We start from the raw sequence: 144179 nt of genomic DNA, 5'->3' as shown, positions 1-144179 counted from the left end.
CCTAACACCATGTCAGATAGCTCACAACTGCCTGTTAACTCCAGCTCTTAGAGGTTTGATACTGTCTTCTGGCCTCCATGAAAACCAGCACACATGTGGTATCCTCTCACACAGGAACACACACAGAAACATAAACAAAACTAAAAATAAACTTTGCCCTCATGTTAGGACCCAAAAGACAGACTTGGTGGGGGTGATTGTTTGAATGAGAAATGTCACCCATAGGCTCATGTGTTTGAACACTTGGTCCCTGGTCGGTGGTGCTGCTTGGGGATGTTACAGAACCTTTAGGAGATACAGCCTTGCTGGAGGAAGTACATCACTAGGGACAGGTTTAGAGGGTATATACCTTTCGCCACTTCCTGTTCACCCTCTCTGTTCTTGTGTGAGGTAGTATGTGTGTTTCTGCTCCTGCCAGCATTCCATGCCATCCCCGCCACTATAAACTCTAATCCCTAGGAAACATATACCAAAATCAACTCTTTCTTCCTTAAATTGCTTTTGGTCACAGCAACAGAAATGTAACTAATATGGTGTTTGGGGTAATCAGATCTCTTTTGTCATTCTCCCCATTGTGGTCATGTTGAAAAAAAAAATCTCTTGTTTTTCTGCTTTCAACATCAACTTGAATCTTTTAGCTGATTTACAAGAGATGAGTGGCTCAGTCTGGCTTGGGGGGGGGGGGGACAGTAACGGCACAGATTTTGACTCTAACTCTGATAACAGTCTAGGCCTGGAGAGGCTTGGGTACCCTACCCCTGTATTTCTGCTGTCTACATAACATGTGGCATCTCTCTTGGGCTGGGTCCCCTCAACCTACAACTGCCCATACAAACACTGAATGTTTCTAGCATCCCTGACATCCTAGGCTCTCCACTGCAACTTATGCTTCATCTTCATAGCTTCATATAGTCTATTTTGGTACCAAGTTGGCCAACAATGGAAATATCTGACTCCTTGTGATGGTTAAACTTCATTGTCAGCTCCACAATAGAATCACCTAGGAGAGAGAGCTACTGTGACTGGTTGTATCTTTTCTTAAACTGTGAGCCAAAAATAAATAATGAATAAAATAAAAAATAAAAAATGTATATTTCCCGGGAGTTTCTTCTGTCAGGTATTATGTTATGGCAACAAGAAAAGTAACTGCCTTTTTACATTTCACCCAGATGTTCTTGGATATTTTGGCTTGTAGGTCTGTTTGTTCTTTTAAGTTTTGATAATAAAACACCTGCCAGCATTTGTTATGTGGTACAGAGTTCTGAGAATTTAAAAATGAAGAAGTGAGTGCTTAAAATTCTAAGAGTTGGGAATGGCTAGTAGAATTTGCTGAAGAAGCAGACCTTGGAAGCTCATTGAAGGTTATCTGGAATGTTATTAAGGTTGATAGCCCTGCAGGAGGCTTCCAAAGACTGCTGTAGTAACACAAAAGCAGTGAGGTCTTTATGTGGAATCCAGAAATGATACAATTTTGCTGAACATCCTGGTGTATGTAAACTACAAGAAGCATGCAAAGTAAGTTGTAAAGAGATAGGAGAAGCCGCTTCAACTCGCTTATCAAAGACAATACATAAAAGGAACGTCTTCACAGAGCAAGTGGTATGTCTGAGACACATGGGGAAAGAGATTCCATACTCAGTGTCAACTCTCATAAATTGACAGAGAAATACTTGAAAGGATTCTGAAGCCATGTCTCTGCACAATAGGAGAAATGCTGTGAGCAAGCAATGATGTCTCCTGCAGTCACTAAGAGGACTGTGGTAGACAGATCTTCTAAGCAACTTGAAACCCATGGAGTCTTTGTCTAAGATTCCATGCACTCAGAAAAATGCATACTTATATCGAAAACATTTGTGTGTGTGTGTGCGCGCGCGCGCGCGCGTGCGTGCACTCACACTTAAAATTCAATTACATTTTAATCTTGCTGACTATGTAATTAATAGTCATGCACACAATTTGGTCCTGAGTGTCTTAATTGGATGACACCCTGTTAAAGTAATAAGAAAGTGAAAGAGAAAAATCATTTCAAAGACCAACGAGTTGAATGAAATGTCTGAAAAGGAAAGGACTCGGGGTTCCCTTCTGAGTTTGTTTTCTATGTTGTATTAGCTTTAGAACACAGCCTCGGGAGATAAAAGGGAGTTCTGTTGCTTAGTGGCCACTCCATTTACTCAGCATCTAAAGAAATCTACCTTGATACATGCACAAGAATTTATCTTTTCTTAACTGAAGTTCCAAAAAACAAGCAAGAAAAGCCACAAAGATAAAATACTTCTTTAACGAAGTATATGTCAGTTGAAAGATAATTCTCAGCTCAACCACCAACAAAAAGAAAGCTACCTTTGAGCTAGCCGCTTAATTCTACAGGTGTCAGGAATATTAGTAATAAGGGCAATAAGCTCAAAGGCTAAGTGAAGCTATGTTCATGGTTACCCTTCAGTTCATTCAAATGTAAAATAGCAAGACAAGGGATTGTATTCTTGCATTGTTTCATCTGGTGCTACTTAACTCTTTTCAGAATGGAAATGTTGTCTTTAATGTCCCCACCTAGTTCAGCTCAAAATCATAATAAGATATCCAGGCATGCTACTAGGAAGCTGCAGTTTCTTCTTCATCTCCACCCTCTTCCTCAAGCTCATTTTCAGCTTCAGGAAACATAACAATAATCAATCTAAAATATTCTTGAAAAAGTTTATTAAATGTCATATTAAAAGAAAAAAAGCCCTATACAAGCACTGTTATCTAGATGAAGAAATCATGAACACTCACTCCTTTAGACTCTCCTAAGCAGTATAGGTGAAGAGTTTACTGTTCTTAGAATACTGCTTCACCAGAATAGTTTAGGTTGGAGAAGGGAGCATCTACCATTGAAGAAAAAAAAACTGGCATTTATTTAACATGTAATGATCTTTGCCTGGAGACCTGAGTTCAATCCTCAGAACCCATGTAAAGATAGAAGTAGAGAACTAACTATAAAAAGTTGTCCTCTGACCCCCACACATGCAACATGACACATGTATGTCTACACAAGCATAACAATAATAAAAAGTTTTAAGCATTTAGTTATCCAATATAATTTGCTTGATGTTGGGTGCAAAGATAAAACAATATTCATCCACGTCCTCATTTTGACTTATTCTCCAAAAATGTTTAGCTTTAGCCAAATGACATAAGAACAGAGAAAGATTCAGGATGAAATTGACAAAAAATAAAATGTGCACTTTTATTTTATTTTATCTAAGGCAGTGATGCTTCATGGTTATGAGTGTGTAGATCTATCACATACCACACATGCGTGTATACACACACACACACACACACACACACACACACACACACACTTTTACACCTGTTGCCTACCAAGGAGACCAATCATATTCCTCAATTCTCTTCTGTCCAGCTTGTAATACTCTCCCAAAAAAAAAAAAAATCAAAAAGCTTCAGGCCTGGGGCTCTGCATCTGAGGACCTCATGATGTAGCAAACAGAGTAAGGAAAACATGTTGTGAAATCATCTTTTTCTGCTTCATGCTTTATGTTGCCATTCATGTACATAGCACAAAAGTCCCAAGGATGAAATTCCCTTGAGAAAATTTAGGACAAGGCCTATGCCAATAAACCATGTGTAAACACCATTTTCAATCATGTAAGCGGATTTCATTAGAATATCCAAAGTAAGATGTGAGGTGAAAAGGTCATGATGGCCCATGCCCAAGAGACCTCACGCAGAAAGATGGGCCATTGTTTCTATTATTATCCGCAGTATCCTTGTGTATTCATATTAGTGCAGTTATTAGAAGTGCTCCGTATTAGTCCTATATGCAAAATTCTTAGTAACTACATGAGTTTCCCATGATCTTAAGAACCAATAATCATGACACAATCAGACATTTCCACAATAACTCTGAATCCAATAATATCCCCCTCTTCAGTATCTATATATCAAGAAACACAAGCTTCATGGCTGAGTTCTAAGTGATTTACCTATTTTATGTTCCTCAGCTTCCATAGAGGAACAGCTTATTTTGATACATTATCTCACATATCATAGGCTTTATTATTCCATCATTTATTTCTTCCTCTTATTGAATATAGATTCTTTTCTCACATAATCTATCCTGATTACAGTTTCTCCCCCAATTTTACTCCTCCCGGTTCCTCATTACTTTTGCTCCCATCCAGATCCATTCCCCTTCTATCTCACATTAGAAAAGAACAGGCCCCTAAAAGATAATATTAAAATAAAACACAATAAGATAAAACAAAAACTAATATATCACAGTTGAACAGGACAAACCAACAGAAGGAAAAGAGTCTAAGGAAAGGCACATGAATCGGAGATCCTCTCAGTTGCACACTCAGGAATCCTATTAAAACATGAAACTGGAAGCTATAATATCTATTTAGGGGACCTGGATGCTGCTTCAGTCTCTGAGTTCATTGTGTTGATTGAAAGGATCTTGTTTTCTTGGTGTCCTCATGCCATCTGGCTCTTACACTCCTTCCACCTCCTCTTCTGTGGGGTTCCATGCACTCCACGGAGAGGGATTTGATAGCAACATCCCATTTAGGGATGAATGTTCCAAGGTGTCTCTTTGTGTCTCTGTGTCTCTGTGTCTGTCTGTCTGTCTGTCTGTCTCTCTGCCTAACTTCTGGCTGTGGGTCTCTGTATTTGCTCCCATTTGCTATAAGAGAAGGCTTTTCTGATGATGGCTGAGCAAGGGGCCCTGATCTATGAGCATAGCAGAACGTCATTAGCAGTCATTTCATTGCTACAGTTTTATTGTTTTAGAACAGTAGTATTTGGTTTTCCCCTAGGTCCCTGAACTATGCAGTCTTGGTTCTTGCTCACCCAAGCAGTGTTAGGGTATGGTTTTCATCTCTTGGTGTGGACTATAAGTCAAATCAGATTGGTTAGTTACTCCCACAAGCTTTGTACATCATTGTCCTAGCATATCTTGCAGACAGGACAGCATTGTAGATCAGAGGGTTTGTGGCTGGCTTGGTGTTTATATTTCTCTTTTGGTAGCATTTAAAATACCCTCCTATACCAAAGCTGCTAGAATGTAGGGGTGACGTCTCTATGTAGGCACCACCTCGACTTCTCCATGGTCAATGAGCTGTGTACTTGTCTTTATACTACCATTGCTCTTGGATACCAATCACAAATAGATGGCAAGACCCTGTTATTGAACACACCATATGCTTCAGTTATAAAACACAGAGAAATTAAAATGGAAGAGACCTGGAAGCTTCTCCTGGCTGTCCTGTTTTTATAGTACCAGAAGGTGCTGGCAGACTGCTAGTGCAGAAAAATCATCAGGAGTCTTACGATGGACTCTGAACACTAGAATACTGACCTTCCAGGAAAGATTTGCCCACTGGGCAATGGTGACATGAGTATGATGGGGATAACCCAACCACTCTCTGATTGGATCTGAGACCCACTTCATTGTATGGAAATCATGCCTAGCACTGTAAACTTAGTCAAAATCCTATGCCTAAGGAAGTTATAGACTAAAGAGGAGTCTACCCCTGAGGTTTTTATTAAATGGACATATTGCAAAGAGCACTAGCTGCTCTTCCAGAGGACCCAGGTTCCATCCCCAGCACACACATGGTGGCTCACAACTACCTGTAACTTCAGTTCCAGGTCATCCAGTGCCCTCTTCTGGCCTCCAAGGTCACTAGGCATGCATGTGGTGCACAGACATACATGCAGGCAAAACACCCAGACACATAAAAGAATTTTTTTTACAAAATTTAATTAAAAAAAATAATTCACTGGAAAGTAAATATGATTAAAGGCAAATTGATATAAACATATGAAATTGTGAAAGAATAGTTTCTTTTTAAAGATTAATATATGAAAGAAGCCAGTTGGCAGAAGACTGGAACCCTTCCCACACCAGAACTACATGGAAGAAAACAGAACAAAGCCCAACTTGATTCCCAGTGCAGAAGAAGATAAATGCTCCGCAAGCATCCTAAAGGGTCAGAAGCTGGGGCTCAAAGCTTCAGAGTGTCTGTCTTACCCCGGCTCCCTAGTCTCCTGAACTTGTCAGCCTCTGGAACCTGGTGCTCCGCAGGCTTCATTCTTGTGTAAGGTCATCGTGTTAAGAACATCCTTCATGCACCTGGGACAACAGCACTCCAGCTTGCCTTCTGTGCCAAAGGTCTCTCCCACAGTGGATCATTTGGTGAAGTCCTGATGATAACTTCAAACCCAACCCACAGTTCATCTGCCGAATGACAACGCTGAGCTCCCTTACACAAGCTGCCTCCCACACCTAGATGCCCTCCCTCTAGTGAACCCACGGAGGAATGGTTGTGCATCCTGGGAGGGCTCCTTACTGCTGTTGTCCCTTGCTGAGCATTTACCATGTGTTAGCAGTTGTGCTAACTCTCCAGATGCTTTTCCTAAATCAATGCCTTTCATCACAATATGTGACTGGCACAGCAGTGAAGAAGGCACCGGGAGTGTGGCAAGCTGCCATGCTTCTTCCCAGGGTCTTTCTAGGTTCCCACCAGTGCCTGACGGGCTCCTTTCCACAAGGGTGAAACAGTTGGAGCCAAGGAGCTCCAACTTGTGGGTTTGTCTCAGGAATGCTGGCTAGATCTTGATTCCAGAAGGTTGGACTAATAAACAAATCCTTCCCAGTGCTTCAAATCATGCTTCCTTTGCAGAGTTTTGTGGGACTGGGCCACCAGAATAGTGATGGCAGAGCCATTTGGAGACACCTACACTATATATATAGGTGAGGACCCAAAAATATCTTCCTGGGAATCATATGCCCAGAGGGTATCTAGCTCTGAGGCAAGTAGGTTCTGAATGCTGCTTTAGAGATGAGAAAATTGAGCCATTACAGAAGCTACAGAGCCTTTGCCAAAGTCTTCCTGGTGGTCAAGACTTGAAGATGGCCTTTGCCTCCAGAGCCCAGGCCCAAAGGCCTCCTGGAATACTCTCCTTCTGGTGTCATCCCTTGTCCCCCTCTTTCTACTCCCAAGGTATGCCTGCTGTGCTCGGTGTCACTAGGATAGGAAAGGTGGGCCACAGAGACACCCTCACCCTTTCCCTAGTCCAGCTAATGGACAAGGAAGCTCGAGGTGGAAAGGGAAGCCTGTTTCTCTGACATGGCAGACAACCTGGAAACAGTCCCAGGTCTCCAGGATTCTCAGCTGCTCCAGGAAAGGAACAACTGCCACGGGAAATGTTCAAATTCTCCCAGATACCCGAAAGCTCCCAGCTAACAGGCCTTCAATGAACGGTGGAGATCAGAGAAGGGCCGTAGAGACTTATGGGTCCTGGGACCTCTTTGGAACATCATCTGGGTTCAAAGAATCAGCAAGGAGTGGGTATAGTTCTGACTGAGAAGCATTTTGTATTCTAATCACTAAATTCTTCTAGGAATAGAGAAGTTAGGGCAGAACCCAAACCACCCTGTTACTATAGATGAGGTTTTCTTCCACATGACTGTAAATTCATGATGGGAACTGAAGAAAGGTAGGAATGTGTTCCAACACCAAAGATTTATTTTGTAATTTGAGTTTATTATCCACATCTATGTAAAGCAAATTGTTTGTTGATAAATTTCGCTAAATCGCAAAAAGTCTCAGAAGTTCTTTCCAGCGGCTTTTTAATACATTACACTTTTCCAATGAGCTCCAGCAATGACAGGCTTTCAATAAATGTGACAGGTTTACAACCTTAATATAAACTGTTCCCCAGGTCACTCTAGCCTGAAAACAAAATCAAGGTCACCATAAGAGAAACAGATCACAAAAGAAAAGCCTGATTTCTCTGACACCATTTCCTACCCAGGGTAATGATCCAGCTCTGCCCTACCTTTCTCCCTCTCATGAGTATTTTTGGGAAGTCAGTAAAGTGTCTACAGGATTTCTCCTGCTCCGAGTGCATCCATAGTGTGCTCCTATCGCTGGCCCATGACATCTGCTGCCTTGGTCCTTGGCTAGGACGGAGCCTTCAAATTTACCCTCTGTGTGTAGTTGAATCGATACATAAGGAAAGCGCAGGGACAGGGGAGCCTCAGCCTCCACTGCTGGGCACCTTACACAAGTTTCTAGGAACACAGAAAAAGCTTCTCCTCCCTCAGCACATTGAGCATTTTCCTGGAACTAAACATATGTCCTCCCATTTCCTCTTCCTATATTTTCAATTACTTCCCAGGACACTTCTTGTGGTGGTTTGAATGAAAATGCCCCCCATAGACTCATAGAGAGTGGCCTTACTAGAGGTGTGGCCCTTTTTTGGGGAGGTGTGGTCTTGTAAGAAGTGTGTCACAGGGGGTGAGGTTGAGGTTTCAGAAGCTCAAGCATCAGGCTTCCATCTGTGATAATAATGGACTAAGCCTCTAAACTGTAAGCAAGCCCCAATTAAATGTTTTCCTTTATAAGAGTTGCTGTGGCCATGGTGTCTCTTCACAGCAATAGAAACCCTTTAAGTGGGACCCTACCCCCCACAAGGTATACCAGCTTGTAAATTGGTATATCACAATATAAGATTCAGTAAGAATCCTCCCCGTTCACTCTCATTCGCCAGCAGAGGAAAGTCTCTGAAGAACCTGCAATGTCTGTAAAGACCTGAGAGCTAGAAAGAGGCTATCTGAAGGGGAAGAGCAGTCTTCCGTGAAGTGGGGATATAGTAGAACACATGTTAAATGAAAATAGAAAGAATATTGAGGATGACAAGGTTTAAACAGGGGTATGGGTGGGGAGAGAGTTTACCAAAACCAAGGGTTTATGGAAAAGACATAAGGAAAATTACTACCTTATAAGCTAATTTAATTTTTAAACATTTTAGAAAAGAGGGAGCTAAAATGGAAGTTCTCTGCATGATCCCAGAAGCCAAAGGTCACAAAATGAAAATTCCAGTGCCAGGTATGAGATACTTCCCTGTGTGGTAGCAACTGAAAGAAATGCTAGCATACAGACAGAGGATAATAAATGCAAGGAGCCAGCACTACTTCCATCCAGGGATCCCTTCTGTGCTGATCCCATGCGTCTCTATTCCTTTCCCTATAGCTGTGATATAATAGTGGCAAAGGCAGCTTAGGTACAGAATGGTTCGTTCCAGCTCACAGTTCAAGGTTATAGACTATAATGGCAGGGGCGTCAGCCACGTGAGCTTCTGTGAACTAGTCACATCACATCCACAGTCCAAAGCCAAGGAGCAAGCAATGTCTGAGCTCCCTTTCCTCTCCCCTCTTCATTCAGTCCAGGACCAAGTCCATGAAAATGGTGCCACCCACAGTTAAGACGTCAACTAACCCAATTATGAAAATCCCTCATAGGGTATGCCAACAAACCAACCTAATCTAGACAGTCCCTCGCCAAAACTCCCCTCTCAGGTGATCTCAGGTGATGAAAACACTAACCATCGCTCCATGGTAAGAACAGGAATAGAGGCAAGATTTCCCTCCAGCTTTCCCTCGGATAATGCTGTCTTGGGGAGTTTGTTATTGTCTTAGAAATGCCAAGAGTACCCGTCAGATCATTTTCTCCCCCTTTGCCCTGTTGGTCCTGCACAGGGGAGCGGTGTCCATCCACATGCAGCTCCTCAACCAACCCCTCTCTTCTTTGTCCTGGGCTTCTCCAGTGATGCACAAACTCTACTCTGGGTTCAAAGTAGTGTAGGATACGTCACCTGGGCTCTCTCCATCTTAAAAATCCACACTGAGAAATTTCTTAGAGACACGACAAAGTGGTTTCCCCAGCCAAACCCGGCCTGACCAGATCTCCATCCACCTTCTTGTTTCTGTGGTCATCATACTACCCATTTCATTCATCACAAACACAGGACACACCTTGGAGGTTACTGGTGTGTGTATTCTTAAAAGTCTCTCTCTCTTTCCTTCTCTCTCTCTCTCTCTCTCTCTCTCTCTCTCTCTCTCTCTCTCTTTCTCTCTCTCTCTCAACACACACACACACACACACACACACACACACACACACACACACACACACAAATCATCTCCTTATCCCACCAAAATAAACTGGCTTCAAATTGAGCCCATGGACTTTCACTAAAAGAAACCAAGAACACGCTTTAATAAGAAAAGGAAACCACATGCCTGGGTAGTTTATGTTACACAGTCACACACACACACACACACACTTGACTTAATGAAACCTCCCTTCTTATTTGCCAATAAGGAGCTCCACGCTCAGCCGCTAGCACTCATAATCACCACTAAGCCATGGGAAGCGCGGCAGTTTTCAATGCAAATTTAATGGCCCTCTTTGTTAGTGCTTTTGTTTCAATCAACAGTGCCTGTAGTGATCATAAGCACATGCACAATAAGGTAAAAAGATGCTTATGAAAGATGAAGACAGGATGGTAAACAAGTACCCTGGAAGGTAACGGGTCCAGAGGCTGGGGTGCAATGGGACCTCACACTCACCTCTAACTCACTCTCACCTCTAACTCACTCTCTCTCTGTGCGGCTCTGCATTCCTTGCGGTCATTCAACCATACTTTTGCTTTAACAGATTGCCCTGCTCTCTCCTCCTTTGCACTGAACAGCTTCTGTTCTGCATTGTACAGTACAGACTGGCTTCTTGTGATTCCCCAGTCCATAAGGCAGAAAACCATGACTAGTTCAAGCTAAACTAGTCCAAGCTAAACCCAAGTTTAAGGCTAAAGCACAACCATGGCCCAGCTTGGCCTGGGAAGTTGTGAGAAAAGGATGGGCGTAGAGGAGAGATGGAGTCATCTCCACAGTGAGTCAAAAGAAAGGAAGAAAGATGCACCCCTGTGGTAGTTAGCCTTGATCATCAACCTGACGGGGTTTAGAATCGCCAAGGAAACCAATCTATGGTCATGTTGGTCCGGGATTGTCCAGATTAGGTTGACTGAGGTAGGAAGGCCTTTCCTGAAGGTAAATGGCACCATGTCATATGCTGGGATCCCAGACTGAGTGAAAAGGAGAGGGTAAGCAGCCACAGTTGCTACTCTCTGCTTCCTGATGTGGACAGGATGTAGACAGCCACTCATGCTTCTCCACCCTACCTTCCTGGTAACGATAGACTGGACTCTCAAATGTTGAACCAGAATAAACCCTTCCTTCCTTAGGTCGATTTCATCAAGTGTTTTGTCACAGAAACAAGACAAGCAGCTGATACACAACCTATGTCTATTACACCAGGAAAATTGTTCAACAGACAAAAGACTTGCTCAGTTAATCACAAACATGTGATGAATTTCATGACTGTTAATCTAAATTCCAGCCTCAGGTTAAAATGTAATTAGACACCAGTAAATGTGACAAAAATACATTCATTCTCCCTTCCCAACTAAACCCCCATACAAAGGCAACTCAGGAAAATAGAAAGAAAGACTCAGTAGGCTAGGTGAAGATTAAACCGATAAGCATTAGTAAGTAATAATCATCCCACCCTCACACCAGGATTCTATATTATTCATATGCTAAGGACTAAAGGGTTACGCAGTTTTTCTGTATATATTTCTTCTTTCTTGTTAAGCATTCTATAGCTATTCTCAAATTATCCTTCTAGACAAGCAAGAGCATCTAGGGGAAACCCTTAATTCTCTCCCAAGATGTCACAACATGGTCCTAACGTATTCGCCAGCACAGTTCTGCTTCTTCCTCACACCATCTGTATTTCTGCTACATAAAATGTCCTATCCCACAAAGATCGTGGGACATATTAAAGGTCATTGTTTCTCTCAAAATTCAAAATCTACTGTGTTTTCTATCTTTATTTATTAAACCTTACCCGACCACTGGATTCCAAAGCCTCCTGATGTCACTCTGTGCCTTCTCTTCAGTTGGCATGCATCGCTAGGCCCCTCCTGTTGGCAAGCTCATTCTCCAAGAATCACTTTAAACCACTTCAACTGTCCTTTTCTCTGAAAAACATTCTTATTCTCAAGTGGTTAGATGACCCTGTGGTATTCTCTCAAGTCTACTGAACGTTTTCAACAGTGGACACCCTGCCTGTTTCTCCTTCTGACCATGAGTCTTTCAAGGAACTATGAGGCCTAGATGGCTCAGTACCTTCTTGCCTAGTATGTAGGACATAATAAATGTTTGAGGAGTGAACAAAATAATTAATTTCTCTGTAATCAAAGTTGCTGGTACCTAACAAAACCATCTAACTTCTATTTCCTCCTCTCCAGTGTGATTCAACTCTTAACACAGTATTTTTCAAATTTCAGAACATTCCTTAGTGGGCGTTCCTTTGCTTAGTTTAATGGATAAAAAGAAGCATCATGAAAGAGTGAAGCAGAATAGAAAGAGGCCATAAAACGAGAAACAGAAAGTAGTGTACATAGTATTGTTAAGTCTATGTGTGTGCATGTGTATGTGTGTATTATGTACTCTTGTATTTGTGTATGTATGTATGTTATATATGTGTATATGCATTGTGGTATATATGTGTATATGTAGGTTGAACATATGTACATGTGTATGTATATGTGTGCATGTGTGTCATATATGTATGTATATGTATGCATTTTATATGTGTGAATATGTGTGTATTGTGTTTATGTCAACATATGTTGTACATATATATGTGTATATATGCATACATGTATTGTATGTGTATTGTGTATGTGTGTGTTTTGTATGTGTGTTCTATATGTATATATGTGTATATTGTATATATGTGTGTATATGTATACATATGTGAATATATGCATACATGCACTGTATGCGTGCATATGTATGTTTGTTCTATTTGTATGCGTAGACATGTATGTTGTATATGTGTATGTTTATATATGTGTATATGTATGTTCTATATATGTGTATGCATCTGTAGTTGCATATGTATGTTGTGTATATATATGTACGTGTGTATGTGTGTTAAACATCCTTGCTCAAAATATGGTTGACATATTATAAGCCTCTGCTGTTAAGAACACTAGGATGACTGTGATTAGCTGCTGCTTTTTCTTAAGACTTCCTAGAACTCCCTCCAAAGACCTGCAGTGTTTCTGCTTTCCACTCCTTCTAGGTAGAGCTTCCATATCTTGTGTCAATTGCACAAACCATCTACCCCACATAAACCGTCTCCCTTCCCCATCACAGACCCCTAACTTATGGGCCATATTATCCACTTCATGAGTCCCCTCTCCTCTCTACTTTCTAAAGCTCACACTTAAGCCAACTTGTGTTTTCATGACTATATTAGTCAACTTATTGTTACTACAGTGAAATAGCTGAAGCAGCCTACTTATAATAAAGAGGTTGATTTGGTTCAACATATTGGAAGACTCAAGGGCATAGCACAGCACGGGCATTGATTCAGTTCTAATGAGGACTTCTTCAGCTGCATCCCATAGTGACATCATGCAGGTGAAGAAGAGATCATGTCTCCAAACAGGAAGTCAGAGATGTAGAGGACGACTCTAGCTCTCACAGCAGGTCACCCTCTTGAGAGTCCCCTCTTGCAGAACAGTCTTTCCTTTAGGCCTCACCTCTTACTGAAATGGGTGTCTGCACCATCTCAGCATCACCGTCCTGGGGATAATTTCCAGCACATGGATCTTTGCAGGGCATCTGACAGCTAAAGCAAAAGAATCACCATTCACAAATTGTTTCCCACTGAACACTAAGAAGAGTGAATGGGGAAGAGGAGCTGTACCGGCAAAAAAGTAAAAAGGGATTATTTGGAAAACTCACTAAGACACATACCTAGTTGCTGTGGGATGGTCTGTATGTCAAATCTGTTGCTCTGATTGGTCAATAAATAAAACACTGATTGGCCAGTGGCCAGGCAGGAAGTAGGTGGGACAGGGAGAGAAGAGAATTCTGGGAAGCAGAAGGCTGAGGTAGAGAGACACTGCCAGCCGCCGCCATGACAAGCCTCATGTGAAGACACCGGTAAGCCACAAGCCACGTGGCAAGGTATAGATTTATGGAAATGGAATAATTTAAGCTATAAGAACAGTTAGCAAGAAGCCTGCCACGGCCATACAGTTTGTAAGCAATATAAGTCTCTGTGTTTACTTGGTTGGGTCTGAGTGGCTATGGAACTGGCGGGTGACAAAGATTTGTCCTGACTGTGGGAAAGGCAGGAAAACTCTAGCTACACCCAGTTCTATCCAAGGATCATTCAAGCATTCCAAGTTTTTTTATCTCAAGAAACCTGGAGCCCAGTCCAGAGTCCAACCCTTCCTGGCAATTCTCTGAGGAACTCTTACTGCACCCTCCCAGCTCCAGTGCATCCTCAGGAGAAGGAGATTGACCTGGCTCCATTGTTGGGTCCTGGGATTGTAAGAAACTAGAGCCTGGCTCCTAGGTCCTCACAGTTAACCTTTCTCACTGACTCGATTTAACAGAACATTAACAAGGAACTAGGCCACTCTGATCACAGTGGGTTAAAATGAAGTAAAAACTGATCCTCATGGGGCTGGAGTGATAGCTCAGTGGTTATAAGCACTGGCTGCTATTTTGGAGAAGCTAAGTTCATTCCCAGCACCCACATGGAGCCTCACAACTATCTATAACTCCAGATCCAGAGGATCTGACACATTTTGGCTTCCACAGTACCAAGCATGCACATAAATACATATAAGCAAACACTCATACATATAAAATAAAAATAAACCAATTCTTTTTAAATTGATCTGCAATCAGAAGGGTATATAAGGACAGTATTCAGAACAGAAAATCTCAAATATTCACCCTTCCCAGCTAATGTGATCACTACATTACTACAAACAGCTCTAGCGTCCTCCTTATGGCATGGCCTCTTCATGGGCTTTAGACTGAAATTACTGGTTCTAGAATTATCCTCTGCTTTCTGAAACATTCCCAAGAACAATGGAAGGAAGGAAGGAAGGAAGGAAGGAAGGAAGGAAGGAAGGAAGGAAGGAAGGAAGGAAAAAAAAGAACCTTTTCTTTAATTCGTCTACAAAATCACCTACATGCCAGCTCTATCTTCCTGAGAAGGCCCTAGTTTCCTGTGCTGCCCATGTTTCTGTCACTGTTATAAAATGTCTAGGGTAACTGGATTAACAAAGACAGAAGGTTATTTTAGCTGATGATCTAGAGGTTGAGGTTCAAGATGTGTTTGTCCTCTTGCAGTAGGCTTCGGGGTGTGGTAGCACATAATAGGAACACTTGGCAGACAAAGATCGCTCTCCTTGTGACTCAGGAAGCAAAGACAGGAAGTGTCTCACAGTCCCCTTTGAGAGCAGGGGAGGTAAAGACCTTCCCCTGTGTCCCACTCCTTAATGTCTACTGCCCCTCCCTGGAAAGCAGGCCTGTTACATTTGCAGGCCTGTTACACATTCAGTACCCGAAGCAGAGTAGTTCATTATGGCATGCCTTCCTCACCACAATGAGTAATAAACCTCCTTATTCAACCAGACCTCCCCAGTAGTCTCTGGCTAGAAGGTATCAACAGTTTTATGAGAATGGCTCACCCACTGTTTACACTGAAGAAATACTAGGAGCTTTGAATACCAGAAGATTTCTTGCTTTTCACACAGTCAAAATTATCTAAATTATGTAGTGTGTACTGTTTAGAAAGAGAAGTAAGAAGTTGGTTTTTATACCCACTATATTACAGCTGTCAAATTCACACAGAGGGCATTAGGCCAACTGCAGCCTAAAGGCCCTTTTAATTGGCCATAGTTCTCATAGGTTCATAAATGATAAATGTGTTAAAATGCTGGTCCCAGTACTCTGACTGATATCAGTCAATAAATGGAAACAACTGGGGAAACCGCATTTTGTTTTGTTTTGTAAATTGCATTGAAATCCTTTACAGAGAGAGCCAGTGTCAATGCATTTCCAAGTAGAGTGCTATATACTCATGTTCCGTTCCATGGACCTCAGAGCTCTCTGATTACATTTACTCTCTGCTCAAGGCTAGCCTCATTGGTTATGACTAAGAATAGTTTGCTTACCATTGATGTTCACTGGGAAAAGAATCCAAATAAATCCTGAAAGCAAATGTGTTCCTTGTCCAAGAACTCCCACCTATCCTTCATGAACACACACACACACACACACACACACACACACACACCACTTTCTAGTTTGTGCTAATTAGTTCCTTGTCTGTTGCATCTGTCAGAGCAGCTTAGGGGAGACTATTTATTCTGACCCAGAGTCGGAGGGCACAGGAGCAGGGATGTCATAACAGCAGACGGTGGCAAGAGCCCAGGAGCAGAGAGATATCAGGATGGAAATGAAAAATATCCAGTTGTCAGAGGAAGGCTGGAAAATTCTCTTCGGACCACAGCAATGCATGTCATAGCACGCAGAAAAGCATATGAGATCTCTGGGAGAAGGCAAGGATGGTGTAAATGACCTGTGAAAGAACCAAACTCACATGCTTTGTGCTTCTCCATTAGGAACCTGTCCTGGCTCACTAGACCACTTCCATTCTTAGGAGTGACTTTTTCTTCTTCAGTGAACTATTTCTGTTCCTATTACTATCCACATGTTGCTGGTCCTTTGGTGCAGGACACAAGAAACTGGGAATCACAGTCAGCGCCCTGCTGACTCTGATCCACACCTATTACAAGAGCTCGAGGCAACTGGTCACATGCTAGAGCTCAGTTCATTTTTCCTTTGTCATTCCATCCAGGAGCTACCATCCATGAAATGGAGCTGTACAGGGATCTCTGTGACTACCAAGGCCAGCAGAGTAACTATCTATGGGAGATAAGAACGTAGTTCAGTTCAACACAACTCAGTTGCCAAGAGTCTCACCTGAAGTAGTTGGTTTTAGCCATATTTAAGCACAGCACAATCTGGAAAAAAAAAGTTTCCTGGTGATAATTAACTCAATCCCATGTGCACAACAAAGGTTAAGACATGACTACATCGAAACACTTTGTAAAGTACATGTGACATCTTCTGTAAAGGATCCATAGATTAACGGAGAAAACAAGTTCAAGGTAAGGGTGTAGGGGAGGAGAGCATTATAAATAGGCTAAAACAAACAAGGTCCAAATAAGGGTCTCGGGGGAGGATCCAGTATGGTCCTGGCTGCACAGCGCAAAGGTCACCAGGCTATTAACCACATCCACGCCCAGCCTTCTGGGTGGAAAACAGGTTATACATCTCTTCCTTTGAAGAGACAACCATGTGTGCTTAACATTCCTGGTTCCTGTAGTAGTTATCTATGAGCACAAGGACCCCCATGCCTCCTACAGAGATGCCCACATTTACAGTGGGTCTCCACATCTTAATTAACAAATAGAAGCTCTCTCACAGATATGCCCAAAGGTTTATTTCCATGATGATTATTTGTTTGGGGGGGGGGGGTTGAGACTGGGTCTCACTATGTAGCCTACCTATCCTTGAATTCATCATGTAGACCAAGCTAACCTCAAACTCACTGAGATCTGCCTGCCCCCATCTTCTGGGATTAAAGGCATCCCCAGCTTTCATAGTGATTCTAAATCTCATCACATTAACAATCAAGATTAGCCATCATAGGAATGAAGTTTAAAGTACATCATTCCAAAATGTGTCACTTTGATGGAACTATTCTTTTGAGCTTAAGGTAGCTCAAAAGATACAGGTACAGGAAAAATTCTCTTTGTGGCCAAGTATGTGGTCAATTTTAGAGAAAGTTCCATGGGGTGCTGAGAAGAAGGTATATTCTTTCTTGTTAGGATGGAATGTTCAGTAGATATCTATTAGGTCCAGTTGGGTCATGACATCAGTTAAGTCCTTTATTTCTCTGTTAAGTTTCGATTTGGGAGATCTGTCCAGTGGTGAAAGTGGGGTGTTGAGATCTCCCACTATTAATGTGTGGGGTCTCAACAGATACAAAACAATTGGAATAACCTCCTGTGTTCTATCAGACCACCATGGTTTAAAGTTATATTTCAACAACAACAAAAACTACAGAAAACCTACAATCTTATGGAAACTGAATAGTGCTCAACTGAATCACCAATGGGTTAAGGAAGAAATAAAGAAAGAAATTAAAGACTTCCTAGAGATCAACGAAAATGAAGACACCACATACCCAAACTTATGGGACACTATGAAAGCAGTGCTAAGAGGGAAAAATTCTCTTCCCTCCCCTCTCTATTCAGAATCATCAGAGACAAGAATAACAAGACTTACTAAGTGCCCTTATCATCTATTGGCTTTCTTCCAACAAATCGCCATTCTGAGAACCTCAACATTCTTTCCTTTGGCTTCCCATTTCCCCACAAATTTGTCCTTTGCAAAAGTGCTATATAAGCCCCAAGTTCTAACCCCCACAACCCCACTGAATTAACCATCACTGAACATTCTGAATTACATGCATAGTTCACATATTACTAATTTTTTTCTTTAGTTAGTCATCTTTTGTTAGTGTAATTCACTGGCCTTCATATGATGACTATAACATGGGAAGACAGAGAGCTTTTTTCCCCTTCAACGCCTAAGCATATCTGCAATCCATCCAATTCATTTATAGAAATTCTAAGTTCTTACCCTCTATGACCTAATAAATGTATTAGTTCACATTTAATAATCAAGTAGTACTAAATGTCTATTCTGTGCATCTCCTTATCATATCTTCAAAGTATCCAAGCAGGATACACATACAGAAACCAAAACTAAGCACATCGCCAGTATAGACAAAATTGGTTCCCCATCCCCTAATTCATACAGTGAATGAGGGCTAGAGAGATGGATGAGTGGGTAAGAGCACTTGCTCTTGGAGAGGACTAGAAATTAGTTCCCAGCATCTATATCAGGCAACTCACAACCTCCAGGGGATACGACACCCAATTCTGGCTGCTGCAGACACTTGCGCGCGCGCACACACACACACACACACACACATTTTTTAGAGAAATTTTGTTTGATACCATTGAAACAATGCATCCATTAATATTAGGAATAACCAATCACAAATTTGAAAGCTGATGTCATGGATAATGTGTATTTTTTTTTCCTGATCGGCATAGTATCCCAGCAAGTTTGAAAACCAAAGCTTGTTAAAATGGCTAAATGGCTTGGTGTGACATTATATATTTTCCCTTTTTTCTATCATCTCTCTGTTGAATTGATGTGCAGAGTTAGAGAAATAACCCCCTGCAACTCCAGCTCTCCATTTAAAACTATCTCAGCCTGCCTTTCCCTCAGCTCCTTGGAAAGACAAATCACCTCAGCTAAAAGCCATATATTACCTGCTGCTGTGACTGTTATGGTTTCACTGAGAGCAATCTGTTGAACAGCCAAATGCCCTTCAAAACTGAGTTCTCAAAAACTCAGAATTCTCTAAATTACCCTCACAATGACTTTCAGGTGACGAGTTGCTCTGTGTTTCCACTAAGTATCTCGGAAAACCTAAAACCATTGGAGTCCATCATTGATGCAAGCGCAGATAGTACTCCAAGCTGCTATTACTTATGGGGTACTTGCACCACCCCCCAGGTGCTGTGTCAAGGATTTTATATGTGGAATCTCACTTTATCTTCTCAACACACTTCATCACAAGAAATGTTCAGTGATTCCCTGGGAACCTGGTGGCCAGCAGGCCAGGGGAGCAAACCAGCACCTTGCTCAGCCTTCTTTAGAAAACCTTCCTCCTGCATCAGATAGGAACAAATACGGAAAACTTCAGACTGACAATACCAGAGTGAGAGACTGCTGAACACTCAGCCCTTAACAGGCTGTCTCCACCAAATCCCTGCCCTCAGGACTCAGGGAACCCTGCAGAAGAGGAGGCTATTGTCATCGGTTGGTCTTGGGTCTTTTGGGGGCCCACCACCCAGCTCCCAAATAAATTATTCACGGAGGCTTATTCTTACTTATGAATACCCGACCTTATCTTGGCTTAGTTTCTAGCCAGCTTTCCTTAACTTAAATTATCCCAATTACCGTTTATGGGCTTTTCCTTTTCTCTAACTTCTGTAGATCTCACTTTTACTCTGTGGCTTGCTGTGTAGCTGGGTGGCTGGCCCCTGGAGTCATCCTCCTCCTCCGGCTACTAGATCTTCCATCTCCCCCAACTTTTCTCCTTCTATATATTCTCTCTGCCTGCCAGCCCCGCCCATCCTTTCTCCTGCCTTGCTATTGGCCAGTTCTTTATTAGACCATCAGGTATTTTATATAGGCACAGTAACACAGCTTCACAGAGTTAGACAAATGTAACATGAACAAAAGTAACACACCTTAAAATACTCTACCACAGGAGGCAAAAAGAGTGCAGGAGCCAGAGAGATGGAGGACACCAAGGAAACAAGGTCTTCTGAACACACAGGACTGGCACACGTATGTGTTCACAGAGACTGGGGCAGCATGCACAGGATCTACATAAGTCTACACCAGATGGGGCCCTATAACTGAACTGAGAAGTGGACACCTGCCCCTATCCCTACCCCAGAAGCTATCTCCAGTTGATAACCACTTGCAAATGGAAATTTAGTTTTCCCTAAGGGAGTCTCATGGGGGAAACAAACTACTCTTAAGGGTAAACTGCATGCCCAGTAGTAGACGGTCAACAGAATATGACTCAATGTCATCTGCATCTTTGGAGGTTCCTTGTCTCATAATGTCATATCAGGGCTTCTCCCCCCTGTAGATTTTAGGTATATATTATGGCTCCCAGTCTTGAGTTTTTATGGGATTCCTATGTATATGAATGAATGAGTCTCTGTTTCTTGTGCTTTTTCTTGAGCTCTTTTCCTTCTGTTTGTTTTGTCCTATTCCATTTATTTGTTTTTGTTTCGTCTTATTTTATTTTATTATTATCCCTTAAATACTAGCTTTTTTTTTCTAATGGGAAACAGAAAAGGGATGGATCCAGATGGGAGGGGAGTTGGAGAAGAACTGGAAAGAGTAGAGGGAAAGAAAACCATAATCAGAATATATTGTAGTGGGGGGGGGAGTCCATTTTTAATAAAAGAAAAAAAGAAATGTTTGGTTGCAGATGGGAAGTAGTCTCCAAAATGTCTTTTATATAAGAGGAAAATAATGGGTTTGTGTACTGAGAAGTGTTAGGGTATAGTTAAACACATGGTTATTTCTACAAAATACACAGTTATCCAGATTTTAAATTGCTCAATTCTCAGGCTAATCCCTATGTTACTGTGAGATGAATGCTATTATCTTCATAGTAACATCCTATCAAATTAAAAAAAAACTGTTGTAGACTGAACTGTGTCTCCCCAAGTTTGTGTTAAGTCCTAACCCTTACAGTACAACAGGAAATATAAAACCTTTAGGGCATAAGATTAAATGGGCTCATAAGAGTCAGGCCCTACTCTGATTACCTGTGTCAGAAGGAGGTAACAGAGGACATTATCCTTCTTTCTACCTTATAAGGACATGGTGAGAAGGCAGCCATCTTCAAGCTAGAAAAAGGGTCCTCACCAGAAACCAACATTATTGGCTCCTTGGCCTTGGACTTTTCAGCTTTTCAACTTCCTTAACATGGACTACAGTGCTGTTTGAACCCACTTCATAATGAGTTCACTTCCCTTCACCATAATGAAATTTATAATTTCTCCAGAAATTTAAATTTAAATTTCTTAGAATGCTAAATAATGATTTTCCCCCTCAGTGACTGTTATCAAAAGACTAAAAACCAAAATGCTCCAGCCAAAACAAAAATGAAATAACTTTTCTGGGTTGGGTCAGTGGTTCATTCATCCCAATAGGATCTTCAGCAATCCACATGGGGTCTAATTTGCCCCTTATTATACAGTCTTAATAAGCACTTCCCCAAGCATGTCAGGGGCTCTTTCATCCATAAATACAAAAGCATTTTCAAACCCAAATAGTCTTTGACTTACTATTCATTAGAGGAAGTTGTGTTTCTTATTTGTCCCAAGCATTTTATAATTATTCAATAATCCATCAACTTGAATTTGTGTTGTCTATGTGCTTCTAGGTGTGAGCCCATCCACCAGTGCATGGTTGACTAATCAGAAGCCACATCCTTAAAGAAAACTGCCTCTTCCTCACCCAGAATCCATCAACTAATCTTAACTCCAGAGTGATGAGCTGGGGCTCATAAGCCCCTTCCCCCTCCATGTTGGACTATTGATTGGCTTGATCTAGACATATCCTATGCAGTTTATGAATGCAGATGCTGTGAGTCTATGGGTTCAGCACTCCTATTGTGTCCAGAGCACACTGTTTTGCTCTGGTCCTTATCCTGAGCATTCTTTACTTAAGCTGCCAAGGAGTCTGCTCTCTCGTTGGTATTTCAGGATTTGTCGAAACAGTATCCTTTGGTATTCAAATAAGACCAACAGTGGTCTTTTAGATTAATTGAGCATTTATCTCCCTATGTATCCCTCTTTTTCCCAGGCTAAATCTTGGACAGTTAAGCCGATTAGCCTATCCTCATGAGGAATCCCTCCCATGACATCCTATAAAACTGTGTTCATTATCACCCAAAATAGGCCTCCAGTAGGTAGCACTAGACTATCTCAGCATCTCGGTCCAGATCAGTCAGAAACACCCATCACTGAGGGGTAAAAGGAAGAGAGGAGAAGATGGAAGTGGCTTGCTAAGGGGTATGTAACTGAGGAGAAGCACAGCCTATGGATTTATAATGAAGCTGTATTCTACAGCAGAGGTAACATCTGGAATATTCAGGAGACGTGTCCAACTGTTCAGTTTTGAGTACTGCTGATGTCAGTTAGGTTCATTGCAATCTTCCTCAAGAGCACAAACCACTCAAAAACCCATTCCTTGTAGGAACATTTGATGGGGATTTTTTTTAAAGAGAGAGAAAAAACAATAACTAAAAGTTATTAGGTTGCTTAGTGCCCATCAACAAGGTAAGTAAATGAGTCATTTCAAGAATAAAGCTTTGTTCATTAATGTTTACCAGAAAATTGCTCAAGTATTTTAATGAGGATGACAAAATATATTATATAAAAAGCATTCCCCTCTCTTTTATAGCAGTAAATTTAAAGGTGATGATTATAGCCTTTATATGGTAATGTTAAGATTTAGAGACAATATAACATACTGGTTCTGGTTGTCAAATTTGTAGCCCAGCAGATTTGGGTGTTTAACATTAAAAATTTATTCATATGCAAAATAAAGGTAATGACAATTATATTTAGGAGAACAGAAATTGATAAATAGTACCTTATTCTTAATAATGTCTCTGAATTTTTACAATTGATCACTTTAATTGTGATTACTTTCTGTCATAATATACAGTCATATGTATTATTAAGGTTTATTATTTGAGTAAATTTATTTAAAATTTGTCATAGCAATCATACATATATATAATGTATGTATGTATGTATATATATGTATATATATATACATATAATGTATATATATTTGCCACTAACCATTTCAAAGTCCTGGGGTAAGTTTAAAATTTAGAAAGTGTTTAGATGCCCAAATTTTAGGTACTGTATTTAAAACTCAAAGTTTCTCACACTTTCATAGAAGTCAACTAAAGCCCTAGGTACCAGTTCTGAATGGTTTTTATATACAAAAAGAAGTAAAAGAATTGCCTCTTCCCAATACCCCCCTGCTATGGTAATATACCAAACAAAACAGGGCCAAAGGAAGTCTCTCTGATGCTCAGTTGCTCAGAGTTTTTTAGTCATCTTTGTACCATAAATGGACTGTTATCAGCTTCCTGGAACTCTGTGTCACCACTGGAAATTCAGACCAACTCCCCAAAGAAAATATACTTTGTTCCTCATTTCTATTTTCAAGCCTGGGTCTGAGGGCCACATAAGACTGAGAGTGGTGGGTTTCCTTTGAAGAGCAAAGCCCTCTATAGCATGAAGAAATAAAGAGAAACACTATGACATTGTCTAGGCATTCAAGGAGCACCCAGGACAGCCTGAAGAGAAGCATTGCCAGGTTTCTATGTACTCATATCAGGTCTATGTGATTAGTCACACTGTTCAACAAAAGCAATTTCAACATGTTGATGTGTAAGTTAAAGAAATTTTTAACCAGATAATAAAGTTGCATTTTCAGAACCGGTTGAACACTTGTCTGCTTCAGAATTAATCATTCACCCTCACCTATTCAACACTCAATCCAAGCATTCTAATTATTCATCTGATCATCTGGGACAGATCAGGAGACCCACTTTCTCAGGACACTGAACAACATTGATCAGTGTTCAAGTACTGCTAAGCATTGCTAAAACTCATTAATGTTAATGATGTGTCCTGATTGAATGGCACTTTGTGTTTATTTTTCCCATTAAAAAAAAAGAGCTAAGATATCAGGGTGTGGGTGATTTGACTCCCTAACTGGCAATTGTTACACCCTCAGTGGTGCCTGGCTGCCTCGAGGAAAGGACAACCAGCCAAAAAGCCAACTAGGTTTCATTCAAACAAGGACTGGCTGCTCTAAACAGTTCAATGATGCTTTGACAAAGCCTCATAGTGATCCCAGCTGCTTGCTTCTGAAGAGTAACTCCAGCTCTGAAGCCATAACCCCAGCGGTGACTATTTCAACCAACCTGCACCAGACTTTTTGTTATCACAAGTCTTGGTGAAATTAGAATGATACTGTGATGACTTCTACCCAGACCAGAAGAAAAGCACTTCCCTTGGTGGCCCAGCACAGGGACTATTGTGACTGGTACAAAGGGAAGGCTATGATGGGTATGAACACAGTCCTTCATTGAAGTTCTACCGTGATTGGCACAAACATCCTGGGCATAGAAGCAGGCTATTTAGCTCATTTTGTGAGCTGGCCAAAAGACATTCTCTTGTATTTGCTTACTGGGGTTGCAACATTAGGCCTCATAAAAGACTTCTCTTGGGATTTTGTTTAGGTTTTCATTGTTGACTTTGCTGACATTTGTTCTTCAGCCTGAGGAGAGCAGGCTAGGGTGGCAGCATTCTGTAAGGAAGGAGCAGGGGAGAAAGCAACAGTGCTGGCAGCAGCGACATCAGCGGCAACAACAGTGGCAGAGAAGACAGTAACAGTAGCAGCAGCAGTAGCAGTGACCATGGCAACAGTGATGCAGGACAACTGAACTGTTGCCAAAAGAGCTCAGAGAGCTGACAGACCTTAAGGACCCAGAGTCTCAGACACCTTATGTTGTGAAGCTAACACACTAGCTGCTATCGAGGACAAAGGAACTCGGAAAACAAGGGCTGAAAGCTTTTATGCCGATGCAATCAAGAGTTGGAGAATCCTGGGGCAGGCGAGATAACTCCGTGGATACAGGCACTTGCTGTGCAAGCCTGATACAAGCCTGATAACCAGGGTTTGTTCCCCAGAACCCATATAAAAGCAGAAGAGAGCTGACTTCAGATATCTTCTGCCTTCCACACAAGCATTCTTGTGTGTGCACACACAGAATAATAATAATAAACTTTATAACTGTTTAAAAATTAGAATTTAAATATATAGGCCCAAAAGTTTTAGCACTAGATTCTCTTCAAAGTCAGGGAATCCTGGTACCTAGACCGAAAGGCTGTAATATTAGCATTTGTCCAACGCTAGAAAACACCAACTCACTTGGCATGCACAAGAGCTACTGCACAACACCCACCTCTGTTTTGCTTATGTTTTTTTGAGATAGGGTCTTATTATGTAGCCTCAGATGGCCTGGAGCTCACTATGCAGACCAGACTGACCTCTAATTCACAGAGATCCACCTGCCTCGGAGGTTAAAAGCATGAGCCACCATACCCAGCTCTATATGATATATAAAGATAGAGAAGGCTCCTCTAACTGCCGCTTGTACTCACTGCTGCCATAAGTTGGGGGTCAAAATGTTGCCAAGCACCAACCTTGGAAGCAAAAGAATCCTAGAAACCAGAATGGCAATAGTCTAATGCTCCTACAAAGCTTTGGGTTGGGATTTTAAAAGAAAGCTATGTCTGCCTTGCTTGCAGCTGTCCACCTTGAGGCCAACACAGTGCCTGGTGAGCAAAATTCCAGTACAGAGTTGATCATCAAAAAAAAAAAAAAAAAAAAAACCTGATTATAGTTGACCACTTGAAATTGTGGAAGACAAAATGAAGCAGATGATTAAGCAGGTGGTTTTATTTAGGCTACTATAATGGGGTGGGGTGTTCTATCAGTAAAGGAAATGAAAGAGGGTCTTGGTTTCTGTGTAGCTGGGTAGGCAAAGAAATCATCCTTGTGTCTTCTGGGAGTCATGAGAAAGGGTAGTGATGAATCTTGGCTGGGAATATGTGAGGGCAGAGTGTTCCTTTATGGTGAGCCATTTCCCAGAATATAAAGCAGTAAGAGGAGTTCTCTATCACTCCTCCTTTCTGGGAACAAGGCTTTTGAGATAAAGTTCAACATTCCAATAAAGTATGCAGAGCAGTTAACACAAAGATTAACAGCTCATAGTAGGAACCCTTAAGGGACAAAAATCGCCATTTAGAATGAGACCAAAGACAATCCTACGTGGTTGCAATCAGTACTAATTTCCTGTCACATCTATTGCCATCAACACTTCTGGTCTGGTATGTCAGGCCCTTGTGGGTCTCCACAGATTTGCTGGCAGTCTAGTGTCTTTTTCCTTTCTCATGCTTTACAATTATCCTTTCACACTCTTCCCAACTTTTGTCTATGTAATGCATTGTACCTGTCTACATTTAGAGATTCACCTATCATTGGAATCCATTAGCACAGCTTCTAAATTTTCCCAGCAGTTGGTACTCATCAATTTACCTTCTCCATAATAGCTCAGCATTAGCTGCAGGTGTGGGAGACTTCACTGGGCAATCCTTTCCCTGAATCATTTATAAGGTATTAAATAAGATTGGCAAGGGCAAATCCCTGAGGAATCTAACAGTGTTTACCCTTTTCCTTCCTAACAAATGTGCATTTCTACTCATTTTGCTTCCTGTCTCTAAGCCAATTCCACATCTGTGACAAAATATTCATACCCATCCTACGGTGACAACAGCTCCCATTAAGCTGTACTTTGGAGGTTTTATAAAGCACAAAATGCCACTGGGGGACAGGGGTAATTCATAGTGTGCCGATGGGACACCATCCTCCTCGCTGTGACATTTAAGAACCATTTAACCCAAAGGTTAAATATTGTCCCCACAGACATTCAAGCACAACAGATGGGCAGCAGATCGGGGTGCAATAGAATACTTGGAACCCAAATCTCACCAAGAAAAATGTGTCAAGTAATGTTAGCCTTTAGTTTAGTAGAAGAAGTTTCAGAGTTATGATTATTTTGATTTGAAAATGTATCCACTTAGGAATGGTACTTCCTTCTGAGTACTGCTTGGGTCGTTGTTTTATAGGAATTTTGGAAGATTTTATGCAAACTTTAAGTTCTTTATTTGCATGAGTCAACTATGGCTTAATTTGCCTCTGAGATGAATTTGGCCTATATTAGTTCTTCACTATTTACTAATGATTATTCAACAGCTACTTAATACATAGGCTTCTCTGGTATCCAGAGCTCTACTGAAACACCTCTTAGTCATTAAGCTGCTCTCACTGTGATGTAATTGCTTGCCTATGTAATTCCCTCCAGCCAGAATCTATGAGCCTAACTGTGTCAAGGAAAGTGTTGAATCCATCTCTAGATCTTTAGAGCCTGAGTTATAACAGACACACACTACATAAATGAGTGAGTGAGTGGGTGGGTGAATAAATGAATGAACACATGCATGAAGAAACAAGCACATAGCACTTTTACCTATACATAGGTCACTATTACACTTGAAAAAGGAAGCATAAGGAAGGCATGTTGAGGCAAGCTGCCTTTGTGTTTCAACTTGAGAGTGTCAAGAGCATACACCTAGGCAAAAGCACGTAGTTACACTCATTTAGTAGTAAGCTTCCAACCCCATTTCTCTGACCCACATCAGTGGCCCTGACATCACTGCCCAGGACAAGAGCAAGGGCTCTCATGTCAAATCTGTGTTAATCTCCCTGGTCTTCAGTTAGCAAAGCACCATAGGCTGCTGCATGGCTCAAACAAACAGATACTTGTTTCTTGCAGGTTTGGGGGGCTGGAAGACCAAGAGCAAGGAAGCTAGTAGGCCTGGTCGGCCCTGAGGTGTTGCTCATTGGCTCACAGATGGCTGCCTTCTCACTGTGCCTTCACATCTCTGGTAGTTTCCTTCTTCTTTCAAAAGACTTCAGTCCTAATGGATTAGAGTTCCATCCTGATGACCCCAGTTGACCCTCATGACCTCTTTAAATGGTCCATCACCAATGGGGCAACACTGGGGTAAGGGCTTCCATGTGTAAATCTGAGGGTGCATATGCCAGTTATTACATTATTCTGCACTCCACCTGCAGCCTCCATGTCTAGGCTCTAACATGACTTTGTCCTTTCTCTTAAGGCCCTGCCCAATCCAAAGGAGAGCTCTCACTTTCAGAGAAGTTTAGTCCATGTGCTTCCATTCATTCAGTGAACTACTATTGAATATTCACTGTGGGTCAGAACCCCTGGGAGACATCCATAAACAAAAGACACAAAGATACCTGCCTTCAGTAAACTGCCATGATGGGGAGGGGAAGACAAACCATGAGCATAAGGAAGCTTTAGGTACTCCATAAGAACAGAAAAGACATGTGCTAGGTTTTTCTAAGTTAAAGGTAAGCTTTCAATAAGGTGGTATTTTAAAAAATGTTTGAGGTTACTGGGGAGATGGATCAGTGGATAAAAACACTTGCTATAAATGCAAAGGGGCCTGAATTTAGATTCCCAACAACCCTGTATAAGCTGGGCATAGCCAGCTGTGCTTGAGACTCCAGAACTGGGAGGGTGGAGGTGGGAAGTTTGAGAACACACTGGCCAGCCAGCCTAGCCAAAATAGTGAGCTCTGGCTTCATTAAGAGTCCTTATCTCAAAAACAATAAGGTAGAGAATGATTGAGAAAGGTGTTCCTCTGGCCTCTGCATGTGAACACATAGGCAAGTGCTAGCACAAAAACACATGTATAAGCCACACACACGGGCACATACAATGTTTGAAATTATCTTCCCTTACCCTCTTCAAACATTTCCCTTCCAGCTTCCCTGATGCAGCCAGTTTTGAGGGGCTGACTCTCCACCTCACCTTGGGGTAATTCACTGCTTTGTTTTAAAGGTAGACTGCCCTGGGTTAGTAAAACTACCCCCAGAAAAAAAAGGGGGGTCACTATTGAGGACTGCTAGTACTAGCGCCTTTTATGCGGTGGGGAACTATTGAACAGGGACTGGTCTGGCAGAACTCAGGTAATCTCATTTAACACGTCTTCACTAACCCTAGTCCTCCATCCCACACCAACATAGTCCGATGCCCTTCTGAAGCTGGACTAAAGACTAGATAGACCTCTTTCTGTCTATATACCCCAACCTACCTATTCTTAGAGGATTTACCTTAGATCTGCTGTTCGTTTCCTTCTTGTCCCAACTCAAGAACTTCAGAGCCAGCTCTCTGAAATAAAATAATCAAAAATCATCTCCCAGTCTCTGGGGAAAGGTAGAACCCTCACTTAGACAAACACAAATGATGTAACCACATGGATGAACCTCCCTTCTGAAACCCTCCAACACTTGCTCGGGGCCAGTGTGCTGCAGCACTCAACACCTTCTTGCCTTCTGTTTTAGTGGAGCTGATACAATCTTTCTGCCTTATTGCACTACTCTGGACTCTGGTTAAAACAACCTTAAGTCAAAGTCTTCCTTGTCAAGGGATAAGGAGATATGGAGAGTTTAATACATGAACACCTATTTTACTTTCCTGAATATATGTTAAGACCTTAGTTTAAATCCCAAAGTAACTATCTAGAGGTCAGTGTATCCTACTTACAACTTCAGTCAATGGAACAGCAGTAACTATTTCTCGAATGAACTTTCCTCCTGCCCCAAGCCTGTACCTAATAATGTTACCCTGCTCATCCTCCTCTATAGCCAATGCCGGCTCAAGACAAATAGCTTCATGTTTTTCTCCATCAAATTTTTATTATAAAAGATGTGCTTGCTGGGAGTGGTGGCATGTGCCTTTAATCCCCGCACTCGGGAGGCAGAGCCAGGCAGATCTCTGTGAGTTCGAGGCCAGCCTGAGCTACAGAGTGAGTTCAGGACAGGCTCCAGAGCTACACAAAGAAACCCTATCTCAAACAAACAAACAAAAAGGATGTGCTTAGCTTAGGACCTAGCAGATGTTTTTCTAACTGCTAGAATAGCTTTGCTACTACAAGTTAAAGAAACTTATCATGAAATCTGGTCCTTTTTCTGGCTTGCATCTATAACAGTTCAATAAATCCTTTTATCTAAAGACCCCTTGGTCTCAGGTGTATTTCTTTTACACGTGTTTAAGTCTACCCAGAGTACACTTTTTTGATACCCCTTCATCATAGGCCTCCTCTTCTTGAGACTCTGGACAATGCCCAGCCTGTGTTTAGCAGGCCAAGAGATGTTTCAGTCTGGGCCACATTTCCCGGCTTCTATTGTGCAACTTAACTAACAGCCTGAGCAAGGTACTTGAATTCCTTTTTCATGAGCAGACAAACTGGAGGACAGATAAAAATTACATTCTGCCACACAAAGGTGCACTCTTCTTTTATTTCTTTTTATCTAAAATTCTCCTTACCCAGAGTTAAATTCACTGTATGTACACAAACAATTCCATTCCTGAGTTCTGATAGCCTGGTCAAAATAAATAATTTCTGCCTTAGAAAGAGAGGTTCTCGTCCTGGCTGAACCATTAACCTGCTTAGTATTAGGAAAGCTATTACCTTGCTCTGAGCATGTCTCTCTAACAGAGTAATGAAGATGTGGCATGAGAACACAGCTTTTCCATCTCTTATTCTTGTATCTCACTAATTGCCAGGTTAAATTAAACTGACTCCCACTATGAGATGGGCCAAAGCCAAGCTTCTCTGAGGAGGATATTTACACAATTATGGGTCCCCTGTTGCTATATTGATCATTTTCTGTGTTTAAACTTTGCAGATGTAGAGTTACAGACGACACACTTTATTGCAACAGTTTGCAAGCATAAGGGAAAATACATGATCCCATTAGTAACTAACATTTGTAATAATCTCACTGGCATGTACGTTATTGCTATAGTAACTCTAAAACAAAAATATTTTTAACTGTAGTGGGATGATATATAGTATAGGGGAACTGATTAAGAGAAATAAAAAAATTGGAAATGAATCATTTTAATGATATACCTAAATATATACTCATGTCTTAAACTTGGGGTTTTCCTGACTTAAGTAACAAACAAAAGAGAGCTACACCCCAAACCCTACTCCCCCCTGCAGTATGTACAGTGCTGGCTCCTCCACTAGAATTCCTGCAGGGCTCACCCCCTCACTAATTTGTGTTATGTTGTGCAAGAAAGGACAGTTATGAGAAAGCAGCCGGAGAGCCCAGATTGCGAGACAAGAAGAGGTGAAATTTGGTTTGGGACTTGAGTAGAAGTGGAAGCAAATTCAGATCAGCCATGAGGATTATTCTAAAAGGGGCAAAGAGAAGGTCAGATATGAGGTATGCTACACATTAGAAACATGCTTAGATCAGTGTGCTGGCTGACACGTGCTGGTGATCCCAGCACTCGAGAAGCAGAGGTAAAAAGAGAATGAGTTTGAAGCCAGCCTAGGATATATAGCAAGATCCCATCTGAAAAGAGGAGCGAACAGGGATGAGGGAGACCATTCATCCAGTCAAGTGTTTGTGGTACAAATAAGAGAACCTGAGTTGGATCCTCAGCCCACATAAAAAGGGTATGATGGTGCACACTTGTAACAAGGACTAGGGAGGTAGAGACAGGTGGAGCTTACTGACCACCCAGCCTAGCCTACATGGTGAGCCGCAGGTCCCAGTGAGCGGTTCTGTATCAATTAAAAAAAAAAAAAAAGACTCCAAAGGAACCACACCCAAGGTTGACCTCTGATCTCAACACACACACACACACACACACACACACACACACACACACACACACACACTAAACAAACAAACAAATAAATAAATAGTAAATAAATAAATTAAATAATCCTCGTGGACCTACTGCCGCCAGGGCCTGTATTGATGTCCGAGGCTCCTGTTACCGTCGATGGCCACGCAAATACCCAAGATCTGGGGCTGTATTAGTTTCTGAGGGCCATGATGCCACTGGAGCAGAGCTGATCTGAGTGGCCTGCACTGCCATATGGGTCAATGGTGACATCCAGACCCAGCTGCTGCTGAGAACTGGGTCTGGGTCCATGGTCCTACCGCAGCTGGGCTCTGTGTTGAAGTCAGAGGCTCGTGTTGCCACCAAAGGTCACACAGAAGCCCGGGGTTGGGGCTGCAAACTGTGGCCTTGTTGGTGTCCAGGGGCCATGCTGCTGACAGAGGCATCCTGATCTGAGTGACCAGTGCTTCCACCTGGAGCCAGGATGTCGTCCAGGCCCAGCTGCTAGCCAAGGGCCATCATGTCTCGTTACACGGTCCAGCTGCAGCTGGGGTCTATGTCGATGTCTGTGGCCTGTGTCACTTCAGGGGGCCATGGGAACTATGCGTGATGAAACGGCCATGTTGAGCCGTCCCGCCCTCCTAGAAGAGCTGACCCCTGCCCTCAGGAGAGATGCCCATCACCACAGGCAAGGGAAAACTGACCCTAATGGCAAGGGCTTAGGGGAGCTAGCTCCACCCCCTCGCATGAGGCAGGCAGTCCCAGTGGCCTGGAATGACCAGCTCATCTACTGCCCAGGCCCACAGCAGGGCCTTGGCTTGACCCACCCTAATATCTACCCCATCTAGGACCTGCTGGAGCTCGTGAAGGGATTGGTCCTATAGAAAGATAACCACAGAATCTCCATGACTCAAGGTGGCCAAGGGATATCCCAGAGTAGTTTTGGTGAGGATCCAGTGATGATGGTGTACCAGAAAACAGAGGCCTGAACCATACTCGGGAGGCAGAGGCAGGCGGATCTCTGTGAGTTCGAGACCAGCCTGGGCTACCAAGTGAGTTCCAGGAAAGGCGCAAAGCTACACAGAGAAACCCTGTCTCGAAAAAAAAAAAAAAAAAAAAAAAAAAAAAAAAAAAAAAACCAATAACTCATCGCAATGAACATTTGCTAGCAACGTTGAATGACAAAAGGGTATACTATGTGACATACTGCTCCTAATGCCACCAGGATGAATGAAGTGGTGTTGGGGAGGTGGGAAAGATGGAGAAGCGAAAAGATTGGGGGGGGGTTGTTTTGGTTTGCTTTATTCTTGTTTTTGTTTGCTTGCTTGCTATGTTTTGTTTTGTTTTTTTATTTTCTTTTAGGGAGATGCTGCAGGGGTGGGGGAAGCATATGGGGGCATTGGGAGGTGACTGGAATTGAGGTGCATGATGTGAAATTCCCAAAGAATCAATAAATAAATTATATTTTTTAATTTAGTAATCCTAAGGAAAAAATTTTAAATGTGAAAAATCCTAAGCACCACACCTCTGTTTTCTGTCACTACATCAAATGTTTTAATACTGACGGGCTGCTAGCTCATCTGCTCTCCTAGAGTGCTCTGCTGCCCTAAGAATCCCACTCTACAGGCATGACTAAAATTCAAGCCCCAGAGGTGACTCAAACAACTGTCTCCACTCATCAAGCCCAGGAAGTGATAATAAAAAAGGCTGTTAACACTGTCTTTCCCACTAGTGGAATGAACGGATTCTGGACATATACATTAGATAAAAACACTGAAAAGACTCTTTGTGTTTGCACAGTGAACTAGAAGACCGAGCGAGAGCAGTACTCTGTGTTCTTTGGGATATACCCCAGGTTTCATTCTGGACAGGAAAAAAAAAAATCCTGATTCAGGAGACTCTTGCCTTGTGTATCTGCCTCTAAAGTTAGTTGAACCCAAATATTTACAGTAAATTGATATTTGGTAAAGGTGCCAGGAATATACAATGAAGATTATCTATTCAATAAGTGATATTGGGACAACTGGATATCACATGTAGAAGAATGAAAATAAACCCTGATGCTGTATATTCTGCCCAAACCAACTCTAAATGGATTAAGGGCTTAAACATGAGACCTAAGAAATACAGGGGCAAAGCTCTGTGACTCTGGTATAAACAATGCATTTGGAGATGTGTTTCAAAAGCATAAGAAACAAAAATAGAAATATGAGATTATGATAAACTAAAAAGCTTATGCACAGACAAGGAAAGAGTCAGAAGCATGGATACTACCAGTCTATAGAAAAACTGGTGGTTTCTATACTTTCTATAAACCTGGTAGTTTCTATAGACTGGTATTTGTATATTTTATCCATCTTTGTACTTGTAGCAATGTAATGATTGGCCTACAGTAAATGCTCAGTAAAATAAATACTGCTCTGAGTTGAAATAAGTTTATTAAGGTACACAATATTTTGGGGAACACAATATCACCACATTTCCTCTCTTTTTGTCTAAAATTAAAGAAAGCTTATAACTAATACAAGAAAAACTATCCAATAAGTATATACAATATATACAGCCAAAAATTACATTAATGATGTCTAGTCCATTAACATTTGACAGATTCAGATAAAAACTCCATCATATATATTAACAATGTCCAGTCCAGTAACATCTGATAAACTCAGACCAAAAAAATTTCATTACTTATCTTATTTAAAACAAGTAGTTCCCTTTTAAAAGTAGATTCCATAATCTCCCTTTTTATCTTATTATATCCATATTCTCTCTTTTTCCTTTTCATAATACATTCAGTAGTCTACCTTTTGTCATTTTTATATCTTCCCCTTTTTCTTCAGTGTAGACTCCTCTTTCTTAAAAATGAGGAATAGGCCAGACGGTGGTGGCTCACACCTACTACAGAGTCAGAAGTTTGGATACTACAGAGTGGGAAGACATCACTGAAAATCTTGTATCTGATAAAGGATTAGTATCCAAAACACACGGGGAAATAAAACAATAGCAAAAAAAGAAATAATCCAGCTTAGAAATGGGCTATGAACCTGATTAGGCATTTCCCCCACAGAATGCATACGAATGGCCAACAGGAGTTTAAAAAGGCTCTCAGCATCACTGGTCGCCAGAACCACACTGAGATATCACCTTATACCTGCCAGACAGCTTTGAAAAAGAGTGCAGGGAAAGGGAAATCTTGCATTCTAGAACACAGTGTGATCAGCAATCTCTCACTGGATACATATCCAAAGGAGATAGCATCCATGTGTTGAGTTGTGAAAGGACTAAGAAGCTGGTCTTTCTGGAAGCACTAATGCTTCCCTGCAGAGAGCCCAACAGATAACTAAAAACTGAATAAAACTGTGTCATTCCTGCCTTCGGTTTGTATCTGTCTCCTTTACCCTAAGTTTCAGAACCCTGCTGATCTGTGCACATAATCATACTAATCATTTAAGGTACATTAACATTAAGTTGGTTATCTTCTTCCCATAAGACTAACAGCATCGAAAAAGAGTGACCAAGGCATTGTTGGCAAATTCCCAAATGTCAACTTTTACAATGTCCTTCTCCCGATCCCAGGGTTATATCCTAGAAGTCTTCCAACACAGCCCCAAACCTTACAGGAACATCAGACAAAACCTTGCAAACAGACCATCACTTCCCTTGTGATGACACTGCCCCCTCAGAGCAGAAGTAACTGTGTCATGGTAGTGAGTGTCTCCCTGATGCCCTGGATCACAGGCCTCTTAGATAAATGTCTTATGAAGCAGAGTGAGATTACCATCCACACTCCCAGATGCAGCAAGGTCCTTTACATTAGACTCTGTGCGGCCAGAACTGAGACAAAGGCCAACCCTCCCATAATCTGACCTAGACTGCTTGACTGTGCATACTTCTGGCCTTCCTCCCTCTTATATATAATCTTGGAGTGCGACACTAGGGCTGAAACACTCAGTCCCTAGTGTCTCCCCAGTACAAATTTATTTCAAATCTGTTTCCTGCCATTCTCCATTACTTTTTCCATTTGATTTCTGGGCCAAGAGGCTGGACTTAATTTGTTGGGACTCCCTGAGGTCAAGTCTTCCATAGTCTGTGATTCCACCAGTGACAAAATCTGTTCTCCAATTGTCACCACATCACCACTACTATTCACAATAGCCAAGATAAAAAAATCAACATAAGGATCTATCTACAGACAAATGGCTATAAAAAGAATGGTGTGTGTGTGTGTGTGTGTGTGCGTGTGTGTGTGTGTTGGAATGTAATGGAATGCAAGTCTGCCTTTTAGGTGTGACAATACTTATGAGATTAGAGGACACCATCTTACTTAGTAAAATAATCCAGGCATAGAAAAACATGCGCTACCTGATCTCACTTACATGTGGAGTATTTCAAAGGCAAATCCATAGAAGCAGGGCATACAATGCTGGATCCTAAGAGTTGTTAAGTGGAATGTTGTCTGGGTAAATAATGGTCATATTTGGACATAATAAATGGACATAAATTTTCAGTGCCATAGGAGGAACAATTTCAATAGACATGTTGGATGACATGGAGATTACAGCTAGCAGTGTGTTATAGTCTGAAATTGCTGATTAGGTTTAGGTATTCTCACTATTTAAAAATGACTAATCTATGAGGTAGTCAAATATGTTAATTGAATTCCTTCAGCAATTTCACAGTGTACATATGTTTTAGTATGCTACATAGGCACAGCAAGATGACTCTGGGCAAAGACCTCCCATCTCTAGTGACCTGTGTTTGACTTTCAGAATTCATGTAAAGGAAGGAGAGACCCAATTCCACAAAGTTGTCCTCTGACCTCCACATATGCCCCATGACACATGCATCACACACATGAATACATTCACACATCATACCCACACACACTAATAATATAAATAAATATACCATACAGTATCATCTACATTTTTCAGAATTACAAGTGAAATATGAATAAAATAAATATTTTAGCAATAGTGCATGATGAATCTAGCTTCCAGGTTATCACATATTTTTTTCCACATGACCTTCTATATCAAGTTTGATTAGAGACTTGAAACCAAAGATCTGACTATTTGGGAGCCATCTTACTACCTGTCAGTATGTGGCAGAGTTTGATCAGAAACCAACCACAATAATGTACTAGGCAAGTGTGAGCAGGATCTCTACAACCCTCACTGGCTTCTAACCCTAATCAGCCACTGACATTTAGCCACAAGACCTTAATGGCTGTGCTTGAGCAAATTAGTTTGAATCCCTTCACAGCAGCTCTCCTAGGCATTCCATTCAGAATTCAAACAGTCTTAAGGATCTCTGCAACTGCAACATTCCACATTCCACAGATCTACAATTCAGCTAATCCATGTGCAGAAGTTCCTTCCCAAGCCTAGAAACAGTTGCATAATAATGAAAGACCTCCACATCTTTCAGTCTTCATTTTGATGTTGATCGTTTCTATCAATAGCAGATATGGAAACTGGCCAAATTTTTCCAAAGTCAGCAATCCCCATTTCAAAGGTTCTATTAAGCAGCGTTGGCATAATTGGTGTTAGTAACCAATGGAACTCAACACAAAGGCCCCCTAAAAAAGTGTAGTGGATTTGTTCTCTTTCCTCCTTGTCCAAAGAGGCTCCCCTTGAGCATACCACCGAAGGGCTGTATTGTCTGAACAGGGGAGCTGCTCCACCCCCATCTGGCTTACTTGTCCAGAGAGAAAGGCTCTTAGTGCAGACTCCTGCTGCTCTTTCCCATGGAGGATCCTTTCTCTTGCAGCAGGAGCTCTGCCACTGCCGAAGAAGACCAGCTGGAGACCAGCAAATGGGTTTTTAACTCTCTTTGGGTACCTGGCAGTGTCAGGTAGAGGAGCCCACATGAACTGCTAGTTTCCATGGCAACATGAAGCAGTTTAGACAAGCAATGTTAGCATTAACTAGCACTGTTACATGGGACAAACTATTTCTCTCTCTCTCTCTGTTTTTTTTTTTTCTTGTTTTTTCAAGACAGAGTTTCTCTGTGTAGCCCTGGCATCCTGGAACTCTCTGTAAAGCAGGCTGACCTCGAACTCAAAAATCCGCCTGCCTCTGCTTCCCAAGTGCTGGGATTAAAGGTGTGAGCCACTGCCACCATCATCTTGCCTATTTCTCCTTCTTAAGAAGGAGGAGCCTAACTTTCAACTCAGAGCAGTATTTATTCTACTGAGCATTTACTGCAGGTCAAGCACTACATTGCTACAAGTACAAAGATGGACAAAATGTTTGTTTTTCTATAGACTGGTAGAAAAGAAAAGTTCCAAGGAACACAGACCTCTGAAAGTAATGTACCACTCTAAATACTGTCAATTTGTAAAACTCAGTCTCCATCTATTTCCATTACTAAACAGCAAATGTGGGAGAGGTTTTTCTTATCTGTCATCCCCTTATCTACTTAGGAAAGATCTTTTCACAAGACAGATGTAGGCAGACCTTTCTTTCCTGCCTGGCAGTTTCCAAATAACCTACACAGATTATAATAGCCTATGTAATATTAATTGTAAATGCTCGGCTGAAAGCTCAGGCTTGTTACTAGCTACCTCTTACATTTTAAATTAACCTATATTTCTTATCTACCCTCTGCCATGTGGAATGGATTGTTACCTTGTTTTCTACACATCCTGCTCCCTCTGCATCTGCTTGCATCTCCTGAGACTCTGCCCTTCTTCCCAGTCTGGCTCTCTCACCCAATATCTTCCTGCCCAGCTAAGGACTGGCCAGCTCAACTCTTTATTAACCAATGAGAGTAATACATATTTATAGTGTACAAAGATTATTCCACAGCTGACAGATTAGAATTCCACACCTGTTGCCTGGTCCAGACAACAGAGACAGCCACAGCTGACCAAATGCCTGTCACCTGGTCCAGACAGAGGTGACCACAGCTGACCCAATGACTGTTACCTAGGAAACTTGATCTTCACAGGAAGACAACTTTTGTTTACCTTCCAACTCTCATCAACCTGCCACAGCTTGACACCACCTACCCTGTGAACAGTCATAATCCCCCAATTTCTTTGTGTAACCCAAAATGTTATTAAAGCCTGGTTTAATATGAATGGTTCCTATGTTTGGGCACATAATGAAATCTGTTATTTTTTTGCCTGTTAATCTGGCTATTTTAAATTTCTTTCATAGACTAAAATTATCAAAACTTACTGTGGGATGTTCTGTATGTTAAATGTGTTGCTCTGATTGGTTAATAAATAAAACACTGATTGGCCAGTAGCCAGGCAGGAAGTATAGGCCGGACAAGGAGAGAGGAGACTTCTGAGAAGTGGAAGGCTGAGTCAGAGAGACCACCATGAGTACCAACATGTAAGATACTGGTAAGCCATGAGCCATGTGGCAAGGTATAGATTTATAGAAATGAGTTAATTTAAGATATAAGAACAGCTAGCTAGAAGCCTGAGCCATTAGGCAAAACAGTATAAATAATATGTGTGTGTTTATTTTATAAGTGGGCTACAGGACTGTGGGGGCTTGGTGGGAGCTGGAGAGAAACTCTTCAGCTACAAAAACTTTAAAGGGAAATGAGAAAAGGTAGCCTCTTCCAACAGGTGTATACAGAAAAGGGTGATATGCATAACCAAGATTATACAGACAAAAGGTAAAAAGCAGAGATCCAACCATCAGAACTAGACCTTAACTGCAATATGTTGATCTGTGAAATTCACTGTTCTTACCACACACACTGTCTTCCCACGGGACCCCTTCACCTTTCTCAGCTTAGATTTAATTGATGTGGTGTGGGCAAGGAAAGGCTCTCTAAAACACACAAGTCAGTAATTGGAACTCCCAAGGGTCTCACTTCCTCTGAACAGCACCTGCAAAGCAAGAACATCAAGTGTTAATTATGCTTATAACCATGATCATCACAAAAGTATGTATACAAGCCCACTATTTCCATAATGCCAGTACTCCCCAGGTTAAGTTGTGGGTTTTATATAACCCACAAATAGATAACAGATTTTTCAGGCTCCTGTGGTTTGAGAAACATGGAGAGTAAAAGCAAAGAAAGCGTAGTTTATCTAGTTTTCTGTGATGATATATTAAGATTAGAGTCACGATGTCAAATCTAATTTCTTAACTCACATGGGTCAAACTTTCCAAAAGCAATCCAGCCTTTCTCCTCAAAACAATGGAAAACTATTGGTCCACAGTTCATGTGTTTCCACTAGTTTGGCTAGTTGTCTCTGTACTTTTTCCAATCATTGTCTCGATATCTCTTGCTCGTAGAATCCCTCCTCTTTCTCGTCAATTGTACTCCAGGAGCATGGGAGACCTTGCCTTGGAGGAGGTGGGAATGAGGGGTGGGTTGTGGAGAAGGCTGGGGGGTGAGAGGAGGGAGGACAGGGGCATCTGTGGTTGATATATAAAATGAATAGAAAATCTATTAATAAAAACATTTAAAAAAAATGGAAAACTTCTTTGAACTCACTGCCACAGTACCTACTACAAGCCCAAATTCTGCAAGACACTCTTTCTAAGACACACTTCCTCTCCTCCCCACATTTCACCATGGTATCCATTCTCTTCCTCACTTCAGTTTGGGAATAACTGTGTTCTTGGTGTCTGTCCCATAAAGGCACTAGCAGAGTGAATGAGTAAATGGGTCCCAGGACCTGCTCTGCCACTCAGTAACACTAAGTCCTTGAATAAATAAACTACTTCCTTTCTCTGTGCTTCATTTATCACCTGAAAATAAAATAGCAGATATGACTAGAGACAGTCATAAATAGCGTGCAAGCATGAAATTCTCCTTATTTTTATGAGTATTTCAGTGTTTCTTTTATGTGTGCTCATTTGTTCTCAGCAATGACTCAACTAAATAGGAATCAGTCCAGAAAACTTGACCCAAAATAGTCCCTCTGTCATTTCAGGCTTAAAATGTCATCTCCGAGTGTCTCTTCTGTGAGATACGAGGGAGTACAGATGCCCCATTTTGTCTCTTCCATGTTCTCTCAGCTGCAGCTCTCTACACCTAGCACACAGAGATTCCAGAGCAGAAGCAAGAATTAGTCATATCTCGTGTAGATGGTAGAAAGAAGTGATGCCATTCATTGTCTATCATAAGGGTCACAGATAACACACCCATAGTGGAAGGCAGGTAGAAAAGAGAAAAGCATTATACATTTTTTATTCAATGTATTATTTGACACCGGAGCCCAGTGACCCACAGAAAACCATTGTTATGCTTTGATTTAAAGAACAAACAGCCAATTTAGCAATGTGGTTGTACAGAAACACATGACCTTATGCAATAGACTGGAAGGGGGCATCAGAAGGAGGCATCAGAAGGGCGCCTGCCAGCTTCCCTTTAACCTGTGCGTCATTCCTTCCTCCCAGTGCCCAGGATCCCTTCTGGAATGTGGGACTTGTGACCTACGAGTCAGACAAATTAGCTCAGAGAATTTATTTGCAACAGAGAAGTGGAGGGGGGGGAGGTTAGGGTAACAGCTGTAGGTTTTATGACAATCCAGTTCTGGTTTCTATATTTGTCTAAGAGGATCGAGAAGCAGGAGAAAAACAAGGGTTTCTGGTATTTTGTTGAAGATTTTTGTTTCTGTGGTTCTTCAAGGATATTGGCCTGTAATTTTTTTCTATTGTTTTTCTGATCTGTTTCATTTCTTTCTTCTCTAAACTTTACTGTTCCCTTCCTTCTGTTAGTTTTGGACTCCTTTTGCCTTTTTTCCCCTTGAGTTGTAAAGTTAGGTTTTTTTTATATTTTAGTATAGACACTTATTACTATAAAATTCCCTCTCAGAACTATTTCTGTCAGTACTATCCACTATGGTCTTCTGAGTATTAATTTTTGTCTTTAGAATTTTTAAGTTTCTCTTCTAACTTGAATCATTCAGACATATATTACTTACTTCCATATATTTGCAAATTTTTCACTTCCTCCCTGTTACTAAGTTCTGGGTGTCTGCTTTTGTGACAGGAAAAGATGTTTGTAATATTTTACTTTCCTCAAGTTGGTTAAAACTTGTTTTGCAATGTAACATATGATAGGTTCTGGAGGATATTCCGCGTGTGCCTGAGAAGAGTGTGCATTCTACTGGACAGACTGTTCCGTGTGTGTCTGTTAAGTGTATATGGACTAAAGTACACTTCAAGTACTGTGGTTACTTTTAACACTTTTGTCTTTTGACTTTAGTGGTAGAGTCTAAAGAACTGCAGTATCAGGATACTGTGCACATTACTACATCCTTACCTCTGTCCGTGATTTTCATATTCTTGTGTGTTTTCCTACCACTAACTCACGTACTGTCATCTGAAAGGAGGGATCCCTTTAGTATTTTTTGTAAGATGTGTCTAGTGATGATTTAAAAAAAACTTCTCAAACTTTGTCTAGGGAAGTTTTTAACCTTTTGTTTCTTGAGAGGCTTTTTATTTTTTTCAACTTTTTAATAAATTATCCTGCCCTGTGAAGTAGGAAATCATGATAGCAAGTAGAGGAGAAAACATGACCAACTCCTGGCAGGATCAAGCAGAGAAAGGGCAAGAGCCAGGGCAACACTTGAGCCCATTTCATCCTACAAGGCCGCAACTCTTAAGTCTGCATGACTTCCTGACAGTCCATTAAGTTATCAGCCCATAAATGGACCAGGCTGCTCGTGAGTTCCGAGTTCCGAACCATCATGATGTAGTAATCTTCAAAAGGCATGTGTCTCTGATCATGGCTATGTTAGGGACTGGGCCTTCAATACACAAGCTCTGGGGAGACATTTAAATGCAGCGAGATAAGATGGTGACTAACCATCAGGAAGTCCACCACGTGACTAGAGCAAGGCACATCTACTCCTTCCCATCCTCCTGCAGAAAAGGACTCAAGTCTGTCTTTTCTCAGTTGTGCAAGGCTAGTCTGGCTGTGAGAGGACAAAATGGCAACCTCTTTTCTTGATTATTCCAGGCTTATCATGAGGTAAAACAGAAACCAGTTCACACAGACACCCTGAAATGTGCACAGCGAAACACCTTATAATTTCTTCCGTCCCCTGTGGAAGAACGATGCTAGTTTTCTCGTTGTTTACAATCTACAGTGACACCAGCTGTACAGGGCTCGCTCTCCTCTTCCCTTTACTCCTAGCTGTCCCAGAGGACCAGGTTCACCAGGCATTCAGGCAAGATAGAAGTTCATGCCGCAAAGCATACCAAAGCATGCCATGCATACCAAAGCATGCATGCTATGCTGCCATGTGCACTCTCTCACCCCCCAGACCACCCAATAACTCACAAGAGTCACAGGCTGAGGTCATCTTCTCAGTACAGAGCTAAGTCAGGTGGGAAAGTAATTAATGTTGGCAATATAAAATGTTCTTTTCCACAGCTGTTTCTGGTCTATACCTTTCTAGGGTGGCTCTACTTCTTAACTGAATTCTCAATTCCTTTTCAAGGTATATTTGTGCTAATATCATTATTTGACTTTTTCATTTTTTGAGACAAGGTCTCACTCTGTTAAGTAGGATGGTCTGGTACCCAATATATGTACCCTATGTGGCCCAGACTGACTTTGAACTCATGGCAATCTTTCCGCCTTAGTCTTCTGAGTACTAGGAATACATTCATGAGCCACCAAACCTGGTATGATCCTTGTATTATGGACAAATGAGAGGTTGGTCTTCCAACACTGCCATCTTACTGCCACAATAACAACAACCACCAAAAAAAAAAATAATAATAATGAAAAAGGACTGGCCATTGTAAGTTGTCAATGTTGGCTCCCCCCACCCCACCCCCCAAGTGGTTACCTGGGAATTGTCAGTGTCTGAAACACAAGGAAAATGTGACAAGTTGTAAAAAGGTTTGTCATGAGTCCAGGGTGTCTAAAAGGAACTTTTGCTGAGTCTTTCAAAATATTAAGGGAAGAGGGAAATGGGAAACGGGCTTTGATAAAAGAAGATAGCGATGGAGGGGCTGTAAGATGATGCTTGAATGGCCTGGAGTGGTAAGTAGGGGAGGGAGGGAGAGAGAGAGGGCGGGAGGAAGAAGAGAGAAGATGAGGAAGAGAGGGAAGGAGGAAAGGAAAGAAGGACCAAAAGAGGGGAAGACCAAGAGAAGAAGAGAAGGAAGAATAATTAGGAGAATCCCATAGAATAAGAAATGGCAAGATTTTGATGGGTAAATAAGAGTAATGACCAAAGTGACATGTGGACTTTAGACCTACGAACACATCACACTGGTAGAAGTTTGACCTTAAGAATGCTGTTTTTGAAAGAAGGCTTGAGAGAGTGAGTGCAGGCATGTGTATGTGAGGTGGGAAGGGATGGGGTCTGTGCATTCACAGAGGCCAAAAGAAGATATCCAGTGTCCTCTTCTATCACTCTCTACCTATTCCCGTGAGGCAGTGTCTCTCCCTCCACCTGAGTTTGTGGTTTTTCAGGGATGCTGGAAGCTATCATGGCCCAGCAATCCTACTGTCTATGCCTCCCCTAGAGCTAGGGTTACAGGTCTTCACAGGACCATATCTACCTTGTTACCTGAGTGCGGGGCTCCAAACTCTGGTCCTCGTGATTGTACAGAAAGTGCTCTTAGCCACCAAGTCATCTTCCCAGCCCCAAAGAATTCCTTCTTGGGACAAATATTTACTGAGTTAATCATCCCAAAGTTGAGCAAAGGTGGGGTATTTTTATAGAAAAACAAACCCAACATTTTTAACCAACCACATAAAAACACAGATTTAAAATAAGCAAAGGTGTAGTGGGTAGCTGTTCCAGATTTGACCTGGAAGTACAACCCCCATTGAGGCTTCCAGTAACTGTCACACCTACAAGGCAGGGCTGAGAGAGGAGCCCTTAAGACCCGAGATCCAAATGTGCCGGCTCTCTTGGTTCCTGGATCCTGAACACTGAAGGTAGACTGAGCAGAGTACTCCAGAGAATACTGCTGGACTGCACTTCACCTCTCCTGAATCCTGTAACCTATCCCTTCACTTGTAAGTTACCCCACAAAATAAACCTCCTTTTTAACTACGTAGAGTTGCCTTAATACTTCCACCAATATAAAGGAATTATCTGCTGATAAATGTTAGAAAAGAAATTTTAAAGAAAACATGGTTTTGTGTAAAGGAACAAAAATTATGAGTTGGTCCAGTGCTCACACAACTATTTTTAAGCTGTAGGCAGTAAAATTCTAATACAAAGTAAATCTAAACAAATAGTAGATATAGTTGCCTCCACACAAAAGTTAGCTCACTGTAATTGGACTTTTTCTTTGGGACTGTAAGCTCCCCAATAATGACATAGAGACTTATTATTAATTATGAATCTTTGCCAATAGCTTAGGCTTATTTCTAACTAGCACTTATAACTTAAATTAACCCATATCTTTTAATCTATATAACTTTACCTGACTCAGTTATCTTTACTCTGTACTGCCTGTGTTGCTTCCTCTCCATCTGGCTGGCAATTTCACCTTAAACAAGAAGTTCCCAGGGTCCTCTGTGCCTGGAAATCATGCCTATCTATTGGCCAGTAAGCTTTTTATTAAACCAATCAGAATGACACATCTTCACAGTGTACAAAAAGTTTAATCCATAACAACTCACCTACCAAGTTTAGAGGTGTTTGTACACTTGTTTCTTAGTAACCAACCCCCTTCAAATTGTGTAGTGTAGTTCTACTTACAATAAGCACTCAAAAAATGTGTGTCTTCCCTGCCAGGTTCCACCCTCCTGAATGCTTAAGGTAAGTTCCTTGTCTATGTATCCTGAATAATGGGTGTTAACATCTTAGATGCAAGATTGTAAAACATCAGTAGCAAACTTCTGCCTTCTGGGGTCCTCCCATTGTGCTGTAAGCCTGTAATTAAGACCTCCTACCCCCTTCAAGAAATGACATTCGACATTTAAAATTAAATATATATAATTGAATGAATACTGCGAATGTAATATGAATACTACAAATGTGATTAATATCATGAGTGTAATTTTAAAAATAAATAAATAAATAAAAAATAAAAAAAATCCCAGAAAAAAAAAATGTGTGTCAAGCAAATAAATGAAGATACTTAACACTTCCATTTTGTCCTTCTTAAATATCACAAATAATTTATTTCTTCTCTTTTAAGCTTTTTCTGATGCAAAAGAGGAAAGACACATTGTGATTAACCACAGACTTTATGATTTATCATTTTGACTCACAGATCACCTTGCAAAGAATAAATTTTAGAAATCACCAATTGTAGTTGTTTCCAAACAGTGCTACAGTCTTCAGTCTTGGTGCAGGGAGTGATATGCTCAGGGTCAATCAGAGTAACAGTTCTGTTTTGGTGTTTATCATGTGTATGTGTGTGTGGTGTATGTGCATGTAGGTTCATATGTGTAAGCATGTTTGTGCAGGTCCACATGTAGAGTCCAGAGGTTGACATCAGGTACCTTCTTGATCACTACCTTATATAACGAGATAGGATCTCTTACTTGAACCCAGAGCTTACCAATCCACCTAATCTAGCTGGCCAGCTTGCTTCAGGATCCCATCTCTACCTCCCAGGCCCTGGAATTCCGGGTGGGCCACCAACTCACCCTGAATTTCCTGGGTGCTGGGGATCCAAGGTCCAATGCTCATGCTTAGGAGACAAGTACTCTGCCCACTGAGCAATCTCCTCAGTCTGAAGAATAGTTCTTGCTTGTTTTACATATTGGGCTTTCATTTCAGAAATAAGGAGACGGTACCTAAGAGAGACAAGGCAGGATGAAAGATGAAACAGCTTTTATGACATTTTCCCCAAAGATCTTCCCAATACATCAATCAGCTCCTGTTGGGATAATCTTTTTGTACACTGTGTGAAAATGTGTCTGTTTAACCTCACACGTCTAAGCACACCTTCTGATTGGTTTAATAAAGAGCTGAACAGTCAATAGCAAGGTGGGATAGGATGGGTGGAACTTCCAAGGAGAGACAGGAACTCTGGGGAAAAAAAATCAGGGGCACGGGGTATTAGCTAGTCAGATATGGAGGAAGTCAGACATATGGTACTGAGGAGGGGTAACAAGCCATGTGGCAAAATGCAGATTAATATAAACAGGTTCAATTAAGTTTTAAGACAGAAGCTAAGGCCAAGCTTTCATAATTAATAAAAAAGTCTCTGTGCCATTATTCAGGAGCTTACAGTCCAAAGAAAGACTGGTTCAAAGCTCCTAATATGGGGTATGTTTTTTTCATCACTCCCATGTGCATTTTCCAGTTAAAAACACTGACTGAATGTCCAGTTGAATTTCAGTTTCAGATGAGCAATGAAAAATGATTAGATGTATCTCAAATACAACTGTGCTTGTTCAATTGTCTAAATAGCTGGGTCTATAAAGCCTCCTAGAATTTGCTGTGCCTACGATTTCCATGTCTGACTCTAAGAGAGCATGCCTTGAATGCTAGAGTGAACTTAACAGGCCAGCCCATAAATCATATTCTGCAGCAAGCTGTCCTAGGTTGATCCAATCTCAGACAGCCATTGTCATAACAACCCTAAGCACGCAGTAGGGTACAATGAGGACTTCTTTCTGAAGAAGATAGACCTGCCAGTGTTCCTTCACACATAAGTCCCTGCATATGTTGACAATTTAGTAGACTAAGGAGATATGCCCATTTAGAGCTGATGAGATTATGCATCTCTTAGGGAGTCATAACATTTGTGTTATTGACACTTGGGGCCAACTGGATAGTCAAAGCCTTGATCAGTCTTCCTTGACTTGGGCATCAAACTGCTTTACTTTCCAGGAATACTCTTCACTTCTATTTATATTCAATAATGAGCTGTTACAAATTCCATTTACAAAGCACATTTCTGTACATTGAGATGCACAAAGCAAAGCTCCCTTCCTGAAATACCCACATTCAGAAAGCAAAGTATGAAATACATAAGCTTCTTTGGCCTTCTCTAAGTATGTCAGCACCATCCCCTTGGTCACTCGTAGGGCTAGCATCTCATAGAGCCCCAAGGGATACATTTCTATATTTTATTCCAGAGAGATGCCACCTTTTCCTTCATGGCTTTTCAAGGTGACATCATATACTGACTTTCTCCCTCTCCCATTGAGGAACTTAGTTTTCCCCAGTTCTCTGAGCAGTCCATGAATTTGGTGAAATACTCCTGAGGTGGACCAGGGAGCAGCTATTATCCTAACTATTCTGTTCATTGGATAGAAAATACCACTCTGCTTAATCAAAGTATGAAAATCTGTCTGTGTGCCATGGCCCATGCCCATAATCCCAGTACTCAGGAAGCTGAGGTGTGAGGGTCTCAAATTTGAAGCCAACCTAGATGATTTAGCAAGACCCTGTCTCGAAATGAAAATTTTAAAGGGGCTGGGGCTATAGCTCACTGGTGGAACCCTGGCCCCAGGGCTGAGTTGGATATTTCATGCTGAACCTTTTTTTTGAACTGAGCCCCTCTGGTTGTCAACACTTCTCGACCTGTTGCTGTGTCACTTGGTTTTACTCCATTATCTGTGCATTTGACATCAGCAGCCGTCTGTGAGCCTTGACTTGTCCACCATGAAGAATCCCAGGCTGTGTCAAGTGCAGCAATGGGACAGCTTGGATTTTCAAGTGCAATTCTGTTAAAACAACAACAAAAATTCTCCCTATAATAGGGTGAAATGTCAAAATGTACACTTTGGCCCAGGAGTGTCAATAGGGCAGAAGCATTTGGCAGATGGCCTCGTATTTACTATCAGGCATTTAAATCATGCTTTTTTAGGAATAGCAACAACAATAAACAAGGATCTTCAGCCTCTAAGGTCTAAGCTTAATCTAAACCCTGAGAGGCATGCTTGGCTGGAGAGGCCAGCATAGAAATTGAACATTACAAACACATTTACAGTCTGTATGCCACAGCAGTAACTCTCTAATGATGGATTGACTAGGAATTAATGTGTCCCCAAACAACAAGACTAATTAACAGTGGCTTTCTTGCTTCACAAGTTCAGACCTAGACAGTCTCTCACTGCTCAGAGTGCTCACAAAGAAGTGACCCCTGTACTTCCTGCTTGTCCTTTCTGCAATCTTCAGTTACAGTGGCCTTTGTCCCCACACTTGTCACCTCAGGGACAATGGTGCCTACTGCACCTCCAAGGTTCGTGCTCCCAGGAGGATGGAGCAAGAGGGAAGGGCAGGGAAGCAAGGTAGAAAAGGTTCTGCTGTGAAAGCTTTGCCATTTTATACGATGATTTGTTTTTCACCCACATAGTGTTAGCCATCTCTCCTTACAAAAGGGGGCAGGCCTTTGGGTTTGTGGCTTTTACATTTATGCTAGAGTTAGGCAAGAGAGACGGGAAATTGCCTATTACAATCAGGTACTTCAGATCAAAACTGACCCACATTATTAGCCCTGCATGCTTCTTATATTTGTAAGGAACAGTCATTTACTTGTACTAATGCTGGATGCTAACTTCAGAATTCTTGAAGTGATCATATTTCCAATTTTTCCATTGAACAATACATGAACAATATTATTTTTCATTCTTATATGCTCTATTTCATTAAAATTAGCTAAAAAGAAACTTGATCGTTTCTAGATTCCAGTCCAGATAATCGGGTAAAACTTATTTTAGCCACACTATTTTAAAAATTAATTCCTGGAATAGTCCTCAGTAGCGACAAAAATTACCCTGGATGGAAAGAAACAATATTGAAGATAATCTCACCTACCTTCCCATATTTTTGCCCTATTTGGTATGTTACATAAATTAGAATTGGTACAGATGGAGAGTCAGAAAACAGGGGCTGTAGAAACTATTCCAATATAAAAAAGTGCTTTGTCTCCACCTGGTGGATGATGCTAATGTTACAATGACAACCAACAGCTTGCTCCTCTCAGGCCCACTCAATGAGAAGGGCTATGACAGAACCCATGGCTAGATTGTCTATCATTTTATTCTTTCTTTCCTTTCTTTTTTCTGTTTCTTTCCCCTCTCTTTCTCTCTCTCTCTAAGATTCACCAATGGGATAGAAGAAACTCAGTCATTTAGGAACTCTTAAGTACCCACTCCCCCTGTGAAATAACCACAAGGTAGAAAGTGGACTAGTATAGATAACTTACACAATCTCCTAGAGGCCCCATTATACACGGAGTTAAAATCATCAAGCTGTGGCTAGCAACACAAGAAGTCTGATCCGTTGCCCCTTCGATGGGGCAACACAAAGATGCAAATACACAGACTTGCCCATGAGCAAAAATCTCATGAGCAAAAATCTCAAGCAGTTTCGATCTGATTTTGTTTCTCACATGCTCAGAAACAACTGATAGTATTTTCCATAGATGTCTTAGGCTCTTGTCAAGGTGAGTGTTCTTTCTTTCTGTAAGTGCCCACGTTCCCTTGGGTATGAAACCCTGGAGTTATACACATGCCATTCAGACCCTGCTTTTCCCTCTATCCTATAGTTTATTAAAACCTGCTTTCTGGGGTCAACAAGATGGCTCAATGAATAAAAATCCTACTGCAGAGGCCTGACAAGGTGGGTTTTATATCCAGATCCCACAGGGAAAGGAAAGCATCAACTCCCAGAAGTCTCTCTGACCCGAGTACTCACACACATACGCACACAGTAATAAAACAGTTCTTATACTCGGTTTATGTAACCTGCTTCTTCCTCACCCAGCTTTTTGCCAGTTGTTATATTTTATATTAGTGTGTCAGACACACAGATGATAAAAATACATCCAAGATATGTAAACCAATATTGTTTATGTAGTGTGAGCATTCATCCTATTCTTTTTTATATTCTAGAAGACATTTCAAATGAAGCTACATTCAAACTAGTCACTATCATCAAAACAATTTTGATCAATAGTGACTATCTTCATCATTACATATGCATTACTGATATAAAGTTTATATCAGTAACCATATATATATGACTTTATATTTTAAAAAGGTATCTAAGTTTTACTTCTGGCATTATTAGATACTTCTGAATCCTCTGAAGACCTGAAAAAAATCAGCATATACCATTAAATTAGATCTGATTGGTATTTACAACATATCTAAATGCTAGAGAACTCATATCCAGAATGCAGGGAACAGGAGATACAAATAGATTGTAAGGGGGCTGGAGAGATGGCTCAACAGTTAAGGGTACTGACTTCTCTTCCAGGGGACCAGGGTTTGATTCCCAGCACACAGATGACAGTTAACAACTGTCTGTAACTCTATTCCCAGAGGATCAGACAATCTCTTCTAGCCCCTATGGGCACTGCACACATGTGGTAACACAGACAGACATACAGGAAAAATATCCAGACACATAACAATAAATACTAATTTTTTAAGCTAGTAAGAGTTTCTAAAGGCTGCCTGTCATGGAGCTGGCAAGATGGGTCAGTGTGTAAGAGCACTTGCCAGGCAAGCCTGGCACCCTAACCATGTAAACGTGGAAGGAGAAAACTGACTTCATAAAATCATCCTCTCACCTCCACATGTGGGCCATGGCACACGTGCCTCTCTCACACACACACAAATCATACATACACACATACACACACACACACACACACACACACACACACACACACACACACTAATTAAATGCCATCAGTTGTATCAGTAATCAAAGCACTACAAATCAAAACCACAATGTAGGGGGCTGGAGAGATGGCTCAGAGGTTAAGAGCACTGGCTACTCTTCTAAATGTTCTGAATTCAATTCCCAGCAACCACATGGTGGCTCACAACCATCTATAATGAGATCTGGTGCCCTCTTCAGGCCTGCAGGCAGAACACTGTATATATAATAAATAAATAAATCTTTAAAAAAAAACAAAAACAAAAAAACCACAATGTATACATTCAAGACATCTTCCAGAATATCTAAAACCAAAAGGATAATACTAACCCACGCTGAGCAAATGCCACTCCCATATGTTGTTTTTAACAAAAACCTCAATTATTCAATTTTTTTTTCAATAAAGACTCAGGAGCCAGATGCTGGGGTCAAAGCCTGCTAGCTCAGAGAGAAAGAGAAACACCCAGCTGACCTTCCTCCTCAGCAATGGTTCTAGAAGTCCCTTTTCCCATGCTGTCTCTAACAACAACAAAAACCAAACTCAATGTCCCTCCCTTCTCCTTTCCGTTCATCTTTCTATCCATCCTCCTGACTCCCTCTTACTCTCTATGATTTTTTTCTTAATAATCCTATGTTCACTTCCTGTCAGCTGGTTGCTTGCTTCACCTCTTGAGCTATGGTTGACTTTATTTAGTCCTGTTTACAATAGTCAAGCAGAAAGCTCTTGGATTAAAGGTGTGTGCTAAAGCTGAGCCACACCAAAACTAGAAACAGGTTTTCTAGTAAATAACACAATCTTGGGGTTCACAGTGTGATCAAACATCCTGCAACACTTATATTCCACTGGTGAATATGAAATTTGGTACAATCATCCGGGGAAAGTATTTAGTGGTATTTTTTTTTTTTTTTTTTTTTTTTTTTTTTTTTTTTTTGGTTTTTCGAGACAGGGTTTCTCTGTGTAGCTTTGCGCCTTTCCTGGGACTCACTTGGTAGTCCAGGCTGGCCTCGAACTCACAGAGATCCACCTGGCTCTGCCTCCCGAGTGCTGGGATTAAAGGCGTGCGCCACCACCGCCCGGCTTAGTGGTATTTTTTAAATTTGAGCAATGTTACAAACTTAGCAATTTCAACTTTTATAGATATGCAGAGAGTGTTTATTTGACAGCATTGTTTATAAATAGTCAAAACTGGATACCTAAATGCCTGTTTATGGTAAGATGGATAAATCATGCTATAAGTTCATATGATATAATGCTGTAATGGAACAACAAAAGGTATAGCTCCTCAGAACAGTAGTAAACCTCACAAATGTAGTTTACACAAAGTCTAACAGTGAATGCAAACCATTGTAGGCGTTCATGGTGTCAGAAATCAAGATAGTGATTTATCTTTAGAAGAGAAGGGAGAAGGAGGGAGGAAGGGAAGTAGGGAAGGAAGAGAGAGTTGGGCAGGGTCAAGAAATTTGTGTTTTGTAATTTTGTACATTGTACTTTTTAAACCAATGTGATAGAGAGATTTATAATAAAAAAAAAACAGTATTCTTCGCATTTTCACCTTAGGTAGGGCAGCATTAATCCTTGAGCTATGCACCTCCAAACTGTACCTGTCACTCACTAAAGGATCTAGTTAAGAAGCAGATTTTTATCAAGTAGTCTAAGAGAAGAAACACAATTCTGTATTTCTTGAAAACTCCAAGATGGGCCATTGAGATGGCTCAGCCAGAAGAGCCACTTGGTCCCAAGCCTGATGACCTGACTCTCAGCTCTATATCCTACAAGGAGAGAAACTGCAAGCAACTCCCTAGAGCTCTCCTCAGAGGACATATACATCTACACTCACACACATGCCATACATATACACACACACAGACACACAGACAGACACACACACACACACACACACACACACACACACACACACACACACACTGCAAGGTGATGCTGATGTTGGTCCATCACCACAACTTGAGTACCAAAGCCCTAGGGCAGAGCTTTTCAACTATGTTTTATGAAAAGTAAGGTTTTGCAAATTACCAAGTATTACTAATGGCCATTAAAAGTTGAATATTTTAGTTTAAAAAATACTGTTGGGACCTTTCCCTTGCTTTGTGAGAATTTGCTCTTAAATATAAGTACCAAACATGTATATTTAATAAAATAAATAGTAAATATACAGTATACAAGCTATATATCATGGGCACAGTCAATACTACTTAATTCAGAAGGCAATGTCAAAACATGGCAGGAAAGACTGCTTGGTAATGAACACAAGATGTTTGGCACTGTCCTGGATAAGCAGCACTTAGCAACTGGCATCTCTGCTGGATTGTCAATTGCAGGGGCTGGCAACCTTTCTCCATAGGGCCAGATGGTAAATATTTTAAGCCTTGCAGACCATAGGTTTTCTATCATCACTACTCGGTTCTGCCAGTACAACACAACAGCTACTACAGACAGCATGTAAATGACTGGGCCTAGAAGGGGGCCTAATAGACCCCCTAGTCTACTATATATCATCGGTTAACAACATGTAATTTGTCTGAAATTTTCCATGTAGTTTTAAGAAACCGTCCTAGCCAGGTATAGTGATACAAGTCTATAATTACATCCTTTGGGAAGCTGAGACAAGACAGGCAGGAGGATGGTGTGTTCCAATCTACACTGGCTAGGCTACATACTGAGATGCTGCCTCAAGAAAAGAAAAGGAGAGGAAATGAGAGTGGAGGAGAATAGAGTTGAGTGAAAGGGGGAATCGCAGGAACAGGGATGGGGAAAAATGAGATTAAGTTGTACCTCAACAATGACTTTTTTTTATGTCTTCACAGTTATTCACTGTCAAATAATTTCATAAATGACTTTTTTGGTGTCTTCATGGTTATTCACTTTCAAATAATTTCATAAATGGTGATCAATGGGTGAGAATTCTAAAATAAATGATATATGAAGTGACAACACAGGGAGCATCTTCGTGTATAATTTGCATTCTTTAGCCACATACTACTGGGATGCTGGCCTGTCTGCCCTATCATTTCACAGGATTAGCAACCATCAATCATCACATTGCCAAACTAGCACAGAAATTACATACATGAATTTAAATTCCACATAGAATTTAATCATGCTGAATCTGTGCCACAAAATGCATTTATTTTACATGGATTTATATTTTTGATATGCACAGAAAGTATGGCCAAAACCTGCAGAATGTGCTTTAGAATTAAAAAATTAAAACATAGCCAGGTATAATGGTGCATGCCTTTAATCTCATCAGGAGGCAGAGGCTGGTGGATCTCTGAGTTGGGGGCCAGCCTGGTCTACATAGTGAGTTCAAGGACAGACAGGTCTATGTAGAGAGACACTGTCTCAAAAAATAAAAATAAAGATAAAATTTCAGCTAACTATAACCCAAAAGCAACCCATTTATTGGTTATACTACATTATTATACATACAAAATTAGCTATGCTAGCTTAGCCTCAGGTTCAGAAACCCACAATGAAAGCTCACTCATGAAAGCTTAACTTACCTGGCTATCTAAATTTCTTTAATGAGTTGTATATTTTGAAAAACTAGAGATTTTAGTATGTGTGAAAAAAGAAAAAAGAAAAGTTTTTGAGAGTCTCATTATATTGTCCAGGCTGGCCTCAAAATCACAATCCACCTGTTTCAGCCTCCTAAGTAGCTATAATTATAGGTATGTGTCCCTATGTCTGTCTTACTAGGTTGATATAAGTATTTACTAAATGTTCTATCATCATAAACAGGTGTAACTTTCTTTTGAGACCATCCATAAAATTTCATTGTTGTTATTTATTTCAAAACAGGGTCTCACTATTTAGCACTAGCTGATCTGGAATTCCCTATGTAGACCAGGCTGGCCTCCAACTACAGAGATCCTCCTACCTCCCAATGCTGGGACTAAGGGGATGTACCACACCACACCAGTCCTCATCCATAGAACTTTAAACTGCCTCCAAAATCTGTTCCTATCAACCAGTTCATCAAGCAGAATAAATAGTTGCACCTAAGCTGAGTTTTAACTGGACATGGTAGCAGCTATTCAGAAGGCTGAGACAGAAACATAACAACACTTCCAGGGGTTCAAGACCTATATGGGCAACATACAAATAAATTCATGCTCATTATAAAGATAATAAAGTAGGGAGGGGGATGGAGAGATGACTCAGTAGTTAAGAGCACTGGCTGCTCTTCCAGAATCCCCACAGAGACTTAACATCTGCCTTTAATTCTAGTGCCAGGGGATCAGATGCCATCTTCTAGCCTCCTTGGGCACCAGGGGCACGTGGTGTGTCATATACACATGCAGGCAAAACCCCCATACACATAAAATAATAAAACATAAAAATATAATAAAGTATTTTAATCAAATGCTTCAAATTCTATTGTACTAATTCAGTGTACCTTACAGGAAGACCAAAAGATGCTTTTCAAAATGTGTTTGATGTAAATCACATCACACACAGATTCAAACAGAAAAAAAGAAATACGAAGAGCTGCATGGAATCATGGAATCACCATTTCCTCTCAAAATATGGAGCTAAATGAGTTATGCACTTACAAACATGTTTTACCCGGTTCCCTCACTGCTGAGTGTTGGCTGCTTCCACAGAATAGAGGAGAAGAAGAGGGAAAGTGTAGCTAGAGTTTTCCTGCCTTGCCCACAGTCAAGACAAATCTCTCTTACCCGCCAGTCCCACAGCTGCTCAGACCCAACCAAGTAAACACAGAGACTTATATTGCTTACAAACTGTATGGCCATGGCAGGCTTTTTGCTAACTGTTCTTATATCTTAAATTAATCCATTGCTACAAATCTATACCTTGCCACATGGCTCGTGGCTTACCGGCATCTTTTCATGCTGCTTGTCAGGGTGGTGGCTGGCAGTGACTCCTTCTGCCTTCCTGTTCTTTCTTTTCTCCTCTCTGTTAGTCCCACCTATACTTCCTGCCTAGCCACGGACCAATCAGTGTTTTATTTATTGACCAATCAGAGCAACTTGACATACAGACCATCCCACAGCACAGCCAAGTGCAGACCATCTCAGACACCTGCACTCAGGCCCCTGGTCCTAATCATCCTCTATGTGGACCTGCTGGGTAAAGCCACGAGGAACCCGAGAACGGGCTCCCACAGGACATACAGAACATCCCACAGCAGGAAAGTGTTATCGGTGGCAGTGGAGAAACACTGTAAACATTGCCTTGACCAGGTGGCACAACTTATAACTCATAATCCTGTAATGCTATGTATGGGAGGAAAACATTACAACATTTGCCTGCCATTGTTCCTTACAGTCTATAATCCCAAGCCAAACCCCAAATGAAAGACATCATCTAAATGGCCTTTCTAGCACCCAGAAAAAAAACAAAACAAAACAAAAACTGTCACATCAGGAGAAATAAAGAAATCTGAGAAACTCTCACAAACCAGAGACAACAAAAGCAACAGCATGACTAGTTACAACAGGATATCCTGGATGGGAGCCTGAAACAGAGGAAGAAGGCATGTGGAAGTTAATGAAATCCTAACTTACCAATGTGGAACTTTTAGGTATCTCAGATGGACCTCAGTAGTGCAAGATGTTACAAGAAGGGATACCGAGAAAGGGTTAAAGAGGAACTATGTTTCCAACCTATCTGAAAATTGAAAAGTAACGTTTAAAACTTAGTTTTCACTTAATTACAATTTAGCTGTTCCAACAAAAAGATACCTACCTTTTTTTTTTTTCACAAAATGTTACAATCAAGTGGGTACACTTAGGTGGAGAGGAAGAAAAAGAATGCATTAACACACACTAAATGCTATAAGCTTTCACATGATATTGTCAGTTATAATTTTAGCTGTTCTGATCTCATGATCTGCTTGTGTGTGTGTTTATGTGTGTGTGTCTCCATGTGCACACACTTGCAATGCAATACCTTTTTCCAGCTTTCTAAGGTAAATTCATACATTTAAGTTGATAATTCTTTCCAACTGCATACAGAATATACAATAATCAGGATAGAGAACACATCTTCCTATTTTCTTCAAGTCCATCAGCCCCATTTTCAACTCCCACCCTCCAGTGGTTCTCAACCTGTGGGGCTGACTCCTTTGGAGGTCAAAGGACCCTTGCACAAAGGAGTCACCTAAGACCATTGGAAAATACAGACATTTACATTATGATTAATAACAGTAGCAAAATTATAGTTAGGAAATACCAGCAAAAATAACTTTATGGTTGGGAGTTACCACAACATGAGGAACGGTTTAAAGGGTTGCAGCATGAGGACAGTTGAGAACCACTGCTCTAAACCATTGATATTTTCCATCTTACCTCTCCTTACTTTACTTTTCCCTGTGACATTGCTTTCCATAATGACCTTGATTATTTTCTCATAAAACCTTACCACTGCATCCAATGACAAGCATCACCTAATGATGCATTTCTCTGAATGGATTCAATCAAAGGACACAACTTACAAGTCCTTTATCTAAGTAATGCATTGTAAATAAGTCCTCCCAGTTAGCATCTGGGATGCAATATGTTCTTTTCCTTGGGCTGTTAAATGTGTTAGATTCTTTATCTCATTTATTTTACCTTTCTGTTTTCAAATTCACAAGAGTACTTGTTCAACTTCAGCTCCAAGCATGGAGTGACTTTCTGGCCACTCTGCTCTTTTCTAAGAATGACAAGTGTGCAGTATTCGTTTAGGATAAACAGGCCTTATCAAGTAAGCAGATTTGCAAGCCTGGAGTCTGTGAATAAGGAGAAGCAACCATCTTTTTCTAGAAAGAAGAATGAACATACTTTAATGCTAACAGCATTTAGGCTTTGAATATAACTATTTTGGTGGAAATCATGCCTAAAGATAGTATTTCTCCTAAATAAAACACCAAAAATATGTTTTCTTACTGGCATGGTTGAAACAATTAATTAAGCAACACTAAAAAAACAAAGAAATCTTTAAGATTTCAGATGTTTAAATGTATTTTTACATTTAAAAAGCCCCAGTAGGCAACAATTTTTAAGGTTTCTGTGCATTTATATAGCTATTAGCTTAATACTCATTAGCTACATCACAAGGAAATGTGACAGATTCTCATCTTCTCATTTGTAAAATAAAGAAAATGTTATTTCTAGGTCCAAATTTTTAAAAAGCAAGTTTGGATTTCTAGATGTTCTCTTACAATTTCCTACTTCTGATATTTTCTATTCCAAGAAAAAAAAATCCAATTCTTACATTATAAGAAATATAAAGCTACTCTAATTTAAGTCCAAGGATCTTTTCTAAACAATGTGAGCACACGATTCAGCAAATAAAGCATCTGTGCACGCCTACTCCCCAAATCCTAGCTACAGGTGAAGCAAACGTGTAAAATTAGTAGTACCTCACAACACAGTAAAAATGATACAAGGCTAGGGCTGTAGAGGTGGCTCAGAGGTTAAGAGCATTTGCTCCTCTTTCCCAGGACCCACATGGTGTCTCACGTCTCCAGTTCCAGAGAATCTGATACCACTTTTTTGGCCTCTGAGGGCACACACATGGTACAGACATGTATGCAGGCAAAACATCTACACACATTTTTGTTTGTTTTTTGAGACAGTTTCTTTGTATAACAGTCCTAGCTATCCCATACTAGCTCTGTAGATCAGGCTGGACTCAAACTCACAGAGATCCACCTGTCTCTGCCTCCCAAGTGCTGGGATTAAAGGTATGCACCACCACAGCCCAGCTCATAAAAATTTTTTATGTGGATTTTTAAATTCATGTTATAAATAACCAAACACATGTATAGAAAAAAAAGAGTAGCTAATTTTCTTTTTTTTCCCCTTTGTGTCCATGTGTGTATATTTGCTAAGGATAGAACAGAGCCTTGTACATAAAAGTATTATACTTCTGAGAAACAAACACCCTCAACTACTAATTCTAGTTGGTTTTTTTTTGTTTTTTGTTTTTTTTTTTTTTTAGCATGAATCTTAACGGGTCTTATTAATAAAATCAAACCTGAAGCCAGGTATTGGGGTGAATGCTGGAAGATCAGAGAAGCAGAACAAGCCACAGCCACTTCACCTTGCCATTTCCTCAGACTGGAAGCCTCTGAGTCCTCATCCAGAATGAATCTCAGCTGAACTGTTGCTCAAAAGCCTAAAAGCTTAACCAGCTCTAGTTCCTGGTCCTCACGCCTTGTATACCTTTCTGCTTTCTGCCATCACTTCCTGGGATTAAAGGCTCACTTCCTGGGATTTTTATGGCTCTTGTTACCACGCCTGGCTGTTTCCAGTGTGGCTTTGAACTCAGAGATCCAGACGATCTCTGCCTCTGGAATGCTAGGATTAAAGGCGCGTGTGTCACCATTTTCTGGCCTCTGTATCTAGTGGCTGTTCTGTTCTCTGACCCCAGGTAAGTTTATTAGGGTGCACAATATTTGGGGGAACACAATATCACCAGTTTTTCATTTAAAAAACTTTCTAATACAATAAATTTTGATCATACTGTTTTCCCTCCCTAACTCCTCCCAGATCCTCCCCATCTATCTACCTACCAAATTAAAAAAAACACAACTTAAGATAAAAAAAAAAGTGCACACACATACAAAAGAAAAAAATACATGAAATTCATGTTTTTCATGGGGGAGTTCCTGGGGCCTGCTGTAGGGTGTGGTTGAAATTGATTTTCCATTTCCCAGCAGGCATTAATTGCAAAGAGCTTCTTGGTTACAGGTGGGACTTTATGTCCACCTCCCCTTCTCAGTGCTGGGGTTTTGTCTGGTTTGAACCTGTGCATGCTGTCTGTCTCTATCAGTCCCGCTGTGTCTGAAAGCTGCTTTCTTTAGAGTCATCCACATGGGTCCTTGAGCCTGGAGGGGAGGGGTTTCATAAAGACATCCCATTAAGGCTGAGTGCTCCAAAGTTTCTCACACACATTGTCCAGTTGTGGATCTGTGTCAATTACCATCTACTGCAAGAAAAAACTTCTCTGCCTAATTATGTCTAATATTCTTTCCCAGGATTATTATTAATTTTTTGTCCTCTGTATGTCCTGGTATTCTAAATTTATGTAAGTCTACAAGTTTATATCAAATAGCACTCACAATATGCTCCTCACCCCAGGCCCCATCTCTGCATCCTGCTTGTGGATCAGGATTTAAGTTCTCAGCTACTGCTCCAGCACCATGCCTGTCTGCTGCCATGCTCCCAACTGTGACAATCAGGGACTAACACTCTGAAACTGAAAGCCAGTATGCATTTAAAAACTTCCATTTATGAGTTGCCTTCTTCGTCATTTCTCTTCCAGTAAAAGAAAATGTAAAAATGACTTAAAAACACTTCTCATGCTATTTCAAATTTTCAGTTACTCATCTGAGACTAACTAGTCTCAGCACTGATTCCATCCTGTACCCTGGTTCATCTCTCCTCTACTTTGGCTCTGCCTTGGACACCCTTCCTAATGCCGATGGCAGCATTCTTAAAAGTAGCATTTAAATCTAAAGGGGAATGCTGCTTTTGTTTGCTTCAGAATGTTTATTTCCCCGAATCAAAAAGTATAATCAGATTCCTTTCTGGCACCGAGTGGTTGCTATGGTCGCTGCTTCTTACTAGGCTCCTCCAGTTCCCATGTCCCTGCTAGGCCTGGAGTCCACAGCCAAACGCTAGTAGAGGACTCAGTCTTGGGGCACACCCTGACTTATTGGTCACGAGGGGGAGGGTATGCCTCAGAGTCTGCCCAGTCTGCTGTCTAGCAGGCTCCTATCTGCCTCACCTCACACCCGACAGATGGGGCCCTGCTCCTATGACATCAAGCAGGCTCTATCACTCAGAGAGACCTATCCCCATACAAGGGCTTCATTGAGGCCCTGAAGCAATGCAAATACAACCATAAGCAGGGGCCCTGCCCTGAAGAGTTCTAGGCCATGGCTTTGCTCTTACTCCAACCCCTCAGTGACAGCCAGACATGAAGAGAGTACCTGGAACAGGGAGCAAGGAGAGGACTTCTCACCCCACAGATTAACATGACATAAACATCTAATTAAAGAGATTATCTTAGACCAGTGTGTGTGTGTGTGTGTGTGTGTGTGTGTGTGTGTGTGTGTGTGTGTATTCCACCTGCCACCAAGTGGAACTCAATCCCCAGGACCCACAGGGCAGGAGAGAATCAACTTCTATCTAGATCCCTACTAGATGCCCTCTGACCTCTACTGTGGCAAGCACACAAGCCAAGCAAGCACACACACAATAAAGAAAATTTTAAGGGCCTTATAAAGTACACAAGTGTACTGTTGATATATTTATTGAGTTACAATTACATATAAAACACCAATCTATACAGAGGCATTTGATGCATAATATATACAGTTAACTTTTAAAACTTACAATTTACAATGATTGTGAATATAAAATTGACATTAAAACAGTTTCCCAAAGTGATTTATTTGGCTGTTCTTGTTCGAAGCCGTCGTTTGAGAATCTGATGATCACTTTCTTTTACTTTCTGTTCCATTAAAATCTGAAATTAAAAGTTTTTCAAATATAGTTAAAAATAATGTCCTTATGAATGATGTCCTTTTTGCTTCATCACTGACTGTAGTATTGCATTAGAATTTCATTTTTCATCTTCTAAACAAGTACATGTGAAAGAACATAGATTTTGTAAAGATTCATTCATCATTACCTAATTCAAGAATTAAAACCTATAGTCTACTGAATCCAAGACAGATAGATCTAAGCTTGAAATAATTACTAAAATATTTGGACACAAAATGCCTCAAAGCAATTTAGGAAATCACCATTCACAGCAATGAGGGTCTAACATGATAGGGAAGCATCACTATGCTCTAACTCAGCAAAAACAATCTGTAGATGTAGCTATCTTTCTTCAGCCAAGAGGAGAAATCGTGCACTATCAGACGGTAAAATGTGACTAATAGAACAGTACATGAAATAGCATGTTCTGACACGAATTCTTTCCAGCTGCCTTTGATATCATATTTGTTAGCTACTATTACAAAAACCAGTATCTCTTATTTTTCTTGGCCACTTCCTGTTGAAATCCTTTAATTATGTTTCTACTTACATGTTCATCCACTCAGCCAATGAGAACTTCCTGTAACAGCTCTCACGAGGACAATGAATCAGAGTGATAACAATCTCCTTTTCTTATAAAGGCCCAAAGGAAGCCAGGTGTGTGAGCACACACCAATAAGCCCAGCAACAGGGAGGCTAAGGCAGAAGGAACACTACAGGTTTGAGGCCATCACGGACTGCATAGTGAGAATCCTTCTCAAAGGCACCAACAGGACTAGAGAACAGGCTCAGAGTTAAGGACAGGAGCTGCTCTTGCAGACTTGGGTTCAGTTTCTAACACCCATATGGTGACTCACTACCCTCCAATTCCAGGGGTTCCAGTGCTCTCTTCTGGTATACAAGGGTACTGCAGACATGGTACATATCCATACATACAGACAGACAAAATACTCATACATATAAAATAAATTTTAAATAAGAAGAAAACAAAGGCCTGGAAGGCTCATAGAGGAAAGGTGAGAGAAAAATGGTGAAATACCAATTTTTTTAAATTTCTCATAGGTACATGGACCGAGATTTATACAACTCTTGTAATAATAATGATAACACAAAGAATAGCTCATAGAAGTAAATAAATTATTAACTGTGGTAGATCTATTGATAGAAATATATTACTCTGCTGAAACTTCAAATGCTACTGCATGATATGTGCGTGCATATTATTATAATATTTATATTAAATTACTATAAGGCTAATATATACCTGAGATCAAAGTATACATCTGTCTAAAGAGAGCTAAAGAAAAGAAATTAAAATCCTAAGAGAGATGGATGGCACAGCCATGTCTAAGGGAATGGCAAAAGTCATAAAGCCAGCACAGCTGCTTGACAAAGACCCAGAAAAGCTGAGCCACGTGATGACCAGTGTGCCACTTTTGGCCTTGATCACCTGGTGCACACTTTGAGGACTTTTAATATTTGTACAATTGGGGGATATTGGATTGATGGAAATTTTCTTATGAATCATTTATGCCTTCTCCCAGGATTGCTGCTTCTAAACTTCCCCAGGACAGTCCTGAGCATAATACCCCTCCCACTTTTAGGAAGATATCATCTACTTGAAGGTCTTTCTTATACCATGGAGGTTGTGACACATAAAGAAGCCAGAGGTCTATTTATGAGGCTGTGAGACAATCTTGAAACATCTGTTCTTGTACTTACTCAGGAACAAGATAACCAAAATAAACTTTAAAAGGTCAACAAGATTTGGTAGGCCACAGATCAGATTGCAGGCCTCTTCCCACTATATACTCAGGCATTCATGTGACATATATAGAGAGCAACAAAGTTAGATTAGCTGAAGTTACCTCTGCCCTACACAGACTTATACTGATGGGCAAAGAATGATGATAAAAGAATGAGATGTTGGGATCTCCCTTTCTTAGAAAAGTTAGCTCATGCAAAGCCACTGTGATGTCATATGACCAAAGAACAACAGAATGCCAGGATTGGACATATAAACAAATTATATAAAGTTATAAAATGTAAGCACTGTATTATGCCAGAATTTGGATAATAACTGCAGCAGTATTGGCCTGAGGATTTTTCTTGAGTACTCTGGCCATTAAGTGTTAATAATACATTGCTTGGGACATTGCAATCTGCATGGACTATCTTGGGGATTTTGTTTTGGTCTAGCGTCCTTGTAGCCACAAAAGCTACTAGCCTGAGAATAGGCTGTCATGTGCCTCCAGATTCTTAAAAATCGGGTTATGGAGTTAATGAATCAAAGTAGTTATAAAAGATAACTGTTTATCAAGTTAACTCTGTCATAATTTATCAATAATGACTAAAATAGATGCAAAAGGAAATGAAACACATGTCCAAAAACAAAAATGATATGATCCATGTTTTGGAGCATCATGAATCTATCCTTGCTTACTGAATTCTGTGTAAAGAAACACTCTGGCTGCTAGTCAAGTCAGTCAGGCAGCAAGATTCTCCTGACCACCATGCCTGACTCACTTCTTCCCTTGCCAAAACCTTATATCCTCTTGGAACCTGCCCACCACTGGGGCTGGCTCCTGGCAGTTGGAAAGATGGCTCAGAGATGAAAAGAACTTGTTGCTCTTTCACAGGACCTCGGTTCAATACCCAACACCCACATGGCAGCTCACAAACATCTGTAACTCCAGTTTCACAGGATCCAGTGCCAGGCATGCATGTGGTGCATAGATATATTATAACCAAAACACCCATACATGTTAAGAATAAAATGATTTTTAAAAAGAAATTGAAATCATAAAATTCAAATTGTTACAAATATTTCAGAAGTAAAAAGAAAATGTATAGTTTTAAACTGGTGAAGACTAAAACATTAGCTTACCACTTGGCCAGATATGTTGATGGGAGATGAAATTTCATTTCTGTATAATTTTCGTTTGGCTTTTTTTGGCTGAGACACATTTTCTTTACTTACTTCTACAGTTGAAAACTTTGGAGAACTCATTGTTTCAATTATCTTTTTTGCTGTAAAGTAAAAAATGTTAATTCTTGTGTTAATTTTCTAACTGCAAAGGTTTGAAATTCTTAATGAGTTTCAGGCTAGCCTGTGCTATATGGGAAGACAGTGTCTCAAATATCCAAAACACAAAATAAACCAAATAAATGAATAAAGAAATGTAGTGGTGTATTTACTTTGATATGCATATATCAGGATGCCATAATGAATATTCAATAACAATGTAAACAACCCTTTATATGTGCACACGCGCATGCGTGCACACACAAATTGTTAACAGTAGACAGATTCTAAGAAGTAGACTAGACATTTTAAATCTCCCGCTCAGACACTGACAACCTGCAGTCAACCTTCACAAAGCCCTTTTTGTTTCGATTCAACTCTGACTCCAGTTTTTCCTTCCCCATCTCCCCCACTTCCGCTCTCAGTTTATCTCACTGCTCCCACTCAGATAATTCCACAAAACCTCTTCACACGCTCTCCCTACCTCAAGTTACATGTACATTTTATACTGTTCTATAGTCTACCAGCATTGAGACTATTCCCTGCAGTGAATATGCACATATGTATGTATACAGATATACAGAATACATATTTTAACAAAGACGTATTATAGAACATGTCCACATTATAGGTCACTGTTCCTCTACAGTCTCTGCATGAGTTCCTGCTCTAACACCCTTCAATGATGGACTGTGATGTGAAATTTTAAGTCAATAAACCTTTTCCTCCCCCAAGTTGGTATGATATATATATATATAGAGAGAGATATAGATATAGATATAGATATAGATAGTTAATATTTACAGATACGTAAGACAAAAACAAAACCATTGCAAAGACATACAATACTAACAGTGATTACCTCCAACAGGTCAAAGAGCACAATCCCACATTTCTATGCCCACATCCCATTTCCTTCCTAAAATGTTTCCCAAAGTTCCCTCATTATTATGATTGACTTTCTCTCTCCCCTAACAGTATCCAAAAACTTTATTTTACCTCTACTATATTAAACAGCCTGCTCTATCTAAATAATTACTTAAATGTGAGCCCTTCTACTCCAATACATAGTGAACATCTAGGAACATCATCTTTTCATCTGAGTTTTCCCACAGTATCCTAGATAGTATCTAGGATAAGACAAAGACCGCCCACTCCAGGCAATAGATTTAGTAAACTGTTAAATGTATATGCAACTAGGCAATAGAAAGCACTCTACATGTATTAAAAAAGTCATTTAACTTTTCCACAAACCTTTTGATTGAAGAATTGTTGGAGAATGGTGCAAAAAGTCTCCAAATTTCTGTAGTGTTCCCTCTCTTTTTTTAGAGGCTATGTTTGCACTAACTGTAGATGCCTGGCTCCGTAAAGAGTATGTTTTCTTAGATGATGGACATAAGGAAACCTAAGAAACAAACACTCTCTGTCACTAATAATAAAAATGTTACATGGAAATAGTTATGGCCACAGTTAATTGAAGGAGGTTGGAATTAAGTTTGTGTATTAAGATCACAGGGCTAAACAAGGCATACTGAGTATCACCGCTAGTGTAAGGAGGAGTGAACACATGAAGAAATGCCTGGGCAAATGCTAAAGGTATATTCAAATATGAACTACATGTGTAGGAATGGAGGATAAATTGAGTTTTAATTGGACACGACTAAATTTTAGAAAACTACTAACTCAAAATTTGGTATCTTATGCTGTGGATATCGCTCTGTGTAAATAAAATGCTGAATGGCCAGTAGCCAGGCAGGAAGCATAGGCGGGACAAGCAGAGAAGAGAATTCTGGGAACAGGAAGGCGGAGTGAGAGAGACACTGGCAGCCTTATCTAGTTAAGATAGAAGAACTAGAAAAGAAGAAGCCTGCCATGGCCATACAGTTTATAAGCAATACAAGTCTCTGTGTGTTTACTTGGTTGGGTCTGAGCTGCTGTAAGACTGGCAGGTAAGAGAGAATTGTCCTGACTGTGGGCCAGGCAGAAAAACTCTAGCTACAATCTTACAACTAAGCTCCCACTTTATCATGTAAACTATAGAAACAGTCATCTAGAGCAAGGACAAACCTTTTGATCCTTTTTGACAGAGGAATCTCTATGTTCCAAAGCAGGGAACTGCACATTATTTCTGGGTGTAGAATTCTTCTTATTTTCACATTTCACCAAGTCCTAGAAGTAATAAATTATATCACTGGTTACTTTCTTGATAATTTCTTTAGACTCAAAAAGAATATCTGTAAATGCTAAGAACAACTATCCTAATTAGTAAACAGAGGTAGTTTGAGATCAAAAATCAATAGCAATGTTGAAGATATCTGGTTGCTTTTGCCAGAGATATAAAAGCCCAAACTATAAATCACAAGGCCTCACGACAATGAGGCCTCCAGCTTGGAACACAATTGTGCTAAGGTTGAGAAACCACAGGTCAAAGTGTGAACTTAGCAATGGGATGGCCTGAGCTCAGTGGAGAACCTACAAGAACATGTTTCATCTGAACTTTACCTAAGTGCAGTCCTACATAATCATTTCCCATCTCCAAAAACATATATGCCTAAGATCTATCATTAAAATCTGGCAGCATCAAAAGGAAAATAAAACATCACAAAGGTAAAATGGGGAAATAAGAAATGGTTCAATCCCAGTTAATCTCAGCAGTTAAGAACAATGGGATCAGGGACTGTCCCTAACACTTTGGTTAGCTTTTGGGAAGCTATTCCTCATACTAGATTGCTTTGCCCAGCCTAAATACAAGGGAACATGCTTTATTGATACCCATGAGAGGCCTGCTCCTTTCTGAACAGAAACAGAGGAGTGGATTGGGGGGGGGGGGACTGTAGCTAGGATGCAAAACAAACAAAAAATTTAAAAAAAAAATGGCCTTAATTGTTCTATAGCTGAGTGTGGTGTGCACCTTTAATTCTAGCACTTAGAAGACAGAGGCAGGCAATCTCTGTAAGATCAAGGCCAGCCTGACCTACACATTGAATTCCAACAGCCAAGGATATGTGGAGACCCCTGTCTCCATAAATAAACAAACAAACAAACAACACTAGCTACTTTTGCAAAGGATCCAGGTTCAAATCCCAGCACCCACATGGTAGCTCATAACCGTCTACAACTCTAGTTCCAGGAGATCCAATACCCTCTTCTGGCTTCCCTAGGTACTAAATGCATGTGGTGCACAAACATGCAGGCAAAACACCCATCCACATAAAGTGAGAAGAAATAGATCTTTTTTAAAAGAAAAAAAAATCTTACAATATTTCATCTTTCCTAAATGTGTATAGCATCTTATTTTTCACTTTTCCACATAACCTTACAGAGGATGAAGCCTTTTGTGAGGTACATTTACTGAATTTAACAATTATAATCTTAGCTGTAAACAAAAGAATACAAGTATACAAGAAGTGAGCAAAGTACAAGTAGGGAAGCAGAGGAGACATCATGGCCAAACATCAGAATCCAAGTTACAGAAGAGAAGGCCCAGGGTCACAAGCGGACTACATGGAAAGTTAAGGCAGTTAAAGAGTAATCATGGGAAGCAAATGAAGAAAGACGGCAAGGCTGGACCAGCTCATTTGGAGTGCTCAATCAAGAGCTTCTGGGAATATTTACTGGAACAGAATAGAGCACTGTATAGCACTGCTGAACAGATTTTCACAAGTGCCAAAGGGCTGATTTTATTACAATGGAGGTGTGACAAAATCAGATAAAATTTTACATTTCAACTTTATAAAACTACAACAATAAGAAAATCTTTTCTGAGGTGCATATGAAAAAAATATACCAGGAAAATAAATTGTATTTCAACTTTTCCTTCTTAATACTAGGGGGGAAATATAACAAGGAAAAAAAATGAATGTAGCTTAGAAGATGATGAAATTCAAATATTTTAGGCATATTTAAAATGTGCCTACAAATAAATAAATGCCTTTGAAGATCTAACCACTAAGACTCAAGGCACTGCACGGACCGCAGAGAAGCCATGCTCACTAATGCCCACTCGGGGAATGTATTCCTGACGGCCAGGTACGGTGACTATTATTTTTGTTCTTCCACCAGCTTGAAAATACACTACTCTTTAAAGAAGTAAAGGGAAGTTGGAGAACTTTCTTTTGCCAAATATTTTAGGCTTAAAACAAGTAATTTTAAAAGCAAATATTATCAACTATTACATACCTCCCACAGAAAGAGAGAAAAACTTTAATATACTACTTCAGAGAGAACTAAGGATCAGAAGGCTACTGTGACTCACCAATCAATGTGGCTTAGGTGCAGTCAAAGTCCCGCAGCCCTACCACCAAGAAGCTACACTACCAAGTGATAAAAGCTTCTACCCACCACTACATGGAAGGTCCAAGTCCTAATATCGGCTGACGGAAAAAGAATTTATTTTTTAAAACTTCCCATGATCATAGAGACTTAAGATTTTAGTTAAATGACAAAGACACTGACCAAGCATGTTTGCCATTTCAATTTCTCTGATTTCTTTATCAAACATTCCCCATCCCACTGGGGGTGATGGAGCTAGCTTGGTACAAACTGGGATTCTAAAATAAGTATCTAGTAAAATTCACCTTTATCTGACCTACTACAGATGAAATGAAGTAACGAATGAACTTCAATAAGCACAGCTTTCTGAGGACTATGAAGCTCCTGTATCATTCCATAAGTTGTGATAATGGGTCTCTAGAATGAGTTCTTCTGAACAGAACAGTGCAGCAGACTTAACTAAACTACAACTGAACCTAATAACAGTATCTACTTGCTAAGTTTATTCATCAGGTAACTATACCTCCTCCATTTCATTACTCTTCCTCTTCCGTGCCTTGGGAATCTTAATTGTGACCGGGGTAGCACAACCAGGGTGCTTCACTGCCATTTTGTTTGGCTGCAAAGGTGTAAACTGAATCTCCAATTCAGGTTTTGGAAATCGAGTGCTTTGTACATTTTCTGTTGACACTTCACAAGAGTCGAGAACTACAGATCCATCCTACAACAAAAATAAAAATGGAAGAAAGAGTCATTTATTTTTGTAACATAGATTTATAAATGTCAAAGAATTGATTTTCTCAAATGCTGTTCAAGACAATGACTTGAGAAAGATAAAGGACTGAGCAAGGACAGAAGACTGACATATCTACACTCTCTAGGTTATACATGGTGTATTAAAATAGGGAAAAATAGGGTCAGGGTATAGACCAAGGACCTGGGTTCACTCCTTAGTACCAACAAATAGGATGGAGGCAACTTAAGAGATCAGTATGACCCAGATTTTTATGATCCTAAGAGCTTTACATTTAAAGGATGACTGGACCCCATCACAAAACCTGCCAAGTCAGAAACCTCCAAGGAAGAATTTGGTATTTTAAACAAGCACCCCAATTACAACAGATTTAACTCTACCAACAGCTTCTCTGTGACACTTTCCCTTTAGGAAATGAGTCTTTCACTCTCCTGCCCTTTGATGGTTGCCATGGCTACTAGAGATGACAGGAGAACACCATGGTTCTCAAGTGCAATCACAGGAAGCACTGCCACTGACATCCTGCTCCCTTCCCGCTTGGGAAGCTTTCAGGATACTTTCCCTATTGAAAATGTCCCAAACCCAAATCCAGCCACTACGCTGTGAGAAGCTCAGGCCACAGGCAGAGGTCACTATGCAAAATGAGTCACTCGGCCTTTCAGCCTCATTGATGATGCAGATTTCACACAAACAGTAAAAATACACCAAAAAGAAAGCCAAATTTGATTCCTCCAAAACCATGAAATAAACAATAACTACTAGAATTGTCAATAGAAACAGGAACCAAGAGATTTAAAGACAAAGTATATAAATTTTTGGGGAAAGTAACGTTCTATCATGTATGACCAGAAAAAGAACAGGAGGAAGGGAAGAAAGCTGTAAGGGAGGGTGAGTAAGAACAAAGAATAATGATGTCTGTATAGAAATGCCACCACAAAAACAAGTTTAAAAAAAAAAGGAAAACTTTCTGTAAGGGGCTGGGTAGGTGGCTCAGCGGTTAAGGGCACTTGTTCTTTCAGAGGGCTTGGGTTTGATCTCCAGCACCCACATGGTGCCTCACAACTCTAACTATCATGCCAGGGGATCTTCTAACCTCTGTGGGTACCAGGTCTGCACATGGTACACAGATATATGTGCAGACAAAACAGTCATACACATAAAATAAAAAAATAATCTAAAAAAAAAAAACTTTCTGTATGGATCAAGTTTAAACTGTTAGTCACACACATAAAATAAAAAATAATCTAAAAAAAAACCTTTCTGTATGGATCAAGTTTAAACTGTTAGACAAACTATTATTTGTATTAGTCACTAAAATCAAGACTAGAATACAAAAGAAAGACAGCTCATGTTATTTTTCCTAGAATTAAAGTGCCTTTCTCTCCTATTCTTTACTTACTATGTTTCTGTTCACCTGTAAGCACAGCATGATATCATATTCGTTAATCCACCCCTACAACACCCCAGGCAAAGCACAATGTATCTTGGGGTTCCTTCTAAGTCTCTCCTCATGAGTAACGTTCCTCTAAAATAGGGACTTGTCTCCAGTATTCCTAACTCCATGAAGATGGCAATCATGCCTCATTATGTTTGTGTCCTTTGTGTTTTGCAAACTTCCCAATGCTAAGTAACCACAATAAATTTTTAAAAAAGAAATTTCGAGATAATTAAAATATTTAAGCACTGAGTAATCCTATCAGAGGAATTCTGTCTTAAACACAAAACCCTAAACCCGCCGGGCGGTGGTGGCGCACACCTTTAATCCCAGTACTCAAGAGGCAGAGGCAGGGGCAGGCGGATCTTTGTGAGTTCAAGGCCAGCCTGGTCTAGAGAGCGAGATCCAGGACAGGCACCAAAACTACACAGAGAAACCCTGTCTCGAAAAACAAAAAAAAAACAAAAAAAAAAAAAAAAACCCTAAATCTAATACAAATGTAGTGAGCTCATATTATACTAGATACAATTTCAAAAGAAAGTACTATGAAAACAAATATTGACCTTTATTTTATCTTTTATGGGATATTCTATTTATGACTATCAATAACACTTTAAAGAGGAAATAGAAGCCAGTGAGATGATCTGAGCTTGGTCACCATGGCCTATATAAAGGTGGCAGAAGAGAATCAACTTCAACAAGTTGTTCTCTGACCTCCACGTGTGCTGTGTGGCAAGCATACTGCCCACCCCAAAACAGACTTTAAGAAACTAAACCAAAATGAATTAAGTAACTAAGATAAATGTAATTTGGGGGTCTAATTTCTCAAGTCTCTAAATTTCCTTCACATATCTGAGTATACACAGCTAATTATGTAGCAAGGCCCTGTAAAACTCGATTACATCACACTTGCAAGTGCTGATGATTAACAGAATGTGAAGAGAGCAGAGGACTAGTTGTATTACTGAATACCAACCTCTGTTGTGTCCCTAGAAATTTCAAAACTTGTTGACTGAGGTTCAGTTTCAACTCCACCAACATCAAGTGAAGCACTATGTTCAGGCTTGAGATTCATGGTTTGGTTTTCCTGAAATAAGAAAATCATTTGTAATCTGAAAATAAACACTTAACATAGAATTTTAAAAATTAAGACTTGCACAGACTAATTATTAGAAATGCAGACTTTAATAAACCACTTTTCACTCCTTCAACATTTTCATCTTTAGACTAGGAAAATGCTGGGCAACTTACCAAATTCTTGTGAATCAGACACAGATGAGATCTGAAAGTCTGAACCCACTTGCCATTTTGTTATAATTGTCTAGCTGAGTGTGAAAGAATCACTTTTAGCTGGGCATAGTGGTGAATGGTTATTATCAGCTTTCAGGAGGCTGGGGCAGGAGGACCACTGGTAGGGTGGTTCAGCAGGTAAAAACTACTGCATCTCAAGTCACACAGCCTGAACTCAATCTTTGGAAGTCACGATGGAAGGAAAGATCTGAGACCCCAAGGATATCTTCTGACCCGTGCAGTGAGTGTGGACATGGCTGCATGTCCTCTATTTTCTAAACAGAGTGACACACACCTAGCTATGTTAAAAGGCAGAGTCAGAGCTTAGCTAAAACTCGAATCTCAATTTTGATAAAATAATTCTTGAAAGACTATAGGTGGGTTAGCAGGATGGCTTAGCTAGTGAAGACTCATGCCACCAAGCCACAGCAGACTGACATTGAGTTGGATCCCATAACCTACATGGTAGAGGGCAAATGACCACCATTCCCTATGGTTAACCTCTGACCTCCACAGTCATGCTGTGGTCTTGTATGTACGTACACACACATACACAATAAATATATGTAAAACAAAAAAAGGAAGAAACCTAGAGGCTGCTCAGTAATGCAAACACGGCCTTAAGAATTGAAAGAGAAAATAGTAACTAAATCATTCTTACAACCTACTCTTCATGCTATTTTCCTTTAAGATAGGACATGTTCCCAAACCTTATTTATGTGACTCAAACATGTTTTAACTTAAATTCCAATGTTTATCTGAGCACAGCCATCACCAAAATGTACCCATGTCACCTCTTTAGCACTGGTAAGTCACAGACTCTACTGCATTCATAATGGGGAAGCAGCTTGCAGCACTGGCTTTCCCTGGGCTAAGAACTGTACTAACTTTATAATGCTAAGAAGACAGTGTTCCCTATTTTATTGATTAGTTCATTTATTTTGAGACAAAGTATCACTATGCAGCCCCACCAGGCCTGGAACTTGCTATGTAGACCAGGCCAGCCTCAAACTCACACAAACCCCCCTCTCCCTATCCCCCAAGCTCCAGGATGAAATACATGTTCACCATACCTGGCATGTTACCTATTTTAGATAGTTTAGAAATGCTCAGTATTTCCCACAAGGATCCTGTAATCATAGTGACAGCAGTCAACACCTAGTTTTTCTAACTTCCTGTTCTTTGTTATTTATACAGCATACAGTATACAGTCTCTATAGGAAGGTGTTCTTACCTAAGAGCAGTAAGTGTTCTAATGTGTGACACACATAAACACACACACTGCATGCACAGAATCTGGTTCTATAACCAGGCTGGCCTTGCTCTTACAATCCTTCCACCTCAGTTTCTAAAATGCTCAGGTTCTAAAATGCTGAGGACTGACTCTAGCTATGCATGTCCATGCCTGACTAGAGCAGCACATTTGTATGGTTTGTGCTACTATGGACTGAATCTAGAATTTTGCACATACCAGTCAAGCCTTCCACCACTGAGCTACACATCCCCCAGCCTTAGAGCAGTCAACTTTTAAGGACAAACTGATTATTCATTCCAGAAAGTCTAGCTTCAAATATGCCCTGACTCTGTTTATCAGGATGTCGCTATCCACAAAAAATAAGCTCCCCATTTAGGATTTTCAATCCAACTCATGATGCCTCTCCATCACTATACTTACTTTAAAAATATTTTGTATCTTCACACACTAAAATTAAGGGTAGGCTAGAATGGGTGCATTGGTGGTGCATGCCTTTAATCCCAGCAGGGACAGGTATATCTCTATGAGTTCCAGGACAAATAGAGCTAAAATGAGACCACCTCAATTTTTTTAATCAATTAATTAAATTTAATAAAGGGTGTATCCAATTATTCAAGTGCCACCAAAACCTCAAACTAAAACACATTTTTACAATTCCAAGTAGATTAAGATTATCCTAAATTGTAGACTTTCTAATTACTTTAATCTGGGAAGTATGAACAAACTACTAAGAGGAAGTGTTATGTTTTGGCCATTGACAAATCGACTATAATAATAAACTATGAAAATTCAAAAACCATGAAAATTATCCAAAATGTTCAAGCTTTTGCTTCTTTTCTGATGTCCTGAGTAACTGCAGTTGGGAAGTAATCTGGAAGCAGTCTGTGCTCAACAGGAAGGTACAGGAAGTGGGGTGCACTGACCGGCCCCGCGCTTTCTGCTGCAGCCCTTTTCAGTTGCTGGACTTCCTCCTCCTTGTGCTCGATGCTGGAGAGCAGCGCCTTCATCTGCACCTCTAAAGCTGTGACCAGCTGGTCCCGCTCCTCTCTCCACTTCTGAAGGTCAGCAGTTTTCTCTGCCAGCTGTGCTGTTAGTGTTTCCTAGTCAACAAGCGCCAAAGTCACCGAAGCATAATGACACAGGTATAAATATGCCAAAACGGAACCCATCACCTTGTTTCCTAACTTAAAAAATTAATTTAAAAATTTAACATAAATCATTATAATGAATCTAAGAATGTTTTTACATTTTTATTAAATATAACATGATGAATATAATACAGAACATACTATTCATTCATGTGTGGATGAAATGCTTATAAAATACAAAAAACCCACTTATTATATATTAAATACTCATGCCAGGAGTGGTGGCCCACACCTTTAATCCTAACACTCAGGAGGCATAAGCAGGTGGATCTCTGTGAATCCCTGGCCAGCCTGGTCTATACAGTGAGTTCTAGGCTAGCCAAGGCTACATGAGACCCTGACTCAAAATAAATGAATATCCACATGTCTTATTTGTCCTTAGTCCACTTTCAAAAGAACCAGATTACTGGTAATTTCTTTCAATAAATAATTATAGCTATAGCATTTTATATAACATTATTTCCAACAATATTCAAATAATAAAAGAATAAAATTACAGTACAACAAATGACACACCTCATAGTTACTAAACATAGAAAAATGATATAAGGGAGCTGACAGCTCAGCAGTTAAGAGCACTGGGTGCTCTTCTAGAGGACATGGGTTCAATTTCCAGTACTCACAGGGTTAACTCTAGTTCCAGGGTATCCAACATATTCTCTGGCCGCTGCAGGTACCAGATACACACACACACACACACACACACACACACACACACACACAGAGTACACAGACATACAAGAAGAACACCCATACTCATAAAATGAAAATAACAAAAAAACATTTAATTATAAGAAAAATGAATATTTAACAGTCATTTGTAGTGGGTTCAAACAAGTGTGAAATATTGTGTCAAATTAAAGAAAACAGAAAATTTAAACATGGAAACTGCTAGCACCTCCAAGGACTAACCTGAAAACAGATGGAAGCAGCTACCATTAGAAGGTGAGTTAACACTGAATGTTTCTAGTTTCAATTGTAAAGGAAGTAGAAATCTTTGCAGAACAGAACAAGGTCCAGAGCCCATTACAAGGTCTTTCCTTCCAATGAGAGGGAATGCAGGCAGAGGGCCAGAGTCCCAGCTTAAAACAGCCTCAAAAACTTTGCACTGTCCTTTCTGTGACAAGCACTTCACAGAAGAGAAAAAGGAGTCAAAGTCTTATGAAGTACATCAGTGAAATTGGCAAAGGAAAGGAAGCAGTGGTGAACTTTTTCCTCTTGGCACACCACCAGAGCAGTAACAAAAAAACAGTTTTAAAAGCCCTGTGAAGTGCACAGCTTGGCCACTCTAGGCCCTCTTGAAACTACTCTGGGAACCCAGAGCAAGTGTCAAAAGCTACACACTGAACATGGCTTACAAGTATACCGTGAGCCAGAAGAAAAGAAACTTTAAATCAAACATAAATAAATAAATAAATAAATAAATAAATAAATAAATAAATAAATAAATAAATAATTTAAAGGAAAAAAAAGAAACTTCAAATTAGAAAAACACAATATTCGGCAAGATAGAAATGCCATCTGAACCATCATCTGCCCTTGAATACCTCAACATAACAAGTCACATGATTAACCTATAGCCAACACTATACTAAATGGAGGAAAGGCAAAACATTTCTGATACAACAAAGAAAGAGACAATGGTATCCACTTTTCCACTCTTATTCAATATAAGACTAGACATTGTAGTGCAATAAGCCAAGATAAAGATAAAAATAGGAAAGGAAAACGTCAAACTATTCCTATTAACAAACAACATAATTCTGTATATAGAAACTATACAGAAAAATCTTAGGACTGATCAACATCTTAAGCAAAGTAGCAGCATACAAAATGAACAGAATTCAGTAGATTCTGCATACACTAATGATAAACATACCAAAAAGAGAAACCAGAAAAACAATTCCATTCCCAATGGCTTTAATGAAAAACAAAATACCTAAAAATAAACCAAAGCAAGAAGTGAGAGCCCTCTGCAGTGAAAATTTTAAAACACCAAAGAAACTGAAGAAGACACTAGAACACAAAAACTTCTGTGTTCAAGTATTGGCAGGATTAATATAGTAAAATGCCCACATCACCAAAAATAATCTACAGTTTCAAATTCTAATGACAATCTTCACCAACAGGGGGAAAAAAATCAATCCAAAAATTCACTTTGAACTACAAAAGATTCCAGATAACCAAAGCAATCCTAAGCAAAAAGAACAATACTGGAATACTGGAGACATCACAATCTCAGGTCATACTTCAAAGCCACCATAACAAACCAGCATGACACTAGCATAGCAACAGATGTGTTTCCACAGGGAACAGAAAAGAAGACACGGGCTGAAACTCACACAGCTACAAACACCTTAATTTTTGGCAAAGATACCAAAACACAATGGACAAAGCCCCTTTAGAACGTGGTGCTGGCAAATCTGGACAGCAAAATGCAGAATAAAAATACTAAGATCCTATCTCTCTCACCCTGCACAAAAATAAATTCAAAGTGGGCCAAAAGGCTAGAAGCTCTGAAACTGTTGGAGGAACACTCTGAGACACAAGCATTGGCAAAGTATTTCTCTATTAGCTCAGAAAATAATCTCTAGAACTGACAAAAGGGATTACAAAAAAGTCAAAAGCTTCTACGCGGTCAAGGAAATAATGAAGTGGAGAGAACCTATAGAATCTTTGCTAGCTATACATGCTCCTGACAAGAGGATTACTATCTAGATATTTAAAAAAAAAAAACTCAAAATATTAAACACCAAAAACATTAAACAAACCCCATTTGGGCTCATGAGAACGCACAGTTCACTAAAGATGAAATACAGATGGGCAGTAAACATGACAATTGTTAAATATCCTTAACAATCATGGAAATACAATCAGGCATTTTCCAAGTGTCTAAATGAAGTGAGAAAAGCTATGAAAACACAAGACTGAATGTCATGGTCAAATGGGAGGTTATCTTACAAAAAGACAACCTGCTCACAACAAGAACTGGAATAACTTTAACAAAGCAAGGGGAAAGGTGAAATATATTGAAGAACCACTGCTACCAACCACTTTGTTCTGTAGCTTTAAACAGCGCTCCCTGTCTTCAGCATATTTTTTCATCTCTTTGTTCCGTAGATTCTCAGCTTCTTTTGCTTGAGTAGTAAGGGCTGCTTTTTCCTCTAACCATCTTTTTCTATCAGCTTTATATTTCTCTTCAGATTCCTGAGCAGATGATAAAAGTTATTTTCACATGACTAAGTAGTAAGTCTCAATAATATTTTCATGCAATCCAACCATTTTTACCTTTTCAAAAAAATCAAACAAATGTTTTTTGTTAAATAATGACAATCTCAATTTATTTCAGATTTTAAACAAGAACATTAACTGGCTTGCATTGCTTATAAACAATATTTTCCTATGAAGTTCCTTCATCAATGAGCTTAAGATAAACTAAACAATTGACATTTCTGCAAGTGTTACAGTGACTCCAATAACTATAACTAAAAGGGGGGGGGGAGGTTGCTGACACCTGGTCTGTAACAGTCACTTGAAATTGTATAGCTCCAAAAATAAAAAAACAAAACACAGAATGTCAAAAAAAAAAAAAAAACCCTGTATAATTTATTAAAGAATCATTCAGGAGAAATGGTCAGAGAATAGAGATAAGTGATTTTCAAACTGAATTCCAGAGATATTTGTACTCATAGCCATCTAATTTCAGACATTGAAAATCCAAAGAAAACTCTAAAACCAAAACAGCAGCACTCCATATCAGAAATAAAGTTTGCAAGACAGGAGATTATATTATCTTGGAGAAATGCAAACACAACAACAATCTTAATATGGCAGATGTATTACTGTTTGTCACAACAAATGGATCATTTGTTCTGGCTGCTTGTGCATTTTTTAAATGGAAAGGACACACTCTAAAATCTATAATTAGTTATTACAAAGAAAAAGTAATTCTTCCTGTTATTTTCAGTAAATAACTCAGGACACATGCGTTTAATCCCAGCACTTAGAAGGCAGAGGCAGGTATGATCTCTATGAGTTCAAGGCCAGCCTGGTCTATATAGTTAGTTCCAGGACAGCCAGGGCTACATAGTGAGAACGTTTCAAAGACAAAAAATAAAAAACAAAACAGAGCAAAAAAATAAAAATAAAAATCAGATGAAGAACTAGGCATGGGGTACATACACTTCCATAATTTCATCATCTTGGGGGGAGAGGCAGGAGGATCAAAGTTCAAGCTCACCCTCAAATATATAGAGTTTCATGCTAGTCTCTAGTAGGTGCTAAATCCAATGAAAAAAGTATTTATTCCCCCCAATACTGTGTTCTATATACCCTACATATAGTACATTAAACCTGAACAAGAATGTATATAAATATAAAATAAGATTTCCTTTATGCAGTATATGTTCATGTTTCAATGTTCAGATATACAACTCTATTCCAAATGATAATTAAACATGGAAAAAGTTACCAATAATCAAAATAAGTCTCCCAATGACTGTCTTCTCCAGAGCAATATTTGCTAGGTAAAAAATGGAGTAGAAAAATAGATACAAAGACAACAAAAGCAGTAATTTAAATATTACATATACATGGGTCAGGTGGGCTTAGCAGGTAAACGTACTGGCTGCAAAAGCCTGTCCCTCAAAGCTAGACCTAGAACCCATGCTTTAAAATATACATGGTGGTGTCCATCTGTAACACCAGCACTCCTACAGCAAATGGGAGGCAGAGATGGAAGGATTACCAGAAGTGAATGAACCAGCTAGCCTGAAGATGCTGCTTAGCAACAGAAAAAAGAAATTCTGCCTTAACAACTAAAAGTTGTCCACTGACTTCCACATATGCTGTGGTACACACACACACACACACACACACACACACACACACATACACACACCAAAAAAAAAGTTAATTACACATATAAAACATAAAGTTGAGGACACAATCACTGTGATTTCATTGGCTCATAATAAATTATGTCTTGGGAATTTTCCCCAGGATATTTTCAAAATGTGTTCAAAGTTTCTTCTCTATATTAATCACTATGCATTATTTCACCCACAAAACTATCTATAAAATACAAAATGCTGAGTTCTACTCTCAGAAACCCAATGGACAGAAAGGAGGGAGAGAGAGAAATGATACCTGCAGCTCGTCCTGAAGATTACTGAGCTTCTTTCTTAGTACGTCTGTGTCATCCATGGGTTCTTTATTTGACTGTTGATTACTTCTAGCTTCCAGATCTTTGAACTTTTCTTTCCATTTATCCAATTCTAATTTAAAGTACAAATAATGTTATGACATGCAGCAATATGTTTGGCTGGCAATAAATAAATAAATAAATAAATAAATAAATAAGGGAAGGAAGGAAGGAAGGAAGGAAGGAAGGAAGGAAGGAAGGAAGGAAGGAAGGATGGATTGAGAAGAAAAAAATTAGCAGAGCCCAAAATATACACCAAAATGGGAATAAAATTATCCTAGCAGCTGAACTTTAAGCACTCACCAAATTCTTTCAGATTACCTTATTTGTTTGTTTATACGTATATATGTACAAAGGTTGTGTGTAAATTTTTCTAACAGCTGATTTTTTTTTTAATTTACTTATTTATTATGTATACAGTGTTCTGCTTGCATATATCCCTGCAGGCCAGAAGAGGGAGCCAGATCTCATTACAGATGGTTGTGAGCCACCATGTGGTTGCTGGGAATTGAACTCAGGACCTCTGGAAGAACAGCCAGTGCTCTTAACCTCTGAGCCATCTCTCCAGCCCCTAACAGCTGATCTTTAAGGAGTCTCAACAAATTCTTTCAGATCACCTTATTTGTTTGTTTGTACATATGAATGTACGTATGTGTATCACACATATACACAAGGAAGTCAGAAGAGGGCATCAGATCCCCTGGACCTAGAGTTACTGATGGTTGTAAGCCACCACAGGGGTGTTGCGAACCAAACCCTGGTCCTCTACAAGGTCAAAAACTGCTCTTAATCTCTGAGACATCTCTGCAGCCGCCCTCACCAAATCCTAGTGAAGAGGAACTACAGGGACTTCTCATGTGCTCAAAGATAAATGTTCCAAGTACTGAGTAAAAATGTATTTTAATTTGAAATTACACGATACAATTATTGAAGTGCTCAAGAAAGAAAAAAGTCTATGAAAATGGCTATGAAAGTATGAAGGACGTCATCCACCAATACACAGTTCAAGGGTTTACTGAGTACTCTCATATTATCACAACACTAATGTGCGATCACAAATGTGCCACATGCCATAAGTCATTACCAAGCACACTTCACAGATGCAGATAATAGGCTAACACAGCAAATGTACAAAATTACATGTTAAAAAAAGTCATAAAAATAAGTACATACATTTCTTTCCTTTTGTACCAGACTATAATTAGTTTAATGAATAGTAAGTGTTGTAATTTTCTCTACATGCTAGAAAAATGGATGATGCTGACAGCAATGGAATCAGAACTTAGTGAGATGAACAAATTAATGCTAAATGCTTGCAGACACAAATCAATCAAATGGCTTTTTCTTCATAGATTTCTTATTTTATGTGGATGAGTGTTTTGTCTACATGTGTGTATGTGCTCCGTGTACATGCCTGGTATCTGTTGAGATCAAGAGGTACTGGATCTCCTGGACTAGAAGATACAGATGGTTGGTTGTAAGCCACCATGTCGGTGTAGGGAACTGGACCTAGATTCCCTGAAAGAGCTACAAGTGCTCTTAATCACTGAGTCTTCTCTCCAGCTCCATCATGGAGCATTCTTGTTTCTTTATGATACACAACTTTACTCAGAAAACAATCATTTTCTTCACAGTGGAAAAGACAAGTGTCAAGGCAGTCAAAAATTATGAATTATTATAAACTCTATACCATTTTGAAAAGGAAAATTAAAGCAAAAAAAGTAAGTTTTGAGATGCAGTTTCACTTTACCTCTGGCTAGCCAATCAGCTTCCTCTAGCTTGGCCTCAAGCACTTGGTCTTGTTCTACCTGAGTTTGTTCTTGCTCTTCTAGTGTCAATCTCATGTCTTCAATCACCTTCTCTTTAACACTTAGATCTAAATGTGTGAGAAAAACTGTTGTTAATAGTTCAATTCAAAATATACAAAGAACTCACATAATTTTAATAAAAAAATTCAGAAAATGTATAACTGAAAATACAGAAATAACCACTGAAACTTAAGACCTAAATAAATACAAAGGTATATCCAGCATTAATGAAAGATTTTGTTGAACAGCAATCTTCCCAATTAGAACAGATTTAATACAATCACTACTACTAGAATTACATATGTCTTTTATGTAGAAGTGAACAGACTAGTCCTAAAATTCACGTGGCAATGCACAGCACCTAAAAGAGGCAAAAAATTTTTACAAATGAAACAAAAATGGGTGTACTCACACTTCCCAATCTTAAAACACATCACAATGTTTCCATAATAGTGACATGCTAGCATGAAGACAAATAGATCAAAAATTAGAAATGAAAGACCAGAAAATAAATTATCACATTTATAGTTAATTTATTTTTCAACAAAGGGACAAAGATAATGTAAGGTAAGAACAGGAAGCATACTGAACCTCTCCCAATCCCCCGAAAGTTCAGGGATCACTGCAGAAGCGGCAGAGTGACATTATGTAAAAGACCTGTACAAAACCAAGTCAGACCAAATCCCAGCGCAGAGAGGGAAACTGGGCACAGAGTCCCACCCACGGCTGACAAGTTATTGGCAACTGTTAACTGCTGGGGAAGGAAAGGTCAGGACAGCCCCTAGAAAGTGAGTATAGGCCCTGGTAAGTAGGCCCTGCTGCAGTGGAAAGCCACACATCCAAACATAAAATGGTAGCACAAACTGGTCTTGGAGATAGAGACAGAGACAGAGACACACACAAAGTTGGGTGTGGTGATATATTGTGTACCCCAATAAAGCTTGCCTAGGGATCAGAAGACAAAGCTAGCCACTATATAAACATAGAGGTCATGCAGTGGTAGCACATGCCTTTAATCCCAGCACTCAGGAGGCAGAGACAGGCAGATCTCTGAGAGCTCAAGGCCAGCCTGGTCTACAGAGAGAGATGAGTTCCAGGACAGGCTCCAAAGCTACACAGAGAAACCCTGTCTTGAAAAAAAAAAAAAAAAGAAAGAAAAAAAAAGAGGATATAGATAGGTAAATTATTGAATCTACTCTGAAAAAAAAAGAGAGAAATAATGGATAAAGGGTAGATTATAGAATCTAGTCTGAAAAGAAAAAATAAGGGATATAGATATAAGATTAAAAAAGTAGATTATTGAATCTACTTTTAAAGGCAACTACTAGTTTTAAATATGTTATACTGGATTGGATTTTTGTATATTATATACAAATTATGTATATTGATACAAAGTTGAGATTGATTTTGTTAGAAAACACTGTACACATATTTCTAATCTTGTTCAAGGTATTGTACCTATACAGTTCATTTAACAATATAATGTAAATTGCTAGTCCTTGAAAGTTATTATTACCAACTAATTAGGATATAAGAAATACAAGTTAATAGTCATTGCAATCAAACTTGTAGTCATACTAGGTATGTTTCTAAGGCTAAACAGAAATATATTTTAGATTGACAGGTCATCTTCAAACACTTCAGAGATCTATAGAAGATGGCACTTACAATGTTTTAATAACACAGATTTTATTTCTTTTTTTTTTTTAATGACTATCAGTTATGTCTGCTCCTAACAGCACCAATCTACTTCAGAGAAGATAATGGGCACCGAAGGAACTCCATATGGAGTTTACTTTCTTTGTAGCAAAAGTTAGTCACTGGGCAAGAAAGTGCCCTTGCCTAAACTGCTGACAGTATGCTGTCCAAAATTGACAAGCAGGACACAAAAGAAAGGACTGCTGATCCTTGCCAAGACAAGGTAGGAAGGCTCTTTAAAAAATCCTGCTTCACAGATGAGTCTGTCAGATATGCTAGGCCTGTAGGCTGAAGATGGATGCCCCAATGTTGCAGAGGAACCTTGGGTTAGGAATATCCAGGCAGCCAACTGTTTCTACCAATTCTCACATTTTTTGGAAGTCGCTTGTTTGCATTTCTTCCTTACTCACTTAATATTATTTCCTTCTCGGGTCTCTAAGGGAGTTGAAGATTAGATAGTTATAGTTATAGTTTTCCTTGACAAATTCTGAACAGAAACTCACTAAAGAGGTATAAAATGTATATGTATGAAAGACATCAAAAGATAAGTTTTTGATTGGTAATACAAGTTAAGATAGAAAGTGAATTAGATACATTTTGGACTCACCAAAATAGGATAGATAATGAAGTATTTTCACTGAATTTGTCAAATGCAAATGGACTAGACATTATTGATATATGTATTGCCTGTATATATTGCATAGTTATTGTACTTATTGTATATAGTTTTTCTTATATTAGTTATAACCTTTTATTATTTTAAATAAAAAAAAAAAAAAAGGAAATGTGTTGATATATTGTGTACCCCAGTTAAACATAGAGGTCAGGCAGTGGTAGCACAATCCTTTAATCCCAGCATTCAGGAGGCAGAGATCCATCCATATCTCTGTGAGTTCAAGGCCATACTGGAAACAGAGCCAGGCATGGCACACACCTTTAATCCCAGCACTAGGAAGTAAGTAAGATGGCAGGGCATAGAAAGGTATCTAAGGTGTGAATAAACAGGATCTCTCTCGAGGCTGAAGATTTCACAGAGGTAAGGACGAGGCTGGCTTATTCTCTTTCTCTGATGTTTCAGCTTTTACCCCAATACCTGGTTCCGTGTTTTCTATTAATAAGATCATTTAGTAATTCGTGTTACAGTTGGGAGGAACAGGAAAGGTAGGATGGAGTGGATCTGAGAATTGGGAGAACGGTGAACACGATCAAAACATATGGTATGAAATTCTCAAAGAACCAATAAAAATATTTTTAAAAAGGACTGGCCATAACCAAGAAATCAGTGTTGCACTGAATAAATATTACCTATTGCTTTTCTAATAATCAATTTTAAGTTTAAAAGTTATTTAGCAGAATTAATGCCTTTTATTTTTGATAACGTATCTTTGGCCACCATCATTTCTACATTTTTAAAGAAAAATGTTAACTGTTATTGTAACTATTTACCAGTCAATTTTATTCTAGAAAGAGGAACTTGGTTCTGACCTTTGCATACTCTCTCATACTGTTGTACAGCTTCTTCCATTGTGTGATTATTTAACTGCTCCTAAAAATTTAAAGAATACAATTAAAGGCACATATAAATCAATACTTAATAGTTAATAGTGGGTGTTGGAACACGGTCCAGAAATGGAGTCCTGTGAGGAGAATGTCAAGTGCTTATGAAAACAGTCCAAGAAAACAAGACAAGAATCTTGAGACCTGTTTCTTCAAAACACAGAATTGTTCTTGGAATGTGTTTTTTTGCACCTTGCAGGTGGGTTTACTTCAGATTACTCATTATTGCCTTCTGTTGTTATTTAATTAAATGTTTAAATTATCCTTTATATATCTCCATGGAAAAAAAACATGGTTTTGCCAAATGTGGCTTGTCCTTGTGATTATATACAGCTTGAACTCATGAGAATTTTCTCATGTGACCTTTCTTAACCCTCAGAGTATAAACTGTCTGAGGCTCTGAATAAAGTTCACTAATGCATGAGACTTTGGTCCACCTCATTCTTTGGCTCCATTCTTCCAGGAACCATAGCTTCTAGAGCAATGAACAAGTAGGTATTAATAATAAATAAATAATAAATAAACAAAACTAGTAAGATGGGTCAGTGAGTAGGGTGCTTGCCAAGCCCAGGGAGCCTGAGTTCTAGCCCTAGCACCCACAGAATGAAAGAAAAGTCTCACAAGCTGTCCTCTGACCTCCACATATGCAGTGGGGTATACAAGTGCCATGGCACATGTGCAACCATACATTTAGTCATATAAACACGTGCGCACACACACATAAATAAACAAGTGTAAATTGTTTTGATTAAAAATATAGACAATAATCTTATACTTTTAAATCAGTTATGATTGTTATAACTTTTAATATGTTATACCTACTGAGTATTTTACAGAAACGTGTTCTCACATATCATAAGATGCAAAAAACAAGGGACAATGAAAGTATAATGTATACTAATTACAGGAAAAAAAATGTTAAGGTTCCCCATTATGAAACACAAAATGTACAAAATATAAAAGTCCTCTATCTAAAAAGCAGTTGTAAGGTCTGAGAACTATCAGGAGACTTAAGGGGAAAAGCTCAATTACAATTCTAACTTTAACCTGTCAGGTCACCAAGACTACACTCTTCAATCTCCCATCAGCTCATCACAGTCTCTACAATCTATTTTAGGATGGATCATTACAGATCAGTCTAGACTGTCTGAATCTAAACAAAACAAACAATCATATGGTAGTAGGGTCTGGTGGCTTGTGCCTACAATCCTGACACTTGAGAAGTGATGATGGAATAACTTGTGATGAGTCATGGTCTATCTAGGTACAAAGTGACACCCTATCTCAAAGCAACAAAAAAAGACAAAATGTTGGTACCGTAAAAAATAAATAAAGACACACATTTTATCAGGCAATAAAATGTACCAGCAGAATGGACTTCAAGCACCATTAACAACATAAATACTACCTTGAGCTGCTGGATGGTCCGCTGTTTCATCTCTATTTCCTGAGAATACTGGTTTTTCTTTTTCTCCAGCTCATTAATTTTAATCCTCAATAATTTCTCTTCATCACGCATTACAGATACCTACAAAGCAAAATTTATGAAGCAAATTGAACATTTTTAAACTTTTTGTTGTTGTTTAAAATTTATGGCCATATCTTCAGGTAACATGCCCTTTAATCACAACAGAAAAGTACAGATACTGCTAAAGGTAAATACATTACTAAGTGGAAAAGGTCAGCACCTTTTTTTTCTATTTCTATTCTAAGCATGCTTTCCCTAACACTTTGCTCTTCCTTACTTACTGTTTCTTTAGAGTCCCTTGTACCCAGCAAGTGGCTTCCTCCTCCTTGCAGGCATAACTCTAGTAGTATTATTTTTTCCCCTCTTCTCTTCTCTAAAGCTAACTGTCAAGATGTGCAGCTTGCCTGCTGAGGAAAGGAGAGGGAAGCAAAAGGGAGGAGAAGGGAGGGGAGGGGAGAAGGTTCTTAAGATGTTTTCAAGTTTCTTTTTCCTTTTTTTTTTTTTCCTTCAAAACAGTGTTCCTCTGTGCTGTCATGGAATTCACTCTGCAGACCAGGCTGGCCTTGAACTCAGAGATCCACCTGCCTCTGTCTCCCAAGTGCTGGGATTAAAGGCATGTACATGTCACCATACCCAGCAAAATATTTTCAATTTCCATAAGAAGATACAGGGGGAAAAATACAGAGCAAAGGAAAATTAGATGGCAAGAAGATAACTAGATACATGTACTACCTTCAAGGAAAATGGCTAGGAGAAATGGAATGGGTTTCTCCCTCCCTAATTATCTCTTCGTATGTTACACCTTTGAACTGGGTAACTAAATTCCCTATTTTGAAAATATGTTAGTCTATTACCATAACACATTGAAGGTGCCAAATTCCATTTAAATTAAATTATAGTGAAAATTTGTTATAAGTCACTCTGTATACCCTAAATATTACGTACAAAATTACTTTTTTTTTAGAGAAACATGAATTTTATGCTTTTTAAAGAAAAGATTCTATTCTTGTATCTAAAGCATATATATTTTACACACATGCACGCAAACTTTTGAGTGGAGAAAGGTTTATTATCTGCAGCAGGCGAGGATCATGTCCAAAGCCATGATATCCACATATTTTCTTCATTATTAACCTTCGGTTTATTTGTTAGCTGCATTTTCTTTTGTAAATTAATGGTGTTCATCATTTTAAGAAAAATTCAAGTTCACAGATTTCAGTTTAATCCTAAAATCTACATCTAAACTTGAAACCTAAAAGAAAAAAATCTCTACCACATCAAACTGCCCACAGGGCTTCCATATAACCTACCTCCTTCTGTACCTGCTCAATCTGCTTTTTGGCATCAGTGAGTTTCTCTTTCAGCTCAGCATAATCTTCTTCCTTCCTCTGAAGATCTGCTTGGAGCTTCTGAGTAAGAACAGAGTTAGCAGCAAGCTCCTCTTTCATTCTGAAAAGAAAAATGGATCACAAAATATCTGCGTTGTGGCACCACTAGCTGCTTAGGATCACTGTGTGAAATGGTAACAAGTGTTACAGAACTACATCTTTTCACAACATAGAATGTGTAAACTAGCAATGAGTGCTCCAGAGGGCCTCATGGGGGTGGAGGGGCTCTTAGAAGTATCATTTTTTACATACAACTTCTGTTTCTAAAGGTTTATGAAGCTTCACTCAGCATATATACTATATTCTACCAAATTAAATAATGTCCAGCAAACTATTCAAAATTATGTAGAAAAATGAATGCCTGGAACCTGCAAGATGACTTAGTGAATAGAGGCACTTACTGCCAAGCCTCATGACCTCAGTTCAATTTCTGGAGCCCACATGTTACAGGAAGGGACTATCTTCCACAGTTGTTCTTTGACCTCTGCAAACATGTGCACATGCAACAGACACACACAAACACACACACAATGTGAAGTATTTTACATAGTTGAGATAGTTTAAATAAAACTTAGCTCACTTTTCTGTTTCTCGTCTGCTAGCTTCTCTTTCTTCTTCCTTTAACTGAAGTGACTGTTTCATATTAAGCAAGTTATTTGTCAACTGTGAGATTTCTTCTTCCAACTTGGTTTCCTTTTCATTTAAATCTTTGGTGTTTTTGATGTGATCCTGGTGATTTGCTTCAAATTCCTTCAGACTTGCTTCTAGATTTAAGATGGCAGATTCCTTCTCTAAAATGACTTGCTCTAATTCGGCTAAGCGCCTACACTCATCCTTTTTGGTCTCTACCATCATTTCAAGTTCCTTTATTTTTGCCTTATAGCACGCAACATCCTGGGTAAGCTCTGAAAGAGCTTGCTCTCTTTCGGCCACAAGCTGTACTTGAACCCCAAGACTAACACTCTTTTCTTGCAGTTCTTCTCTGAGTTGCTGTATAAGACTTTCTTTTTCTTTCAGTTGGTGATCTTGATGCATACCCTCACTCTCCTTTGCTCGTAGTTCATTGTTCTCATCCCTGTAGCCTTTTACTTCTACCTGTAATTTTTCAATTTGCTCTTCCAGGCCCTGAATCTGATGAGACTTTTCAGAAGAGGTCTTCACAATCTCTTTACATACTCCCCAGATGGTTTCAATAACAGAGTGGAAGGAAATTTCCCTATTGTGCTCTTGAATATGATATTCCTTAACCCATTTGCTTGACATGTCATTATCTGGAAGCTGTAGTGATGTGTTCAGCAAATTATCACCTTTAGGACCATGTGACAGATCCTGGAGATTAAGTAAATCTATTTTTGAAATATGAGAAGGTGAATCAAGTGACCGCAGTTCATCTATTTTTGTTTGCATTAGTTTTATCTGTGAAACATTGCTTGTGATGCTTCTTGTAGCAGTTTCCAACTCCTGTGACAATTTCAGGATCCTCTCCTCCTGCTCTTGGTTCACAGCTTTCTGCATATGTAACTCAGCAACTGCACTGTCATAACTGGCCTGGATTTGTTCCACCTTTGTCCTCAGAGTCAAGTTCTTTTCTTCAGCGACACAAAGCTGCTGCTGCAAACTCACAAGCTGCTCATTTAATTCTGCTTTTTCCACCTTTTCACTTTTGAGTTCATTCTCGCCAATAATTAAAAGCCTTTTTAGTTCTTCATTCTTTTCTTGTAAAACTCTAATGCCTTCCCCACCTTCTGAAACAGATTGCTGCATTTCTTCACCTTTCTCTTGTTCTTCAGTGATGGGTGGACTGGCAAGCATAAGTCCTTTAAGAGAACATTGGTACTACTTTTAATGCAAAACATAACAAAGCAACAGTTACATACAAACCAGCATTTGCAACACTAGAAACATCAAACTTCTAAAGAAAAACTGAAAAGAACTTTTAAAAGAAAATATGCAGAACTTAATCTGAGTTGACAAGAGGTCTAACAAAATAATGGTTGTTACTTCTGAGTAATTACTTTATCACTTCTAGTATTTATTACTCAACTTTATTCCACAGACCTTTATCTAACATTATGAGACAGGACAGAGGAGAGGGAATTAGTGACATTCTAGCAACCAACTATATCCTAAAAGGCAGTTTCAATTTATCTATTAATATCAACAGAACAGCATACAATTTTGATTTTTGAACCGGATTATAAGGCTTTGAACCATTTTACTTAAATGTTTTGATTTTTAACCTGTTTTTGTTGTTGTTGTTGCTGTTGTTTGTATTTGTATAAAATGTATGAGTTCTAGATATGGGTGTTCTTTGTACAATGTGATGCAAAATCTAATCAGTTTTCTTTTTTCTTTCTTTTTTTTTTTTTTTTTTTTTTTTTTGGTTTTTCGAGACAGGGTTTCTCTGTATATCTTTGCGCCTTTCCTGGAACTCACTTGGTAGCCCAGGCTGGCCTCGAACTCACAGAGATCCGCCTGGCTCTGCCTCCCGAGTGCTGGGATTAAAGGCGTGCGCCACCACTGCCCGGCTCAGTTTTCTTTATAAGTTTAATTTTATCACTTTTGGGTAAATCTTTTTGTTGTTGTTGTTAATCTTTCCCAAAAAATTATTGTAAGCTCTTTATCAAGGTTTACTTTTTGTCCATAATTTGTCAATGTCCTCCTTAGATAAAGGCATGACAATTTTTGTTGGGTCAATTTTTGTCAATTGACGAAGTTTGAATTTTTTTTTAAAATCAAGTTAGATCTTTTTTACGTAAGTTTTTAACTTTTTAATCTGTTTATTTGGTAAAAAAGATTTTAATATATCTTTTTTTTGTATTAAAATTTTTGTAGAAAAATGTCTAGAGGATAAGATAACCAAAGTGTAATCGAGCTTTGGATTTACATGATCTACATGTCTTTTTTGTACTTTTTTTTTTTTTAACCAAGGCCTTTCTTTTTTTTTTTTTAGTTTTAGGTGATAATTTTTTTTGGACTATTTAAGTTTTTGTCACCTTTTAAGGTTTGGAACAAATTATTTAGTTTATCATTTTTACCCCAACAACAGTTTGTAGAAGGGAAATGTTTTTGAATAACCTTTGAAAGTCATTAAGTCATTAACTGATCTCTTTTAATTTGTACATTTTGGGGTCTAATTTTTTGTAGACCTATTTTATATCCAAAATAATTAATAGAATCTTTTTTATATCTTTTTAGGAGCAATTTGTAAGCCCCGACAAGGCAAATTTTTTTTTATCATTTTAAATTCTTTTTATGTATCTGTATTTGTGTTAGCTAGTAAAATATTGTCCATGTAATGATAAATTATAGATTTAAGAAATGATTTTACTTCCAAAGGCTGTTGTACAAAATATTTGCACAGGGTTGGGCTATTTAACATTCCCTGTGGGAGAAGCCTCCATTGATATCTCTTAACTGGTTGAGAATTATTATAAATAGGCACCTTGAATGCAAATCTTTTTTTCTTTTTTTTTCCTAGGGTATTGAAAAGAAACAGTCTTTTATATCGAAAACTATAAGAGGACATCCTTTAGGTAACAAAGTAGGCAAAGGAATTTTAGGCTGTAGAGAGCCCACTGGCTGAATTATTTTGTTTATTGTTCTTAGGTCTGTTACAACTTTTAACTTACTAAAATTTTTTTAAATAACAAATACAAGATAATTTTAAGGGCTGGTTGATTCTTTAATATGTTGAGTATTCAGTGTTCTTGTATCAGTTTTTTTAAAGCCTATAGTTTTTCTGTTGTTAAAAGCCATTGTTGAACCCATAGAGGGTTGTCTGTTAACCATTTTAAAGGTAGAGCTATTGGTGTCTTTGGAAGATCAGCAGTTGTTGTGCCCTGTTATATCTGGATGGCTGGTGGTTGTTCTTTAGAATAATATCACCTAATATTTTTCTCAGAAACGTGTTAATTTATGATTTGTTTTTGAGGTTACAGGAATGTTAATCTGAGCATTTTATTGTTGTAATAGATCATGGCCCCCTAAGTTTATAGCTATATTAGTCACATACGGCTTTAATATTCCTCTCTGTCCTTCTGGATCTATACATTTGAGCCACCCATGTATTCGGTTTCACTTGAGATAATGTTTTAATTCCTAACAGCTGAACATTTATTTCCTGAAGAGGCCAATTTGGATGTCAAAATTTTGATGCAATTATTGTCACATCTGCATCCGTGTCTACTAAACCTTTCAAGAAAACATCATTTATTTGTATTTTTTTAAAGATTTATTTATTTATTATGTATACAATGTTCTGCCTGTATGTATGCCTGTAGGCCAGAAGAGGGAGCCAGATCTCATTACAGATGGTTGTGAGCCATCATGTAGTTGCTGGGAATTTAACTCAGGTCCTCTGGAAGAACAGCCACTGCTCTTAACCTCTGAGCCATCCCCTTATTTGAAACTTTAATTTTGGTCTTTATTTATAGAAGTTTGTGCAAAAAAACTGCTTTATGGCTTTTCTTGAATTTTTTGTTTTCTCTGTTACAGCTGTTTTATCATCCCGAGCAGCCTGGTTTATTTTAATAGGCATTTGGTTATTTAATTGTTCTGAGAAGTTTTTTTTTGTTTTGTTTTGTTTTTTATGATTACAGGAAAGGTCTGAACTGAATTTGCTGTGGGAGCCTGCATGAGGCCCCTCTGGGAGTTTTTTGAGGATAAAGGCAAAGGATTACCTTGTCTGTCCCTTGTTGATCTACATTTGTTGGTCCAATGTTTACCCTAATCACACTTTTTGTATAATCCAGAAGGGAGGAGCATTCTGTTGTCATTGTTCCTTGAATAAACTTTTTTTTTTTTTGTAGAAACACCATGTTACATTCTTTTTAAATGACCTTGTTTGTCACAACCAAACATCTGACATCTTTTTCTCAAAGCTTTTGAAATTACTTTTTTTTACCCATATAGCATCATGGTCATGAGACTAAATATTAATTGTGTCCCTGATCTAATCCTCTAAGGGTGCCAGTCTTGTCTTTAATGGCCTGATTATATTTTTGTATGTTGTATTTGCATTTTTAAAAGCCAAAGATTTAATTATTATCTGTCTAGCTTTTGAATTTGGTATCATTTTATTTACTGTTGAAGACAGCCTTTGTAAGAAATCTGTGAAGGATTTTATGGGGCCCTATAACTTTTGTGATTGATTTAATCTTTTTTTTCCCCCCAATTTTGTCCCATGCATTTGTGGCTGCCATGTTTTATAGAATTAAGGTTTGATTATCATATAAACATTGTCTTTGTATATCAGAGTATTTGCCTTCTCCAAAAAGTTGATCCTGGGAAATTTTTACATATCTAGTTCTACATTTTTTTTATTATCTTAGTCTCTTTCTTAAGCCACTTTAATTGTGCTCTGGATTCTAGGACAGCTGTTACCAACATGTTTAGTCCTGAGGAATAATCTTATTACAAGTTGACCACAAGTTTAACATTTGCTTTACAAATGGATAATGTATGTCATATGATACTATAGTTTTCTCAAATCTCCTTAAATCTAATATTTTCACTGGAGTCCAATTAGCTTGTACACGCCCTTGAGCATGGAGTTCTTGTAAGGCTACCGGATAAATTAAGTTTGATTGTTTGAAAACAGGCTGTCTCTCTGAAACTATATAATTTAATCTTGAAATAATTTTACCTTTAAATTTTTTTGTTTGAATCTGAATTTTTTTTTGTTTTTGTTTTTTTGGTTTTTTTGTTTTGTTTTGTTTTTCAAGACAGGGTTTCTCTGTGTAGTTTAGGTGCCTGTACTGGATCTCACCCTGTATACCAGGCTGGCCTCGAACTCACAGATCCACCTGGCTCTGCCTCCCGATGGCTGGGATTAAAGGGGTATGCCACCACCACCTAGCCTGAATTTTTTTACAATTTATTTTAACAGGTTTTTAAAGCTTTTATCTTGGCACTTAAATTGACCAAATTTTTTAATACTAAAATAAGGATAATTAAACAAATAATATTTATAATTAATGTTACATACATCCCATCAACATTAATTATCCTCTCATTTGTTTTATTTTTAGACTGTCTAATGTGTTATTAAACAAAGACCAATATTTTTTTCATTTTTTAATGTGAAAAAAAATTTTCCGTTTAACTAGTTTCTCCCTTTAAGATATCTGATATCTTAATTACTTACCAAGTCTGTGTAGAACAGTAGAAGTCCAAGGGAATTGCAGCTACCTAGTGTGGTGGCAGTCTGAAATGGAAATGCAGAGAGAGAGAGAGAGAGAGACAGAGAGAGAGAGAGACCCTGCTAGCCACCAGGAGGAAAAAAGCTAAAGAAAGTCCAGCCACATTTTCTGGCCTGAGCCATATGGGGCCTGAGCCAGAGGCTCTGTATCCCCACAAGCAGTCCGGCCACTTGCAGCTCCAGCCGAGTGAAGCTCTGGCCGAGTGCTCCAGCCGAACTGGAGCCCGCAAGGCCACAGCCAAGTGACTTTTTTATGAATTCCTGCCCCATAGTTGGATGCCAAATGTAGCCAAATTTCTAAACGGTCTTATTAAATAAGAAACGTAAAGCCAAATATAGGAGTGAAAGCCTTAGAGATCAGGGAAATAGTGATAGCCACCAACCTCACCTCTCCAGTTCTGCAGCTATCAAAAGGTGAGTTACTTTTTGTCTACCCATGCCTTTATTACCTTGCTGTTCTGCCCTCTCATTGGCTCTTAGCCTAGCTACCTCCTTCCTTGTCACTGCCTGTCTGTACAGACCTCCAAGTCTCTATGGTTGGTACTGAAATTAAAGGTGTGTGTCACCAAGCTTGGCTGTTCCCTAGTGCCCTTGAAAACACAGAGACCCTGCCTGCCACATGACTGGATTAAAGGCATGTGCTACCACAGCCTGACTTCTATGTTTACTTAAAAATGGCTGGCCTTTTTCCCCTTGATCTCCAGGCACACTTTATTTATTAACATACAAATAAAGTATCACCATATTTCAGTACAAATAAAACATCACCACAAGTTACTATGTTAGTGATTTACAAATTGAGCAACTTATTAAATTTTTTCATAGATAAAAATAGGAGGAGGTTGAAATTCTCAGAAGTCACATAACACCATAAGTTAGGACATATGGCCTCACCTTTCACTAACTCATGAGTAAACTGCTAAATCCTGATTATTTCCTCAGATGGAAAAAGGAATCAGTGCTAATGGCTCCTGTGATGTAGGTATAAAGATCAGCAAAAGTGCTGTGCTTTAAAGATAAAACAGGTACTAATAGAATCTGGAAAAATGCAGAGGGCTCAACTAATTAAATATGAATGCGAGATGTGTTTGCAGGCTCAATGTCTACATTTCTAGGTAAGGATAACTCTGCTGGCCCTTACTCTAAGACTAGTATCTAACAGGCTCAAATGAGAGACTCAGTTGGTCAAGTGTTTGCCATGTAAGGGAGAGGGTCCAAGATCAATCCCTAGAACCAAGGGGAAAAAGCTGGGCTTGATGGCACACGCATGAAAACACAGCATCAGGAAGGCTTAGAAAAGTGAGTATCTGTGTCTCACTGACTAGTTAGTCTACCCTAATCAATGATGTTGTAGAATAATCCCTCTGATGTGCTACTCTCATTGTTAATAAAAAGCTGATTGGCAGATAGCTAGGCAGGATTTTCAGGGCAGAGAGAATGTTGAGAAGAAGGGCAGTCTGAGGAGTTTCAAGCTAGACACAGAAGAAGCAACATAGTTCATAGATAAGGTACACGAGACCAGGGGCAGCACATAAATGAACAGAAATGGGTTAATTTAAGTTGTAAGAGCTAGTTAGTAGCAAGCCTAAGCTATTGGCTGAGCATTTATAAATAACATTAAGTCTCTGTGTGGTTATTTGGGAGCTGGCTGACAGAACAAAGCTGGATGGCAGTCCCAACTAAAAAGTCCACCTATACAATGAGCCACAGGGTCCAGTGAGAGATCTTGTATCAGTCAATATGATACAGAGCTAAAGAGGTAACTCAATCTACAAACTGCTTGTGTCAGGCAAGTATGAGGATCAGAATTTGATCCAGAGCACTCACATAAAAAGTCAGGCCTGAAGCCGGGCGTTGGTGGCGCACGCCTTTAATCCCAGCACTCGGGAGGCAGAGCCAGGCGGATCTCTGTGAGTTCGAGGCCAGCCTGGGCTACCAAGTGAGCTCCAGGAAAGGCGCAAAGCTACACAGAGAAACCCTGTCTCGAGAAAAAAAAAAAAAAAAAAAAAAAAAAGTCAGGCCTGGCAACTTGTTCTTGCAATCCGACCACTGGGAAGGCAGAAGAAAGAGTTCAATTTCAGGTCTGATGTTAAGGTTTTCTTTTCATTTGGAGTTGCTTTTTGTGCAAAGTGAGAGATCTACCTTCATTCTATGCATGAACATAGATAATTTCCCCAGCACCATTTGTTAATTAAGCTGTCTTTTCTCCAATGAATATTTTTTATCACCTCTGTCAAAACTCTGGTGGCTGGAACTGTGTAGTTAGGCACTTGTCACAGCAGTAAGTAACTAATTTGGGTCAATATGCTCTTATACCATTACATTAGACCAAGATCTATTCATTTAACATGGTCTAATTTAAAAGCTCATGGGATACAGTTTTCATTATTTATATAATCTTAAGTTTATAATTTTTGGGGCTGGGTAAATAGTTCTACAGGGAGAGCCAGGTTCAGTTCCCAGCACCCAAATGGTGGCTCAAGACCACCTGTAACTGCAATTTCAGGGGACCCATTGCCCTCTTACCACTAAAGGCACCAGGCATACACGTGAGACACATGCATACGTGCAGGAAGAATATTCATACACATAAAAATAAATAAATCTTAAAAATAATAATAAAGTAGAAATATTTGTAACTTATATTCTCTTTCTAACTTAAAAGAGGTAAAATTTTGGTATTGCCTGCTGAACAGCCTCTCTGTATCTTTTTGATTTAGCTTTGCTGTTCTGCTGACAGTCTTAATATGTGGCCCAGGAAGGCCTCAAGTTCACACACCTAGGCTTGAGCATCCCAGGTCTAGTATCACAGCAACACACCACAATATCCAGCTGCTAATCCCACTTTCTTAAAAGCCAGTGAACCTATTTTCAAAGTTTTTCCTATGTTTGCAATTGATTGCAACTGATACTTTCAATTGCAATTGATACTTTCTTAATTATTTCTCAGAGAATCAGTTTACTCTAAAGAACCTAGCAACCCTACAATCTTGGGATTTGTCCCCATACACTTTTTTTTAAAACAAATTTGACCATTTTTAAGTATTTCAAAACAAAAAGGTTTCATTTACAATATTTTTCAACAGACTTTCTTCTAGCATTTTAAAATACAACTCAAGTACAGTTTTGTTAGTAATATTTGGCTCAAAGTCTGTCAAGCATCCTCTTTTTGTCCAAATGAATAAAAAAATGTAAAGTAGCCACATGGTGGTGGCGAACGCCTTTAATCCCAGCACTCCAGCACTCAAGCGGATCTCTGTGAGGTCAAGGCAAGACTGGTCTACAGAGCGAGATGTAGGACAGGCATCAAAACTACACAGAGAAACCTTGTCTTGAAAAACCAAAAATAAAAGTAAAGTGAGGAAGAGCGAGTAAAGGTTTTTGGCAAAAACAACACAAACTTTTTATGACTGTGTCTTTTACCTAATTAACAGGACAGAATGAAGTATCAGAGAACGATAAAAGCTCAGTATCTAAAACTTTATTGATTAAAGAAAAGACAATTTTACATACACATATTCCCTGATAGATTAGTGTTGTGGAATATTATTTTAAGATGTTACATTTGTTTATGCTGTGGAACATTTGTTTTAACGATGCAAAGATATGATGCATTCTTTTATATTGCATTTGTTTAATTTTGTCAAGCTGTGTTAATTCGCTTGTCTAAAACACCTGATTGGTCTAATAAAGGCTGAACAGGCAGTAGCGAGATAGGAGAAAGGATAGGCAGGGCTGGCAGGCAGAGAGGATAAATGAGAAATCTAGGAGGAGGGACCAAGGATCAAGAAAAGGAGGAGAAGAGGACTCCAGGGGCCAACCACCAGCTACACAGCAAGCCACCGAGTAAGAAATAAAGAAAGGTATACAGAAATAGAGAAAGATAAAGCCTAACAGCAAAATATAAACAGGATGATTTAAGAAAAGCTGGCTAGAAATAAGCCAAACTAAAGCTGGGCATTCATAAATAAGAACAAGATTCTGTGTATTTATTTGAGAGCTGGGTGTCGGGCCCCAAAAAGAATAAAAGAGTAAAAAACAAACAGATTAAATCATGGTTGGTATCTAGGTTTTCCCAAAGCCTTTTCTTGTCAGGTCATTCCCTGCTTGTGAAGCACCCCTGCAGGGAGCGGAAGTGCCAATACCTTTCTTTGCTGGTGGTTCATCTTGCTGAAGAACATCTTCATTTAATCTTTTCCTTTCTGAATGTGTCTGGGTTCTGTTGTTCTTGGGCATTGTGACTGCTTCATTACAAGTTGATTTATTGCTGGTTAAAGATGTATCAACCTAAAACAAAATAATTAAAATCAGTTCTAAAGAAAAACCTACAACAAACACCAGAACTACTCATATTACCTCTCTTTTTGTGTGTGTATGGTTTTTCTGAGACAGGGTTTCTCTGTGTAGCTTTGGAGCCTGTCCTGGAACTCACTCTGTAGCCCAGGCTGGCCTCGAACTCAGAGATCCACCTGCTTCTGCCTCCCCAGTGCTGGGATTAAAGGCGTGCACCACCACCGCCCGGCTCATATTACCTCTCATCGGTCTATTCTCATCATTGGTCTGTTCTCAAACTTGATGAAACACTTTGCAAACTGTTTAAGTTTCACCCTAAAATAACTAAGGACTCTGGCAACAGAAAACACTTAGAAATAAATATCACTAAAGTCACACTCAAAACATTATGTGCTTCGGATGCAATGGAAAAAGGTCATATTGCCAGCTACTTAGGGGAAAGTGGGAGAACTGCTCCAGTACACAAGTTCAAGACCAGTTGGTCAACACAGCGAGACCTTGTCTTTAAATAAATAAATAAAACAAACACACAAAACCTAAAGAGCAAAGTGTGCTCTGAAATGAAATATTAACAGAATATTACACACATATACTTTTATTAATCTATTGCCAATAACCTAGCATGGTAATTGGTAGATGGTAGATGGTGGTTTTTGCCTGAAGGAAATCAGTTTGGGTTTCTCATCCTTATGCTTCCACCTTATTAAAAGGGGTTATTTCCCTCAGGACAGGCTCAAAAGTCAGAAAAACAGAGTAACATATTAAATACTTAAAAGGCCACCCAGCCTGGAGTGTGCCTCAGTGGTAGAATGTGTGCCTAACATATGTAAGGTTCTGGGTTCTAGCCTTAAAAATAAAGTAACACCTCATGTTCAGAAAATCCAGGGAATGGTGACAGGCACTGAATATACCTTTCTGTCAAGATACAAAGAAGTCTGACCAGTCACCTTGTGATGTCATTCTTGCATGTTATAATCATTGAAAACATATATATATATATGTATAGGTGTTTTGACTACATGTACATCTGTACAACACATGAGTGACTGATGCTGGCAAAGGTCAGCAGAAAGTATCAGATCTCCCGAAACTGGAGTTATGGATGGTTGTGAGCTGCCATGTGGGTGTGGGGCACCAAGCCAAAGCCCTCTGAGAGCAACAAGTACTCTTTACCACTAAGCCAACTTTTCTGTCCCCTAGAAAACCATTTTAAAGAAAGCAGACACTCTTGGCTATTAGTTTACTCTACATGTTATGGTATTATCCTGTCTTAACACTCCTATAATAGAAAATAATTTAAAGAGGATTTAATTAAAAAGTAAAAAAAAAAAATTAAAAAATTTAGGGCCAGCAAGATAGCTCAGCAAGCTCTTGCCACCAAGCCTAACAATCTGAGTTCGCTCTCTGGGACCCATGGTAGAGTGGTAGAACTGACTCCTCCTGCATGTTGTCCTCTGACCTCTGCATTTATACCTTAGCACACACAGGTGCACCCAAGTATGTACACAGACACACAAGACAGGACTGTTGCTTATTGGCTTGCTCCTTGATAGCTTGCTCAGCCTGATTTCTTATACAACATAGGACCACCTGCCAAGGGGTGGCATTACCTGCTATGGGATGGGTCCTTCCACACTAATCATTAATCAAAGAAATGTCTCACAGATTTGCTCACAGACTAATCTAGTGGGGATATTTTCTCAACTGAGCTTCCTCTTCAGAAATGATTCCAGCATATGTTAAGTTGCTAATTGATAATGCTGGATGGTACTGAGTCACAGGAACAAAACATGAAATTAAACAGAATTAGTTTCTTTTCCTCAAGCACTTGCTTTTATTATGTATGTATTGCTTTGTTCATATGTTTAATACAAGGATGTTTTCTTTCAGAAGTTATATACTATGATCTTTAGCATCTCTGAAGATTTTTAGCATCTCATAAATACAATTTCATATTCAATTGGTTCAGGTGAAGATGATACATTTACCCTTTAATCCTTTGAAAATTGTACTATTTTCCAGAGGCTTTGAGTCCTCTGGAACTTGAGCCAAAAGCAGTGGTGGGCCATCTGATGTAGGTGCTGGCAAATGAACTACTGGCCTATCTCTCCAGCCCCAACACCTGCATTCTTTGCACCACCTTCATTTAAAATCTTTTTTAAATAAACAGATAGCCATAATTTATGCCCCTTCATTACTCATTGAATTCGAACCAAGACAAAGTAAAGCTTACATTACCTTACTTGATGTCTTGAGCACTTGAACCAAAGAGTCTGATTCTGTGAAGATAATAAAAAGAGCATTGAATGAAACATAGGCTAGGAAATTACATTAAATTCAGGAAAAGAATGTTGACAGTGCTAATATTAAATTACAAGATCATGTTTCAGGAACAGCCACTTTCAAACCTTCGAGCAAACTGATGGGTATAGGCTAAACAGTAGAAACACAGTAGTGTCATATACAATTAGGTAGTGCCTAGCTGGTCCACTCCATAAGACATCACTGACTTGCTATTTTTTACCTCTGTTCTTTCTCACAGTAAAGAGTAGAGCACTTCACCTCTCTTAAAACATAGATGCTGCAAACGTGTGTGTGTGTGTGTGTGTGTGTGTGTGTGTGTGTGTGTGTGTGTGTTCGTTCCCCCTTAGAGATCAAATGAAATATTGGTTCCAAAGACTATTTTAAACCATTCAACAGACATTATCCCACCCCCAACTATTATTCTATGTAAAGATTCCATGAAAAAAAATAAAAGAACAAATTTAACTCCTTTACAATTGTCTTTAAGATTTCTTATAAAGTTAAGACTCTTAGTTCTGGGTTGATTTTCTGTTTGTTTGTTCTCATTTTGAAAAGTTTTCTGTAATATACTGACCTAAAAGCACAGAAACGTTTAAAAACTATTTAGTTGTTTTTATTTCATGTGTATGCTCACGAATGCACCCACATGCACATGTGGGCCATGTACACCTGTATACCTGAAGAGGACAGAAGTCAGCCTCAAGTGTCCATCCGTAATCATTGCCCACCTTGTTCTTTTTGACACAGTCTCTATCTGAGACTTTCATCAATTAAGCTGGGCTGGTTAGTCACAAGGCCCAAGGACCTGTCTCTGTCCACATCCCCAGCACTAGGATTACAAACACATGCCACCACACCAAGCCTGTCTCTACAGGGCCTGGGAATCAAACTCAGGTCTTTATGCTTACTTACTACAAGGCACCAACTTTACTGAGCCATCTGCCAGCCCTAAAAAAATATTTGTAGGCCAGATGTGGTGACACACACCTTTAATCCTAACACTCAGGAAGCAGAGACGTGCAGATCTCTGTGATTTTGAGGCTAGCCTGGTACATACACACATACATAAATATGTATTTTTTGTAGCAAGCCACAATACAAATGGTAAAAATGTTAAGATTTGTTACGTAGCTTAAAACATTTTCTAGTCACTAAGGTAGAAAAGTTGCATACATCTCTATACTCCAGTTTTTCTGTGTCTACGAAATCCAAATAAGGGTAAAATCATGCACTCACCACTCTCTCCATTTTTTAGCTCTTCCTGGGCTTTAATTAATTCTTCTTTAGTTTGAGCTAACTCCGCTTTAACTTGATTAAACTTTAGCTGCAAACAAGCAATAGCTTCCTGGGGATCAGCAAGAGATGTAATATATAAATGAGCAAGTTCAGCCTGTTTCTTAATATCAGTGACATCATCTTGAAGAGAATCAATAATATCTTCAACTCCTACATAATTACGAGCTCCCTAAAAATAGCAAAAACCACATGTCTAACATTAACAGTGGACTTCATTACATGTGGTAATACTTTAAACAGTTTACAAACAGTAAAAATTCACAACTTAGTATTCTTTAAATTACATGAAACCCTCCCAATTATACAAAATTTGTGTTTCAGTATTCAATTTCTAAAATATAAAACATGAAGGTTGTTTCCTCAGGAATATATCATAAATCTTAGTAAGTTATTACAGAACAATTCTGATTACCTAGTTCAAGTCTACCTTGAATCACACTTGACTCTTATGTGGCATTTTACAGTGACCCAAGAAAGTAGCCTCCATTCTCACGCTGAAGTCCACATTAGAAACCATGCACATGTCACAACACAACAGGATGACAGTGAGAGCCTGGAGATCTTTCTCCCAGACCACTGAATCCAGTGGCTCAGAAACAAGGCACATACCCAAAGAACGCCAAAACAATCCCTCCAGAAAGCCTCATCAGCTTCAGTGGGAGCAGCAATCAATTTCCTTGAGGTAAACAACAGTCCTTTATAACAAAGGCAAACCTTTTTATATAGAAATAAATCTTTCTGTTTTGATTAGAATAATTAAGTAAGTAACCCTTTAAGGGCTCCTTTACAGTTTTAATTTTTCTTGATAAATTGTAAGACATTTCTGAAAATAGTATTCTGTAATCCAACAAACAAAAACGACTGCCTCTGCCTACAAGCAATACAACAATTCAAGAAAAACTGAAATGGAAACAAATGCCAAAAAAAAACCTTTTCCAAAAATGAAAGTCTGTTTGTGTCTAACAAGGTGGCACACACTTGTCATCTCAGAACTCAGGAAGCCAAGGCAGGAAGATTGGAGCTCCAAACCAGCTTGGACTAAATAGTGAGGACCTGTCTCAGAAATACAACCCAAAAACACCACCTATTTATCTATGAATTGCCAATAATACATGCCTCATTACAATAAAACCACGTAGTACTGTTTTAATTTTAAACATTATTATTTCATAACATTAAAACTTCTCATAATTGATGTGGATATTAAATCCTTGTACCAAAAACTTCACTGGTTATTTTTAATATTTTCATTAACATACTTCAGTTTCAACTTTCATGGCACAAATTCTATTTGTTGGTTCATCTTGGGTGTCACATTTTCCAACCAAATCTTTGAAGATTGCCAGGCGACGTTCAGCATTTTCTTCTAATGCCTCTCGTTCCTGAAGAAGTGTCTCCCTTTAAAACATAAATTAATTCTATTAAGAGAGCAATTTAAATAATCATGTGTAATATCTTTCTAAAGAAGTCATCACATTCAGAAGTCACAAAACATAACTTAAGAAATGGCTATAAAACAAACAAACAGACAAAAAGATAAATCTTACTTCTTACCGGGTCATGAAAAAGTAACTTACTTAAAATCGGCTTCCCGTTGAGTCCAATACTGAGTGAACTCCTGAGTAACTTCTTCTCGGATTTTAAATTCCAATGTTAACTTTTCCTTCTTTTCATTTATTAGTCTTTTTTTCAAGTCTTCTATTAAATCCAACAGTTTCTAAAATAAGCACACATACTTCATTGGAAAAAGTAAAGTCCAAGAGAAATAGAGACTGTCTAAAGATAGCTATTATAGTTCAGTCAGTTATAAACCTGCCCTTTTTAATGGTGCTAATAGTCTTACTGAAAATCACATGACTACAGAGATTCCTTAACTTGGAAAATCAAGTGTGCCTCTCCACCTTTTAGAAACAAACCTATACAAAAAAATCTTAAAGAGAGCTCAGTCTAGTTAACTAACCATGTACTATAAAAATTTGAATATTTATTATCCACTAAAAACTGTTTATAGTAGAGTTACGTTTTATTTCACTTTATCTACACAACTCCATGAGCTTGATAGTACCACATTTCATAAGCAGGGAACATAAGGACCAATCTATAGGAAATGCTAAAAGCTGGGTTAGTGTCCTATCCACTGGGCATGGTAATAATCCATAACTTTAATCCCAGTACTCAAAAGGAAGCAGTAGGCAGATCTCTGTAAATTCTAGGCCAGACTAGGATACAGTGAGACTGTATATAAAAACAGAAAAAGTGTCCTATTAGGGAAAGGGATATGACTCACCATGGCACAAGCTCACACTCACACATATTACAAACACACACATACACACACACTCATAATGACACATACTCTACAGAGTGTTCTGTCAAAATCTGAAGCCCTAATATGGTACAGAGCAGAGAAACTGCTACAAATGTCTACTTTCCAAAATTTCTAAGACACATATTGAATAATTTTATCTTCTTAGACTTTTTACTATACATACATACACACACATATATATATATACACACACGCACATACATACACATATGTGTACATGTATAGTAAAAAGAAAAAGATTGAAAACATATATGATAATATGATCTATAGCAGTTAATTATTAACATATCAGGCACAAATTCACAAGAAAATAAGTTGCAGCATTAAGAAAAAACACCCTGGCATTCTTAAAGGTTTGAGATTTATGTTCTCAACAACAATTAAACTCTCAAAATTAATCGATTCTTGATTTTCTCAACTTTATGTTTGAAAATGAATTCTATAAAGAACTAACTATGAGAAAATAATTATTTACCATAGCCCAGGTTTCTGGCTGGAAGAATGCTAATTACCTTGTATATTTTTGTGGCAGTAATAAGGAACCGTAAAAAACCAAAAGCCAATTCAAGGGGTTGCGTCAATTATGTTACTTTCATAGAACAAACATCAAATAGTAACTAATGATGGAGAAATATTATAGACATAGAATTCTGCATAAATGTAATACCTTTGAGAAGTGGGTTTATATGTATATATACTTGCATGTGAGCACAAGCATGTTGTGCATATGTATGTGTGTGCATATGAACATGACTGGACAACACAGGTATCATTTCTGCTAAAATGTTATCCACTCTGCTTTATGATACATGGTCTTTTCATTGGCCTGGGGCTCATTTACTAGGTTAAGGTGGCAACCCAACAAACCCACAGATCCATCTGTCTTCTCCTCCCCAGAACTGGGATTACAAAATGTACCACCATGCTAGGCTTTCTTTTCTTTTTTAATGGCTTCTGGAGATGGCTCAGCAGGTAAATTTGCTTGATGACCAGCCTGACAGCCTGAGTTCATCCTCTAGAACCCACATGCTGGAAGAAAAGGGCTGACTGTCACGAGTTGTCTTCTGACTTACACATGTGGTGACACATACCCACTTTTCCAAACCAACACACATGCATGCATGCACACACACAAAATAAAAATCATTTTTAAAGAAACAGAACCTCTAGTACAAGGTAGATGTTTTAAATACTAATACTTAAGATTGCAAACTAACTCTGGCAGAATATACTAAAATCATGTGATGAAAAGATATTAAGGCACAAGACACTTACATAGTTTAAAGGTATGACCCCAGTAAATAATACATTTTTAGAATAAGAAGAGATCTGGAATACTATGCCTTAACCAAATAAGCAAGCCATTTTCAAAAATGGAGAAACCAGATATAACATACTTCCTCAAATGAAGTAATGGGAAATCCATAACTTCACCTGTGAGATATACTTACCACAGGTTTAAACAAGAGGAGAATCCAGATAAATCTAGAGTAGAGGTATTCTACAAGACAAGTTATCTGTACTCTTTTGGAAGTCAATGCTGCAAAATGGTTATGTGACCACAAAGAAAATCTTTCCCTGTTCTTACAAACTACATGTTGAGCACATATAAAACCTTGAATTCATTTGCCAGCACTAGCTTAGAAAGAAAAACTGTGTGTGGCTGAGTGCACCTGTAACATCTTCATATGGGAGACAGAAGCAAGAGGATGATGGCAATTCTAAGGGCAGAGTGGTCAATCATGCATGCTCTAAGTCAGCCAGGGCACCATAGCAAGACCCTATCTCAAAATCCAAATCAGAGGGGTGGACTAAAATACTTATTTGTAAAATATCATCATATACTCATTTTGAATTAAAACTCCCAGGCACCCAAATGAGAAGCCAAGAGATCCCTGGAAGTAAAGAATCTAGGCCACAACGTTGTTCTCTGACCACCCCCACACCACATCTGATATTGATCTCTGACCCCTGCATACACACACTCACATGATCACAAACACATACAAAGAGGAGAGGGACGAAGCCTAACTTCAGAGGACTAAGCCAAGCAGTTTTTAAGGCATACCTTGTTCTTGTGACTGCTGAAGACTCTGCATTCCTCTAACGTTTTATCTATGTCTTCTTCAGTAAGTTCAGTTTCCATGTTTTGTGTTTCTTCGGTTTTTTCTAAATCCTCAACCAAATCTTCATTTTCAACCACATCTTCTAGACTATTTTCCCATGAAACAGTGGCTCTTTTTACATTTAGTATTTTACCATCCAAATTATTGTCTAATGATACATCTTGAGAAGATTTGATGGACCCAAAAGATTTCTCCTGAGAAGAACTTAAAGTATCTGGAACATACACCTGTGAAAATATCCAATGTGGCTTTTACAAAGGGAAAGGCAAGAATTTCTTAACTGGAAGTAATTTTTTTGAGACAGGTTCTCACTGTGTAGCTCCAGCCTGCCTGGAACTCAGAGGCCACCTGCCTCTGCCACCCAAGTGCTGGGGTCAAAGGTACCACCTCACTGAACCTAACAAAAACAACTTTGAAAATTAGTCAAATTGTAGCGTTTATCTAATTACCCTTTATCAATAAAAACTTGGGAGTCAGATATTGGGGTAAGAATGTGAATGATCACAGAAGCAGTGACCTCTCTTTCTATGCAAAAAGACATTTAAAAAAAGAAATTAGCATTGCTAAATGAACTTTCCAAGAAGAAAAGTCTACTCTGCATGCAATCTACAAATCAACATGCCTCCTTGCATTCTTTGTATCATCACTCATAAGCCAGATGAATAGCAGAGTGAACAATTCATTCCAAAATTACCATGAATCTATAATCTAAGTTTATAATTAATATTTAGCATTAAATATCATTTTACTCCTTTTGGTAACAACATTCAATTTTTTCTATGTCATTCTAGTTAGTTAAACAATTACAATTTTATCTTCAAATATCTCCTAGGTTTAGAGTAGCAGACACAAAATATTACTTATTTCACAGAACTGTTGCCAGGCAGAGTAACACAAACTTCTAATTTCACACTGAAGAAGCAAAGGCAGGGGGATGCTGCAATCGCAAAGCCAGGCAAGACTACAGAGAGCCTATCTCAAAAAATAAAAGGCAAAGCAAACAAAACAAAACCCAAACATGTGCTCTTTCAAGGAAAAATGGTGAGTATTCTGAGATGTTCATAAATTTAGCAGCAATCCAAATACATTTACCTTTTGTGCAATGGTCGAGAACTTCAATACATTGAGTGTTTCGTCATAGGCGGAACAACACTGACTAATATTGATGATCATACATATTTTCCCTTTGCCATTGAAAAAACTTTGGAAATAGTGAGTCAGTTTACTTTCCCGGAAAGGCACATGCTGTTGAAACCTACAGGAAAATTTAAAAACACAGCGAGTTAAAATAAATTTCATGTAAGGTTAGGAATATGGCTCAGTATTAGAGCTCTTGCCTAGAATGTGCCAGGCCCCAAAACAGACTACCAGTACTAAAGAAACAAATACTTTAGTTGGATTGCTAGTAAAATTTGTTTGAATATTTTCCCTTGTAATAGTCTTCTCTGTTTTAAGAAATACTGCTAAGAATAATACAATAATCTACTAGACAAAATGTTTTTTTAAAAAAAAAATCACATTTAACTGAACTGTATCCCCCGTAATATAGTACTTCTATGGCACATATCATAAAATACCTTAACTAAAGTTGTGAAGGCTAATTAATCTATCATTTAATCAGCTTAAAAAGATAACAAATGCAGTAGACTGTCACATCTACAAGAACGCACACAATATATTACTAAAGAATAAAGTAGTTACAGGGCTAGGGTGTAGCTCACTGACAGAGTGGTTACCTAGCATACACACAAGGCCTTGAGTCCGCTCTAAAGCATCACATGAAGAGGTGCATATCTGTAATCCCACTTGGAAAGAGGAAGCAGGAGGATCACATGTTCAGGGTCATTCTCAGTACACACTAAGTTCAAGGCTAGCCTGGGCTATGTGAGACCATGTCTCAAAAACACAGACACCAAGAAGTTTGAAACACTAAATCAGCATCACAGAGACGTGCTTTCTACAGCATCAGTTTATATCTGCTATGGAAAATAATCACTACAATCTTTGTGTAAGAGACAGGTTTTCAAAAAGTATTTTCTAAAGAAAACAAAGTTAAAAATTTAAAGATTTTGATATTTATACTAATGACACTTACTTAGACTTCTCACTGTTCTTCAAAACATTGATACACTTTCCCAGAGTCAATAAAGAAGTGTTGATATTCCCAGCCTCTCTTAATCGTTCACCTTCATTTTGTGTCTTCATGCTTCGTTCTGAACCAGCAAGATCACATAAAGACAATCTAAATCAACCCCCCACCAAAAAAAGGTTACTGTAAAATTTTTCAAAATATCTCAAAATAACTACAATTTAAAGAATATTCAACTTACTCACTAACTCGAGTTACACGAGGCATTTCAGAATCTTCTATCTGTAATATTCTAATAGTGAATATGCTGTGACTAAAAGAAGGAACAAGATCAAGTATTATCATTCCATTTCAATGCATGCATTCTACAGGAGACAAGCAACTAAAGGAACTTCTTTACACAATTTAATGTATCTTCTCCCAAGGATACATTTTGCAACTAGCTGCCAGATATGCCAACCCCCTACTCCACTGTCACCTACACTTGCCCAACTGTCTAGCGTCACCTTATCACTTGCCAAACCCCAAATCCCTTAAACCTTCCCCTCTTAGCACTCCAATTTCTATTAATAAAAGCATGTGAATAAAGACTCAATATGCAACTACTCGTAAGGCGAAAGCAAAAAGATCTAAAGTTCAAGGCTAGCCTGTTTAAAAATAAAAAGTAAAAAGATGGCTGGAGATGGATGTAGGTCAGTAGTAGAGTACCTGTCTAGCATACATGAGACTCTGGGGCCAATCTCCAGGACTATGGGGGAAAATAAGAATTTCCATGCAGAGATCATACTATTAGTGAGAATGCTGTGGTGTACAGATACATTCTTTGAAAATATAAAAGCAAAGCATAATTCTGCCTATACATAGGCTGTTGTGGATCATATTACCCCCTCATGCCCATCTCACTGTAGATAGGGCTTTTCCTCAAGAGAAAGTATTTTAAGTATCTCCCTGCTAAAGCTTATTTTGCCTCCTTCCATATAATCCCACTCATCACAAACATTCTTTCTTAACCCTTTGAAAGTATGACCTGAATCATTTTTCAAATAGTATATATATACATACAGAGAGAAAAGACTACCACTTTAAGCAACTGGGAAAATAATCCAGGATGCTAACATAAAGGAAGAATAAAAACACCTCAAAAACATCCTGCAAATTAGGAAACGTAATGTCCAGACAAATAACTGTCTAGTACTTTTTAGGTACAGAAGGCTATCATGTCTACAAATTCACAGTACATCTCAGAGAACCTACTGGTCACATCCATCTCAATTAGCTACTTCCATGTGTACAGAAGATTGTGGTTGTCTCAGGGATTGTACTCAAGGGTTCACTACTTACCTTCTACTAGAAGCATTGTTCAGTTTTGTAAAGGCAACACTCTGATGCTTCACTCCTAGCTTTAAAAGCCTGTATGCTTCTTTAGAATCAGATACCTGGATCCACTGCAGATCTTTAACAAATAAAGAAGATATGGACTAGTTTATAAAAATCTAACATCTGTGCGACAGTATAATCTTTGCAAAGTATTTTCCCTGTACCATATAAAATCTTTCCTAGATTGGTCATAAATCCTAGAGAGTCAACTAAGCTACTCCTTACTCCACAAGACATGTAAAGAAGAGGCTATAAAGACATTTAGTATTTAAGTTATGCAAGCTCACATGGAAGACTAGTAACAATTTACAGTTCCAACTACAAAGTAAAATAATAATTATTGGAACACCTTGCATTTTATCACCAAGAATATAATTAACATTCAAGCAAACACAGTATCAAGCTAGAACCTCCTTATACTCAATTATATAAACATAACAAAAAAATATTTCCAAAGCAGAAACTCATTTTCTTGATGCTAATAATGAATAAAAAATATTAATTTAAAGAAAAAAAACTTTGGGGGGCTGGAGAGATGGCTCAGAGGTTAAGAGCACTGCTTGCTCTTCAAAAGGTCCTGAGTTCAATTCCCAGCAACCACATGGTGGCGGACAACCATGTGTAATGAGATCTGGTGCCCTCTTCTGGCCTGCAGGGATATGTGCACTGTATACATAATAAATAAATAAATTAAAAAAAAGAAAAAAAAAAAACTTCCTTTTTGTTGCCTATAGCTATCACGAATCTAGAAATTAACTTTAAACCAATAAAATTAAAGCAATGTTTGCTGATGTACCTTTTATAAAAGAATAGCCCTTTACATCTTGGGAAAGACGTAGCATCTTTCTCTTTTGGAACTTAGATGATACAGGAACAAGCAAATCGTAAATACTTTCATTGTAAATCTCAAAGAAAGAAACCCACACAGAATATTTTATATTATCCACATTCAGGCTAGACTGGTCACAATTGTTCATGGATTCTTCAAATTCTGGGATAGTCAAAGAGTTTGTTAAGCTTCCTATAACAACAACAAAAAAAAAAGCATAAAATTAAAACCTTGACTAAAAAAATGAAATATAGAACACGACTCCTAGAATCTTTAATCTCTTTACCATCTACATTAAAATATTTTAGGGAGCAAAAGAACAACTATTTGTGGTAATCAATGCTTAGTTTCTTTTAATTTTACTTCTTTTTGAAGAAGGAATCAAATACAAATTAATGCAAAAGACAAAGAAAAATAAGAACAATTCTCGAACTAAATATTAGAGTCAGAGAAAATAGACCTGTGCTTGAGAACCTAAATGAAACTTTACAGCTACTCACAGTTCATACAGCCTTGTAAAATTTTTTAGGAACTAAATCATCAAAAAACACTAGTAGTGATTTTGAAATTAAAACCTTTCATTTATATTTCATGATGAGCAAATTAACATAGGTGAGAAAAGAATCCTTACCACAAAGAATGTCATAACTGTCATTATGTATGGTAACCTAAAAAAGAAAAAGAGTAAAGTTTAAAAACAGTTTTGTTAAATAACTAAGATATTAATTACCTATTCAACTAAGCCACCATCTAATTTATAATCTTTCAACTACTTAATTCAGTGATTCCTGCTTATAGCTTACTTCCGAGCTAAACAAAAGCATCTCATAAGAAGTTTGGCAAAGTATCAAATACCTTGTTTTATATATGCCAACCAGAAATAACTGCAAAAATACATAAATATGCTCACTTAATTATTTTTCCTACATTTAATTAATATTGTAAGCTGCTTCTATGCATAAAGGTTACTCATACATAAAATAAAAAATAGTCTAAAAAGATGAAGGCGAAGGATCTCAATGTTTTTCAGGCTGGCACCAAACACCTGCACTTAACATATCCACCTGCTTCAGGATCTGGAGAATCTTGGAACTACAGCACATGCTACCAGACCCATCACATGACTACTTTTCTCAAAGTCTTAAGGAAGAAAATTATTAATATTCTGAAAGTAATAATTAAAACAAATCAATAGCTTTTTTATCTTTAACAGTAAAAATATCTGAAAACATAAAACCCAGAAAGACAAAAGATAAACTCATTTTAAAATTCTTTAAAACTAATAAGGTATTTATCTTACATATCATCCCTCCATAGCATACTCTGTTTTTTATTTGTCAGTGTGTATTATGGTTTGAATGTTCCCACTAAAGTTTATGTTGAAAAATAATCCCTATTGTGAATTAATAAGGGGTGACAGACCAGGCAGAATGGCTGAATCCTTTAATTTCAATACTGGCAGTTAGAGGCAGATCTTTATGAATTCAAGACAATTCTGTCTGGTCTACACAGCAAGTTCCAGGCCAGAGCTGTAGTGAGAACTCTTGTCACAATTTAGAGGGGGGGGGGGGAATGGGGTGACCAGAGCACAGGGGCTCTGACCTCACGGAATAATCTACTCATTAATCAGTGGATTAACAGGTTATCTCAGAAATTGGTGTGCTATAAAAAAGCCTGTTTGGCTCTGTTCCTTGGATACACCCCTCCTGCCATGTGATGCCCTGGATCACCTTGAGACTCTGTACTAAGTCCCCATCAAGAAGTAGGCTCTTATAACTTCCTGTCTCCAGGGTCAGTGAATTGGTTCAGACAGTACAGGCACTTGTTGCTAAGCCTGGGACCCTAACCTAGATCCTCACGACCCACATAGTGAAGAAAAGAGACTTAAGTTTTCCTACAACCACGACAGACACACACACACACACACAGAGACAGATACACACGCACGCACGCACGCACGCACGCACGCACACATACACAAACATACACATATTTAACTTTTAAAAAAATTTCTAGATGCACTACTATGGATTATAACGTTATATACTACCAAGAACTATTTAGTTATAACAATTATAACAGTCTCCACAATGGCAATACCATATGACCTTACCATATGACCTAAACATTTGAAACATTGCTAAATCACACTGAATCAATAAAAATTTACATACTAAATGAATATTGAAAAACAAATAAAGGCCAGTAAGATGGCTCAGCAGGTACAGCACTTACCACATAAACCTGATAACCTGATTTTGATCCGCAAAACCAACAGCAGAAGGATATACCCAGCTTTCCCAAGTTGTCCTCTGACCTCCACCCCTTTACCCTGGCACCTGTGCACCTGCATTCTCACATAAGCATCAAACACATAAAAAAAGTGTGTGTGTGTGTGTGTATTTAAAGAAAAGAAAAATACACAAGAAAGTCAACAGCAATTTGGAAATTGTATAAGCCGTTAATAATGCATTTAGCTTTTTTGTGTTTTGCTTGATAGCTGTTTCATATATACTATGTTAGCATTCTACCATCACGCTAAATCTCCCTTATGACTTATTTTAACAAATGAGTTCTTAAAAATAAAAAGAATAAATCAAATGGCAAAGAACACCTGAAAATTCACAGGAAAATTTCTAAGATTACCTAATCACCTATTTATAAAGAAACATAAACTAAGGCTGAGCTGAGACCATTGTTCAAGTGACCACCTGCAGACTAGTAAATAGCTCTCCAGGCCAAGTATTAGGGCACATGCTTGTAATTCCAGCAATACGAATCTAAGGCAGGAAGACTGAGAGTTGAGAGCAAGCCAAGGCTACATAGTAAAATTGTGTCCACAGAAGGAAAAGAAAGTGCTCACTGTTAAACTCAGTTTGGAGAAGCAAAGGAAATATATTTGAAATAGAATATCCCCTTGCTGAAGTTCATTAATATGAAATTAGTATTTTTAAGCTGATTTTTCTAAAGGAAGTAAGTTAAATACACAAATCTGACTGCTAATAGACACCAATTTAGAACACTAAGACTGTGGAATATTCCTTTACACTGTGTGAATATATGTCGCTGTGATTGGTTTAATAAAGAAGCTGGCTGGCCAACAGCTTAACAGAATAAGGTTAGGTAAGAGAGCCAAATTGAGAATGTTGGGAAGAGGGAATCTGAAGAGTAGCAGCAGACTCAGAGAAAATCAAGATGGACATGCTGCTGTACTGAAAAAAGATACCAAGCCACATGGCAAACAACAGATAAAAATATGGGTTAATCGAAAAATGTAAGAGTTAGCTGGTAACAAGCCTGAACTATTGGCTGGGCATTTATAATTAATATTAAGACTTCATGTCTGTTATGTGGGAACTGGAGGGAGGGAAAGAAAAGTCCTCCCACAAATGGCGCCCAACGTCCAGGGCCACATAGATCCACATAAAGCCTGAGAAAGCTTCAAAAAGGTTCTAAATGCACAGAAACAGTCAAATTTGGTTTCCTAGTCTAGTGTGTCTCATGCCAGGCTGCAGTACTGAGTCACATCTCCCAGCAGCTGCCTGCGGAAGAGCCAGCTGCCAGCCACCAAGAACTACTGCCATGCACTAAGCTAAGCTACACTTGCAGCAGCTGACATAGCAGTTTGAGATTTGTCTCATGCGATCAAAAAGCATATACAGATACACAGTAAAGACAGATTCAGATGGGAAAAAAAAAACTTTAAACAGGTTACAGTGTGTTTAAAAATGTACAAAGGCCTAGGAGAGAAAAGGAAAGGGATAGAGTCAGTCATAGATTAAGAAATAGTTTAAAAATAATAAAACTCTTGGCCGGGCGGTGGTGGCGCACGCCTTTAATCCCAGCACTCGGGAGGCAGAGGCAGGCGGATCTCTGTGAGTTCGAGGCCAGCCTGGTCTCTAAAGCGAGTTCCAGGAAAGGCGCAAAGCTACACAGAGAAACCCTGTCTCGAAAAACTAAAAAAAAAAAAAAAAAAAAAAAAATAAAACTCTTAAAAAAGCAATAGATAAAAAATACATACGATGAGCTACATAAATTTAAGAAATACACAGAAAGTCTGGGTCCTGTATGTTATTGTGTTGTCTTTAAATTTTTTAACTGCTAATGAATGAGATATAACTGCTAAAAACCACTGGATTATGAAAACGGATAGATTAAACCAATTATCTTGACTTAAAAATCAAAGTCAAAAGGTATGCTGCTTTGGGACAGAGGTTATGCTTTTATTTCCACAGGAAATGAGAGGCTGTGGATTCATTCCAGGTTAAAGATGATCAGGTTTGTTCAGGGAAGACCCCCCCTGAAATCCTGGCCAAAGACATAAAAGAAATTAAACCTAAAAAAACAAGACACATAATATATATTATACATGCTCAAACATAAAAAAAAAGAAATCATCTTTAACTGACTTGTACACACCTCATATTCCATACCTGTAATGCATGCTACCTTTATAAGTTTATGTATTTTCAGAAAAAGGGGACCAAATATCAATGAAAACAGACGGCCCAGATCACCCAACATTTTTGCCTCTGTTAAGTCTCCTCAAAACTCTGCATCCAAAACAACTTCAAGGACGCTGGCTGAGATGGTCCAAACTGACAGCCTACTTCAGCCAGGACTTCATTGTCCCAATTTTCTCAGTGTTCCCCCAAAAATACCAACACCACAGACAACAGGAAGTAGTCTGGAAAACTACACCCACATTTTCCAAAATATTGGTTATGGATGTTTGTTATCTTTTAAGGGAAAATGGTTACAAGTTGTTATCGATCATAGTCAGAAAAAAAGATAAACAAGAGTTAAATTCAAGCCGGGCAGTGGTAGCACGCACCTTTAATCTCAGCATTCGGGAAGCAGAGGCAGATGGATCTCTGTGAGATTGAGGCCAGCCTGGTCTACAGAGCAAGTTCCAGGACAGGCTCCAAAGCTATACAGAGAAACCTTGTCTTGAAAAACCAAAAAAAAAAAAAAAAAAAAAAGGTAATTACTGAATCAACTTTAATCCAAAAAACAACTATTAATCTCAAAATATTTTATATTGGTATTGATTTTAGTTTACTGATACAAATTAAGAGTTATTTCTGTTATACTCTATGTATGTTTCTACCATTGCTTGGTTTTTGTGCTTTTTAGCTCATTTAAAAATGTATTGTATAGGGTCTAGAGATGGCTCAGTGGTTAAAAGCACTGACTTCTCTTTCAGAAGACCAGAGTTCAATTCCCAGCACCCACATAGCAGCTCACAAATGTCTGTAATTCCAGTTCCAGGGGACCTGACACCCATAGAAAAACACCAATACACAAAAATAAACAGTTAAAATTAAAAAATGTAATATATAATGTATAATTAAGTATAACTAAGAAATAGAAGTAAATAGTTATAATAGTCAAACTTATAGTCATGTTAGATGTGTTTTCAAGGTCACACACAGATGTATTTTGATAGATAGATGGTCTTCAAACCCTTCAAAGACCTACAGAATATGGCATTTAAAATGTTTAATAACCTAAGGCTTTTCTTGACAGTGAGACACATCTGCTGCTGACAGCACCGATTTACTTCAAAAGATGATGGGAAATGGGGAAGAATCTCCACATGGAGTTTATTTTCTTTATGGCAAAAGCGAGTCATTTGGGCAAAGAAACTGCCCTTGCCTCAATTGCTGACAGCATACTGTCCAAACTGGACTAGCAGTATGCAAAAAAAGCAACTGCCAAACTTTGCCAAGACAAGGTAAGACAGTCCTTCAAAATTCTTTGCTTCTAAGGAATATTTGTAGATATACTAGGCCTGTAGGCCAAGGTTGGATGCCCTGACGTTACAGAAGAACCTAGAGTGATTGTCCAAGCAGCCAGATGTCCTTGTCTTCTGGGGTCTTTGACGGAGTTGAAGACTAGAGAGCCATAGTTAAAATTTTCCTTAGTTATGATAAAAAAATAAGCTAGGTATAAAACTTTAGAATCACAAAGACAAATAATATTTTCTCTAAATTTGCCAAATACAAATGAACTGGATATAGTAACTGTAATTCTTACTTAGTAACTGTTTTGTTGTATATAATTTTACTATGTTAAAGTTAAAAACCTACCTTTTCAGTAAGACACTGTGAATATATGTTTTAATAAATCTGACTGGCCAATAGTTGAACAGGATAAGGTTATGTGAGAGAGCCAAACTGAGAATGCTGGGAGGAAGAATGGGGAGTCTGAAGGGTAGTGAGCAGTCACTTTACTCCTAATATCCACTTATGAGTGAGTACATACCATGTTTGTCTTTCTAGGTCTGGGTTACCTCACTCAGAATGATTTTTTTTCTAGTTCTATCCATTTGCCTGCAAATTTCACGAGGTCATTGTTTGTTTACAACTGAGTAATACTCCATTACGTAAATGTACATTTTCCTTATCCATTCTTCAGCTGAGGGGCATCTAGGTTGTTTCCAGGTTCTGATTTTATTTTTATTTTTTTTTTAATTTTTATTTTTATTTTTTATTTATTTATTTTTTTTTTTTTGGTTTTTCAAGACAGGGTTTCTCTGTGTAGCTTTGTACCTTTCCTGGAACTCGCTTTGTAGACCAGGCTGGCCTCAAACTCAAAGAGATCTGCCTGCCTCTGCCTCCCAAGTGCTGGGATTAAAGGCGTGCGCCACCACCGCCCGGCCTGATTATTATTAATAATGCTGCTATGAACAGGGTTGAGTATGTGTTCTTGTGGTATGATTGAGCATCCTTTGGGTATATGCCCAAGATTGGTACAGCTGGGTCTTGAGGTAGATTGAGTCTGTTTCCTGAGAAACAGCTATATTAATTTCAAAAGTAGCTGTACAAGTTTGTACTCCCACCTGCAATGGAGGAGTGTTCCCCCCACATCCTCTCTAATATAAGCTGTCATCAGTGTTTCTGATATTAGTCATTCTGACACGTCTAAAATGGTATCTCAGAGTCATTTTGATCTGCATTTCCTGATGACTGAGAATGTTGAACAATTCTTTTCCTTTAAGTGTATTTCAGCCATTTGAGATTCTTCCATTAAAAATTGTTTAGATCTGTACCCCATTTTTAATTGGATTAATTGGTATTTTGATGTCTAGTGAGAAACTAGATTATTTTATGTTTTGTTTTTAGTTTTTGTTTTTGGTTTTTTTTTGGTTTTTTTTTTTATCCAGAGCTGAGGACCGAACCCAGGGCCTTGCGCTTGCTAGGCAAGCGCTCTACCACTGAGCTAAATCCCCAACCCAAACTAGGTTATTTTAAAAAGAATAAGATATCACTACTGTTTAAAAGAAAAAACTGTATTCTACATATAACAAAGAGGGAGCGAGAATGTATCTCAATGTTAAGAGTGCTTACCTAGCACACAGGAGGCCCTGGATCTAACTAGTTATCAGAAAATGAAGTGCGGAAGTACCTGCATGTGACTGTGCACATCCATTCCGAGACAGAAAGCTCTCTGCATGAGGCAGGTATGCGGTGCAACAAGTCAGTCAGGAGGCAAAGGCAGGAGAACTGCAAAGCTGAGGTCAACTCAGCTAAACAGGGAGCCTCTCAAGAAATGAACCTGTCCAAATAGTCACTTTCCTTTCCTACATTCTTCTAAATATTTTGCTTTTATTATTTTCAAATATTTCATAAATATTTTAAAAGTATAATACTAATCCTATAACAAAAAGGACCAGCATTATTTACATTTCTGTTTAATATTGCCATTTGCTGCCTTAAATATTTTTTTTCAAAAACAAAACACCACCATGACCAAAAACGGATTAAAATACAGGCTAAAATTATCATGAAAGTTTTCAAAAAATTTCCATGATTTTGATATTTTATGTACTAAACAACTAGCATACCTCTTTAATTTGCCGCAATAATGCACTTTTGTTAGCACCTTCCTCTTTCTCTTGGTCAGATGATAACCGTAAGTATTCTCTACATCTATGTGGTTTGAAGTTCATCTTCGTATATAGTCTTTCCTGAAGACTATCAAACAATACATTCAGTGTTCTAGGCAGAATGCCAATATTTTCTTCTGTGCCTATAAAAGGATAGGAAAAAGGCAATGTATTTGGATTAACAAAGCTCCTTTTATACTACCAATAAGCTAGAGTTTAAAAAAGGAAAAACGCCAAGAAGTTAAGAAATTATTCCATTTTCTATCATTTTAGTATTTACTGTATTGTCAACATATTCTGATTCAACAGTATGAAATTTTACATTCAGATCTTGCCCTAATATTATGATTTCCTATCATCCATGATTACAAAATGAAATAATGTTTCTTCTTTATTCCATGCTTAATTCTTTAAAGCATATCTTAATTCTTTATGGTATTTTCCTCTCTATCATTTATAAAGTAATTTTACATATATATATACATATATATATATATATATATATATATATATATATATATATATAAAAATATATCAGCACTGGGTGGTGGAGGCACAGCCTTTAATCCCAGCACTTGGGAGACAGAGGCAGGCAGATCTCTGTGAGTTTGAGGCCAGCCTGGGCTACAGAGTGAGTTCCAAGAAAGGCTCCAAAACTATACACAGAAAAACCTTGTCTCAAAAAAACTATAGACAGATAGATAGATATATCAGCAATATATATAACATGTTTTAAAAAGTTGAGGGGATATCCAGGTAAGATAACTAGACAGAAGTTTTCTCTGTGCGATCAAGTTGAGGAGGAGAGTTAGGACAAGGAAAGAATATAATACAGCTTGGGGAGGTAGTACAATTTGTAAAGTGCTTGCCCAGCAACAAAGTGAACAGACCTGGATATCAGTGTGTGTATTCCCTCTCAAATGCAAAATCTAGATTTAAAGTGAGTAAGAGAGAGAGAGAATATCACTAAAGTAGGAAAAGAACTATGAGCGGGAAGAAAAATGTTAAGGGAAGAGAAGGCAAAAAGAGCAGGCTATGAAATATATATGTGTGTTTTATATATATGTTAGATAGATAGACAGACAGACGTAACAAGCAGAAGGAAAGACTATTTAAAGAGGAGGAAGGGGACCAGAAGAGGAAGGCATGGTGGACTGTGGGAATGAAACAAAGGAAAATAAAAAGAACAAATATGACATATATGTACGAACATGTCATAATGAAACCAATACTTTGATTTTGTTTTTGTTTTCTGAGATAAGGTATCATTATGTAGCTCTGGGAATTCACTACATAGACCAGGCTGTCCTGGGACTCAAAGAGCACCCTGCCTCTGCCTCCTAAAGGCTGGGACTAAAGGACTACACCAACATCTCCAGCTCCAATATTGTGTAATACTAATTTTTAATAGCCTTAAAAACATATACAAGCAATAATTAACAGACTCAGTTTATGTATTTATTCACATATATATAACAATAATAAAGAAAAGGAGGTTATGAATTCGAGAAGGAACAGTGGAGGTGATATAAAAGGAGATGGAAGAGGAAGAAATGATATGACTTTATTTTTTTATAGAAAAAATAGTAAAAATAAAAAATATGGACTAGATGATGGAAAATATAACTTCATGGAATTATGAAAATACTGAATGAATACTAACGGTTCTTTTTCTTTTCTAGTCAAAATAAACACTATTTACCTTGAAATGTATATGTTTTTCCAGAATTGGTCAGCCCGTATGTAAAGATCAGCCGACTGTGTCCTTTCAAGAGGTCTTTTACTGGCTGCATAATGCAACCCAGAAAGAAATCTTTCTGTGAAGTTTCAGGTCCAAAAACCTAAGAGAGCATTTTCAAGATATGACTTTTAAGAAAATTTATGTTCCAAAATTATTAAACATTTGCTTTTAAATATTTATTCAAAACAGGTATTATATCTCTACCACCGAAAGTACACTGACAGGTATTTATAAATTTTAGGACAGAACCTTCAAGGCTGGCAAGATGGCTCAGTGGGTAAAGCATCTGAGTTAACTCCCTGAGCAGCACCTGGTGAAAGGCGAGTGAAGAGTCCTGCAAGGTCCTCCATATGCACGTCATGGCAGACACACACCAATAAGGAAAATCTAACTAAAAATGACTAAGAAATTTCACACACCCAGCCAATCAATTTTTCATGAGCTTTAAAAAATATTTTTAATTAGAATAAAAAGGTCAATGCAGTGACTTACTTCAAATTATAAATTTATAGACCTCAGTCTTAGTTTCAGAAATACACACATACACACACACACACACACACACACACACACACACACCAGCACCAAAGAGTGAAGTTCTGTGAGCACAAAGTATCGCTTCACTGTACACAATTATACAACAACTGAGCCCAAGTCTTGCCCTACTAAAAAAAAAGAAAAAAGAAAAAAGAAGCTATGACTTTGAAACAGAACACAGAGGGGGAGTTGGAGTGTACTTTAATGACAAAGTATGTGCTTTACATGTGAAAGGCTCTCATTCAATCCACTACACAGCTCCCTCACACCATACATGCATGCAGGCATGTGTGCAAGATCACACATCCCTGTGTCCCAGGTTTCTTACTTACCTTAGAAAAACTGAATTTCTGTGCTACCTGTCCAGAGCTCTTCTCACTTAGCTGGCCAAGGATGCTTTGGGGATCTTTCAACAGAACAGTCTGAGAATCCAGAACTTGTACACAGCCCTAGAAAACAGGCCCACAATAATAGGAGTAGCATTCACTGAATGAAAACAAAACATTAAGATCTAATTAAATTCAACACAAACCTCAGCCTCGTGTTCTTTTTCTGATTGTGTGAATGGTCTTATTCGAAGACAAACTTGGAGGTAATTTTTAGATCCCAAATTGTTTGCCTAAAAAAAAAAAAAGATTAAAATTTAAAAAATACAGAATATGGCTTTTCAGAGATTAACTGTCTTCATATGGTTGGTTGATTATATAACTGTCTACAGAATTTTTATTCAGTCACTAGCCTATATTGAGTTTGTTTCTTAGTGTTTCTACAACCAAGGCCATGCTACATAGCTGAAGTTAGCCAGAGTAACAATTTTTCTTGTTGTTGGTTTTTTGTTTTGTTTGTTTTGCTTGGGGAGGGAGGAACATGCTGTGGCTAACATGTGATGTTCAGAGGACAACTTTCAAGTGTTGGTCCTCTCCTTAATCCTTAGGGATTAAGAGTGTGTAATGGGAAGGGTGGCGGGGGCACACGCCTTTAATCCTAGCACTTAGGAGGCAGAGCCAGGTGGATTTCTCTGAGTTCGAGGCCAGCCTGGTACACAGCGAGATTCCAGGACAAGAACCAAAAACTACACAGAGAACCCCTATCACGAGGGGGGAAAAATACAAGTGTATAGTGCTCTTATAGAGGACCTGAGATCAATTTCCAGTATCCACATCAGACAGCTCACTGCCATCTGTATCTCTAGTTACTGGATATGACCTCCTAGGGCACCAGACAAACATAGTGTACATACATACATTCAGGCAAAATGCCCATATACATGAAATGAATAAATCTTAAAAAAAGGAATTCTTGGTGGTCCAGGTATGGTGTTACACGCCTAAAATTCCAGTTACTCTGAAGGCAGGAAGATCTGGGCAACTTAAAAGAGCTTAGGGATACAGTTCAGTGGTAGAGTGACTGCTTGGCATATATAGGCCATGGACTTTATCAAGACAATTTGGATTTAAAAAAAAAAAACAACAGATAAATAGATAAGTTTTTATCTCTATAGGTAGGGGAAGGAAGGGGGAAATTCAGATGTTATAACTCAGGTCTGTAATTTTAGAAGGTTCAGGAATTCAAGGTCATTCTCAGACCAGCCTAGGCTAAGAGATATACCCTGTCTCAAAAACAACAAAACAAGTCCAGGGTTGTACTGCATACTTGCAATCCCAGGACTCGAGATGCAGACCAGAGGGTGGGATGAGGGAAAGCTACAAAGAGAGAGACCCTGCCTCAAAAAACCTTATCTTAACTCTATAAAGTACACAGAGATGTAGAGTTTGGGATGTTTGAGTAGCTTCTTTAAACCAGCTCTGTGATGTTCTGTTTGTAAATTAATTAAAATAAAGTATTTTATTTAAATAAAAAAAAAACAAAAAAGTAAAAATAGTTCACATAATTCATTAACTTGATAAAAGGCATTTACAAAAATAATCATGAAAGAATGAATAAAATGGATTTCTTTTTAACAATTCTATTCAACACTTGCACTAGAAATAGTTCTACCAAGTATAATCTGTAAAAAGACAGATAATAAAACACATCAAAATTAGGAATGAAGATGCCTTCTCACAGACATGAACATCTATCTACAAAATCTGACAGTTACTAAAACCATTAGAGTTCAACAATGTAGCATGACACAAATATGCAAAATCAATTATTGTTCTATCTGCAATGGGAACAGTTAAGCGATTTATTTTAAAAAGCAACACCATTCACAAGAACATAAAAGTTCTGAAATAGTAATAGGTCAGAGAAAAGACCTATAGACTGATGCTACAAAACACTGCTGAGAGAAATAACAGAACCAGCGCTAATGAAGACACAGCTTGCTCACTATTTGGAGGACTCAATCCTGTTATGATGAATGTTTCCCAAACTGACACACAGATTCAATGCATTCTCAATTCAGCATTTTTTTCCAGGAAGCTTTTATGAAGAAATTGACAAACTGATTTTGTTTGTTTGTTTTTCAAGACAGGGTTTCTCTGTAGCTTTGCACCTTTCCTGGAACTCACTCTGTAGACTAGACTGGCCTCGAATTCACAGAGATCCGCCTGCCTCTGCCTCCCAAGTACTGGGATTAAAGGTGTGCACCACCACCACCCTGCTGACAAACTGATTTTAAAACTCATTTAGAAAGGGAAAGTATAAATTACATAGAACTGTTAAACAGCTCAGAAAAGTTGGAGCATTGACACTACCTGACTTCAACATTTATTGTTCATGTTTCACAAACTCAAAGTTTCCTACTGTCAGAAAGATCTACTGGTGGTACAGCTGAAAATTTCTGTGACCCTGCTTTTCTATGATCATATCAGCTATTTACTTAATTGGAAACATTTTGGAACATCTGAATGACAATGGATGTTGTAGGAATTTAGCAGAGTCATTGTAAGCGGGGTGGACATTAGAAATGAATAGCTAGCTGGGCAGTGGTGGCGCACGCCTTTGAGGCAGAGGCAGGCGGATCTCTGTGAGTTTGAGGCCAGCCTGGTCTACAGATCGAGATCCAGGACAGGCACCAAAACTACACAGAGAAACTCTGTCTCAAAAAAAAAAAAAAAAAAAAAAAAAAAAAAAACGGAGAAACGAATAGCTGTTTTTTAGAAGTACATTGCCTTTGAAGAATCAATCCTTGTGGATAACAGTGATTGTTTTCCATGATTTTTAGAATTGTTTTGCTGAAGGGGCATTGCAGCCATCCCATGACTTTAGTCACAGGAAGCCTCAGACACACCAGAGGTGCTTGTATTATTGTGTATTGCAAACGATACATAATAAAAGACTAGAGTCATGGGGGCATGTGATTTTTAAGAACCAACCAGATGTGCCCAGAAGTGGTACCTCATGCCTTTAATCCCTATACCTGAAAGTCTGAGGCCAGCCTTGTCTACAGAGTAAGTTCCATGGCAGCCAATGCTACACAGAGAAACCCTGTCTCAAAAAAAACAAAACAAATCTACCAGGTGCACAATACCAGAGAGGAAACAGACACCTCCCTCCAGTTTTGTTTTCTCAAAGAAACAAATTAACAATCCAAAACATCTACATGAAGATTCCCAATTTAGGAAATGGTCATCCATCTACATTTGTTTATTCTAAACAGTAGCAAGTGAGTATGGGTACACATGTGCCAGGGTGTTACATATAGAAGACAGAGGATAGTTTTAGTGAGTCTGTTCTCGTCTCCCACCTTGTGGGTCCCAGGGATCAAACTCAGGTGGTCATACTTGGTGGCAAGCACCTTTCTTAAGCCACTGAGCCTCTAACTGCCATGTATAAAGTAGATAATTTCTGTTGCTGGTAAAGAACTGCCAAGGCTAAACTAAACATGGCTGGCAGTCTTCTAGCTAGTGCTTGTCAATTCAAAAACATGAGATGGGAAGCAGCTTTGGTAAAGCATGATCTCTTCAATAGCCTCACAGATTTAGTTCTAATCAAAGCATAACAAAAGGAAAAAAATCACTGATTTAAAACTAAATACAAATGAAGGGGCATAACTATAGTTGCGTATCAGCAGGGACAAGATCAGCACTGTCACATTCATCAACTTGTCTGTAGATGCCAACTCTACAAGTTGTCATTCCTTCCCAGTCTAGGCCAGACAGCCTGAGAACTGGAGTTAGGGATGGCTGTGAGCATCCATGTGGGTGCTGGGACCCAATCTGGGTCCTCTACAAGAGCAGCAAGTGCTCTTAAGCACTGTACTATTTCTTTAGCACCAGGTTCACTGGTTTTTATTCTGTTTTTTTTTTTTTTTTTTTTTTTTTTTGAGACACAGTTTTGCTCTGGAGCCCAGGTTGGCCTGGAATTCTATGTAGCTTAGTTAAGCCTCAAATTCACCCCAACTGTCTTGCCTCATGCTTAGATTTCAAGTGTAAGCCACCATGTCAAGCTGAGACCCTGGGTTTGATCACCAACACCATCAAAAAAAAAAAAAGTTAGGATGATGATAACCATAAAGTACCATTCAGTCAAGGAGCTCTTTCTTCGTGGTACACACTATGCAACAGGCATTATGGTAATGGTACAAAAGCAGTGAGCCAACCTTAGTCTGAAGCTGTTGGGTTCAATCTTCAGGATAAACGTGGTAAGAGGGATCTCACCAAGCACACCCTGGGGGACTGATGAATTTATAAGGCTTGCCCACAGAGCTTACCCGGGAGAATTCAGGACTGACTGACAGGAGCATCCTGAGAGCTGCTGTATTGGAAAGTCTACATAGTATAGATGATGGCTTCCCATAACCATGTAGCTGGAAACCCCTTTTCCTAACCTCGATAGCCTATATTGCCACGGTCCGCCTGGGTTCAGGTCCTGAGATGGGGAAGAAGCACCATCTCAAAGAAATGAAGTGTCTGACCACCAGATGAGTTTCACTGGAGTGGCTGGCCCGGAAGAGCTCCAGCAATCTTTATACATCAAAAACAAGCATGTTTTCCCATATTAACAAACAAGTTTTTCCCATCCTTCAACTTTAACCTCCACTAAAAACAAGTATGTCAAACACAGGTTTCTCCCCCCAATTTTTACATCAAAACATCTTTAAACCCAAAACAACACTTTTCATTTAGTTAGCCTGGCCAAATACCTAGCCAGGTACATTCTGTCTTTACAAAACTAAAGGTGATAAACAAAGGCACACATTTTTAGAACACTATCGTTTGAAACATATTTACAGAATAGGGGGTAATCCTGCCTCCAAACCTGTCAGCACCAAATTAGAACAGCTCCCAGGTCTGAAGTGACAGCTGGCATCTCTAGACAAGGAACCCGAGAAGCATCAGCTCCCAAAGAATTTTAGGGGAAGATATTCTACAGCAGGCAGGTAAGGCATGTAGATTAGATTAGGGACCTTGGTATGAGGAAACACCTTGCATAACAATCAATAAATATGCCTTTGCAAGGTTGTCCATCAGAGAGGCTAGACCTTCCTACTGTCACATAGGCCTTAAAATTTCATCTTGGGATGCCTTCTTTCTTCAACCAACCTGCACTACATGGTGCACCCCAACAATGGAGATATTGCAGGTTCAGTTCCAGAACAGCACAATAAAGTAAATATCACAACAAAGCAGGCCACATGAATATTCCACCAGTTTGCTTAACTACCAAAGAATAAAACCTGAAAATTTTTTTTGGACGGCTCTCAGGTTATGACACAGATACACACGTTAAGTTGTTTAGGCCCATTGTTTGAAAATGAACTGTTATATATTTCTTTTGGCCCAGGGCTCCACTGAAAAGCCAGGATAAAAGTCTGCTTTAAATCTAGAAAGTTTATGGAAACTGTTTGTGACCTGAGTAAGTTTTCCCTGGAACACAGTAACCAGCATAGTGTTTTTCTTACATTGTACTTACCCCAGGGTTTGCAGCAACTAAGGAAAACTCATGAGAGAGATCAAGCTTAATGCCATCAAAATTTATTTCTGAAGGTCTTGCAATTGGGTCAGCACTAAAAACATAAGATGGTCTGGGCAATCCATCTTGATTCAAGTGAGATTCCATTCTACAAAGAAGAGCAGTAACCTCTTTAGACAACCGTAATAAATCAGCATATAAGCCACCCACAATTTGAAGTCTACACTCCAAGAAACTTGGATATAGTTCAGTTAGACTACTTGCTAGCATGCACAAAGCCCTGGGTTCCATCCCAGGCATAAACAGGGTATAGTGGCATGGGCCTATTATCCCAGAACTAGAGAGGTGGAGCAGGAAATCTGAAGTTCCCGGTCATCTTAGCTTCAAAGGGGATCCAAGGCCAGTATAGGCTACGCCAAAGACCTTTTCTCAAAGAACAAAAAAATAAATAAAAATAGTTTGGGCATGATGGTGTAAGTCCAGTTCCCTAACCCCTCCAGGGAAAAAGCAGGTGGATCTTTGAGTGTGAAGCCAGCCTGATGCATAGAGTGAGGCCCTGTCTCAAATTAACTGATTAATTAATATAAAAAAATAAAACCTACAGTTTAACCTACTACTTCCCACCCAAAAAAAAAAAAATGGATCTCAGAGAAAGAAAACATTAGACTGCTTCATTTACAGTACAACAACCTATGAAAAGACAAAAGGCCAAATTCTATTTACAGATTCTGAATATACTAATATTGAACACTACCTACAACTATTCATATAATCCAATTCTTAGGTAGATTCATCCAAAGGCATGCCATGAACAAATGCATGTAATGAAGAGAATATGAAATGTTCACTCCGCCTGAAAGCCTCATCTCAGAAATCAAATCGCAAAGAGACCATGGGGTGAAGCGAGACTTTGTGTTATTTTCATTACTTAGTATCTTCTCAAGAGTGTTCCAAATCAAATTTTAACACTTAGGACTGAAACTTGGCTATCTGCAAAATGTCTTTCAATTTGATTCTTGCAACTTTAAGTAAAATGTGAAATAATGCATATAAACTTTACATTTAAAAGAAAGGACTGGGTCCTAATTAACAGTGCAGTTCTTGGTACCTGAAGCTCTTGGAGTCAATGGCCAGGGCAAGCCACCCCCAAAATAAACTACAGGAAAAAAAATCAGTAACTGACAGACACAAGTCTTAAACTGAATATGGAATAAAGCCATCATTGAACTATTAAATCTGAAATCTAAATTGAGCATCATTACAAGGCAAACCTGACCAAAAAAAAAAAAAAGTATTTTTAAGAATCAACTAGATGCCACAGGCAGTGGTGCCCTCACGCCTTTAATCCCAACACTCGAGAGACTAAAGCTAGCTTGGTCTACAGAGTGAGTTCCAGGGCAGCCAAGGCTACAGAGAAACCCTATCTCAAAAAACAAAAACAAAACAAAACAAAACAAAAATCTACCAGATGCACAATAACAGAGGAGAAGAGGACTCCTAGATGCCTCTCTCCTGTTTTGTTTTTTCAAAGAAACAAATTAACAACCTAAAACATTTACACGGAGATTCCCAATTTAAGTAAACAAATGTCATCCATCTACATTTGTTTACTGTACAGTAGGCTCAAGCTGCATGCCAACATGCCCAACTAAAACTGGTCCACTTCCACTTTCTTTATATACACATAAAACCCAAATAAGCGTATTTTCTAACCACAAAGTGGTGTGACATAAAACACTGGCCTCTGCCCAGAAAGAGACTTTGTCACGTGCCGAAACTGCTCCCCTGCAGGATTCAGGCAGCCAGATGTGACAAAAGTCTTCAAATCGAGCTTGCACCTCCTTTAACAGATCAGGGAACCAAGGCCCAGAGAGATTCAAGTCTTGCGTGTCTCAACTACCTGCAAGGTGCGGCTCAGCCCCACCTCCAGCAGCCCCGCTGCTCGACCTCGGGCGTCACGAGCCCCGTCGACGCTGACACTGCCGCGGGGTCGCAGCAGCCTCGGGAGCTCTGTGCAAGCAGCCACCCTCCGCACCCTCAGAAGCATCAGCTCCTTACCTGCAGCACCGCCGGTCCCTGCCTCTCCGTTTTCAAATTCAAACAATGGCGGCCCGCACCGCACTGGACCCTGGGAGTGGGCGGGGCTTCCGGAGAGCCCTAGGAGCTGGGCAAGCGCGCCGGGGACTTTTGCCAGCGGTTCCGGAGCGGGGTGGGGGGTGGGGGGAGTGGAGAAGTCATTCAAATCTGGGGGCGGGACTTGGTGCTCTGGACGACCAATGGGCAGTGGCAGGCTCGCGGGCCGCCGGGCTCGGGGTTCTTCTCTGGGTTTCTCCCAGCCGCCAAAGGTGTGACCCGTCATTCCAGACGCAGGTCGCAGAGTCTGTCCTTAAGACTGAGGAGATGACGGCTCCGAGCTGAGGCCCCTGCCGCCACGCTTAGTCCCGCGAAGCTCCCAGGCGGGGAGGAATGACGGCGGACCAGTCATCTCGGAGTCCTGTCATTCCTGGGCCAGAAAGGACCCGGGTCACTTCCCTCGCTGAGTGATCCTACCTGCTGTCGACAGCGGCCCTCCTGGATGAGACAGATTTGTCCTCAAAATACATTTTAGAAGCATTTCCTTCATCTTCTTTTTTCTTTTTCCGTTTGGCTTCTCTGAAAGTATAAACCAGCTACCGCCGCGAGGCGTTGTGTTTTGACAGTTTTATCTTAGGCAAGGTCTTTGCAGTTTCTCTGCTTCTCTAAAGTGATCCTTTCCTGAGTGAGGTACTTAATTTACTAAAACATTCCTATGACCGGGATTAACTACTGGGGCTAGGCTTCACTTTTAATAAAAACAATGCTAACGTAAACTGAGCATTTACGTTATGCATTTACCTTATGCCTCCACTGGCACTAAGTTTATAGAATGGATTGTCTGGTCCAGAGAACAACACTTTTAAGGTAGGTATTGCTATCATCCCATTTTATACATTCTAAAATAAGTAATGGGCACAAAGGCAAATGAAACCGAAATTTAAATTTAGCTGAAGAGTTTTGTGACCCTGCTATCCTTTGATCATATTTTCAGCTATTGACTTGCTTGGAAGCGTTTTTGGTACACTTGTTTGACAAAATTTAGTGTTTTCTACCCTTAATACAATATTTGCATCTCCCACTGACTTCTCACTGTCTTGTTCAGTTTGCCCACCCACCCCCCACCCCCGCAAAAAATAAAATTTAAGAGGAACTAGTTTGGAATAGAGAAGTGGATACAAGGCCAAAAGGGAAAATGAACAAAGAAGTGTAAAAGGAGGAAAGATCAAGATAGAAACTTTTCCTTGTCAGGCTGGAATTAAAGTCTTTTGTTTATTTTTGGTTTTTGAGACAGGGTTTCACTGTGTAGTTTTGGTACCTGTCCTGGATCTCGCTCTATAAACCAGGCTGGCCTTGAACTCACAGAGATCCGCCTGGCTCTGCCTCCTGAGTACTAGGATTAAAGGCGTGCACCACCACCACCACCACCACCACCCAGTTTTTTGAGGGGGGGAGGGAGGTTGTTTTTTTTTTGTTTTGTTTTGTTTTTTTTTTTTGGTTTTTTGTTTTGTTTTGAGTTTTTTGGGGGTTTTGTTTGTTTGTTTGTTTGGAGATGGGGTTTCTCCATGTAACAGCTCTGACTGTCTGGGAACTCTCCCTGTAGACCAGGCTGGCCTCAAACTCACAGAGATCTACCTGCCTCTGCCTCCCGAGTGCTATAATTAAAAGTGTTTGCTACCACCACCCAGTCCTTTTTTTTTTTTTTTTTTTTTTAACAAAAGGTCTCATGTAGCTCTGGCTGGCCTCAAACTCCTTTCTACCTCAGCTTCTTTCCAATACTGAAATTATAGAAGCTTACCAGTACATTCGCCCAGCTGAAGGTCAGTCTTTAATGGACTTCGCTGATTTCCATTGCTCCTTCAGATGAGCCTACCCTCTTGGTCCAAGTTTTCTACCATAGCTCACAGTTGCTTTTGCTTGTTGTCGATCATTTCCAGCCTTCCATGTGGCACCTTTATGTATTGGTTTGGCAAACATTTGTTGAAAAATTGCAATATTCTGGGGTTGAGGGTGACAGAGACTGTAGGTGAGAGGGGTTGAAAGACCCCCAGGGGAGATCTTCCCTCAGGGAGAGACCCCAGACCCGGGAAACACACCAAAACCACAGATCAGATGCAAACAGCAAGAGGCTTTATTAGGTGCACAGGTACCTGGGGCGAAGTCTCTTGGAGGACTTGCGCGCCTACCGAGGGCAAAGGGGACTTTTTATGGGATTTCAGGGGCAGAGGCGCGGTTACAGAAGCGAGAAGCATAGTTACAGGGTCCCTATTGGCTGTTTTACAGAGGGCCAGGGTGAACTTGGGGTCGCGTTCTTTAATTATCAGAAGTTTGATGTGTGGCTGACTTGGTCTTGCCCAGGCCAGCTGCTTATTCTTCAAGGCCAGGGGCCCGCCATAAAATATCAACTGTCTTACTCCCAAGGCCGCTGACCCAATTATCCCCTATCTTAGGCCCGATGGCTGGCCATAGTTATCTTTTTCTTCCAAGGCCGGCTGGCTAGTTAGTCACAGCTGTGAACTCCTGTTTTTCTGATTCCTGCAGAATGGCGTTTCTAAGGCCAAGTTATTGGGGGGGCATAACATCGGCCCAACGCCCCATATCCTCATAATGGAGTGGGGTCCTTCATTCCCCCATTTTCTTTTCTCAGGGAATGGAATCTTCCATTCATGGGGAAGAATAGGGATGTGGCTCCATTTCCACCTGGCTGAGTTGTTGGTATTGCTGGGTCAATACCAAGGTCTGAACAATAGAGACACGTTCCCTGATAAATTGGACAAGTCTGTTTAGGATGCAGGGCCCAAGTGTCAGAAGGAGCAATAAAATCAGAAGGGGCCCCATAAGGGTGGAGACGAGGGTGGTGAGCCAGGGGGACCTTTCGAACCATCCTTCAAACCATCCCTGCTGTTCTTTAAAAAGTTTTTGTCTTTGTTCTAATCTCTTTCTTAATTTGGCCATGCTATCTCTTACCATCCCAGTATGATCCGCATAGAAGCAACATTCTTCTCTGAGGGCAGCACATAACCCCCCTTCCTGCAGGAAGAGGAGATCTAATCCCCTCCGGTTCTGCAGAACTACCTCAGACAGGGAGGTGAGTGACTTTTCCAAGGCACTCACGGATTCCTCCAGTGCCTGGATATCAGTATGCATGGCAACCTGGAGTTGTCGGAACTGGTTGGTTTCCATGAGGGCAGTGGTACCTGTGCCTATTCCGGTGGCGATTCCTCCCACAGTTAATCCACCTAGTATTAGGGCCAGGGTTAGCGAGACTGGCTCTCTTTTTATACGGGGGACCCCTGTTTCATATCGAGCATAGATATCTTCAGGTGTATGGTAGATTATCCTGGGGTACAATTCTATTAGTACACAATAATCGGCCATGTTAGCTAGTATTGAGGGAGAGAGGCATGGTGTAAGTCCAGTGCTACAGGCCCAGTAAGTTCCGCTGGGAGCCACGAGATAATGGGGTCCTGGAACAAGTACCTGGGTGCGATTACACAGGTGTTGATGAGTGTAGGGTACTGTCCCCAGACATAGTCCTTGTCCTGACACCTCGGAGATTGTGAGCTTATGCTGAGGTGTCGAGGCACATCCTGGTGGGGGTGAAGAAGAGTTGGTGAAGCTTCCGACTACGGCCACCCCCTCATAATAGGGAGGTGCGGAAACTAGGCATAACCAGCACTCCTGAGTCCGATTTGGGTTGGTAACATTGAGGGCTGAGTAAGCGCCCTCTATAAGATTCAATAGCCGGTCTCCCGTACCTGGTCTGGGTGGCTGGAGGATGGCTGGGGTTACAGCGACATTCGGAGCCGTGCTTGGGCGAATAGCGGGGAAAGAGGGACGCTTTTGGTCAGAGAGAACCTGGTTGGGACCTATAAAGGTGGAGAGCTCCATGATTTTAAGCTTAATCGTAAACACAACTCCCTGGTCCCGTCTTATCATGTAAAGTCTAAGTCCCCATGTTTTACCTTTAATCCAGTCTTGTGTGATCTCCCTTCCCTTCTGAGTGAAAGATATATTCAGGGGGTTGCATGTGAAATTTACACAGGGACCCTCCCCCTTCCAGTAAGTGTTATCTCTTCCTGACGCGACAGTTCCCCGACAATGTCCTTGGGTAAGGGGATGCCACGAGTGGCTTTTTTCTTGGGTAGCCCTTTTTACCCTAATGAGGTCCCAAGTGGATGAAGGTTTCCAGTAGGTATTCCCAGTTGTTTCACATCCCCATGTTTTACAGAAGTAACTTTCGTAACCCCCACATTGGCTAATCATCTTTTTGTCCCTACCATCCCGGGGGCAGACGTAGAAGGGTAGTTGTGACAGGGCTGCCCTGGCTTCAGGGTGACCACATCCGTATTTCCCGTCATTACATTTGCAAGTTCCCTTACCGTCCTGACAGACGTCTGGTGCTCTGGGGTTCATAGGGTCAGTGGTAGGGATGTCCCAGTCCTCTGACCCTGCTGCTAATTGGCAGAGATCTGGATGCAAGTTAGGCCACCATGTAAAGGGGGTGTGAAGGGCGGTCGTTTGCCAGACCGTCTCCCCAGTTTGTGAGATGACCTGCCAGGTAATTTTCTTAACCAGGTGGGGGCTCTCTGGTGATGCCCCTCCTAATGTCAGGAGGAGGACTATTAGGGGGATCAAGGGGACCCCCGAGTGAGTCTTATCTTGAGTGGGTTCGAAGAGCGTTGAACTTTCCATGTTGATGTCTCGGTGTTCTCAGCTTCGTCGGGTTCCTTGGCAGCCTTCACATGTGACGCGTGGACCCAAGCCGCTATCCCGTCAACCTTGAGTGCGGTGGGAGTAGTTAACAGGACGGTGTAGGGTCCTTTCCACCTCGGCTCTAGGTTCTTGGATTGATGGCGTCGGACCCAGACAGAGTCCCCAATCTTGAATGGATGAGGCACCACCGGGCGATTCAGTTGCTCCCGGTAGGCATCCGCCAGGGGTTTCCACACCGTCTTTTGCACCAGCTGGAGGGCTTGGAGGTGTGCCTCTAGGGTAGGGCTAGTGGCAAAAGAGGAGATGTCAGGGTGAAGGAAATTTACAATTGGTGGGGGAGCTCCATACATAATCTCGAACGGGGTTAGGCCATGAGGCCCAGGAGTATTCCGAGCTCGGTAAAGGGCTAGGGGGAGTAGGAGCACCCAATCTCTAGTGCCAGTTGCAAGCGTTAATTTGGTTAAAGTCTCCTTAATGGTTCTATTTGCACGTTCTACCTGCCCTGAGCTCTGGGGGCGGTATGCACAATGAAGTTTCCAATCAATCCCCAGTAGCCTGGCCACCTTCTGACTTACCTGGGAGACAAAGGCGGGCCCATTGTCTGACCCCAATATCTGGGGCATTCCATACCTGGGAAAAATTTCTTCTAGGAGCTTCTTGGTTACCACGTTAGCGGTCTCCTTCTTGGTAGGGAAGATCTCCATCCACCCTGAAAATGTGTCTACAAAAATCAGAAGGTATTTATATCCATATAGTCCGGGTTTTACCTCGGTGAAGTCAAGTTCCCAATGGACTCCTGGGCGGTGACCTCGCAGGCGGCTCCCTCTGCTCAGATGGGCTTTTCCTGGATTAACTTGGGCACAGGCAGGGCAGCTGGAAGTCACCTGTTGGAGGACCTGTTCCTGATTCAATAATACAGTGCCCGAAGTCTCATCAGCCAGAAGGGCCCTCATCTTGTTTTTGCTCAGATGGGTTAACGCGTGGAGGAACTTGAGCATGTATTTGGTATGGGAGGTTGGCATAACTAATTTGTTATCCATTATATAAGCTTGTCGCTCGGGGCTCCATTTCGCCCCCATTTTCTTCGCTAATTCCTGGTCCTCCGGGCTGTAAGACATGGGGTCTCTACTTGGCTGTTGGTCCTGCAAGACCAACAGCTGGTCGCCCCTTGGGGATTGTAAGGCGACTGTCCGGGCTGTTAGATCAGCCAGCCGATTTCCCCGTGCTACGACAGAGTCATCTTTTTGGTGCCCCGGACAATGTATGATGCTGAGCTGATGCGGGAGGAACAATGCCTTTAAGAGTTCTAAAATTTCTTTTTTGTTTTTAATTTCCTTACCCTCCGAGGTCAAGAGGCCTCTTCTTCTGTAGATTTCTCCATGTACATGAGCAGTGGCGAAGGCATATCTGCTGTCAGTATAAACCATGAGTCTCTTACCTTCCGCCATCCAGAGGGCCTGGGTCAGGGCGATCAGCTCTGCTCTTTGGGCCGATGTTCCAGGCGGCAGCGGTGAGGCCCAAACTACCTCTGATTCGGTGGTAACAGCTGCTCCGGCCCTCCGTTCTCCTTCTTGGTAGAAGCTGCTCCCATCCGTGAACCAGATAAAATCTGGTTTCGACAGCGGTTGATCTGTTAGGTCAGAGCGGGTGCCATGGACCTCCGCCAGAATCTGGAGGCAATCGTGCTCCTCGGATGGGTCTGGCAAGGGCAGCAGGGTTGCGGGGTTGAGGGAGACAACTGGTCCGAACACCACTCGGTCTGTGTCTAGCAACAGAGCCTGGTAGTGGGTCATCCTGGAATTTGAGAGCCACCTGTCTGGGGGCTGCCGGACCAGAGCTTCCACCGCATGAGAGGATAACACAGTTAATGGCTGTCCCAAAGTCAGTTTCCCTGCATCCTTGAGCAAAACAGCAATGGCGGCTACCATGCGCAGACAAGGGGGCCATCCTGCAGCTACCGAGTCTAATTTCTTGGATAAATAAGCTACAGGTCTCTTCCATGGCCCCAATCTCTGTACCAGTACCCCTTTTGCAAAGCCTGAGTTCTCGTCCACGAACAGTTCAAAAGGCTTGGTCAGATCTGGCAGGCCAAGGGCTGGTGACTCAAGTAAGATGTTCTTAATTCGTTGAAAGGCCTGTTGCTGCTCCTCTCCCCAGTGGAACATGGTCCCAGGCTTGGTGAGAGGATACAGGGGGGCAGCCATCTCAGCAAAACCCGGGATCCAGAGGCGGCAGTAGCCGGCTGTACCTAGGAACTCCCGCACCTGGCGGGGGTTCCTTGGAGGGGGTATGGAGAGTATGGCCTCTTTCCGTGCTCTCGTGAGCCATCTCTGTCCTCCCTCTAGGGCATAACCCAAGTAAATGACTTTGCTTTGGCAAATCTGAGCCTTCTTAGCCGAAGCCCGATAGCCCTTCTGTCCCAGTTTAGCCAAAAGGGCCCGAGTGCCCCTCTGACATTCAGCCTGGGTTCTGGCTGCTAGGAGGAGGTCGTCCACATATTGGAGCAAGATTAAGGCCGGGTGTTCAACCCGGAATTCGGCTAAGTCTGAGTGTAAGGCTTCATCAAAGAGAGTCGGGCTGTTTTTAAACCCCTGGGGGAGCCGAGTCCAGGTCAACTGTCCTGAAAGTCCCATCTCTGGGTCTCTCCATTCAAAAGCGAATAGCAGTTGGCTCTGGGGGTGCAATCTCAAACAGAAGAAGGCATCCTTCAAGTCCAGTATCGTATACCAAACGTGGGTTGGCGGAAGAGTGCTGAGGAGGTTGTAAGGGTTTGGCACCGTGGGGTGTATATCTTCAACCCGTTTATTAACCTCCCTCAGGTCTTGAACCGGTCTATAATCCCCTGTCCCAGGTTTCTTTACAGGCAGGAGGGGGGTATTCCAAGGTGATCGACAGGGCACAAGTACTCCCTGGTCCAAAAGCCTCCGGATGTGCGGTTTAATGCCCTCGTGGGCTTCCCGGGACATAGGATACTGTTTGATTGAAACCGGAGTGGCGGAAGCTTTCAACTGAATAACAAGTGGGGGTTGGTCGCGAGCCAGCCCCAAGCCGCCAGTCTCTGCCCATGCTGAGGGAAATTCCCTCAACCAGTCCTGCATTTCTTGTGGTGGCCCCTTAGAGGGCTCAGATTCAAACAGGCGGTATTCCTCTTCCAGTTTTAGGGTTAGGACTTGTAGGGGGGTCCCTTTGGGTCCTGTAACAGTCGACCCCTTATCATCAAAATAGATCTGAGCCTTGAGCTTAGTCAACAGGTCTCGGCCCAATAATGGGTGAGGGCAGTCAGGTATATGCAAAAAAGAGTGGGTTACCTGTCCAGATGCCAGCTGAACCTTTCTCTCGGTGGTCCATCGATATCTCCTGCTACCTGTGGCCCCCTGGACCAAAGCTGTGCGGTCACTGAGAGAGCCTCCGGTGTGGGTCAGGACTGAATGTTGAGCCCCGGTGTCCACCAGGAAGGTCACTGGCTGCCCCCCAATCTTGAGAGTTATCCTAGGCTCAGGGGGGGGCTCCTGGCCTTGACCTCCCTAATCCTCCAGATTGAGGAGGTCCATGGCCCTTGACTTAGGCCTCCGAGACTCTTGAGGCTTCTTTGGGCAGTCACGAGCCCAATGTCCTCTCTCTCTACAGTAAGCACACTGGTCTTTGTCAAGTGGTGGCCTTCTCCGATCTCTCGTCCTAACTCCCTCGCTGACCTGTCCCTGAGATACTACAGTGGCCAGGACTTTAGTTATTTCCCTATGACGCTTTTTATCTCTCTCTTCCTGTCTCTGCCATAATCTCTCTTCCCGCTCTTCAGGAGTTTCTCTCTTATTAAACACTTTTTCTGCCTCTCTCAATAAATCTGACAAACTGAGTGAATGCAATCCTTCTAGTCTCTGTAACTTGGCCCTTATATCTGGACTTGACTGATAGATGAAAGACAGTATGACACCCGGCGCCTGTCCTGGATCTTCTGGATCGTACGGGGTATACATTCTGTATGCCTCTCTAAGTCTTTCTAAGAACGCTGCCGGCGTTTCCTCCTTTCCCTGGGTTACATTTCTAACCTGGGCCAGATTGGTAGGGCGTCTAGCCGCCCCTCGGAGACCCGCCAAGAGCAACTGGCGATAGAGACGTAGGTGCTCCCTACCTTCCGGGGTCGCGAAGTCCCAGTTCGGGCGGGTGAGGGGAAAGGCTGCGTCAATGATATTAGGCAATTGGGTGGGTCTTCCATCGTCTCCTGGAACCCGCTTCCGAGCCTCCAGGAAGACCCGCTGCTTTTCCTCTACCGTCAGGAGGGTCTGCAGTAACTGCTGACAATCTTCCCAAGTGGGCTTGTGGGTCACTAAAATGGACTCAGTCAGGTTAGTCAAGGCAACAGGGTCCTTAGAGAAAGGGGGGTTATGTTGTTTCCAGTTGTAGAGATCAGAGGCTGAGAACGGCCAGTATTGGAGCTGGTGGTTAGGACCTTCCCTAAGGGGAAAGGCTCTGGACTCCTTGGCTGGCTCGTCGCGCTTTCCTCGTAGGCGACGGCAATTGGGGAGGGAGCCAGAATCTCATCTTCCCTCTCTCTCCTTGGAGGCTGTTCAGGCGCCTCCGGGGGGGCCGTCGGTCCCTCCGGTGCCATTGCAGGGGCCACCGGTCCCTCCGGTGCCCGATTCCCTGGGTATGGTGGTGGGTCCTCTGTGAGGAGGTCAATAAGAGGTGAATTGGGGTCCGGGGGGAGGACGGGAGCCTTAGGGGAATCCTTTCGTGGGAGAACAGGGTAAAGGGAGGAGGAAGGAGAGGCGGGAGGGAGCAGTGGTTTGGCGCTCATGAGTGGCGCCGTCCCTCCTGAGCCCCCTTCCCCAAATCGGGGCTCCCCAGTCGTCCCAGAGCCGGTCGGGGAGCAGTCTCCCGCCGATCCCATCCCCGGCCCCGCCTGAGCGCCGGCACCATAACCTGCGGCCGCCTGCGCGCCCGCCTGCACGTTCCCACATCCCATAGTCGCCTGCGCACCCGCCTGCGCGTTCCCATATCCCACGCTCGCCTGCGCATCCGCCTGCGCGTTCCCATCTCCCGCACCTGCCTGCGCACCTGCCCGCGCGCTCACCGGAGCAGCGGCCTGCGGGGAGAGGAAAAGACTTGTTGGTGTGGGGTTAGGGAGGAACAGGGAGTGGGAGGGATCCGCCGATCTGGCTTCCTCGGCCCCGGGATTCGGCGAGCGCTGCTGCTGCTGGGGGGCCGAGGGGAAGAGAAACGGCTTAACCCACGGGGGAGGTTCTGTTGTCAGGAGTCTCCACATGGCAATGTATGGGACCTGGTCCGGGTGGCCATGGGGACTGGAAGCAAAAACTTTTCCCTCCACCTGTGAAATAAGACTGAGGTTAAAGGTTCCCTGACGAGGCCATCCTACATTCATTTTAACCCAATCGGCCTCGCAAAGAGTGATCCATTTTTTCTTCTTGATTACGACTCCTTCGTTGTTGGCTCGTATCTTTACGTCTGACCAGTGTTTAAGCGTGAGGCTCAAGGGGGTGGTGACAGTCTGTCCCATGGTTGTTTCTAGGAGGAGAACGGTTAAACAGAAAACAAGGAACAACAAACCAATACAAATAACACTAACACGCGCTGCGCGGCTTCGGTTCCAAACCGAAAGCAAAACCTCAGAAGGAGACTGCGAGGGTCCAACCCCCTCTTCTCCAACCAGCACAACGTATCCCTCAGATACGTGAGTGGCCCCAAAAAACCGTGCCCCAGAGGGCACTACAGATTCCCGTGGAACGTCTTCCAGGGTTCCAGATTCCCCTGGGACGTCTCCCAGGGTTCAGTGGCGAAGTCCAGGCCCGTCGGCCCCCTCTTTCAGATCCACTGACACAGACAGATTATCAGACGCAGGCGCGGAGACAAACAAACAACATTTAACATTCAGACAAACAGACAACCCTCAGACTGGACAGGGATGACATAAATCAAGGCCGGCCGGCTTACCTCCTGATGGTGGGTCGGTGGTCCCAGGGAGGGGTCTCAATCCCCGTACGGGCCACCAAATGAAAGACCCCCAGGGGAGATCTTCCCTCAGGGAGAGACCCCAGACCCGGGAAACACACCGAAACCACAGATCAGATGCAAACAGCAAGAGGCTTTATTAGGTGCACAGGTACCTGGGGCGAAGTCTCTTGGAGGACTTGCGCGCCTACCGAGGGCAAAGGGGACTTTTTATGGGATTTCAGGGGCAGAGGCGCGGTTACAGAAGCGAGAAGCATAGTTACAGGGTCCCTATTGGCTGTTTTACAGAGGGCCAGGGTGAACTTGGGGTCGCGTTCTTTAATTATCAGAAGTTTGATGTGTGGCTGACTTGGTCTTGCCCAGGCCAGCTGCTTATTCTTCAAGGCCAGGGGCCCGCCATAAAATATCAACTGTCTTACTCCCAAGGCCGCTGACCCAATTATCCCCTATCTTAGGCCCGATGGCTGGCCATAGTTATCTTTTTCTTCCAAGGCCGGCTGGCTAGTTAGTCACAGCTGTGAACTCCTGTTTTTCTGATTCCTGCAGAATGGCGTTTCTAAGGCCAAGTTATTGGGGGGGCATAACATCGGCCCAACGCCCCATATCCTCATAATGGAGTGGGGTCCTTCAGGGTGAGCACAAAGACAATGACTCCTAAGGACAAATTCTCATGTGGCAACAGTCAAGCCAAAAAATAAGTAAATTACAACTGTACTGAGTGGTTTAAAGGGAATTGTCTTAGAGCTATAAGATTGTGATAGGAAAATCAGAGCAAATATTTGATCTGTGTCATCAAGGATCTTTAGGAATTAACTAGTTAAGAGATATAAACATTTCAAGCAAAAAAAAAAACACGATACCAGGCACAAGAGGCAGGGAGAACACAAAATCCAATGAACCTTCTTTTATTTGATTCTTATTCCCAGCTGTCTATAAACGTTTTACACTTGAAACATTCTTCCCTGGGCTACTGGGTCAGCACTCTCCCTTATCTTCTGATCTCAATTGCCACAGTCTCCTCTTTTACTCAAGCTTTAAATTAAAGGAACATTGAGTCCCGAGACCCACTACTTTCTCTCCTGTCTAGTTTTCTACTTGACAAGTTCATCAGCTCTTATAAACAACGTATTTAACCAGGCAGATCTCTCTGAGTGGAAAGAGAGAGAGAGAGAGAGAGAGAGAGAGAGAGAGAGAGAGAGAGAGAGAAAGGGAGAGAGAAAAAGGAAGGAAGGAAGGAAGGAAGGAAGGAAGGGAGGGAGGGAGGGAGGGAGGGAGGGAGGGAGGGAGGAAGGAAGGAAGGAAGGAAGGAAGAGAGAGAGAGAGAGAGAGAAAGAAAGAAAGAAAGAAAGAAAGAAAGAAAGAAAGAAAGAAAGAAAGAAAGAAAGAAAGAAAGAAAGAAAAAGAGAGAGAGAGAGAAAGAAGGAAAGAGAGAGAGAGAGAAAGAAAGAAATATTTATACAACTGGTAAATTGTCTATTCTCCTCAGACCTCACATCAGGGATCTAACTACATGGAAATAGTCTACTATCCACTTAATAAAATGTGACTGATTCCTACATAACATGATCATTGTGAGACTGCGGATTTTTCACTGTGGAATCCTAATCCTTTCCCTCCTTGGTTTCTTCTGTCTTGTAAATGACTTCACTGAAAACCAGGGAGTCATCATTATATCCTTTCCCTCAGCACTCACCCAGTACAAAACAATTCTACCTCGTGGCATGTTGTTCTGTTTTGTTTTTTGAGAAAATATCTCACTCTGTAATGCAAACTAGCCTGGATCCCAGCAGTCCTGCCTCATCCTCTCCACTGCTGGGATCACAGGGATGAGCCACCAAGACTGACCACCTTGAAGTGGTTTTTAATTTTAAGATTTTTGTTTATTTGTTTATGTGTATGAGTGTTGGCCTGCATGTATGTATATATGTGCACCAAATGCATGCCTGCTGCCAGTGGAGGCCAAAAAGAGGGCCCCAGACTCTCTGGAACTGGAGTTACAGATAATTGTGAGACCTCATGGGTGCTGAGAACCAAACCTGCATCCTCTGCAAGAGCAACAAGTGCCCTTAATTGCTGAGCCATCTCTCCAGTCCACCAACTTTCAAGTGAAATAAATATTCCTTTCCCTTTTTTGTTTCTTTTATTTTATTTAATTGTGTATGTGTGTCTATGCGTAGGTATGTGCACATAAATACAGGTACCCACAGAGGCCAAAAGGTGTCATCCCTTGGAGCTGGACTTACAAGTGGCTGTGAGCTGCCCGATGTGAACACTGGGGACTGAACTCAGATGACTCATAACCACTGAGTCATCTCTCCAGCCCTCCCTTCTCTCTTTTTTTGCCCAGAGTCTCAAGACCCCTTGTTGGTCTCCCTGTTTTCTCCACATTATTCATCATAGATAGAGCTACCAAACTAAGCCTAAAATATAAATGATGTTACTTTGTAAGATACAGTCATCCTATTTATTGAGTTTCATTTTTTTAAACTTTCAATTATCCAGGGTCATATCCTTTTTGTGGAATTGTATTTTCACAAGTTATCCATGCACTAGTCATGCCTATGCACTGAAGTCTCCACAAGTTCCTAAAAGGGCAGCCGGGCGGTGGTGGTGCATGCCTTTGATCCCAGCACTCAGGAGGCAGAGCTAGGCGGATCTCTGTGAGTTCGAGGCCAGCCTGGGCTACCAAGTGAATTCCAGGAAAGGCGCAAAGCTACACAGAGAAACCCTGTCTCAAAAAACCAAAAAGAAAGAAAGAAAGAAAGAAAGAAAGAAAGAAAGAAAGAAAGAAAGAAAGAAAGAAAGAAAGAAAGAAAGAAAGAAAGAAAGAAAGAAAGTTCCTAAAAGGGTAGGGGTCTTCTGACCTAGAATGCCATATAAGGAAGCATGCAGGACGGTGAACATAAACCCATCCACATTCTAGAAGGGTAGTGTATCTACATAAGGAGAGAAGCAAAAGATCTTGGGAAGCCCTCCAGATCTCAATCCATGTGGCTGCTTACTTGTATCCTTAGAAATATCCTTTACGATAAGTTAGAAAATGTTAGTATGTCTTTTAATGCAGCCTGAGAGACCAGCTCCCAGGACTGCCCAGGGTTGTAGAAAAGAGCTGGCTGTTTGGAGCCTGGGACCTATGCAGGGACACTTTGCTCAGCCTGGGTGAAGGGAGGAGGGGACTGGAGCTGCCTCGACTGAATCTACCAGCCTGAGCTGAATCCCCAGGGGAGTCATTGCTCTGGAGGAGATGGGAATGGGGGGGTGGGCTGGGGGGAGGGGGCGCCGGGAGGAGGGAGGACAAGGGAATCCGTGGCTGATATGTAAAAATAAATTATAAAATAAAATATTTTTTTTTTAAAAAGAATGCTTTTCAGAGTAGTGGGACTTAAGAAAATTTCTTATTTATCTAAAGGAATAAGACTCAGGCACATAACGACCAGACCATTTGCTTTATTTTCTTTCAAGTTTTTTTTTTTCTTCTCCCTCTTTGTTCTATCTCCCCTTAAATCCATCCCATGGAAAGTAAAAAAAGTTACATCTGAGGGAGTGAGTAACCATGGCAATGCCCAGTTGCAAAGTTCAGGCTGTAACCTGAGGCGGGGGCACAGTGTCAAGTGAGACAAGCTGCTGAGGAATTTTTTTAGGAAGTAGGTCTATACCAGCCAGACCTAGCAAGCATGGAACTAGCACCAAAGTTGCTCTGTGTCTGGCCTTGGTTCCACAAACAGACACCTGGGAATCTGCCCTTGAGCATTTTATTTGCAGGGGCAACTAGTCCATTTTGAATTTGTTTTGAGGTCTAAAATCAGCCAAATGTGTAAAAGGCTGCCTTTGTAGCTGAGAACACTGTTATATTCCTATGATAGTCTGAGCCATGAAAAACATCCCAGTATTATTTCTATTCATCAAAATTATACAGCTTAAGCAGAAATCATCTTCATGACCATCCACAGCTGTTTGTGTGCCCAGTAGATAGAATATATTCTTGAGATAAATACACAAAGCAGTGGGGAAAATACCCATAGCTGTTTTTAGGGAAGAAACATAGTGGCACTTGAGAAAAATTACAGACAGAAGCAACTGGTTTTAAGAGTCTGTGGTCCCATAAGCCTTGCTTGACAGGGTTCCTCATTATTCATCTGATGGGTTGACACCTGAACTATCAATTGCCATCCATTCTTGTGACCTCTGCTAAAGCCACAGCTCTCAACATTCCTTGAGTTCTTTGAGTAGCACTAGTAATCAGTCAAACCTGAAGGAGTTTTAAGAGCCCAGTGGTAGCTGATCTTTAAGAAGTCTGGAGATCCTACTTGCAGCTAGATTGGGACAGACTTGTGGGATTGAGAGAGCAACTTGAAGGATATTATGCTACCTCTAGGAATGAAGTTTGGAATTTAATTA

At 40.0% G+C, this 144179-nt stretch overlaps 2 protein-coding genes across 5 annotated transcripts in view; both read right to left on the bottom strand.

The window, feature by feature from the left end:
- Window positions 1-61584: 61584 nt before the first annotated feature.
- Window positions 61585-129158, bottom strand: Kif20b (kinesin family member 20B). Of its 4 annotated transcripts, none has more exons than XM_076562666.1 (32): window positions 129084-129158; window positions 127026-127173; window positions 121699-121785; window positions 121499-121615; window positions 120591-120729; window positions 118847-119031; window positions 111629-111665; window positions 110965-111189; window positions 110133-110244; window positions 109033-109104; window positions 108798-108944; window positions 107795-107957; window positions 106645-106929; window positions 103825-103964; window positions 103507-103645; window positions 102188-102416; window positions 100886-100926; window positions 98500-98641; window positions 88733-89969; window positions 88075-88213; window positions 86705-86824; window positions 85225-85285; window positions 81984-82109; window positions 80179-80306; window positions 78082-78237; window positions 74806-74982; window positions 72314-72424; window positions 69672-69869; window positions 66944-67045; window positions 66131-66281; window positions 64739-64881; window positions 61585-61834 (listed from the first exon to the last, which is right to left on the bottom strand). In XM_076562666.1, the coding sequence occupies exons 2-32, from the start codon at window positions 127170-127172 to the stop codon at window positions 61757-61759; spliced, it is 5334 nt and encodes a 1777-aa protein (XP_076418781.1). In that variant the 5' UTR covers window position 127173; window positions 129084-129158; the 3' UTR covers window positions 61585-61756. The 4 variants fall into 4 exon arrangements, with proteins under 4 accessions (XP_076418781.1, XP_076418783.1, XP_076418786.1 ...); XM_076562668.1 differs by having other exon boundaries at window positions 88087-88213; XM_076562671.1 differs by having other exon boundaries at window positions 102188-102296.
- An 8180-nt stretch (window positions 129159-137338) lies between these two features.
- LOC143271221 (uncharacterized) overlaps window positions 137339-144179 on the bottom strand; it is a 9143-nt gene continuing 2302 nt past the window's right edge. The window contains exons 2-3 of the mRNA XM_076563424.1: window positions 138388-138897; window positions 137339-138328 (exon numbers count right to left, since the gene is read on the bottom strand). Coding sequence (XP_076419539.1) covers window positions 137339-138328; window positions 138388-138897 — 1500 coding nt within the window. The remainder of the gene's footprint in view (window positions 138329-138387; window positions 138898-144179) is intronic.

The sequence above is a fragment of the Peromyscus maniculatus genome, chromosome 1 (genome assembly GCF_049852395.1).
Source record: "Peromyscus maniculatus bairdii isolate BWxNUB_F1_BW_parent chromosome 1, HU_Pman_BW_mat_3.1, whole genome shotgun sequence".
In the NCBI taxonomy this organism is placed as follows: Eukaryota; Metazoa; Chordata; class Mammalia; order Rodentia; family Cricetidae; genus Peromyscus; species Peromyscus maniculatus.
The sequence above is the reverse complement of the archived record's forward strand: the minus strand, read 5'-3'. Positions and strand labels throughout refer to the sequence as shown.

Coding starts and splice junctions, on each gene's coding strand:
- Kif20b (XM_076562666.1), bottom strand. CDS start 127,172: ATGGAATCTCACTTGAATCAAGATGGATTGCCCAGACCATCTTATGTT. Junction 120,730..121,498: donor AGAAATTCAGTTTTTCTAAG/GTAAGTAAGAAA, acceptor ATGCTCTCTTAG/GTTTTTGGACCTGAAACTTC. Junction 107,958..108,797: donor AAGAACAGTGAGAAGTCTAA/GTAAGTGTCATT, acceptor ATTTTCCTGTAG/GTTTCAACAGCATGTGCCTT.